This window comes from Vanellus vanellus (assembly GCF_965231255.1).
Source record: "Vanellus vanellus genome assembly, chromosome: 1".
NCBI classification, from domain to species: Eukaryota; Metazoa; Chordata; class Aves; order Charadriiformes; family Charadriidae; genus Vanellus; species Vanellus vanellus.
In genome coordinates, this window is record NC_138905.1 from 58,156,155 (window position 1) to 58,293,236 (window position 137,082).

General features: G+C 53.3%; 13 protein-coding genes across 13 annotated transcripts in view; 5 read left to right on the plus strand and 8 right to left on the minus strand.

Moving 5' to 3' along the window:
* Positions 1 to 1,430: 1,430 nt before the first annotated feature.
* On the plus strand, positions 1,431 to 10,386 carry SOX10 (SRY-box transcription factor 10; the record flags this gene model as incomplete). Its single annotated transcript, XM_082498352.1, has 4 exons — positions 1,431 to 1,486; positions 2,665 to 3,123; positions 9,009 to 9,274; positions 9,671 to 10,386. Exons 2-4 carry the CDS (start codon positions 2,714 to 2,716, stop codon positions 10,384 to 10,386), a joined length of 1,392 nt encoding a protein of 463 aa, XP_082354478.1. The 5' UTR covers positions 1,431 to 1,486; positions 2,665 to 2,713.
* A 4,917-nt stretch (positions 10,387 to 15,303) lies between these two features.
* Positions 15,304 to 19,457, minus strand: POLR2F (RNA polymerase II, I and III subunit F). The gene is made up of 5 exons (XM_082480449.1): positions 19,419 to 19,457; positions 19,176 to 19,245; positions 18,865 to 18,995; positions 17,174 to 17,245; positions 15,304 to 15,497 (listed from the first exon to the last, which is right to left on the minus strand). Exons 1-5 carry the CDS (start codon positions 19,436 to 19,438, stop codon positions 15,407 to 15,409), a joined length of 384 nt encoding a protein of 127 aa, XP_082336575.1. The 5' UTR covers positions 19,439 to 19,457; the 3' UTR covers positions 15,304 to 15,406.
* Positions 19,458 to 19,610: 153 nt separating this feature from the next.
* LOC309686168 (UPF0193 protein EVG1) lies at positions 19,611 to 23,954 on the plus strand (the record flags this gene model as incomplete). The annotated part of the gene is made up of 6 exons (XM_082498728.1): positions 19,611 to 19,755; positions 20,984 to 21,046; positions 21,439 to 21,624; positions 22,089 to 22,223; positions 23,413 to 23,513; positions 23,817 to 23,954. The coding sequence occupies 6 exons, from the start codon at positions 19,611 to 19,613 to the stop codon at positions 23,937 to 23,939; spliced, it is 753 nt and encodes a 250-aa protein (XP_082354854.1). The 3' UTR covers positions 23,940 to 23,954.
* Positions 23,955 to 24,863: 909 nt separating this feature from the next.
* MICALL1 (MICAL like 1) lies at positions 24,864 to 45,944 on the minus strand (the record flags this gene model as incomplete). Its single annotated transcript, XM_082485659.1, has 16 exons — positions 24,864 to 26,737; positions 27,051 to 27,097; positions 27,410 to 27,524; positions 27,880 to 27,953; positions 28,341 to 28,431; positions 28,789 to 28,915; positions 29,217 to 29,351; positions 29,838 to 30,316; positions 30,652 to 31,037; positions 32,042 to 32,105; positions 32,637 to 33,217; positions 35,558 to 35,694; positions 36,414 to 36,517; positions 37,637 to 37,778; positions 39,643 to 39,691; positions 45,799 to 45,944. The coding sequence occupies 16 exons, from the start codon at positions 45,942 to 45,944 to the stop codon at positions 26,616 to 26,618; spliced, it is 2,799 nt and encodes a 932-aa protein (XP_082341785.1). The 3' UTR covers positions 24,864 to 26,615.
* A 3,644-nt stretch (positions 45,945 to 49,588) lies between these two features.
* EIF3L (eukaryotic translation initiation factor 3 subunit L) lies at positions 49,589 to 60,441 on the minus strand. Its single transcript, XM_082498351.1, has 13 exons — positions 60,346 to 60,441; positions 60,197 to 60,245; positions 59,855 to 60,065; positions 59,171 to 59,250; positions 58,827 to 58,888; positions 57,316 to 57,385; positions 56,546 to 56,619; positions 55,384 to 55,555; positions 54,966 to 55,120; positions 53,947 to 54,117; positions 51,604 to 52,101; positions 50,548 to 50,628; positions 49,589 to 49,831 (listed from the first exon to the last, which is right to left on the minus strand). The coding sequence occupies exons 1-13, from the start codon at positions 60,376 to 60,378 to the stop codon at positions 49,793 to 49,795; spliced, it is 1,695 nt and encodes a 564-aa protein (XP_082354477.1). The 5' UTR covers positions 60,379 to 60,441; the 3' UTR covers positions 49,589 to 49,792.
* A 395-nt stretch (positions 60,442 to 60,836) lies between these two features.
* Positions 60,837 to 68,761, plus strand: ANKRD54 (ankyrin repeat domain 54; the record flags this gene model as incomplete). The annotated part of the gene is made up of 8 exons (XM_082496148.1): positions 60,837 to 61,131; positions 61,571 to 61,618; positions 63,969 to 64,067; positions 64,524 to 64,595; positions 65,001 to 65,048; positions 65,173 to 65,297; positions 66,175 to 66,282; positions 66,965 to 68,761. The coding sequence occupies 8 exons, from the start codon at positions 60,837 to 60,839 to the stop codon at positions 67,037 to 67,039; spliced, it is 870 nt and encodes a 289-aa protein (XP_082352274.1). The 3' UTR covers positions 67,040 to 68,761.
* An 8,645-nt stretch (positions 68,762 to 77,406) lies between these two features.
* GALR3 (galanin receptor 3) lies at positions 77,407 to 79,327 on the minus strand (the record flags this gene model as incomplete). The annotated part of the gene is made up of 2 exons (XM_082499327.1): positions 78,909 to 79,327; positions 77,407 to 78,295 (listed from the first exon to the last, which is right to left on the minus strand). The coding sequence occupies exons 1-2, from the start codon at positions 79,256 to 79,258 to the stop codon at positions 77,407 to 77,409; spliced, it is 1,239 nt and encodes a 412-aa protein (XP_082355453.1). The 5' UTR covers positions 79,259 to 79,327.
* A 2,550-nt stretch (positions 79,328 to 81,877) lies between these two features.
* LOC309669716 (noggin-like) lies at positions 81,878 to 82,657 on the plus strand (the record flags this gene model as incomplete). The annotated part of the gene is made up of 1 exon (XM_082480474.1): positions 81,878 to 82,657. The coding sequence occupies one exon, from the start codon at positions 81,878 to 81,880 to the stop codon at positions 82,655 to 82,657; it is 780 nt and encodes a 259-aa protein (XP_082336600.1).
* Positions 82,658 to 85,459: 2,802 nt separating this feature from the next.
* Positions 85,460 to 91,396, minus strand: GCAT (glycine C-acetyltransferase). The gene is made up of 9 exons (XM_082498518.1): positions 91,191 to 91,396; positions 90,957 to 91,087; positions 90,259 to 90,360; positions 89,594 to 89,740; positions 89,133 to 89,287; positions 87,286 to 87,368; positions 86,732 to 86,903; positions 86,215 to 86,336; positions 85,460 to 85,818 (listed from the first exon to the last, which is right to left on the minus strand). The coding sequence occupies exons 1-9, from the start codon at positions 91,390 to 91,392 to the stop codon at positions 85,667 to 85,669; spliced, it is 1,266 nt and encodes a 421-aa protein (XP_082354644.1). The 5' UTR covers positions 91,393 to 91,396; the 3' UTR covers positions 85,460 to 85,666.
* Positions 91,397 to 93,884: 2,488 nt separating this feature from the next.
* H1-0 (H1.0 linker histone) lies at positions 93,885 to 94,848 on the minus strand. The gene has a single exon (XM_082482641.1). It carries the CDS (start codon positions 94,666 to 94,668, stop codon positions 94,090 to 94,092), a length of 579 nt encoding a protein of 192 aa, XP_082338767.1. The 5' UTR covers positions 94,669 to 94,848; the 3' UTR covers positions 93,885 to 94,089.
* A 5,410-nt stretch (positions 94,849 to 100,258) lies between these two features.
* On the minus strand, positions 100,259 to 114,931 carry TRIOBP (TRIO and F-actin binding protein). The gene is made up of 14 exons (XM_082488990.1): positions 114,789 to 114,931; positions 110,874 to 110,930; positions 110,458 to 110,526; positions 109,771 to 109,860; positions 108,820 to 108,929; positions 107,777 to 108,332; positions 107,036 to 107,146; positions 104,887 to 105,034; positions 104,361 to 104,472; positions 103,727 to 103,886; positions 103,275 to 103,388; positions 102,877 to 102,963; positions 101,790 to 101,953; positions 100,259 to 101,057 (listed from the first exon to the last, which is right to left on the minus strand). Exons 1-13 carry the CDS (start codon positions 114,792 to 114,794, stop codon positions 101,792 to 101,794), a joined length of 1,782 nt encoding a protein of 593 aa, XP_082345116.1. The 5' UTR covers positions 114,795 to 114,931; the 3' UTR covers positions 100,259 to 101,057; positions 101,790 to 101,791.
* A 12,690-nt stretch (positions 114,932 to 127,621) lies between these two features.
* Positions 127,622 to 131,247, minus strand: NOL12 (nucleolar protein 12; the record flags this gene model as incomplete). Its single annotated transcript, XM_082486088.1, has 6 exons — positions 127,622 to 128,357; positions 129,007 to 129,107; positions 130,103 to 130,245; positions 130,706 to 130,754; positions 130,957 to 131,062; positions 131,171 to 131,247. The coding sequence occupies 6 exons, from the start codon at positions 131,245 to 131,247 to the stop codon at positions 128,186 to 128,188; spliced, it is 648 nt and encodes a 215-aa protein (XP_082342214.1). The 3' UTR covers positions 127,622 to 128,185.
* Positions 131,248 to 132,727: 1,480 nt separating this feature from the next.
* The window catches only part of LOC309685954 (arf-GAP with dual PH domain-containing protein 1-like), a gene marked incomplete at its 5' end in the record, with an annotated part of 6,529 nt that continues 2,174 nt past the window's right edge, over positions 132,728 to 137,082 (plus strand). The window contains 6 exons of the mRNA XM_082498442.1: positions 132,728 to 132,818; positions 133,808 to 133,938; positions 134,841 to 134,932; positions 135,020 to 135,102; positions 135,832 to 135,944; positions 136,710 to 136,856. Coding sequence (XP_082354568.1) covers positions 132,728 to 132,818; positions 133,808 to 133,938; positions 134,841 to 134,932; positions 135,020 to 135,102; positions 135,832 to 135,944; positions 136,710 to 136,856 — 657 coding nt within the window. The remainder of the gene's footprint in view (positions 132,819 to 133,807; positions 133,939 to 134,840; positions 134,933 to 135,019; positions 135,103 to 135,831; positions 135,945 to 136,709; positions 136,857 to 137,082) is intronic.

The following is a 137,082-nucleotide window of genomic DNA, read 5'->3' on the forward strand; positions in this document are numbered from 1 at the left end:
GCCCCACAGATTTGCTCTGAGGGCTTTAGCTCAGGTGCTCAGCACCATCCTTGGGACCGGTTCCCTTATGCTTCATGTGGTGCCAGCCAATGGTTTGGCTGGATCTTTCTAACACAAAGATTGTGGAGAGAGAATATCTGCTACAGGAGTTGAAAATGTTCTTGAAATCCCTTGAAGATGGTTCCCTGGGTCATAGACATTCATCTCTCTGTATTTTCTGACTTGGCACTGAAGCATCTGCTGGTTGGTTCTCCAGCGAGGAGCTGGGGCAGAAGCTAGGTTTATCTCATTGCTAACTGCAGAGTACCTGGGAGGATCATCAGATTTTTCATGGGTGACGTCGCAGGGTTACAGGTTTAGTGTTGGTCTATAGCAGCCCCTGTGACAAAGGAAACTGAAGAAGCCAACTATCTGAGGCATCTGGGAAGGAAAGCAAGCTAGAAAATGGAAGAAGTGATGGAGAACATCCATTGAGTTCTGAGATCCTCTACCTGTCCCAGTGCATGAGCAGCAAGAATGAGGGTGAGTGAGTGAGTCCTTCTCATCAGTAAATCTCCCTTTCGTCATGAAAGACCCCACATTTGCCTTCAGGAGCAATTCTGCATATTGGAGGAAGCAGAGCCTGCTTGTCTTGGCAAGACCTTACTGAGACAAACATGTTGTGACAAGCCCATCCCTAGGGTGCAAAAGTCCTAAGAAGGTTCAAACTGGTATCCACTGTCCAGCAGCATGGTATTTTCCCTGGATCTGATGTCTTCCATCCTCAGGACACCCCTGACCTCCTGCATCCCCTTCCCCACCCCACCGACTCAGGTCTGAATGAGGGTACCCTTTTGGCAGCATCGTGACCCTGGGGTCCCAGGCCAGCTTGTTGCAGCACATTGGGGTTCCTGTGAGACTCTGTGACAGAGGCCAGGGACTCATTGGACACATGGGGGGCACCAGACCCTGGAGGAGCAACTGTGCTAGCATGGGGAATGAGGGGGATCCCAGTCCTGGCATGCACACCCATCTCCCCAAACCACCTCAGAGCCCTTCCAGCACCCAGCCACCCCAAACTCCCTGGGGCTGAATCCTCCAGCACCATCTCTGGGGTGATCACACCGCCGAGAGCAGCCCAACGCCGGCGATGCTCGTGAAGAAGACAGCACTGGGGGAAAGAGGGGATCGTGCCAGTGGCCGAGGTGGGGTGGGGGGCTGCCCGCGTCCCCTCCCTGTTGTCCCTGACCGACCATATTCTGGCTCTGAGGAGTGCTTGGCTCCACCTTCCGCCCTTCCCTCCCCCGGTGCTAAGCAGCAAAGCCAGCTAGAGACATCCAGCCGGGGTATTAGTAAAAACCAAGCCTCCCTCTAGGAATGGCACTCGCCTGAGAGCCTCCCTGTGCCGCGCGCCCCAAAGCCGCTGGGGCTGGGAGAGAGAACAGGGGGGCTATTGGGATACAAATCACAGCCCTCACAGGATCTGCCCAGCACACCGGCCAGCCACGTAAGTTTTACTACCTGAGCTCGCTCTCACACATGCACACGTTCGCTCGTGCTTTTTTCCCCTCTAATTTCTCTTACTTTTTTTGATTTCCCCAGTGAGGGTCCCTGTCACCCTCTGAAACTGGAGGGATAGCAGCCCTTGCTCTGCATTGGCTCTTTTTCAGCTAAGAAAGTCATGCTTTTCTATCACTTCTTTTTAAATTTCTTTCTTTCTTTCTTTCTTTTAAATTTCTGGATGGGGGAAATAGAGAGGCCTTTATTTTCAGAGTGTTTCTTTCTCCAAGGGGGGAACGGCTGCACGGCGGCAGGGACTTTTAGAGGTGACTGCAGACAGGAGAGAGGAGGAGTGTGTGGGGCAGGCAACCCGAAGCCTTAGCTTGTCTCAAAGTTAAACTTGGTTTGTGTTTGTATCTGTGTGTGTGTATATATCTATATATGTGACTGTGAGTATGCATACATACATGTAGACAGGAGTGTATTGGGGATGCAGTGTAGATGTATTTTAAGTCTTTGGTTTATGAGCTGCGAGAGGAGGGTGAGAGATGGGGTGTCCCTGCAGAAGTACTTTCCCACAGCCGGGATCAGGGTCTCCGGGTGCGGATTCGGGGCCCGGGCTGGTTCCCTGCCTGGTGGTGCTGCCTGCTTGGCTTCCCCGGTAGCTGGGATATAGGTCCCTTCTGGTTTATCGATATGGTGCCAGCGCTCCCCCTCCCATACCTCCCCCCGGGCACTGCGCTGGCATTTCACCGCACTTCTTCAAAAGAAAGGGGCACTTACCCACACAAGTTTTGCAGCTGTCCCCACCACCCCAGTCCCCGTGGGGAGCTGCAACCAGGCAGGACAGTCCATGTCTCTCTCCTTTCAGGTCCCCAGCCCCCCTTATTCCTCTTGCCGCAGGCCCATCCGCACATGTCAGCTCCAGATGATTGCAGAGATAGGGAGCGATATCCCAATTAATCAGGGGGCCCGACCCATCCCCACCCCCATCGATCACGGGTTTTGTGGTGTGCACAGCAGTTGCTTTGCTTGCGCTTTTATCGAGCGGCCCCTGTCTCGTGGTCAGCTCTTCGGAGAGCTTGGAGTCCCTTTCAGATTTGGTGGTTTCTTCTCCTTTTCTCTCTTTGTCCCCCCTCTTTCCTTTCCTTCCTTTGTTTTTGTCTTCCTCCCTCCCTTCCCCAGTGAGAAGAAGGACACCAAGAAGGAAGAGAGATAGGGCTTGAGAGTGACGATGGCTGATGACCAAGATCTTTCGGAGGTGGAGATGAGCCCAGTGGGGTCTGAAGATCACCACTGCCTCTCACCAGGACCCTCGATGGCGTCGGACAACTCCCCACACCTCGCCGGCTCTGGGAACGGGGAGATGGGGAAGGTCAAGAAGGAACAGCAAGACTCAGAGGCAGATGACGACAAGTTCCCGGTGTGTATCCGCGAGGCGGTCAGCCAGGTGCTAAGCGGCTATGACTGGACCCTGGTACCCATGCCCGTCCGGGTCAATGGAAGTAACAAGAGCAAACCCCATGTCAAGCGGCCCATGAACGCCTTCATGGTCTGGGCACAGGCTGCCCGGAGGAAACTGGCTGACCAGTACCCGCACCTCCACAACGCTGAGCTCAGTAAGACCTTGGGGAAGCTCTGGAGGTAAGAGCGGGCGGGCGGAGGGGGAGTGCGAGGGCTGAGGTCTGGAGGTGTCCTGGAGAGGGCTGTGTGGTCAGGCGAAAGGATGGAGACTTAGTAGGATGGAAAGGGTGTCCCTTGAGGAAATTCCTTCCCTGTAGGGAGCCCCCTCACAGGAGGCAAGGTTGGTGTCTGGGGCAAGAGTGGTGGCTGGATGTAGTGAAGGCTTCCTCAGCAAAGCTCACCTCCACCCTGGGCAGCTGCCCTTTCCACATGTTTCTCACTAAGATCTTGTTTTCTTGGCTCACCCTCTCTGTTGGGCCAAGTTGTGCACTAGCAGGAGCCAGGCTGAGCCCCATCCAACTTAACTCACTAGTGGCTGCCTCAAGCCTGTTTGAACTCGGATCCCAATGTCAACAGGGGTTATTTTCCATGCAGTGCTGCAAAGCAAGCGTGAAACCAAGTTACGGCCAAGGAGGAAGGTTGGGGGAAGGGATCCATGCAGTTGGAGCCCCACGCTCATCCTTCCCAGGACGGTGCCAGTTTTGGCAGATCATGCAGGTGCAGCGAGATGGACAAGGAGAGACCCTGCTAGAAAGGGGGGCTGAGGCTTAGCAGAAAGTAAGAGACCTGCAACAGTCCCAGCCTTAACAGGTTCTCTTGCAATATGTTGGCTCAAACCGTCCCCATCTCACTTTGCACTCAGCGAGACGCTCTCCCTTCTCGCCAGCACACACACACTCGTCCTTCTGGCCCCACCAGTTTGTTGTGCCCATTTTCATTTTGGCTTTGTGTGGATCCCCGGGTCCTTTACGTACCCTCCCCAACCCAATCCTCCTTCCTCCGGTAGACCACCAGGCTGCCTTGATTTCTTGCAGCCAGCCCTAGGATGTGCAGAGAGCCGTCATGCCCAAGCCAAGCGTGTCAGGCTGACCGTGCCACTTCTTTCCTATCTGAAGGTCTCTGCTGATAACCTCATCAATCTGTAAATAAATACTTTCCGCCACAAGTCCCCAGCACCATCCCCTCCTCACCTTGCACCAACCAACGCAAACCAAGGCTCATGGAAAATGGGGTCTCTCATTCTCTCTCCTGCCCTCATGGCATTTCATGGAGGAAGCCCTCAACCTTGGGTGGGCCAAGAGGTATTTTTCCAAGCAGAAGCAAAACACTCCCCGTCCAGCAGCTGATACCAAGGTCTCCTTGTGACTTCAAACCTCCTTGCTCACAAGGAACTGAGCCTTTGGGCATTAGCTTCTCCCTTTGCTACATGAGCCTGTTTACCCTGACCCATCAGCGTCTAGTATAACCCCAGCAAAGGAATTTCTTTGGGAAGTCAAAGGCAGGGCATGATTGTGGATCTCTCATCTGATGATCTTCCCCGCTTTGTTCTCCGCTGCCTTCCATTCCCTTTACCACGGCTCTTGCTCCCACCCCGGGGCTCTGCTGCCAGCCTCCAGGCTGTGAAACTGTGTGTGTGTGTGGGGAACCACCTCTTTTGTTCCCAAAGTGTTATTTCAAGGTATCATTCCTTTATTGCAAAATATTGCCAGATTTTAGAGCAACGGCCTCCCTCTGGACACTCTTGAAAATATAGCAGAGCAGTGAAACCCTCCATAGGTATCGCACTCGGAGCACAGGGAGACAGCCCCCAGCCCGTGGCCGCATTCATGCACCCAACTGCCTCCCTGCTCCCAGGGCACAGCTCCTGCTGCTGGCCACATGGGACTCGGAGCAGGGGAACACTGCTGCCAGACAAAGGTCAGGGTCTCTGGGTGTTTCTTAGGGCACCATGTGGCCAGGGAGCATGGGTCAGCTAGAGAAGCTTGCGGGATCAGGCCTGGGGTTGTTCTGTGCTGCTGGGTTTGGCACCCGGCTGCTTTGCTTGAACCAGTATCTCCTCTCTGGCTGTCCTTAGAGCAGGCTGCGGATCTCTGAGCCATGTCAGCCCCTATGCAGATTGTACAGCAGAGTAAACTGGGTTATGGATGCAGTTGGTGTCTGGCGTGGATAGGACTACATGCATAATGTCTTTCTGTGAGGCTGGGGAGAAATATCAGTCCACAAAAGTTACCAGGATAGTAGCCCCGAGCCTCACCTTCTAGCCACAGTATGGTTGGGTCTTCCTCCATTGAGGTTCCCACTGCCCTCATCTATGCTGCCCCCAAGGTACAGTTCCTACACACCAGTACAATTGCGAGCAGCCAGGCTGAGCTCTGGACAGCTTTATCTCAAACTTTTGATGAGGGTCCCTGCAAAGGGTGGCTACCTTGTAAGGATGGGCATACGTGACCACCCAAACTCTACAGCCTACAACTCTAGTTGCTTTGGAAAATGTGGGTGATACATATTTCCACGTGGGCTGCTCTGAGTTTATACAGGCAAAGGGCACATTAGGCAGACAGACAAACGCTGGTGAGCATGGAGACTGCCTGCAGACCACCATTAAACTAAGCATGTCCCCAGCGATCAGCGTTGGGTGGGGACGGCAGAGGCTGGGAAATCTCCTTGAAAGGCAGCTAGCAGATTGAGCGATAACCCCAGTGCCGTCCCACGTGCTCCTCTGCAAAATGGGCTGCAATGGCCCAGGCTTTTTTTTTTTTTTAAGCCTGGCATTTACCCCGGCTCTGTGCCACCACCATGTCCTCCATGGGCCCAGCCCTTGTTGGGAAGGGCTGCAGGACATGCCCCGACGGCCATGCTACCTGCCTGGCCCTCAACTGCAGTGCCAGGGAGCTTATGGCCCCATCCGTCTTCCCCAGTCTGTACCCACTTAGGGTGCACGAGGGGTGTAGCTGATGAACCAAATGTACTGAAAAAGAAGAAGAGAGGGTTTTCATGCTCAACAGTCATGAAATCTCGCCTTGGCTGCTTTCCTTCCTCGGGGTGGGACAGGGAGCAGCTCTCAAATGGAGGCCGGCTGCTGAAAATGTCGGCATGACTCTCAGCCAAAATGCCAGCCTGCACCACCTCTGGAAAACAAACAAGGCATGGGAAGAAGGGGAGGAAGGCTCAGTAGGGAGGAGTGAGGGGAGCCAACAGAGGGATCTTTGCATGGAGGAGGCAGCACCCAGGGAATAGGGTCATGCCCACAAAATCCGGGGCTGCGGACGTGTAGGAGAGCTTTCTGCTTTCTGCTCCCAGCCAGCCCTTGCCTTGCATCAGCCCCGATGCCCAACACCGTCACTACACTGACTCATCGGCAGCTGAGTCCCGGCATAGGGTCAGCCCTCTGGCCACCGAGCCGGTCGCCTGGCACGCAGTGCGGTGCAATGGCAGGCGGCAGAAGAGGCGGCTGCAAGAGGCGGGCAGAAAGATTCTCGCCCTTATTTCTCCTCCCGGAGCGGGGCACTGGATGCTTGCCCCTCTCCCCTTGTCTCAGGGGTGAGCGTTCAGGTTTGGGGAGGGTGGCAAGGGCTCGGTTAAGCCCCATGAAGGGCTTTGCTCTGTGATCCATAACTTCTCTGCCCGTGCGAGATTCCTTTGCATTATGGCTGGGGGAGCGTGGGGGGCAGGAGGGGGAGGGCAGGAAGCAAATGAAATCCAAATCCCCCCAAATCTCCTGGCCTTTGCCTGCTCGCACCAGTTTCACTTTGTTAAAGCCGATTTGAGCTCTGATCCCAGCAGGAGGGAGGAGGGAGCAGGCAGCCTTGGAAAGGAGAAGGCAAAGACACCGGGAGAGGACTTGCTGCTGTCCTGCTGGTGGCACTGCCCATGGGCTGCTGTCAAGGGGAGAGGAGGCGCAGCACTCAGGCATAGCTCAGAGGGCAGGGATCTGAGTCCTGCATAGCCTCAAGCAGCTCTGGTTCATGCCATCCACAAGACGGATCTGGGAGGCTGAGCTCTGGTCTCCATGGGAGGCTCTGCTCTGAGCTCACCATGCAGATCAAAGCTGACTGTGCAGCCTACAGCCCTCTCGCTCTGAGAGGTGCCCACATAGAAAGAGATCTTTCATTTTCAACCACAGCATCTTATTAGCTTTACCACCATCTCGGCTGGGAGTGCAGGGATGCTGGAGCCTGGCTGCCTAGTAGTGAAGCATCCCAGGTTGCAAGACTGCAGGTTTTGCCTCTATTTTTCATCTCCTGTGGAGAGAGGGCATTCTGCAAGGATGAAGGTTTTGCCAAGGCAAGGCCGCCTCCCAGTCCACGATGCCTACAAGGGTTGGCCATGACGTCCCTTAGGGCACCTTGGAGGGCTGTCTGGAGCAGCTGAGGGATTAGGGCCCTCTGGGACGTGTGAGCATGGTGTATGGTGGCGGGAGGAGAGACAGGAAAGCCGGTGTTGGATTCACGGAGGCTCAATTGCTTTAATCTCTGGGATTAAGGCAGTGGAGGAATGTGGTGTGCGGCTGTGACCTGCTCAGGCTGCCTGGAGTGAACCCAGGTCAGCACCATAACGGGCTCCAGCCCATGCCACACACCTTCTGGCTGCTGGCTGAGAGGATGCACAAGAAGCAGGGGGAAAAGGGGTTCTTAGGAACCAATCCATTACTTGCTGGAGACCCCTTTGATCCCCCACCAGATTTACCCGTGTACTTCTTGAACCACGCCTCCTCTTTGTCTTGTTTTTCAGGCCAGTTCAGGCCTTTGTATCTTCCTCAGTGCCTACAGCTTAACAGAACTGGTCACATTTTAGTGCTGAGGGCTTCAGTGGTACCAAGGTGCTGGCACAGCCCCAGCCCCAGGTAGTTCTTTTGTTGGGGAGAAAAAGGTGTGGACATCTCAAAAGTGGAATATTTTTTGCCGTTTGGGAGCCCTGCCATTTCTAATGGCTACTGGAGTTGCAAGTCACGGGAAGACCGGTCCCTTCTGAGAGCACTGGCTTCTGGCTGGAAGCAGGATGACATTGAGTCACGAGAATATTTGAGGGGAAAATCATAAAATGAAACTGAAGTGCTTCCAACCGAGATGCTGCTAAAGGCTTGAGCAATGAGGTTGATCTCATCTTCAAGTGCTCTGAGCCATCCTGCCCGCACATTTTGCCATTCTCTCTTCGGAGAGCCTATCTTAACTAGAGCAGCCCATGATCTGGCAGGAATACAGAGAAGGAGCTTATATTTCTGCAGGGCCTTTCATCCAGAGACCAAAGCTTTACTTCTACAAGGCTAGCAATGTAGCAGCTAAATTTTTTACAACTGCTCGGCTAAGTTCAAGAAGGGCTGGTCCTTTGTGCTTCAGCCTTTTGCATTATGCATGTCTGGTGAGCAGGAGCTCCAGGAATAGCAGAATACACTGTTTCTCCTTTTCAAAATTTTCTTTAATTCCCTTCTAGGATATTGCAAGATGCTTAAAGGCCCAGCAAGCTCCACGAAGCAACATAAGTACTGTGGAGCCAACAGCAATTGCTGCCATTAGTGCTCAGTAGAGCCCCAAACTTGGAGCAGAGCCTATGGAAGGGTGGGAAGTTAAACTGGAATAAACACAGTCTGGGGAAGAACAAGAGACATTCAGGAGGCAGTGCGACAGGTAGCAAGGGTGTGCCACAGTACCTTAGGCCAAAGGATGATCCCAACTACCTTTAATTTGCCCAAAGTCTTTGAAAGCAGCTTGTCCAGCCTTATTTTACAAGGCTATGAAAGGCTGCGCTTTGCCTTTGGGCAACGTAAAAGAGGGTCTTGAACTTACTAAGGTGAGAAGCATCACGCAGCTGGTGAAGGGGGACCCAGCGCTGGGAGCAACCAGTGTCAGGGCTTAATAATTAATGATGAGGAGGAGAACATTGCTGTCTCCACTGAAACACTTCCAAGCTCTCCCTGTTGTTCTGGAAAATACCCTCAATGGGGCAACACCCTCACATCTGGATTTACATGCTGTGTCCCACGATGCTGTGTACAGGTGGTTTTTTTTTCTGACGTACCTGCCCCTCTCCTTCCCCTCTTCTCTTCTTTACCACCGTGGCCTCTGCAGGCTGTTGAACGAAAGCGACAAGCGGCCCTTTATCGAAGAGGCAGAGCGGCTGAGGATGCAGCACAAGAAGGATCATCCCGATTATAAGTACCAGCCCCGCCGTCGGAAAAACGGCAAGGCCACGCAGGGTGAGGGCGAAGGCCAGGTGGAAGGGGAGGCTGGCGGGGCTGCCGCCATCCAGGCCCACTACAAAAACACCCACCTGGATCACAGGCATCCCGGCGAAGGGTCGCCCATGTCCGATGGTCATCCAGAACATTCCTCAGGTAAGTTCCAGGTCTCCATGAACCTACTGATAGATTACAGCCAACTCAGAGGCTCAAAAAACAGACGAGTCATCACAGTGAAAGCCTTAGTGATATATCTCACACCTTGCTCATGACCCAACAGACTCTGCTGGAGTCAGCAGTATAGGGACATGCCTGAGTTTCAAGGGCACTTGCATTCCTGTGGTCAAGCAAGGTATTGTTGCACCCTCCCTCTTTTTCTACATGATATAAAAAGGTTTGGTTTTGGTTGGCTATTTCTCTCTCCCTCCACTGAAGTCTCCAGTTGCTGGCATGCTGGGAGGAGTGTAGCCGGCATGTGTATAAAGCCCAGGCACAAAGCAGTAACTCATTTCTTCTCTCTCTTTCCTCCTCAAAATGTTTTTTACATTGCAGGTCAGAGCCATGGGCCCCCCACACCTCCTACCACCCCTAAGACCGAGCTGCAGGCAGGCAAAGCCGACTCCAAAAGAGAAGGGCGTTCCCTGGGGGAAGGGGGAAAGCCACACATTGACTTTGGCAATGTGGACATCGGGGAGATCAGCCATGAAGTGATGTCCAACATGGAGACCTTTGATGTCAATGAATTTGACCAATACCTTCCACCCAACGGACACGCTGGCCACCCAGGCCATGTTGGGGGCTATGCGGCAGCGGCGGCTGCTGGCTACGGCCTTGGGAGCGCCCTGGCTGCAGCCAGCGGACACTCTGCCTGGATCTCCAAGCAGCATGGAGTCTCCTTGTCCACTGCCACCTCATCGGTGGTGGACTCCAAGGCCCAGGTGAAAACGGAGGGGTCCGCCCCTGGAGGTCACTACACCGACCAGCCATCCACCTCCCAGATAGCTTACACATCCCTGAGTCTGCCCCACTACGGTTCGGCCTTCCCCTCCATCTCCAGGCCACAGTTTGACTACCCGGACCACCAGCCTTCAGGACCCTACTACAGCCATTCCAGCCAAGCCTCTGGCCTCTACTCTGCCTTCTCCTATATGGGACCTTCCCAACGTCCCCTTTACACTGCCATCTCTGACCCTGCACCCTCCGTGCCACAGTCCCATAGCCCCACACATTGGGAACAACCGGTGTATACGACTCTCTCCAGACCGTAGGGAATGGGGAACGGTGACCGAAGCAGCGACGGAAAGGCTCCGAAGAATCAGCACAGGCAGAAGAGCCTCCGAACTCCGAGGTCACTCAGTGCCATGCAGCCACCAGAACCCACTGAGTATACAGAAGTGCCTTTCTTGACCCCGGCTATCGCTGGCTTACCCGCCTAGAGGAAGGTTTTTCGTCCTTTCGCCCTTTACCAATTTCACGCAGGCCACGGGACTGGCTTGTGACACCTTATTGGCCTTCTAGATAAGGAGGATTCTAGACATGGAGTGACTGGTCTGTGGTGGGTTTTGTTGTGCGCACTCTGGACTGTACAATGAGAGAGACTGTCCTTTCCTTCCCCTCCCCAGACTGCTCCAGGGAGTTAGCAAGTGTTTCCAACAGGCCGCAACAGCCAACCCTTTGTCACCTGCTGCGGGTGAAGGGTTGTTGCTCAGCCTTGGTGAACATGTTATGGGAGGAGTAGTAGGGAGGACGGCACGGCCGGCTTCCTTGCGATCAGTGTCGTGCAGCAGTCCTACCTATGATTCACACATGCATGAATCTTGAACCCCATTGGAAGACCAACCTACGCTTGCTTCCCTGCTGATTTCCACAGCTGCATCCTAGCTTTTCTCCCCACCTATTCTCTCCATCCTGTCTCTCTTTAATCCCACACTCTTTCCTGCATGGAGATTTTAAGTCTTGCCCGAACAATGGGTAGGACTCAGGAACCGCATTGTTAGTCTTAATGTTACTCATATCACAGCCTGTGTGCGCATGTGTGTTCATGTATGGAGGTGCAGGAGAGGTGGGGAAGGACCAGCAAATCATTAAGGTGCTGTGGGTGAATCCTCCTTTCTTACAATTATTCTATATTGTTCATTTATGTCTGGCATTTCTGGCATCTCAGTCTTTTCTAATGTCTTCAGTATCCCAAACAACCTCTGAGCAAGCTTGGTCCTTGCTCTTCCATGTCTGACTGTGCCTACCTAAAATGAAGAGGAACCAAGAAAGCTACTATGCACTTGCCAACGTCCCGAGTTGATTCCAATACCCCCTCCAAACTCAGGCTGATGGGGTGTGCATCCCTGCTCATTTGTTCATCATGTCTTCCAGTCAGTCAACACCTCCCTCCTACCTACGCTGAGGATGGAAAGATACTCCTGCGGCTTTAAGCAAGGTACATACACACCCAATCTTGGATGACTGTAAAGAAAAGATGCCTATTCAGGTGCAAAGGAATTTGTTTTCCCCTTTGGGTTTCAAACTGGAAGCGACCAGCTCTCGCAGTCAGATCAACCTCCGTTTTTCAGCCCAATGCGTGAGGACAGTCTCCTTACTTCTCCTTTGTCACATCCAGGACTGGGGTGGTTTGTCATGCCAGGGAGTGAACTGGCACAAAAGTTGCTGCAGGAAAAGATGACTCCTGGCAACTGATCGCAGAGACATGTTGTGGGACCTTCCAATGGATATTCCTGTCTAGAAAGACAAAATATTTTGACCAAACGTGGACTGTGATCGGTGCCGCTGTATCCCTCTGCTGATATGACTGTCAGATGCCCTTCCTGCCTCCCTTAGCTATGGATGACTCATCCTTGTGGTGTCTGAAAAGATCATGTAGAATGTTTGCTCCTTGTACGCATGTAACCTCTTCCAGCCCTGTCCCCTTATTTATGCAAGTAGCACCTTCCTCCCCCACCTCCCTTTCCCCAGTCTCTACGCTGTCCTAGCACCATTAACTTTGCATTAAACATATGGAATAATAAACTTAAAAGTTTCATTTTCACGTGTCTGGGGTTTTTTGACCTCTTTCCTGCAAGTCTCGTTTTTTTCCCCAGTAAGTGTATGATGGATCCCACCACATGGATCCTGTGCACAGCATTCCTCTGCCTGTCATAAAGAGGACACAGGCAGAACTCTGCCTGGCTTACCAGACGCCTTCACGGAGATGAAACTCATCTTCTGTTCACACTCCAGCTCATTATTTCATCAGTGATAAATGTAGTAACACTGATTTCTGTTCTTCAGCTAAGATTCATCATGTGCAATTAAGAAAACCATTGTTTTGCATGTGCTTCACCCAAGAATTTCTTAGCCTGATTGTTAATGCTCTCCAGAATAGGAGCATGGGGGTTCTTGTCTTGGTACCTCATCACCAGGTGGCAGATGATGGACCTTCAAATAAAAATTTCCCCACATACATAAACTTGTGTGTTTTGGAAGCAACCATTAGTTTCGCTGTAGAAACTCAACCTCCCAGCCTCTTGCCTTCCACAAGCAAGAAGCTAAATACAAACACTCACACAAACAGAGTACATTCAAGAATGGATGTATACATCTTACTTGTTGAAGACAACGTCCTGGGTGTAGTCAGGTCCTGGGAGGCTATCTGAAGATGTTTGGAAAGAAAATGTACAGCAGACATCGGTCTGCTTAAGAACATCTCTCAAGGCCAACAGCAGCAAGGTAGGACCCCAATTAACACAGAGACTCCAGAACAATTACAAATTGATTTCAAAGTGTTTCAATGCTGATGCATGTGATTGATGCAGTGAATTTGTGTTCACTAAACACTTTATGGGTGAGTAGAGTAAGCAGGATGTCTAGGAACTGTGGAGCACGTTCAAAGCTTTTTAAAACTCACAGCACTATTTGGACGAAATCCGGTATCAGGCCAAGAGCATCAGCAGCAGAATGGCTTAATGGGTCTAACAATGGTGATGCCAGCTAAATTGTTCCATGCAAAATAAGACTGTGGCCATTCACTGGAGAGGAGGAGAAATCTCTACCCCAAATTACAGGCTGTGGGAAGAGTACAGAAGGGAACTACTGCACTGCTGAACAGGTCAGGAGCATGTGCGGGGAAGAAGGGAAGCCATGGTGGAGCTAGGGGTAGGAGAGCTGATCACAAGGGTGGGAGAGAGAACAGACGTGGTGTGGACAAACAGAAGAGCACAAAAAGAAAGTTCTTAACCACACATGAGTACCCTCCTCCAGCTCTTCAAAAAGCAAATTAAGAAAGCAAGTGGGCCCTGCCTAAACCATTCTCTAGTGGAAGGGGATGCCTCCTCTCATCTAGGAGGGTCCTCACAACTAAGAATGCCACTGGTAACAGAGGGGTTAACCATTCCTCCTGCAGCCTAGCAGGAGCTGGCCCGGCATCCTTCCCTATCCCTTTAATCGTATCTGATACAGATGCAAGGCTGGGGAGGGGAGGCTGGTAGGGAACAAAGAATCCATTTAAAAAAAAAAAAAAAAAGGACAAGAAAACGACCCCCGCGCTCCATGGCGGACGCCAAAACGATTGCACAAAGGCACCATTTCAGGGCTGAAATTTCACCGCACCAACGTGATTAAAGGATTCCATGGAGGGTGGGGGGAGAAGGCTGAAGGCCACAGTGCTGCAAATTAACCTTTTCTTGGTAAGGATGGCCTGGACCAGGAAGCATTTGTGCTCCTCAGTCAACCCCCTTCCCACACCTGCAAGCATTTCCACATTCCCTTTGACCTGTCATTTTGCTCAGGGACCCATTCAGCTCTTGCATTATCGCCTCCAAAAGCAGCCCTTCCTGTGCACACCAAAAGAAGGATGGACTGGTGCTTTTACAGGGAGCAGTAAGAGAATGACATTCGTGGCTGGTTATATGAGCTGAGTTCCCAGGCAAGTGGGTATAAACTCCCTTTGGGACATAGATGCTCATGTGCAGGCACCGACCACACATGCAGCATGGAGAATGAACACTTTATGTACAAGCATAAGCTTTAACACAAACTAGTTGGAAATATTCTCCCTGGACTAATGTAAAGAGAAAAATGAAGGTAAACCAGAAACCATAGGTGAGGTGCACCCTCCCCCTTCTTCTCTTTAACAAAAGAAAACAAAAATTCCACAAGGACTTTTTAATAAGATAATTGAGAAAGACTCAGTGTGTTCTGCCCAAGAGCTCAGATCTTCCTCATGCAGAGCAAGAACCTTGGAGCACACAGATCAAGAAATGAAAACCAGGTAGTGGCTGGCTGGAAGCCTGTGCAGATTATAATGCATCCACCCAACTCTTGACTTGATCATGTCACCTCCCTGGATACCAGAGGCGAGAGTGCAGGTACCTAAAGGGGACAAATGACTGATCTTTCATCACACTACAGATTAAAGGAACTCTAGGATTGAACTACTGTTATGCCACCATAAGAACCACTAGAGTATGTATAACTAAGATGGCTTGAGAGCACCCACACACCCAGGACCATTAGTTCCACCATGTGTCAGAGAATGGCTATACAAGGAGTAAGAACCTACAACTACCGAGCTGGTGGGACTGCGAGTGGCGACTGTGCTTCCGGCTGGGGCAGTGCCGCTGAAAGGGGATCCCCACTTCTGATAAGCAGCAGGAGCAGGGAAACAATAGGTGATTTGATGAGAGCTGCTCTACGATACTCCTGAGAAGCCCCACAGCCAGCCCCGGCCAGAGAGGAAATTGGGGGTTTCCACAGCAACCTGCTCAGGGCACAAAGGCCCAACTGTCTAGGGGGAAGCAATGGAGGTGTCCCAGCACTCCCATTTTAAGAAGGGAAAGGGGTGGAGGGCTGGAGTCTTTCTGAAGCCAAAGTACCTGCAAAACCGTTTTTGTACAGCGGAAGTTTAATTGGCTATCGGTCCTATAACCAGGGAGGAGCAGTGCTGGAGGAGGAGGAGGAGGAGGAGGAGGAAGTAGTTACTGCAGTTTTTAGCCTAGCTAAAAGCCAGGGCCTTCGCAGGTGAAAAAAGGCTATGAGAAAAGCATGGCACTTGGCTCCCTAATCTTACTAATATAGCCCATGACACAGAAAGAAAGCATAATGACCAAGCTTGTAGAGAGAAGAGTCTTCTCTTGGACACACAGGACTGAGAGAAAAGAGAAGGTGGGAGGGGAAAAAAAACCACCACAAACACATTTAACTTAAAATTGGGAGGTTTATAATTTATTTACACAAATATAAACAAAAATAGAAACATCTCTGGAGAAGGAAAGAACCAAAACAATGGCTGGAGGCTGATCAGTCTGTGATAATTAACTCATCCACACCCCAGTCTTCATAGCTCCCATCTGGTAGATAACGACGGATGATTATGGGGATCTTGCGTGCTCTGAAGGTAGGACAGAGAGGTGAGCAGAAATGCCAGAGCCTTCACTATACCACTTCAGCATGCAATGGGAACTGAGGCATTCAGTGGCTTCAGCAAGCTCATCAGGTTTAACTGAGGGATCTGTGTGGCACCAGGGATTTTGTGTTATATAGTAGAGGGAAGTCCCAACAACCTTCTCAGTTTTGTAGGTGCAAAGCACTGAGCACCCACAGACTCAAAACAACCAAAGACCTACAGAAGGTCACCCCACTGTTGCTACTGCAGGAATCGAGCCCTGTGATCTGAACTCACTATGAGACACCACCAAGCATCATACATATAGGGGAAAAAAATAATCAAGGGGCTTGAAGAACAAATACATTTTTTGTTCGATGGAAGATTTTTCCCCACCAGACACTACAAAAGTGAAGACACTACAAAAGTGACAGAATTCTGAAAACTTTCACAACAAACTGATATTTACAGAGTATTTTGCATCCTGAGAGCACCAGTTACATTTTAAGGATACATGAAATAGGGACTATTCAGGTACGAAAACCTGGTGCCGCTGGGGTGGAACATAGCATCTGCTAACAGTGCTTCCAATTAGAAAGCATGAAAATGCTGAACACAATTTAACTTAATGGAAGTAGATTTAAGTCAGCAGAATGTAATCAGACAGTCTGGAATCTAACCAGGGCATCAGGTTTCAACTGTATCAAACTTGAAAAGTAATACAACTTCTTTAATGATCATATTCAGGGCCATTGCTTTTCCAGTAGCAAAGCAGCTCCCTCATGCCAAGAATTACAACTGAATTTTGGCACAAAACAGGATGCCACTATACTTTGTCACACCCTGACTTACTTTCTAGAGCTCAGGCCGTGACCAGAAGCAATTCAGACTGAGCTTGGAGATCTGACAGGAACATGACCTAAGGAGCTTCTGGCAATGATAAAGGGAGCTGTAATAGATATAAAAGCTGCAAGAGCAACTATAATGCACTGAGAAACTGGGGGAGCAGAGGGACAATTCAGTTCAAGAACAGGGACTTAATCAGTAATGGAGTCCAGTTACTCTGCCTGAAGGATACCTGCATGTGATCTAGGTCACTGACCATGTTGGCAAACTGCGGGCCAGCACTGAGCTCTGCTGTAGAAAGGTGGGCCTGTAAAGTGGTCATGCAAAAGCTGCCTCTGCTACAGTCAGAAGGCATTTATTTATCTTTCTATAAGCAGGGATGTGCCTCCCCGCAAGCACAGTAAGCCAAGTGTGCGAAAAAAGAACATTCTTAACAGGGTCTCCACACCAGCAGCCTGACCCTTATTTTATTTTTTTTTTTTGCCAGCACTTCATCTGAATACAGGTCTGTTCAGAGGGCTGCTTCAAATCAGTTCCATTCAGGGAATTAAACAGATTCCAGAAAGATGAGGACCTTGGGTTCTCATCATAGAAATAAAGAACACTTGGACTCCAAAGTAAAAGAGGTCAGAGCACTCCTCATCATCAGTGTGTTGCACAAGCAGCTAGGATGGGAGAGAGCAGCTGTGGAGAAGTCCCAAGGTGAAAAGGGGGAAAGCAACTGCAGGGCTCACTGTTATTGAGGGAAGGCAAGGTTGTCTTGGAATAACATGCTAAATGCTGGGACTGCTGGCTTTATGGAAATCAATATGCTCACCACGAAGTCTGGGACTTACTTGAGCTCTTTCATGGCAATCAGCAAGGGGTCTGTCTCTCCTTCCAGTTCCACCATCACAGGGGCACACATCCTGGGACAGAACATCAACAAGCATTTGAGCAAACACACAGAGAGAGAAAAGGGACAGCTAAGCACATGCCTACATATGTCACCTGGACAATGGCCAGTAAAGTAGGATGGTGGGACCTTGGCAAATCTGATTTGTTCTTTTATGCACTTTGGGAAGAAAATTCCCCCAAGTGGTTACGGACTGAGCTTTCACTTGAATGTTCGTCTTGCCCCATCCCTCAACCTCTGCTGACCAGATGGTGCTAACGGGCTGGTCAAATCCACACCCTTCTAGTAACCCTCTGCTGTCCTCCCTATGTGAGGGAAAAGCAGTTATAAAATTAATCCAATGAAGAGGGTGGAAACACTAAAATGAGCATGCCTCCTACAACTCCAGCACATCTCTTACATTCTGATACACCTTCCAAGCTTTGTTTGGGGGGAAGTGAGGGGCTGGATTTATGATGCACTCTACCTCTAGGAAGAAAAAATTAAGCATTTTGCAGAGGGTTGTAACAACAGAACAAACATGGGTGATGATATCTGCCCATTAGACAGTGGCAGCAAAAAAAGTTCACGTTATGCATGAATAAGGCCACTGGGGGCTGCTGCTGGCCTAGGTTCAGCACCGACGTCTCAATATGTAGGTGATGCAGAATCAGGCGCCAGAATGTTTGGGATTAAAGGCCTGGCATAGGCCCATCTTGCCTCCCCCATTTTTCTGGCCTTCTACCAGTTGAAAGAATGTGCACAAAAGAGCTTCACAGAGTGAAGACTGTGCAAAGAATAGCTTGGCAAAGTGATGATTAAGGCAAGATATACTCACTAACTATGAACTTCTAAATGATGTAGAGGAGAGGCATCGTTTTGAGGGTGGATATAACCAAAATGAAACTCAGAGATGTGCTTTTAGACAAACCTTGCCACAGCCTAACAATCTCACTCATAAGGCAGTTTATATAAAGCACAAAACTTTTTTATATCTATTATTAAAACAAGTCTAGACAGGTAAATGGATGAAGTTAAGAGCAGCCAGCCTTAACAGCACTTAAAATAGGATTTAAATGGTATTACTTATTATACATGAGGTCCCACTATACCAAATACTTTAAAAAAATTACAGCTTGCCACAATGCAATGGCACTTAAAACACATATCATATTGATTACTCCATTCCCAATTCCTATAGCCCTGTGGTATCAACTGAAGATGTTATGGAGCATCCCTCCCTCCAACACTGGCTTTTGCAAACCAATTCTGAGTTTTCCAGCCCCCACTGGCTCCCTTATGAAAGATCTTAGTTTCTACTAGGATCAGGTTGTCACATTCCCTACTCATTTTGCCTATGACTGAGGGAAGTTCACTGCAGCTGCTGAATGCCTTTCTCTCTAGGCACAAGTACTACAACCTTAGCCAGGGAGAAATACAGAGACTTCACATGCAACTAAGAGATGGCTGCATGTGACCACTGGCCCATGGTTATGTGCTTCAATGTTGACCAAGATGGTGATCTGCAAGCTCAGTAGTCATGTAAAGGGATAAGATGAGATCCAAGAGTTTTTAAGGAAGGAGGAAAGCAACTTTCACTGGGAAGGGAGGAGAAGCTGTGGCGACGCTCAAGATACAGAGCAAAATACTCACGCTATCTGGAGAGCACGAGTGCCCAGGACTCTAGCTCGCTCATATTTGGTCATGTAGGGGGTAGTGATCCGCTTCTGGTTCGCCTGCTGCCGCTCTCCCGAGGGGAGGATTTCCACGTTCTCCTGTCCCTCCTGGGAAAATCAGACCAGCGCTGCAGCTCGGCTGTGCCCACCACGGAGGCCCCGCGGCACTGGAAGAGCTCCTGAGGCCTCCTCAGTCCCAGCGACCACCTAGCTGGGCCACAACGCGGGCCTAAAGTACCAGCAAAGCCTGCCCGGGTCGGCCGGCGCGGTGGCTCACGGGGCACCCACCTCCTCCGCGTTCTCCAGGTCCTCCAGGCCTTCATCCTCCTCCACATCGTCGAAGTCGTCCCCGTCAAAACTGTGGGAGGGACACGCACGTCGCACACGGGACCGGACTGCCTCACCATGGGCTCCCCCCGACCAGGCCCGGCCCGGCCCGACCCGACCCGACGCCCCAGGGCGCGATATGCCGTCGCCGCCCCTCGCCTCACTTCCCGTTCCCCTTCCCGCCCCCGGCCGAACCCCTCTCACTTGTCCTCGTTGTCAGACATGTTGCCTCTCCACCGCCTTCCTGCCCGGCGGAAGTAGGAATCACTTCCGGGTGCCCGCCATGACGCCGCCGGAAGTGACCGTTGCCGGAGCAACGCGCCGCCGCGCTGCTCCCCTCCCGCCCCCTTTCACTCTTCCGCGCCTCCGTTACATCCCGGGGCGCCGCTCGTCGCTATGGAGACGTCGGAGCGCCGCGGCGTGATGTCAGCGCCCACGGCGGTCGGGCCCGGCGGGACCCCGGCGGCGGCGGGGGGAGGCGGCGGCGGGCGCGCCGCCGGGCCAGCCCGGTACAGCCCGGGGACCCGGGAGCTGCTGAGAGGTAACGGGGGAGCGGGGCGGGGGCCGGGATCGGCTGCTCGGCCGCCCCGTATCCCCCGCATCGGCGGAGCGCCGGGATCCGGCGGCCGCTGCAGGGAGGAGCCGCCTTCCCCCGTCCTCCCCCGCCACCTTCTGCTCCCCTGAAGTGAAGCGTCCTACCGCCGTTCCCCCACCGGGGCGGGAGCGGGGGAACCAGAGAGCCCGGCACCTGGGTCGAGTCTTCCGAAGCTGCATCTTCCCCTTTGGGTTGTGAGGGGGAAATCAGTCCCGGGGGTGTTCCCCAGCCCGGCCTCGCTGGGCGGGATGGGGAGCATGGAGCCCCCTTGGGCTGCCATCTTCACCCACACATCATGGATGTGATGGGTGGACTGTTTGGTGGATGAGGAATTGGTTGGATGGTCACATCCAGAGGGTAGTGGTCAACAGCTCCTTGTCCAGGTAGAGATGGGTGACAAGTAGTGTTCCTCACAGGTGCGTTCTGGGACCAGTACTGTTTATTATCTTCATTGATAACATAGTGGGATCAAGTGCGCCCTCAGCAAGTTTGCGGATGACACCAAGCTGAATGGTGCTTTTGACATGCCTGAGGGACAGGATGCTGTCCGGAGGGACCTGGACAAGCTTGAGAAGTGGGCCCGTGTGAACCTCATGAGGTTCAACAAGGCCAAGTGCAGGGTTCTGCACCTGGGTCGGGGTGACCGCCAGCATCGACACAGGCTGGGGGATGAAGGCATTGAGAGCAGCCCTGCTGAGAAGGACTTGGGGGTACTGGTGGATGAAAAGCTGGACATGAGCTAGCAATGAGCACTTGCAGCCCAGAAGGCCAATTGTATCCTGAGCTGCATCAAAAGTAGTATGGCCAGCAGGGCGAGGGAGGGGATTCTGCCCCTCTACTCCGCTCTGGCGAGACCCCACCTGGAGTACTGCATCCATCTCTGGAATCCTGAACACAGGGAAGACATGGACCTGTTGGAACGGGTTCAGAGGAGGGCCACAAAAATGATTAGAGGGGCTGGAGCACCTCTCCTGTGAAGAAAGGCTGAGACAGTTGGGGTTATTCAGCCTGGACAAAGCTCCAGGGAGACCTTATTGTGGCCTTTCAGTACTTCAGAGCTCTGAGCAACCTGATCTAGTTGAAGATGTCTCTGCTTATTGCCAGGGATGTTGGACTATATGACCTTTAAAGGTCCTTTCCAACCCAAACTATTCTATGATTCTATGTTTTTCAGCAATGATGGAGGAGTCAAAGCTGACACGTTTCCAGAGGCGATACCTGATGGACTGCGTGAAACGTGAGTGACAGCCCTCTCACTCTCCTGCCCACTGCTGTACTGTGGTGAAGAGCTTTTGCTGCTCACTGTGAGATGGGGTCAGTTGGCCACAGCCTGCTTGGATGGGCACGTGCTTCGAAACAGCAGCACAGCTGCTGCTGACACGCGGGGATGTACAGGGCGAGGTGTCTCCAAGGGTCATCCAGGGAACAAGACACAATGGCGTGACTTGAACCACAGTCTGTATCATGTCAGCATGCACCAACAACCGGGGTGAGACATCTGTGGCACCCAGGGTCTTCACTCGTGGTGCTACGGTGGATCAACTGGCAAATCTGCTGGCGGTAGCCCGGGGCCATCCATCCAGGCTCCTCTCTGTCTGACTTTACTGTTGTTCTCGGTTTGTTCCTAAGGAGGAGATACCCTGCCCCTCCAGTGCCGCCCCACATCCAGTAAAGAGCCAGCGCCTGCAGTGCCTGCTTTCTCCCCACCGGTTTGTCAGCCAAGCAGGCTTTCGGCTAAACCACATCTCCGACCTGCCAAGGTCTGCCAGGCAGGAGATGCCTACACCCGAGAAAAATTCAAGCCACAGGCAAGGCGTAAGTGGACAAACACCGCTAATAAATAAATGATGCTGCCCAGTCCCTCTTTTCCCCTTCCGTCCATCCCCTGTCTGCAATCTCCACAGCAGCAGGGTGTATCTTAATTGCTCTTTGTCCTCACGGTTTCTGTCTTCAAAGATGCTTTAAAATGGATCTCTGAGAGAACATCTGCTGTAAGTGCTCACTGGCTTCCGCTTGCTTGCTAGGGGGGGTGATAGGTGATAGTCCTTGCATAAGAAGGGGGCACTACACAATTTTCTAGCTTATAAATGTGAATCAAACCTCTGATGTCAGTTTGGTTGGCTCTGTACACCTGTGTGTTATTTGCGCGGTTCAGTCTGGGGATGGGCTGTCATTAATGTAACGCTTCCTCTGGCATCATTAGCAGGGAAGCGGTGTGGCCATGCTCCTCCCTGAGGAGACAGGCTGATAATAATTTATTTCCCCCTTGGCATCCATAGGAGATTTGGAAAAGGAGAAGCAAAGGCTCCAAAACATCCTAGCGACAGGGAAGGATGTGGTGGAGTGCAACGTGAAGCAGACGCTGGTTCAGACAAAGGAAGAGGAGATACCTGAGCCTGACCGGTTTGAAGAACGTACGTCTTTACGTATCCTGGAGGAAGACAGGCGGGAAGCCTGGGAAGTCGGCTGCCTCCGAGGGCTGGGGTGGCACGCCATGTTGCCGGTAACCCGAAGCCCATTGTGGATGAGGCACAAAGCCCAGTTTCCAAGAGAAAGGACTTGCTGCTGTGACACTTGTGATCCAGCCATCCTCGCAGAGGTTTGCTGGCAGATTCAAGCTCCCTGGGCTGCCCGCACAAAATTAACTCTGCTGGCAGGGGAATACCCTAGGGACGCGCAGGGTGACCTGGGCAGGAAGCCCAGGTACTGCGTGTCCTTTTTCCAGCCAGCATAACTCAACATAGACTAGGACGCTTGCCAGCCTGACCATGGTTTTGGCTGTTTTTTTTCCATTCCAAGATCAGAGCAGTTACGCTAGCAAAGCTTAAATGTTGAGCAGAATTTTAAGCAGTGATGGCCTTTGGCCTGCAGAGTATTCTGGGATGGCAAACCCCTGCCTAATAGCTTTCTGTGCTTGAATCTTCAATGTGTGTGTGTGTACACCCCAGCTAGCCCTTCTCTAGCCGGGGCAGCACACAAAGATGGACAACGCTAGAATAACATGTAAAGAAGGAGTGTTTTGGTCCCTGCTGCAGGGAAGCCAGTACAGCTGGCTTCAGACATGCTTTCTACCCTCTGAAACTTGTCGCAAGCTGAGCGTTGTCCTTGACACATCTGAAATATCCACGTACTTTGTACTGTGGCAAGATTTGGACCAGCTGGCTGCAGGTCTGTGCTGCAAAGCGGCAGCTAATGTTCTGTGCCTGTGCTGGTCCTGGGAGCGGAGATGGTTGTGGTCACTAGCTGCTGCGTGTCAGCTAATGAACCTCAACGGCTTTAAGCAGGTTTTGTCACCATCCACAAACTAGTTAAATTGACCTTAAGCAACAGAGAATTGTCTGTACAAAGAAAACTAGAAAGTTACCTTTCCTGCAAGGTGGGGAGCTGTAAGAAGATGGGCAGGGGGGACATTTCCCATTGCATAAGGGACTACTGAGGTATTTTGATGATGTGCAAGACAAGTGTTACAGCAGACATCACCCTTCCTTTGGCAGGACCAGTTCAAGCAGAGCTGGGAAGTTGTGGGTTCAGATCTAGATAGAAATGTGTTTTCTTGCCTTTTGGCTGCATCCTGTTTCCACAGTGTTTTCTCTTATCTGTCAGTGGTGAATGAAGTTCAGGAGAGGAAGGAGTTCCTGGCAGAGATGGAAGCTCTAGGACAGGGCAAGAAGTATCAAAGGATTATCCTCACTGAGATCTCACAGGTATGTGAGGGTCCTGGCAGCATTGGCTGTACAGTGTGTGGAGGGAATCCCTAGTGTCAGAAACCTTAAAGCAGAATCTCCTCCGATAACCTGAGCAGGGAAGTAAGGAGAGAACTGGGTGTTCCCCTTCATGGCACGGGACAGGAGTGAATTTGGGGAATAGAGGTTTTCAGCCCTTCTTTCCATCTCTGCGTGTAACTTAATCAGGGAAACAGAAGCTTTATTCTTGTGGTTTGCAAAAGAAGAAAAAAAAAAAGCTGCCAGCATCTTCCCCACTCAGCCCTTTCCCTTTGTACTTTGCAGAAAATGCGTGAAATGGAGATCATTGACAAGAAGAGAAGTGCAGAAATGAGAGAGATCATGACAAAAAACTTCCCTAGTGGGAATTCTTTTTTCCCTGGTGGGAAATCTGATCCCCACCACTAGGCCAAGGGAAAAAACACAAGTGCAATTTTACCTACCTCTTCTTCCCAAACTCTCCGCATCAGAGTCTCAAGAGCTGGTCTGTGTCTGTGCCCGAAGAGGGGGCAGCACCACCTGTTGCCTAAAGCCGGAAGGCAGGAGCAATTTGTACATAACTGGTAACAAGAAAGCTGTTGTAAAATCCTACTCATGCACTGGATCCCTTCTTGCTCAATGATATTAAAGAGATGCAAACACAGAGCAGCGGCAACCAAAACACGACAAAGCAGTCTCCTTTTGCCTATGCAATGCCTCAGAGTACAGCAATCCACCGATAAAATGTCACTCCTTTCCATCCACCCAGCGGTGGAGGTTTCTCGTGACAGTACGATGTCAACACACGTGTTGTGACCCACGTCTATGACCTGCTCCTGTCCCCACAACTCTGGGAATGGCTGTTCTGGCAGACAGTGGGGAGGAAGATGCAGCCGCCTGGCCTTGTGCAAGCACGAGCCTCCGGCACTACTGCAGGTCAGCGTGATTGTATGCATCAGCAAACTTCTGGGCAGCAGCTGAACTGAGTAGGCGCTCAGGAACACAGCTGCGCTGAGGAGGGAGAAGGGATTTCAGCCCAGTGCCTGCTGCTTTTTGCTGTGGTTTTTGGTTCCTGAAAGCACGGTATGCAGAAGAGCCATCAGCTTCCCACACAGCCTGGAAATGGCTGTTTGTTCACCTCATGCATAACCCCCACCTCTGTCCTCCTGAAGGCTGGAGCATGATGCCCTGCTATTCCTGCGTAAATCCCAGCATTAAGCCCGCCTCCCAGTTTCCTTAAGTTTCTGTCATCTGCTTCTTAGTAATACTCATCAGCCGCTCCCCAAAGCCAGGTAGCATACCCTGTCCCCAGGAAAGCAAGACTGCACAAAGGAATCAGAAACCTAAGCCGCATTTGGTCTTTAAATCCATTGTTTCTTTTATTTCTGTTCAGGTGAATGGAAGTCACGGAGTTAGTACAGTATAATTTACAAATCAGAGTTCTGAGTGGGCATGAGGCCAAGGGGTGTCAGGCTGCAGCGATCCCGATGGCCTTTGGCAACAGTGATGTGACAGCAGGCTCTAAAGCAGATTTGTTTCTCCTTGGAGAAAAGTTGTGCTTTGGGATCTCCCCTCTCCTACCACCGCTCCTCATCAGCCTGCTGGGGTACGGCAAGAGCAAGATGGTGTCACCAGCACGGGGCTGAGCTTGCCACCTCCCAGCCACAGGGACCATGCTGGGATGGAGGAGGGGCTTGGGTCCCTCAGGTTTTGGGAAATAAGAATCCCTTTCCAGAATGCTATGCCAGCCACCTTGCAAGGCACGGCTCTGAGAGTGTTTTGGCTAAAGCCTATTGGGTTTTTAGAAGGGACTGCAGCAGCTTGGGGCTGGTTATGTCTAATTTGCTAACGGGAAGGCATGACAAACAGCTGACCAACCAGACACCCATGAAACTCTTAATTCAGACTGATCCAACAAGTCAATAAATAACTCCTTGCCTTGGAGGAGAAGGCAGGAAACAAAAATGGAAGGAAGAAGGGATGGTGGGAAGAACACCGCCTCCTCTCATTCCCTCCTCCATTGTACACACACGCGCACACACACGACAAATAAAATAAGGGGTTTAAAAAGTTTTAGGGTGGGTTTAAATTCATCTAGTAAAGGAGGTGTAAAAAATAAACAGCCAACCCCTGCACACTTTTAAAGTATACATAGATGAAGCTGGGCAAAGGTCAGTTGTGACTGTGCCTCTCTCCCCAGCCGCGCAAGGGTGGCAGTGCTAAGCAGGGGCACAAGCTTAGTGCCCCTTGCTGGCACTGAGTCAGTCTTGAGCTCTTCTGCCCTTGCCTGTAAAAGGAATGTTCCTCCATCCCCCTGAAGGCGATGTTTAGCAGCAGTGGGGGGTAAGATGTCCTGAGTAGGGAGAGTGAGCTACATCCTAGCAGCTGTACACCATCCCCCGGGGTCCTCTCAGCCCTGTAACAGAGCCCACCCAGCCCTGGCACTTGAGGGAGGGGACAGCTCAAAATAAATAGGGCACCAGTTATTTTTTTGGCTATGGCTCTACAGCCTTGTGATGCGGGAGTGTTTTCTTAACATTTTAGTTTAGGCCAGTAAAACCCAAAGAATCTTGATTCTAATGCCAGAGTTTTCTCCTGAAGTTAAAAATGGGACAGGAAGGGGACAAGAACGGGCAGGCAGGGAGGGATAGGCAGGCCCAGTCCCCTCCTGGTAGAGGTCGGAGGCACGTGGAACTGTCACAGTTAGAGCGGGAGAAGGGACAGGGGGCAGTTAGTGCAAGTTTTCCCACAAACACCAAACTCCTTGGCTTGCTTCTCAGTTAATAACAAGAACACGCAATGGGGTAACACATCTGAGAAGCAAATCCATCTTCTCCCTGCCTCGTTAGCAAGGCTTCACGGAGGGGATGATCAGGTTCCTCTGCAGCCTTGGGAAGGGGAGCACTTTGGTCGGACGCCCCCACTCTGGGCAGAGGGCTGGCATCTCCCTGGGGCGGCAGCTCCAGTGCCTGGGGAGGGAGCTGGGAGAGAGGCAAGGGGAGTGGAGGGAGACAAGCCCCCCCTCCTGGCAGGCATCCCAGCCAGCTGCAGAGAGGCCAGGGCAGTCGGGCAGCACATCCCTCCCACTGCTGGTGTTCCCCTGCTCTAGCTTTTCTCCTTGGGCGACTTGCTCTTGGAGTCATGCTTGTTGCCCAGCAGCTTAAGCACCTTCATGGGCTTGAATTTGCCTTTCTTCTTGCTCTCGGTCTCCGTCTCCTTGTGAAATTCTGGGGTTGCAAAGGGAGGTTGTTACTGCGGTATGCTGATGGTTGTACACACACACATACACGCACAACAGGGGCAATGCTGAGAGCCGTGAATCAAAGCCCTCCACTGTAAGCACACTTCTTTCTGAGATAACGGGGTGCTCAGCACAACTGTGCCCCAAGCTTTAACAACCCTAAAGGAAAGGCTCTAGAGTCTACAGAGAATAGATTCAATCTCTCTTCCTGCACACAATTTCACGAATGGCTTATGCTGCCCCTCGCTGGGGTCAGCAGTGAAAACATCACTCCAAAAAACTTCCTGGTTGTTTCTTACCTTTCCTTTTAATCATGGCTTCCAACATTTTATCCTCCTCCTCTTCTCTGAAAGAAAGAATGGTAAATAGGTCAGCAATTCAGCCCTGAAAACAGCTGCTGTATTGTTTAAGGCTAGAGAACCTCCTACTTATAAGCCGCAGAGGGGTAGATCCATCACTGTCTTGTGAGCACTTGCTACCAGCAGGATAAATCCCACGTGCTGCAAGTCTTTCCCACACAAGGCATTCAAATAGACAAGAATCGGGAAGCCTGGGAAAGACATCAGCAACAGGGACATCTTGGGACACCCCCATAAGACACTGCGTGGTGTTGAGTCACTTCTCTCCTCCAGCCCACCCCACCCCACTCCTCACTCACCTCTGCCGGTCCTCATCCAGGCAGTTCACAATAGCATTCCTCTGCTCAATGATGGTCACCAGCTCCTGCATCAGCACCTTCTCCCTCCCTCGGTCCTCATCGGTCCAGTCTTTCTCTACCCAGCCGAACCCCAAGAAAGGACAGGCAATTAAGTGTCTGAAGGTGCTTTGAAATTCAGAGCTTTGGGGCAGAAATCCTCTAGCACGATCCCCTGCTACCCTGCCATGCTGCAGGGCCGGTTGGGCTAGCAGTGCTGCAGAGGGAGAGCCCTGTAGGTGGCATCCCATGGGGACAAAAGGAGCACATCCCTGCACAAGACTGGGGCATGCAATGAGATGGGGCAGCAGGTCTAAAGCTGGCTGCACTGGCATTCCTAAAGATCTGTCTCTTCACCTGAGACCCACCTAGACAGAGGGAAGATGACACCCAGGGGAAAAATTGAGGTAACTGCACCCAGAGTGATGCTCTACCTGGCTTGTTGAGGAGGCAACGTAGTTCATACTCCACATCCGACTGCCGCTGCTCAAGGTTCTGCTGCTTGAAGCTGCAAGGGAAGGGGGCACTGCCAGGAACCACTGCAAGGCTCCAGAGAGGCAGAATATCATCCCAAGGTATGGGGTGAGCTCAGAAAGAACAACCGAGATGCTGGTCTCATTCTGTAGAGCCAAAAGGCCAGAGAGCCACGTGCCAGCAGGGACCAGCCCTGGCAGCTCAAGGCCTTCCTGGAGGAGATGCTGCAGGGGCTCTGGTGACTTGCACTGGGTTAGTTCTGAGTGTGTCTGGATACATTTCTCTGCTTGCCCTCTTTCCCTCCCTTCTCCAGGCAAGGAGGCCGTGCGAGGCTCTCCCCTGGAAGCACTATTTCAGGAGAACTGAGACAGGGCTCCCCACAAGGGCTTCAGTGCCTCCCCACACGCTTGCACACACTTACATGTAGATGAGCTCTGATTCGTGGCGCACCAGCATGTGCTTCTCATGGATGAGTTTGAACCAGTCCACCAGCAGGCTGTCCTCAGGGCTGTCTGCCAAGCAAATGGGCGATTCAGAGCCATCCCCAGCCCTGCAGGATCCCATCACCCCGCAGCAGGATGGGCTCTTCCAAGCCAGGAGAAAGGCATGGAGCTAGAGAAAACCTGACCTCAGCCTGTTCCTGAGCCCCAGAGAGACCTTATCTCTTCTCCCATCTGTTTCCACTCTAGGGATATCTCCATGTCCAGGGTATGGCAGTGACTGTTCTTGGAGCCCAGCACAGCTCCTTGTGCTCTTCCAACCCCAGCAGCAGCAGGGAGGAAGTCACCACTGCTATCTACTTGGCTGCACACAGGGTAGACATAGAGTTCTGTCCTGCTCCACACCCACAGACAGCCCACCCCACATACCATTCTCAGTGCTGCGAAGTTTTTCCTCCAAGGCCACCCCACGGTGCTCCAGCTGGTCCAGCTGGTGCTCGATGGCATCCATCTCCCCATAGATGTCTTCCTCGGGAATGTACTGATCTGTCTGCACCTGGCAAACAACAAGGCAGAGACTTTCATCAACCCTTCAGTTGCCAGGGGTAACCCTAAGGCTGGTCAACACTAACAGGGACAAGGGGCACAACAGAACACTCTACATAAGCATGGATCCAAAATCCCCACCTTGCTCTGGAGCAAAGGGAGACCATGGTGCTGCCATCAACAGGGTCTAGCCTGGACACCGTCCTCCTCCTCACCCACACATGCATCAGCAGGGTGCGCGTATACAGTTATGGCCCTGGGGGACAGTACAGGGCTGGCTTTTGCCCCCCTGCTCCTGAGAGCCCTTTTACCTTGCGTTTGATCAGTGGGAAGCCGTGACCCGGTGCAGGAGGACGCACTGGCTTGGAGCCTTTGGGAGGTTTCTTTGCAGAGGGAGAGGCGGCAGGTGATGGCTTCCGGTTGAAGGGGTTCTCTTTGCAGGAAGACTGGAGTTGGGGGACAAAAGAAGATACATGAGGGTCCAGGAAAGGGAAGGGATATAGCATCCCAACAGCAGGGACTGCACAGACAGGGCAGCCCTAGGGTTTGTCCTGCCCCACACCCTCTTAGAGGTGGAACACAGCTCTGATCTCCACCAGCAGCCTAGCCATAAGGCAAAAAGACAGCCATGCTCCTGTTTGGCATCAGTTCCCCAGCTTCTCTCTAACAAGCCTGCTGAAATATTTTCCTTCACAGTTCCCTTCCTATTTCCTCTAACCACACAATATTCTGCCTCTTCTCTAGCACGGTGGGGCAGGCAGAATACAAGCAGAGCCACCATTTAATGAGCTCATGCCTGAGGCTTGCTTCAGGGGGTCACACACCAAACCTACCTAAAGGGCAAGCCTGGACTCATGATTCCCACTGTGACCAAGTGATGGATGGGGAATTAAAGCCTCCTGATCTGTATGGGAGGCAGGTCACCATCTCACCTTCAGCTGTGGCTTGGGTGAGGAGGGGGTCTTAGGGCTCCCAGCACCCCCATCTGAAGCCAAGAGGATAGGTGTAGGGCTACCACCAGCAGGAGGCCTGGGCGGCAGCCGGCTTGGGCTGGTTCTCAAGCTGCTGGTGGAGATGCTCCTGCTGGCATGTAGGGTGCTGGGCTGCACCTCCCCACTGAAGCTGGCCAGCTCGCTGGAGGAGGAGAAGGAGGAGTTGGTGGAGAGGCTGGCTGGGGCAGCAGGGCTTTCATTGGAGGAGACACTGGCCAGCGGTGTGTCAGTGGTAGAGGTCTTGGTGGCTGTTGGCGTGTGGACAGTGGGCTCAGAAGAGCTTTTGGGAACTGAGGCCTCATCGGCGTCACCCAGCACCTTGGCTGAACTCTCAGAGTTGATGCTCTCGAGGCTGAGGGCTGGAGATGGGGTGGAGGATGATGGCTCGGAGTGCGACAGCCTGGAGATAGGGTGGTGGGCTGCAAAGCAAAGGGAGAGCTTAGGGAGGAAGGGGGGGGCAGCCAGGAGAAAAGGGGAGAATGGTATATACTGGGGGCAGCTGTGAGTGCAAAGGGAACCAGTGTCTGTCTCTCTTCAGAGAGGACAGATGGGACTCTCCAGAGAAAAGGTCTGGTCTGCAAACGCTGTGCTCCAGTGGGTAGAGAGGACATGGCTAACACAAGTCCCAGCACAACCATACCTGCGTAAAGGCCTGGGATGCCAGGGTGATGCAGAGGCGCCCTGGGAAGGGGGAGCCTTCAAGGGGCCACACAGGGGTCATGGAGGAGGGATAAGGGGGTGGGGGGAAGCTCACCTAGTGGGGAAGCACTGGGGGCTCGTGGAGCTGTCCGCTTCTTCGCCTTTGGGCTGCTGGTGGGAGTGATGCCGTACCAGGGGTGGAGAGGCTTGGCAGCCGTCTCACTCTGCTCCTGCTCAGGCGTGCTCTTTTGGGCAGCAGCACTCTCCTCTTCCTCCTCGTCCTCCTCCTCAAAGGGGTTGTATGGTTTGGGGTCTGTGACATCGGACCTGTTCTCCTCACTCCTGGCTTTCTCCACCGCCTCCCCATCCTCCTCCTCTGAAGTCCTGCTTGGAGTCTCATGGCTGCTGCCCGGGGGAGGAGGGGGAGCTGGCTTCTTCTTGGGCTCTGCTTGTACTAAGGCCATCCACGGTGGGTCCTTGGCTCTTGCAGCAGCTCCAGCACTGGGAGAAGAGAGATAGAGGTGGCAGTGAGCAGAGACAAGCCAAGAGGGTGATGGACAGGAGAGGGACTTAGCCCTCAGGTGAAAGGATGGATGGAGCAGGATGTCTCCCATGCAGAAGCAGCTTTCTCATTTGGTGGCTCTAGTCTTTGCCAGACACAAAATGTCTTGTTCTCTGCGGGCAAACCTACAGGCCCGAGGGAAGCATAGCCTGCCTGACTCACCTGCTGGGCCCAGCGTTCTGGTTTCTGAATATTACAGCCTCCATCTGCTCCCCAGGCTGTGCATGGAGGGGGAACTGACAACAGATATCTGCCCTCTGTGGTCACTCTCCCTTCCTACACTTCAGAGGGCTGTCTGTCACTTTACTGCCAGAGTGTCCCAGGGACAGACCCCTCCTTGCTAACTCCCGCAGCAGAAAGCACCGCTGCTCCTTTGGGGGCACAGCTCATGGCAAGCCCCCACCACGGCTCAGTGGATCACTGTTCATCAGGAAAGCGGCTGTCACTTGCTGCACACACCCACTTTTTGGTCATTGTGAATGTGGGGCGCTTGTGCAACCTCTGTCCCATGAGCAGGCAAGAATGAACCAATGCCAGCGGGCTGGGTAGGAGCCCAGACCGTGTAAAGGTTGCAGCCAGACATTCACAATGTCCCTGCACCGGACCCTTCCTGGGACAAACCCTCCATAAGGCAGACAAGTGTCCCCTTCTCAGCACCCAGAAGCAGGTCCATTTCAGAAGGGCCTTGGCAGTCTGCATGTGCCACAAAAAAAAAAACCTTTCTGAATCCCCCAAAACTCTTTACAAACCCTAAGAGACAAAGACCCTGGGAGGTATGGACAAATACTGTCAGCCTGACTGTACTGGGCTGGCACCCGTCAGGTAAAGGAAGGGACCTGATCATAGCCTATGTTCTCCAAAGGGCTGATGGAGGTGGGAGAGGAGACCACAGCTGAGCCATCCCCACAGCCCCGCCTGGTGACCTGTGAACAGAAGGACCTACCGATCAGAAGAGCAGGGTCTCCCTCGGGGTTTTGGGACAGGGGGGCTGGTTTCAGGTACCCTACCTAGAAAGACACAGGGTCAGACTGTCACAACAACAAAAGGACATGAAGAAAGAGGTTAAATCAACATGAGGCACTTCTTATGCACCTCCCTGCGGAAGGCTGGCTGTTTCCACTCTCTGAAGACCTCATGGCATTTCTCCCACAGTCAGTGCAGTCAATTGACCCCAAACATCCCTCCCTTGCCTTTTTCTCCCCACCCCACCCCTGAAGCTGCACCTGGAGAACTAACCTGCCCTTCTGTCCCCAAACTTGTGAACTGCCCTAGCACTGCCACCCTTCCTCCATGCTGGCAGCATCCCCCCGAGAGCTCCAGAGAAATACAAGGGAGCAGGCAGGTGTGAAACCTAGCGCTGCTCTTCCCGCTATGGGGATGGCTGGCAATCAAGGGCTTGGTGTCCAAGCCAGAGATTTATTTGGAGGCAGAAGGGTGTCAGGCTGCAGAGAAGGAGCAAAACTAATCTAACCTGCAGCCAACCACCTCGGCTACCGCGGAGGTGGAGGGTAACTCCTGCCACCGCTGTGCTCTCTTACCGTTCACCATGCCAGGCCCATATTCGCTGCCATCGCCCTGCAGAGCAGACCGGGGCCGGGGGACAGGGTGAGAGGTTGGAGGGGAGAGGGCTGATGCATCGGTGGCTCTCCTTGGGGCAGGCGTGGGCCGTGTTTCTCTGAGCTGTCCATCCAGTGAGCTTGCTTTGTCCTGGTTTAGCACTGTGGGCTTGCTGGGAAGGGGAGGTCTGGGGGGAGTTTGAGAGACGGGTGCCCCGCTGCCTGCATGGGCAAGGGGCATCACTGTCTCTGCTTTGCTGGGCATGCTGTCCTTCTCTGCTGGGCTGGCTGGCCCCTCCGCAGGCATACGTGTCTCTGCCATGGTCTCCAGGAAGTCACCGTCATCTTTCCCCACTTCCACTCCTGTGGGGAGGGCGTCCTCACCCCTGCTGCCAGACTCAGTTTCAGTTCTTAGCTCTGGCAACTGTCGGTCTGGGCTGGGCCTCCTCTCTGCCTTTCCACTCATGGCCAATTTACCACGATGTTGTGTGCAGACGAAAGTCCCTGCCTCCGACCCAGGCTTGTATGATCCCGGGAGCAGCGTGCTGGAGCACTCCTTACACCTGCCAATGAGAAGAGAGAGCCCTGTGAGATGGGGGACACCACCCTGCCCCTCAGGGAAGGCAACGCACTTGGGAGATCTCTGCAGGTCCATGGAGTTAGTTCCCACCCCTGCTACTAAATCCTAGCACGGTCACAGGGAAGTCATTCTGGAAGGAGAGGAACAGAAAAACGTCACCGTGCCACTGTATGAACCCATGGGGAGTTCACAACTCAAATCATGTGCACATTTGGGTTCCTCCTTCAGCTCATAAAGGATTTAATAAACGTGGAAGGGCAACAGCTGGTATTGGGACATGGCATGGTTTCCAGACCTGGAAAAGTAGAAACCCACAGTTTTCCTGGAAAAGATGCAGCTGGTGGAGGACAGGAGAGAGAGCTATGAAATCACTGGTGGTGCTGGGAGGGGGAAAAGGGATCAACCGTTCACAGACATGAAACAGGGAGTATCAACTGCAATTAGGGAGCAGCCAGTTCAGAATTGGCACAGGGAAGCTATGGGCTGCCTTATGGGGGCCAAGGGTCCAGGCAGGTTAAAGAACATTCAGACACATTTGTGGAGGGAAAAACTAAAAAACACCACACACCCCCCCAGACTCTGAGTATTAAATAAAATTATGCCGCTTTGAACTCAGGAAATCCCTACACTGGAGGCTTGAAGGGCAGACAGGAGAAGCAGCATACGAGCCTTGCCTGGTCTCACACTCACCCTCACTGGTGCTGACCATGGCCCCCACCAAGGTAACAACATTTGGCTGGAAGGATGAGGGAATTACTCAGTAAAGCCATTCTTACAGTCTGCCTTGCCTTTTGAAACTGGGCTAATAGCTTCCCCGTCCTTCACTGTTTGCCACATCTCCTTGGATCATCCACTCTTACCCCCACTGAGTCTTTGAATCTTCCCTAATGAAGCCCTCCAGGCACAAGCGTAATGCACAGCACTGGCAACCAAGTCAGCCCTTTTCCACCTGGGAAGGGAGGCGGATAGCATACGTGAAAGAGAGCCAACGGCAAGGGTCTGATCAAGCACTCCCAAGAAAACCAAGCTTGTTCCTTCTTGTCTGAAGACCTGGCACTCGCAGCAGCTGGCTGCCCTACACTGCAAGCAGGTAATTTTGGTGAGGAATTCTGCTCTGGGTGTCCAGGTGACTGGGATTCCCTTTGAAATGTAGAGCAGAAGTGTGAGGGCACAGGGGCTCTAGAGAGAAGGGGTGGCAAGTTTGGACATGGGGAGAAAGAGGTTTGTTTTGGTTTTATCTCCGTCAACCCACAGAGAGCACTGCCACAGGACATTCCTGACCAAACAGCGCCCATGAATCAGTGGAGGGGAGTGGGGAGAATAAAAACAAGAAAAGCATAAGGAGGCAAAACACTCAGCATAAAATTACAGGGATGTCACTGCTCAGTCTGAAGGGCCATGAGCTGTGCCAAGGCAGACACGGCACCTCTCCTATTCCTGGCCCGTGAACAATGCTGCACCTGCACCCCAAAGCTCCTGCTTTTGCCACAGCTGCAGATGAGAAACTTGATGGGCCCCAGCTCAGCTCCCCTCCTGCAACGCTGTTTCTATGACACATTCCCAGCTGGCTTAGGCAGGAACTGTTTATACAGGTGAATGAGACCTCCCAGATCTTCCCAGTGGCTCAATATTTCTGTCCTCAGATGCCAGCTGCCCGCTTGCCAGCTCTTGTCCTGTGACCCACAGGAGAGATCTCATCTTTTCATCATCAGAGCAGGGAAAGCAAAGTGAAATGACTTCACAGGTGCTGCAGGTAAGAACCTGCACCCAGGGAGTAACCACAGAGCTGCTGACGTCTAATCCCTCATTCCTCAGTTTGGTAACAGTCTGCAGCTCTCCACATGCTCCCCTTAGAGCTCAGCACTACCGCGGGCAGCGTGAGAGCCTGTATATCCTGTTGAGGATGTGGAGTGTAGGTGGAAGAAGGTCTGTAGGATGATGTCCTGGCTTAGACCTCATTGGAAGGTGGTGGTGGGGGTTCTGGGTAGGCAGGCGGTACAGAGGCAGAGTATCCTGTTTTACGGAGATGGGAGAAGCACAAGGGGCTGGGATCCCCAATCGGGCAAGTGGGAAAGCACAAGAGAGTAGGGGAGGCAGGGAGAAAGGGAGGCAAGCAGCACAGGGCTGGACACAAGGGGCTAGTCAGACCTCTGGGACAGGGGGCTGGCAGGCAAACAGACCCTCTTCAGCAACATTTTGGGCACTATCATTGACGCTCCGTGTTGCCCAAGGACACGGACATACAAAGATGGGATGTGGATGGCCACAGATCTCCAGTTTGCTGAGGAGAGTGACCACCCCACCAGGCCTGGCCAGGACATACCTAAAGCACTGGCGGTGGTAGAGCTTGCCTTCGGCCAGGTAGCGCTGGACCAGATGGACGTGCTGCTGGCAGGCTGCGCAGGTACTGCTGAGCGTGGTGCGCTGGGACTGCTCTGACGGGTCTGAGGGGACATCGTCCTGAGGCACAACACATGGGGAGCTCAGGATGGGGGCCACGAGCTGCTCCCCAGCCCATGGCTCTTCCAAGAGCAGCTGCTCCCTGCGCAAGGCCATCACTGAGTGCTTGTGGCACAGCTCAGGGGATGACAAAGCACAGAACAGCTGCCCCCGAAGTCCAGGCACAGGCAGGCTGTCTCTTCCCAAATTAGAAGGGGCCACTCCCAAAGCTGCCTTGCCCCTACGTAGGGCTGAAGGGCTGTGGAAAGGACTAATCTAAATCACAGGCAGCAGGGACCTGCGAGAGAAACCCCCTCTCTTTGGAAAATGTGCCATCCTAGACATCTGCTAAAACCTGAAATAAAGGGCCAAGAAAGAAAAAGTCATCTTTTCTGCTCTTCTAATCCCACGTTCCTTCTCTTTCCTCACATACAGGGTTATCCTCCCATAGGAAGGAGGGTGCTTGTGCCCTGGGTGGCTCAAGGAACCATCTGACACTAATCCATCCAACTTCTTGCCTGCCACAGACAAATTTCAGTCCACAGACTCCTAGAGAGAAATCACTCTCTCAGCTGGGCCGCCCAAAGCACCAAAATCCCAAACAGCCCTCCCATCTCAAAATACATAGGTAGTCCCCTGCAAAGATCCATCCCGCTGTGAGGGACTCTCTCCCATCTCCTCACCCGCAGCGCAAGGAGCACCACGGCCTCAGGCTGGCTTTGAATCGAGAAATTAGGTACCTGTGGTGCCAGGGAACTCTCGACCGCAGCCACGGGCTTCTTTTGGGACAGCAGAGGAGGTGAAGAGGCAGCAGCTGAGCGCTTCATAGGCGGAGGGACTCTGGCTGGAGGCAGAAGGCAAGGAGGATCAGGCACCGAGAGGAGCAGTGACTCACACCACCCGTGTGGGGGAAGGGGAGGGGAAAAAAAAAAAAAAAAAAGAAAAGTCTAGCCTTGTGACACAGGACGGGAATTGCCGCTCCCGACACTTCAGTGCCTATTTTAGGTGGAAGAGACAAACACAATCTAATAATGGGTTGGCTACGAGGCTGCCAGAGAGCCTGACCCTGCTGTGGATCCCCTTCTGTGGCCCAGGGACACCAGCCTCCTACGGTGATTTGATTTACTCATCACATGCTGCTTGGCTTCCATGTAACCAACTCCCTAAGCAATGCTTCAAGCCCAGAGCTGCTGATGTATTGTTGTGACCCACTGGGCCCCAGGGCTTCCAGGCTGTCAGCATGTCTTCGAAACATCCCCTGCCTATTAGGGATGGCTCTCACAAGCCAGTCCCCAGCAGGAGTCCTTGGCTGGGAGGCCAGCGTCCCTGGAGAAGTATACACACGTGGACGAGATTTATATGACGCTGTGGCTGGAGAGCGGAGCAGAGGAGACCTGGAGCCCTCATCTCCACCCAGGAGGGATGTCCTGGAAGAGCTGCCTCAGAGCAGCACTCGGCTCAGGTTGCAGTTGCAAGGACAGATGAGCTGACTTGATACACTCCACTCTGGCCCCCCTCCCTGTCCTCCAGTCGCTTTACACTCACCGATGTGATAAAAATTAGCTGTGGTAGGCAGGTTACCTATCTAGCTTTCTCCCATTTTAGTGGGTTAAAGCAGATCACAAAGGGGTCTGGATGAGCACCAGGGGTGGTGGCCCAACCCAAGCAGCAGGAATGCAGCACAGAGGGAGGAGAAACGAGGCGTTCCTCTTTCCGCAGCCTGAGCTGTTAAATCACTCCCCACCTCTTGTGAAACCTCATCCTACTCCACGCAATGTTCCAGGCCTTCCTCACCAGCACCAGCAAGAACCAGTACAGGCAGGTACTACCCACTTCTCTCCCCTTCCCCACAAACACATACGGCTCCCATTTGCAATAGGAAGGAGGAAGCACAAGGTAATGCTGGGTTTCCTGTACTCAAGCTGGGGCAAACTGGAAGCCACATGGGTGGGAGGACACTCACCTTGGCTGGGGTTGTTGAAATGGTTGTAATACTGAGACACATAAGTCATGATGCTGAGGCAGTCGGGGACTTTCATGGAGACCATGTCATTGGGATCTAACAGGGCTGGGATGCCCAGCTCCCGCTCCGCCAACTCAAAGGCCTGCAGGAACAGCAGAGAGAGAGAAGAAAGGAGAGAAAACTGATGCTCTCTGAAAAATAACAGAGAAATAAAGTTGGAAAGGGCCTGGGAAAGGTTAAGTAGTAAGCCTATAGCATCCCTGATGGACAGAGGCTCCCAGACATTCCGCTTGACTGGAAAGGTGGCATCAGAAGCAAGGGAACAAGCTGCTGCAGCTACCCTTTCTAAGTTATTTCAGCTGCCTGTGCCCCTGCAACTCCCACAGGTCTTGGCATTTGGCTGCTGCATTGGGACAGGGAAGGTAACTCTCAAGAGGTCTCAGTTTTCACTGGAAGAATACCCAGTATTTTTTCAACCCATGAAACAGGCACACCACCAGTGCCTTCACGCAAGAGCCAGGCACAGAGCTGGCACCACGAGGGGCTGAGGACTGGTGGATAATTCCAGCAATGCAGCCAAATACCAGCTTTATTGAGCAGTAGCTGTGGCCACCCCAAGTGCTCACCCCACAGAAACACTGACCCTGCCCATCCTTTCAGGCTCTGAGGTGCCATGTTGTCCCCTCCCACCATTAACATAGCCGTCTCTGTTCAACAGCCAGCAGCCTGCCAGGCACAAGCCACTTCAGTGCTTTTCTGTGTCTCAGCGAACAGAAATGACAAAGACATTGTGATAAGAAGCACATAGCTCCTACAACTGCATATATGACTACTTAGAAGGAAGTAGAGAAGGAAGAAAATAACTGTTTGAAAGCTTCCCACTTAGTGGTGTATGTGGATTACTGGTTATACACCAGACATCCGACTGTTGTGCCGAGGGCAGCATAACCACAGTGATCTCTGAGGGAGAGGGGATGCAAGACTACGGCAGGGACTGAAGAGAAAGCAAGTCAGAAGGGGATGGGAGTGGTGTGGGCACTGAATGGTGAGGTACCATGTACAGGGTGTGGGTAAAGACTGAAGGTGCCTGGTCTCTGGGGCACATGATGCTGTGCAGGGTGTAGGATCTAAATAAAAAGGAATGGAGAAATAAAAGAAAACGGATATCTGCAGTAACTGGGGGTGTAAAATGCCCACTGTGGACACCCAGCTCGGCTCAGCCCAGCTTTAAGCTGGTTCTCTGCACTGAGTTTTGCTGGTCACAAGACTGCAAGCATCAGGGAGCGATGAGAGACCCCAGCTTAGGCAAGAAACCTGTTGCATGGCTCTCGAATGGGAAGATAGCTGCTAATGGCTGAAAGGGGCCACTTGGTCTAGGAAAGGGCATGGCCAGGACCCTATTGGACAGCCCTAATCCCCAAAACCCAAATGACCTAGTTCAACTCGTCTTGGGAAGGTGATGGCCCATGTCTCTCCACAGACTATCAAATGGAACCTGTGACAATTAGGTCTTTCTCTCAGCAAAATAACAAGGTTATTGCTGTTCTGTCCTGCCCCTAGCACCTGGTGTTGGCCATCTTCCCATTCTCCACTGCCTACTTCTGCTGTTGGCTCCAGCTGTCCCAAGCAGGTGGGGAACGTTGCAGACCAGCCAAGGTCCAGCACGACCTTCCTCTCTGCTTATGCTTGGAGTAAACCTAGCTTCCTGCTTCCATTGCCTGCAAGTTTAGAACAGCTGAGGTCAAGAAGATGTTGCACCATTTTAATCTTCACCTGAGATGTTGTCTTGGCAACTATCAGGATAAGCATCTTATCTTATCTTCAGTCCAGGCTGGAAGCTGATGTTTCAGATTCCCTTATGTTTCCAGAGAAGCTCCTGCCTGTTACAAACACAGATTTTTCTCACCCCCTCACCACCATCATGAAGTCCACCCGCACTTCATGACCTCCATCAAATCATTCTAATGTCCCTTCTTCCTTTTCTGTACAGCATAAAGGGGACTTACCAAGCGGTTATTCTCATAGACATCATCCTTGGAGAGGGAATCAAAGTCTCTGAAATGAGAAAGCACAAAAATGCCACATGAGATGCAGAGGAAGAGTGCCCCAATGCCACCACATGCGGGTTCTCAGGACAGCCAACCTTCCTCGGGCATTACAGCTCAACATAAAAGACCCTAGATAGACAAAACCTTGGCAAACCGGATTTCAGCTTGAAAAGGGACAAAGAACCCAAAAGGAAATTGCAATTAAAAAAAGAAAGCAAGTCCCAAATGGGTGGTGGCCAGGAAATTAAAATGTCATTCTCGTCTCTCGTTACCTGCTTGTTCTGTCCTCATGGTTAAAGGCTGCAGAAATACCAGGGCCATGTTCCAATTAGCACCACACACCACTGCACGAAAGGGTGCACATCGCCCCAAACTTGTCTCTCCAAGGCCACTAGCACAACAGCAGGAGGAGGACAGGGAAGCAGTTTCCCCACCTCAAGAGAAAGAGCGGCCTGTGCTACATCTCTCCCTCCTGTGAGGGTCCTTAGACAAACCGCCCGGCACCACCTCAAGGGATTTGAGGTCACCCCAGGATTTGGGGTGACACAGAAGGTCTTAAACTGCACTTCTGTCCTCACTTGCCTCCCAACACTCACAGTACACAGCAAACCACCCTTGGCCACAGCCTTTACAGCGAGGCAGCTTGCCGAATGCAAGGTGATCGGGGCACAGTGAGGAACCCCAGCAGCCCCAAGCCGGGCACGTTGTGGCATTTCATTTGTTCCCCTGGATCCCCTTGGGGGATCGAATCAGCCCGGCCACAGGGACTGACTAGTTGCGTTCATTAGAGGAACTGAGGGTAGAGGGTTAAGGCGGTCCTCAGGTTTTCAATAGAGGGGGAGAAATACAGGAAGGAGTTAGTTATGCCTTTTGCATGTGCGCGTGGGTATAATGTGTGAAAACAGCATCATGCTAAACTGATTACAGCCCCTTCCTGCCAAGGATCTCAGCTGTGTTACCAAAAAAACCCTCATGCAGCAGCTTGGTGTGCCTGTGAACTGGATTCACAGAGAAGGACGCAGCCCTGAGAGGTTTAGGGTCAGGTGAAGCCACCCCAATGGTCCAGAGAGAGGTGCCAAAGTTTGGGAGACCGACCCAGAGAGACAATTCAGATTAGGGGGGGAGAGTGCCCTCCATAAAAAAAAGTGCTGTGCAGGAATTGGGCGAGATGGTGAATCCTCATCCATGCACCCATGGAGAGGGGCTATGGGAGCCTCCCTTCCTCCATCCCCCTTCGGGTTTTATTGCCCTTTCCTGTAACACCAAGCCAATTCACCCCGGTGCCACATAGCAGGGCAACCAGCCCCTTCTGGAAGCCCCTCGGGCGCCTTTCCTGATGCTGCAGAGGAAGTCTGTGATGAGCTCAGGAAGATTTTCCCAGCTGCCTGTGACACCATAAAACCACACTTCCTCCGTTCAAAAGCAAGAGGCTGCTGGTGCCGTTTCCTCCCGGATAAATGAAACTGCAGCCGCTCGCTGCTGCGGGAGCGAATGCGGCAGATACAGGAAGACGGGCCAGACGTTCGGCTCTGTGTTTAGCATCTTTCTGAAAGCTCATGCAAATACATGCACAGAACTCGACCTGTTCAAAATACCGCAACTTTTCCCTCCCTACAAGCTGGTGAGAAAAGGCTTCAGCCGTAGCTTTCGCTTTGATGTGAAAACTGCCTTTTTTGTATTTATGACTAGCTTCCACTGGGAGATGCTTTTTCCCTGCCTAGAGAACTCCTTTAACCTTGCTTTTTTTTTTTTTCTTCCTTTTAAAGAAAATGCCAGCTTGGGAACACAGGAGAAGCAATGACAGCAAAGTTATACATCAACTGCCCTCTAAACATTCATGACCTTCATTTTGAATGCCTTCGCTTTCAGGATATGGGAGTGGTGCAGCTGGAAGCTCAAAAACTCCTTGGTGGCCTGGGCTGGGATAGTACTTTTTGACAGACAAAACATCACGTCCATTCCACTCTGCTCCAGCAAACCTAAGCCTTTTTAGTAAACCAAGGCAAATCTGCCTGGGAAAGTGGATGTCAGTAGAGAAGACGCGAAGCTCAAGAGGTAACAAGGGGGCTACCAAGCAGCAAGGGAATACAAGGCGATTTTTTCCACTAATGCAGAATCACAGACTCTCAGCTTTTACCCGAGGAATTGAAGTCCATCAGTACAAGGCCCTGGGGACCACAGTTTATTCAGTTCCTCTCTGCTGCATTTTCCAGCTCTCTTTCCAAACAAGCTGAGCAGGACCTTGAAGGTCTCCATCACCCCCGACATAAGCACTCCCAATGCGCCACTCTGTTGCGCAGCATCCCCACGGCTCGGGGCACATTCCCTGTACCAGCGTGCAAGGAGACATGCCTCTCGGGCACGGGGGAAAGTCACCCCAGACATATCCCCTTCCTCTCTATAAACTGCCTCCTCCGCAGAAAGACCAGAACTTGCCATCCCACAGCTCCGTGACATGTCACGTTATTTCCTTGTCCTGATCTCAGCAGCCTTTCATCCAGCCCTGCTCAGGCTCCTCTCCTGACAACATACCAGTCCAAAGGATGGGATGTAAGAATAGGCGAGACTCTGGCTATCCCAGTCGAACAACTGTCTTGACTCAGCAAACCCCAGCGTCGTAGCATATCCTGGAGTAATATTTCCATGCAAATAACATCCCAAGCGCTTACCTAATTAGATACATACAGAGCCACTAAGCACTCCGGGGTTTAGGGCAGCTGCCAGGGAGCACAGCAGGCCCAGGGAAGGGGGAAGGGTGCGCCATACAGCTGAAACCAGAGCAAATTCCTGGATTCCTCAAATATAAATCATGAGCACTTTAATCGCAGTGCCGCATAATAAGCCCTTCAGCTTTCCAGGTCTTGTCAGGGAAATGCAGGCAGTACATGGGAAGGAACAAATAAGATTTGTGATCCTGCCTGTAACCGAACCCACGGCTCCAGGAACACAAAATCGTGTTTCTAATGCACGGCTCTCATCTCCTGTTTTCCTCAAGCCTCCATGTCTCAGCACTTGAAAAGGCACGTGCCATGCTCTCTTATTCTTCTCGCCCCTGGACGCCAAGAACTTGCCCTGGGCTCCAGGGAGGCTGCACAGCTTGGGACGCTGAAAGATGCTTTTTGCTTCACTAAGCTGCAGCAAATGCCTTGTAAACACTAATGTTGTGCTTTAGATTTCTAGAGCACTAAGCAAACAAACTCATTAATCCCCACGGTCCACTGTCAAGTTGGTCTGGATGCTTCCAGCTTAACTGACAAAGGAAAAGAAGAGATTAAATGTCTTGCCTCGAGATCACACAGCGCAGTCAGAGGCTAAATCGAGGTTTCCCCGGCTGGGAGAGAGAGCCAGTGGAACCAAGCGAGGTGTGTACAGTAGCAGAGCTAGAGTCAGGGACTTTCAGCTTCATGGTTCAACACACAGCTCCTGGAGATATGCACCTCATCCTTGGTGGTGAGTTCAAGACACCTTTAGCTGGATTCAGCAGACACTGGGTACTTCCAGTCGACTTCTTTCAGAAAACAAACCTTCCAGTGATTCCAAGAGATCTGCAGGAGCTGCTCTGAAACTCACCAGGGGAGCATTGCTCTGATGCCACCTGCCCTATCCCAAGGCAATTGTGTTCAAATCAGGGGTCACGTGGAAAACTGTCCTCAGCCTCACTTACCCGTATGGCCTTTCATGACAGCCTACCCCAGCGTGTCACCTACCAGCACAGCAGCACAACAGGGACACATCTGGGCAGGGTCAGACAACCAGGACAGACCAACAGCCACCACAGCAGCAGAAGAGGATCAAGGTGCCAGAAGAGCTGTGCCGCACAGGCAGAGAAAAGAGCTCCAGCTCAGCTCTTGTATGGATGTGCTCGTTCCCCCCTTCTGCGGCCCAAGGGGAAGCCAGCAGGAAGCGGGGAAGCAGCTGAGTACAGAGGAACTTCAGCCTTCGGGGAGCAGCGGAGCCATCTCACACAGGCCAGGAGAGCCCCGCACAAAGGAAGACCACCCAAGGTCAGCAATGTACTCGCAGATCCCTGCCAAGTCCCATTACTGGGCTGACTGAAAGCACTTTAGAAGAAAAGAAGGGCAACCACTTTTCCTCTGCCGTCAGGAGATTTACTGCCTCTGATCCGATCTTCCCACTTCCAAATTGGGACAGACTGAAGAAGCTGGAATCAGATGAAATGATGCTACTCTCCTGACTGCCCTCTGAAAATCCTTCTACAACATGCCATGTCCTTGTAAGGCCCTGGGCTTCGTCTCCACAATACAGCTCGTGCGGAGGACCTGTGAAGCATTTAGTTAGGACATCTGCCAGGAGCAGATTTAAGCCCACTGACAACTTCAGAGCAGCGGCTGCTGCTTAATGGGATGGTAAATACGGTTAATGGGAAAGCATCAGGTGGTTTTAGTGGTGCTGATTACAAGCTTTTGCTGAACTTCTGTTTTGCAGTTCCCAGTTGCTGTGCCACTCACCAAAAAAAAAAAAAAAAAAATTAAGAAATTCAGAAACACGGGAGTTGCTGGTGTTCCTGTCCTTAATTTGCCTCTTCCCCCTCCAGCAGCCTTGCAACCAGGAGAGTTTTCAGAGGCTCTATCCCAGCTACACCAAACCGGAGCTGATGGGACACAAGACCACTCAGCTCCCTCAAGACCCAGAGCGATGCAAAGCCACCGTACATCTCAGTGGCTCCTGAAAGCCATGCTTAGGGTTTTGTGGTACTCACCTGAAACACATCAGGCAGAATTTCGGTTTCTAGCCTACCTGTTCAGCTTCTGCTTGTAAGAACCTGGGGCCGTTTTGCCCTCTCATGGGCACCACAGCTCCACAACAGTGTCACTGTCAACCCTCTGCCTGCTAGAGATGATAGCATTTTTGTTACTGTCGTGACAAAAGGCTGTCCCAGGGCCAGCTCATAAAAGAGGATTTGGTCAATTCAGGCAACTTCAGAGGAAGAACCAACAGCCCCAGAGCAGAATGCGACAGGGGATACAACCACCGGGCTTTGCTGACAGCGCGTGTGCGCCAGAGGCACGGCAAGGTGGGGCGATGGCTACCTGCATTGCAAGGGCTACCAAAGATTAGAGCAGATGGGAGGCGGATTCCCAGCAGCGCCAGGGCACGCAGGGTTACGGCGGCAGGTCGAGGCAGATTCCTTCCAGCTGCTCAGCCAGTTTCTCCAGCCTGACACTGTGCCCCAAAGCAATCCTAAATCACCATCTGCCTCTTGAAGCTCATAGTCCCTCTTCAGAGCCGCCCTGCTAAAGGGAGGTGGACAGAGGGAACTCAGCTCCAAGCCATGTGCCGGGGAAGGCCAGCAAGGCTTGATATCCCTGATGGTATCTGCTACCTTCTGCTTCCACTGTGGCATCCACAGCAAACAAGCTGGAAGCAAATGCAAGAAGCAACATGGTCCACGGCGTCTGGCAGCTGGGAACGTCCCTGTGCCAGGCAGGACTCTGGTCCTGGGGAAGTGGGAATGTCCACCTCTCACGGAGGCGAAACACCCCCAACGCCCAGCTGCCAGCCCCGTGTCTCCACCCCGGCAGGCGCCTCTCCCAGGGGGTTGTATGGCAGCACACTAGCTCCAGGCCAGACTTAGCCTACCTCCGTGCTCTCCTCGGCCTTAAACCACACAACTCCTGCTAACCCTGACCTTGACAAGTGTCCGAGCCCGGGTCAGAAGGTCGCTCACTGAAACGTGGCATCCTTCATCCCGGTACCCAATTATTTCGGAAAGCGACGGAGCCACAGCTGTGGCCTCTGCCCCTGAACCCCCCCCACGTCCGCGCACAGGGAGACTCTGTCCCTCCCTGCCAGCCAGCCAGGAGCAGTTCCCTACGGCGCCTCCATCTCCCCCAGCTCCCTGCGAATCCCCCCCCACCCGCCGCCCGGGAGAACGGCAAAGGGGGCACGGACGGTGCAGCCCCTCCACATCGGGGCTCCCGGCGCCCACCGTGCCCCAAACCTCCGGGCTCCCCCTCCTCCTCGTCCTCCTGCCCCCAGCGACCGCGGGCCGGAGCCGTGCCCCGCGGCGGCCCGTCCGGAGCGGCGGGCGAGGCGAAGCGAGGCGAGGCCGGTGCCGCGCGGCCTGCAACCCGCCACCGCCGCCACACTCACAGGAGGTCAGGCCGGTGCCGGTGGAGGATAGCGCAGAAGGCCAGGCCGTCGCGGAAGGAGGCGCTGAGGTCGCGGATCTCCACGCCGCGGTACCCCTCGCACTGCCGGCGGCACCAGGCTTGCAGGGCGCCCCGCGGGCCCGACATGGGGGCGGCCGCTCCGACTGCCGCCGCCACCACCGCCCGCCGCCGCCGCCAGCCCAGGGGCGGGGCGGGGGGCTCGGGGGGCGGGGCCTAAATGGGGGCGTGGCATAGGATGGGGCGGAATGCAATTTGGGGCGTGGTATCGAGGGGTGGGGTCTAGAGGGGGCGGGGCCCGCAGGCCCCGGTGCACCGGCGGCCAGGGCAGGCGGAGGTGCCCGCTCCCTTCCCCGGGGGACGGCACAGCTGCGGGCCGGCGCCCGCCCGCTCCCCCTCGCAAGGGAGGAGCACCGCGGCCTCTCCCCGGAGAGGAGGGGAAGGGCTGGGCAAGGGGTGGGAGGGTCAGACCCCGGCGGGGGCAGGTAGAAGCAGGAGAGAGGAGGGAAGGGGAGAGAACGGTGCTCTAAGCCGGTCCCCGGGGCTTTCTGCTTTCCAGGGGAAGCAGGCTGGGGGGACGTATCTGCTCCCCAGCTCTCCCCAGCTCAGGGAAGGCCGAATTCCCAGAGAAAAACCCTGAACAAAAGTTGCAGCCTTTCCCCGTTACCCCCGGCTCTGTCCCTGAAAGGTGAGGGAGGACTGCAAGCAGGAACTGAAAACAGTTGGGACTGAATTCCAGTTTAACTTCAGCTAAAGAAGAAGAAAAAAAAAAAAAAACAAACACACACACACACAAAAAACCCACCAGGCAACCTCATTTCTGGATCCTCTGCAGGCTTAGATACAGGCTGCTCGAAGCAGAAGCAGTTCTCAGCAGTCCTTAGGGGCATCAGCTATGGCAGCAGAGGACATGGAAACATCAGGCAGTGGAGTAAGTGTGGGATGTAGGTGGCCCCCGGAGTAGGCATGGGGCCAGGGAGAGCTCTGAAGATAAGGACACTTGGGAGTCGCAGGCAGCACTGTGCAGGAAGCCCTGGAAGAAGTGGAGGAAGGGTGCGATACAATCTCAGGAACCCACGACATCGAGGAGATGGATTGTCATGAGAGCTGGCATGCATGCTCAGTGTCATGGTCTGACAAGGAGGGGGAGAAAGCACACTATTAAACATTAGTTTATTTTGCTAAACATTTTTTTAATCTCCAGTTAGGCAAGGAGGGGGGCAATAGCTACCTCTGTGGAAGACAAATCCATCCCAGAGATGTTGAGCTTACTGCTGCCAGTCCTAAACCAGGAGTCCCCTCTCCAATTATTTTTATAGGGGCTCTATATTCCTTTCTCCACTCAGATCTCATGCTTAGCACCCTCCGTCCTCTATTCCACTGTTTCATTCTATCACTCCATGGCCCCAGAGCCATAACAAGTGAAAAATAAATTCTCCTTGAATGGCTTGTGCAGCCTCCCCTCAGTGGCCGAGAAGCTGTGGTGTAAATCACTGGAAAAGCTACTATGTAGAGAAAAAGGAAATTAAGTATTGTCTCAGGTTTGTAACAACCAAGCTGGCTGCTCAGCATCCCCCAGACCTGCCTGACAGCAGCTTCCTGATGTATCTCCTAAGGGAGAGCAGGATCAGGCATGTTTTCTTGACTGTCTTTTCCAGGGTCCATAATCACACTCATGCCCTTCCCAACTGCAGGTCAGAGAGATAATGCTGCGCTGTGGTTCCCTCTGATAAAACCATTTTGACCAAAATTGCCCCAGAACACTTCCATTAACCCAACCCTGCTGCAGCAGGCAAGACTTGAGCTGTAGCAAATCCACCCCAGCTCCCTGCAGAGCGCCTTTCCAGCAGCAGCAGGGCTCTGTTGATGCTGCTGAACACCCTGCATTCCTCCAGCTTCAAGCAGTGCCAGGCACCACGGCTTGCTGAGCCCATCTTTCCGCTCCCTGAGCGAGCTGCAAGCTCTTCCTGGCTTGGTTCCACCAAGCGCCAGTCTCGCTCAGTTAAACTCCAGCGGCCCCTTGGACAAGGCGTGGAGCCAGGCAGGCGGGCAGACGGTCTCTGTGCATCCTCTGGAAGCTGCTCCGGCAGACACAAACACAAGCAGCAGCCTATTCATACCCGAGAATAGCCTGTCACCCTTGGAGGATTTAAGATGATACATACATGCATTAAGTCTGTAATTCCAACATGCCAATCACAAATTAAAAACAGCACAAATCCCAGTAACACATTGGATTCCTTTGCTAGGCTATGAAACAGAACTGATCATGAAGATACTGCCCTGCCAGAGGCTCTCCTGTTATATATCAAATCTGCCTTAGCACATGTTCTGTGAAAGATTTAGGCTTTGGATAACAAGAAAGTAGCAAGAGAGTTGCCGTTGACAGCTACGCTCACTGTGCTGCTGTTGGTAAATACACACAAGCAAAAGTGACAGCCCTAAAAATAAAAAGGAGCCGACTCTCTTGGTATGAGCCCAGCTCCTGTGGGCTGCTGCAATGCAGTGGCATCTTAGTCCTTTGATTTCCTTAATGATACGGCTGCCTCAAACCCTTCAGAACTGGAGGCAGTAAATCTTTAGCATGTGTAACACTAACAGCAACAGCTAGAAGGCCAGCAGGAGTTGCCCATTGAATCTCACTGTGTGCTGCCTGTACCCTGCCCGCCTGAGTTATGTGACTTTTTGATGGGAAACAGTTTACTTCTGAGCAGTATCTAGGACACCAGAAACTTGACCCTCATTCAAACACGGCATATAATCCAACAAAGGCTAATTATTCCTGAATTCTAAACAGATTCGCATACGAAGCCAAGCTGGACTGCCAGGACCCCTCTCTCAGTGGAAAGGAACGAGAGGGAGGGGGTATGAAGAGGCAGATGGTATATATGAGGCATGCTTTGTGCAGCTTTGCTATTACACATGCAGATTTTTCACTTGCACCTGCTTCTACCAATCAAACACCAAACTATTTAAAGACAGTCTGCAAAAGGAGACAGGAGAGAGGGTGCAGAGGGTAGATGAGATTGGATTCATTCTTTGCATTCTCTTCCCCGATATTTACAGGTCCTCGATTCCTTCATAGGGCTAGTTTTCAACTGTCTTTTCTCTGTCAAGGCACTGCAAGTTTGTATCGAAGAATCCAAAGTGGCTGGAGAGCTGGGAAAATCAGCATTTTAAGGGTTTTTACAAATTAAATGCCCTCGAGGAGTTTTCTGGAGAAACTGAACTCCATTAAATTAAGGGCCAGAACTCAGGCATCACTTGTGCTGAAATAAAACACAACCTCCAGCAAGGACATCTGATCAGATGACCAAAGTTAATAGTGGTTGAATGTTTACAAAAATCCTCCCCCTTCCTTTAAAAACTTGTCAATCCCCTTTGGAGCATTTCTACTGCACAGCAACTAAGGAAAAAAAAAAAAAAAAAAAAGAGGGGTGGGAAGGCAAAAATGCAACCTTCTAGGAAAGCAACTACAACTCAGGTTTATTCAATGTATGGGGCAAGAGCTAAAAGGAATATTAGCTTGCATCTCTTTCCCTATCCTGTGGAAACACTGTGGAACAGCTAATTTTCTCTTCATCAGTTCCACAGCCTTCACTGTGCAGTGTGTCTTTACAGAGCATGGAAAGAGATCTGCTCCCTGCTGTTACCTGCAACAGCATGGACCAAAGAGAGCACATAACAGCAGCTGCCCACGTCTCCAGAGGCAATTATATCCTTCCACAGAAGAAAAAATAAATTAGTACATCAGATACCAAATGCTCACAAGGAAAATTCCACTAATTTATTAGATGTCTTGTCCTTTGTAGGATACTTTGAGCCAAACGAGTCTGCTTATTTAAGTACAAAAAACCTTCAGAATCACAGGAGATTCCAGAAGTGCCAGAACCCTGAGCTCCCCTCCCTCACCGCAAAGAGAATAATGTCTCCCACCCACTTCTCTGCACAGACCGATCACTGCATCCACAGAAGTTTTAGGGTCTCTGGCCCATCTTCTTCAGGGTTCGATTCAGCTGGAATTAGAGAAAGCAAAGGTCAGAAAAATACATAGTGATTAACATACACTACTGTTCTCCTCAGTAGCCTTTATCCAATGCCTCTACTCCTTCCTCTCCAACTCTCTGACAAAAAGAGCTGTCGGGCCAACTGCAGGCAGTGTGCAAAATAGAAGGGGAACTAGTAGAACTCCCTCCTCCTCTCCAAGACAGCAGAGGAAGATATGGAGAGAAGAGAGCGTGCAAACTTCTAGTAGTGGCATCACAACCCTGTATTGCTCAAGTCCCCACATCTCAGGATTTTGCTGCCTGTTTCCAGTGCACAGCAGCCTCTGTTGGGAGAGTGGAGCAGTGACAGAATGTCACCCCCTGGCTGAGCACAACGCTGAAGACATCTATGCTCCAGGAATCTTTGAAGCCACTTTCTAGAGCCCTAGTTATGAGGGTAGAGATACGATTTTGGTTGTGTTACTGATAGGAACACCACAATTGTCTAGGGACAGTGGAGTCAGTGCCTTTGGACAGTAAAACCCTCCTTTTCCACTGTGGTTCAAATGAGCACTTATCACACAAAAACATATCATTCTTCAAAGGCCAGCAGCTGCTGCTTAAACCACCTACCTTCGCCCAGTGTGTCGCAGAGCTGTCTCACCAAGCACGCCTCCTCCAGTGCCTGCACAACCCAATGCTTACCCCACCTTTCCTACAGAGCTACACAGTTCTCCCGCCCTCACCTCCTCAAACTTGTGGATCTGGCGGATGAAGAAGTCCCCATAGCGTCGAGCAACCTTTGTGTCTGCGATGTGGATCATGTCCTGGGGAGAGAACAGCATGAGGTCAGGAAAAGGACTGCGCTAGCAGGGAGACAGCAAGCACTACCAAACGGGAGGAGCAACCAAAGGGGCTTCAATCCAGCCCTGGTTCAGCATCACACATACCTGACCTGTGCTAGACCCAGAGTAATCATTCAGTTCTGCGGGCTGCCTTCCCTATACCTTTGCCTGGGATGGGTCACACCCTATTCATTTCCCCCATTCTTGCACATTCTGACTGGTTTTGTCTCTTACTTTTGTCAGTTTGACAGTCCCAACCCCGATTCACGCTCTGCTTCCCTCTAACCAGCAGCTACGAGTCGTGCTGTCTACCAGGAGAGCCAGGCTGAGACATAGCATGAGACCTTGCAGGAAACAGGTCTGCTCTAAGGACCAAGAACAAGGAACAACCTGTTCTTCCTAGCAAGAAATGTAATGATTACTGCTATCTTCTTTGAAAAGGAAGTCCTAAAAGACTCTTTGCTATGCTTCCTGATGCCTGGAGCTCCAAGGCCAGGACGGTGACAGGATCATACCTTGTGTTTAGATTCCTCCTAGAGCAGACAGAGCTAAATGCTGCTCCAGTGAAAAACGGACCTGTGACATGACCAAGCAAGATCCCTGCTTTGTCAAGCAAAGGAGACGTGGGGGAGACCTACAAAGCTGACAATCCCACCTGACACAGACAACACTCTAACACCCAACTGTCACCTCCCAAGAACAATTACAAACAGTTCCCTCTGTCCTGGGGAAGACATTTAGGACCTTTGTTTTCTGGGTGCAACTGCCAAAGCTGCCTGTGATATCCCATCACTGTTCATCCACTGATACGCCTACTAAGCAGGGCTACAGCTTCACTGTGGACAGCCAAGCCCTTCACATGGCAAAGAAGGAAGGGATGCTTCCCACAGACTGCAGCAAAACCAGGTGCTGCCACCACTTCCAGAATTTCCTAGCCAGCAAGGGGCAGATACCAACCTTGTCAATATAGAAGTCGACCTCAGAGGCAGATTGGAACTCTCCATCCAGGGCAGATATGCCACTGGTCCATACCAGGTTCTTCATCTTGTGCTTGAAGACGAGTAGCTGGATACGAAACTCCTGTTCTGTGAGGTCTAAGAAGCCAGCCAGCTTGGCCACAGGCATGGTGGTGTAGAGCTTGAGGAAGCTACGGATGGTGGAGAGCTGGGCCTGCTGCTGAACCTCATCAGCAAAGACCTTGAGCTGCTGCAGGAAAGGCTCCTTGTGGTAGTTGGGGTGCACGTTGTCGTAATTGGGCACCACGGGGGACAGGAACTTGGGGCAAGCATAACTGAAGAGCTCCTCATAGACTTGTGCATCACCCTTCTGCATGCGCAGCATCTTATCCCCGTACTTCTCACGCAGCTGCAAGTGGATGCTCTCATCTATGCGCATGGGGTACATGGTGAGGGCGATGGCCAGGAGTGCGTGCATCTGCTCATTCTGCTTGTTAATCTGAGACAGAGAGAACCTGTTAGCTTGTCAACGTGCTCAGGCCCTATGGCGTAGGAGGGAGCTGGGAGCTGCGTTTTCAGAGAAAGACCCTTTACCAGAACACTGATGGTGCTCAAGGGGGACAGCACAAAGCAGCAGTGATTCTGGACACTCTGGGCACAGCAGATGAATGCCATATCAAGGCACTCATCAATGAAAAAGAGGTCTGGACAAGGGTAAAGTACAGAGTGAATGTATCCAGAGCCATAGAGAACCTGGATGGCCAGAAGCAGGTTTGACTGCTTTGGTGCAAAAAAGGGCAGAGGAGAAGGGAAGACAGACTGCTTAACAGCCATCTCCTGACAAGGGACAGTTATCAGGGAGGCCAGTGAAGAAAAGACTGAGAAGGAAGATTTATCCGAGTGTAGGATGAAACAGACAGCTGTGTGGTTGAAATGGACATACCAAATTTTTGAAGTATGGTGGAATTAAGAACAGCAGGATTTGGCTATGCAAAGAGTTAGAAATGAATCATAAGGATGAAGAGGAGACAGCAGCAACAGGGGGTAAAACTGGCACCACAGACAGCTTAGGCAGAAAGACAGGATCTTCGTTTCAGTCACGCTGAGTGAAACAGCTTGTGAATGATTATCTGATAATGGAAATATATTAAATAACGGCAGTAGCCTGAAATCACAGAATCACAGAATTATCAGAGTTGGAAGGGACCTCTAGAGATCATCTAGTCCAACTCCCCTGCTAAAGCAGGATTGCCCAGAGCACATTACTCAGGACTGCATCCAGGCGGGTCTTGAAAATCTCCAGAGAAGGGGACTCCACAACCTCCCTGGGCAGCCTGTTCCAGTGCTCTGTCACCCTCACCGTAAAGAAGTGTTTCCGTGTATTTGAACAGAACTTCCTGTGTTCTAACTTGTGCCCATTGCCCCTCGTCCTGTTACTTGGAACCATTGAAAAGAGCCTGGCTCCATCCTCCTTCAACCCACCCTTTAGATACTTGTACGCCATAAGGTTTCCCCTCAGCCTTCTCTTCTCCAGGCTAAAGAGTCCCAGCTCTCTCAGCCTTTCCTCATAAGGCAGATGCTCCAAGCCCTTAATCATCTTAGTTGCCCTTCGCTGGACTCGCTCCAGCAGTTCCCTGTCCCTCTTGAACTGGGGAGCCCAAAATTGGACACAGTATTCCAGTTGTGGCCTCACCAGCGCAGAGTAGAGGGGGAGAATGACCTCCCTCGACCTACTGGCCACACTCTACCCTATGCAGCCCAGGATTCCATTGGCCTTTTTGGCGACAAGGGCACATTGCTGGGCCATGGATAATTTACTGTCTACCACAACCCCCAGATCCTTCTCCTCCGAGCTACTTCCCAGCAGGTCCGCCCCTAACCTGTACTGGTGCCTAGCATTCTTCCTCCCCAGGTGCAGGACCTTGCACTTGCTTTTGTTGAACCTCATTAGGTTCTTCTCTGCCCAGCTCTCCAGCCTGTCCAGGTCACGCTGGATGGCAGCACGAAATGCAGGAGTGGATTAGGAATAGGACAGAGTTTGAAGAAGCACTGACAAGCGTACCATTCACGGCTGATATCCATTAACAACACTGCCGAGAGGGAGAGAGCAGATGGAGCCAGGGCAACTGCATGGTGAACAACCAAAGGAACTACTAACACAGCTAAGAGGAAATATTGCAAATATGGCAAAGAAGATCAAAGGATCCCCAGCCACCACCAAGCAGCACAGTCCAGGAAAATAAGGCTGGACTATTAGATGTAGATTATCAGGTGACAGAGGAGGGGCAGGAAAGAAGACAGAAGGATTTTCTTTTGGGAAGCCTAGACCTATTCTGTATCTTACCATCTCGTACTTGTAGGTTGTCCTCTGAAACATGCTTTTGGTCCTCTGGATGTAGAGGAGGATGTTGGCAAAGACACGGATGGCATCCTGGTAACGCCGCATCATAAGGTATGCGAAGCCCACGTAGTAATAGGTGGTCACCTGGCACTCAGGCACCCGGGAGTACATGCTCTTTGAAGGAAAGATCAACATGCTATGTTAGAGGGGAGACAACCACCTTTGATCTAAACAGCTTGTTACCCAGAATCCAGCCACCTCTGCCTTCACTCCCATTCCAAATATAGAAAGGAGAGCTCTAATTCAGGGTACCTCACCTCCTGCCCATCTCTGCAGCAGCTTCCTCACTGTTTATTAGATCACCCCACTTTCTATGTTTTCCAGTTTCAGCTTACTGCAAGCAGAGGACTCTTGCACTGTGCCTAATATTGCTTTGCTCAGTTCCCTTTCCCCTTATGTCACTCCACACCCTGTGCTAGACAGCACACACATAGATCTGTGCCAAGCCTCGGGCCAAGCCCGTGTTGCAGCTGGACTTGTGATAACAGTGGCTAACAAAAGTAGCACCCAATTCCAGGGCAAACACATGCAAGGTGGGAACAGGCACAGTTAGAACAAGAGTCAAAAAAAAAAAAAAAAAAAAGAATGAGTCATTGACCAAGGTGGGAACAACGTGTTCAGGTAGCTATCACTGCGTTACCACTTACAGTTAAAATAATATTCCCTATAACAACACTGCCTTGCACGACACAGCAAACCTCCTGAAAAACATAGGCATTTGTGCTGCAACAGCATCAGGCATTATCATATGGCTTGATTTAATGCCAAAGCTCCAGCTGCGTGCAGTGCACACAAATGTGGAACTAGACACCTCTGCCAGCTAACCTAGAAACAAACTCTTGATAACAACAGCTACAAACAGCTCCTCAGCTGGAAGATTCATTATGGCAATCTTTCACCAGCATGTTTGAACAGAGGCATTTGGAAAACTGCAATGGAGGGTTTAAAATATGTTTTGTTACCTTCTTGTTGAGCTCAATGTTCTCCAAAACCTTGATTGCTTGGTAGTAATCCCCCAGCAGAGAGTGCAGACGCAGCAGTCCAACCAGGCTGAAATAGCCCAGCATCTTGTAGAGGGAGTGACGACCATATTCACCAGCCACGCTTTCGGGATCACCTAGGCAAAAAAGGAACCATGATGCTTTCCTCCAAGGGAGCAGGCTCTGCTTTCTACACATCCGTGTTTACAGGCAAAAGGAGCAAAACCTCAACTGCGATTACTGGCATTTCTCACATAAGGCCAACAGAACCTCTTCCCAGTCAATCCATCCACGGATGAAGGGTTTGATCCAGCTCCCAAACAAAGCTAAGAGAGCTCAGTCAAAACAAAGCAAGGCAGCACAGACACCAGTCTTGCTTGACATCACCCAGCTAGCTCACCTCCACTTGTATAGACCTCCAGCTGCCGGTTGATGTTAGATTTGTCCACCAGAGAGTGTAGCACATTAAGGACACTGTGAACATTCCAGATCTTGGGGTTGGAACGAAGGAAATCAATTTCCTCTTCAGACTTCTTGGCTGTCTTGCAGCGGTACTGGCTGAAAGACTGGAACTACAGGAAAAAGCAGAGATTTGATTATGAGAAGCTAGTTTGGAGATGTTCAGCTAAGTGCACTAAACTCACAAGTTGATCACAAATGCATTACAATAACCTACAAGTCACATATAAAAAAAAAAAAAAAAAAAAAAAAGAGTTTCATCTGAGATCACCTAGAACAAAACCAACAAATTAAACCACCATTAAAGCACCTAGGGAAAAGCCTATACAATGCTGAGACAATCTGAAGCAAAAGGCTAGCAAACAGCATGAAGAAAAGGATCTCTTAGACAATTAGGACAGGCAACTAAACAGAAATATGCTGTCTGAACAGACAGCAAAAAGAACGACCAAGTCGTAAGATATACTTGCATACACACACATCTTTTTCTACATATGCACACATCCTTTTTCATATAAGCCTGACAAGACTGCACTTGAGGAATTCCAGGCAGGTCTATAATAAAAAGTTATGGGAAAAGGAATCTATAGAGAAAAAACAGTAGCATTTCTGTTTTATGGCACTCAGAACAATAAAGGGAAAAATATTTCCTAACATCAAGATCCTAGACCTTAGATTTCAAATCAGGTCAGCAATCTCTCAGTGGAAGCATAAAGGCCCTACTGACTAAGAAACACAAAACTACAGTAAAACCATATAAACCAATAAAAATAGTTTGAACAAGTATCTTAATAAGGTGATTATAGCAGATTCAAGCCAGGCTGCTTTGCACAAACCAGGCAGAAATGAAGGTGAGTTTAAAAATAAATAATCCCCTAAGCAGCAACAGAAATATCAATAGAAGTCCAGACCCCCGCAACTTAAACTTTACATTTACAACTACTTCATCTACCTGGTGATCCAGCAATAACAGTGCTCACCAAAGTTTTTTCACCTGCAATGGTGTCCTAGCTATGAAAAATCACAGAGAGGGAGGTGATGGAAAATTTATAGCGCTAACAGAGGCAAGGCCACCCCAACATAGCCGTCTTATAGTTATATACCTGGTATATGAATTCATCAATGATATCCCAGAGCCACTGGTTGGGCAGTTCCAGAGGAGCAGGGCCATCAGCATCTGCAGAACATAAGTAATAAATGAGAGGCTTAATACCTTGAGCAAGAACAGTGGCAGAACTGGAGGAATAGACAAAGAACAAAAGAATTTCCCTGAAATGGGAGATGCAGCAGCAGATGAATAAAGCTTCCAGTAGGGTCATGATATGTAGCTACCTCAACTGCCTTCACTTTTAAAGAATAGGAGCGTGTATGGGGTTAATGTCCAGAGCATGGCTGCTCAGCAGCAGCGATTCTCAGAAGCTGCACAGATTGTAGGGGTTTATCCTAAATGATCTATTCTCCACAAGAAGTCTGGCAGGGAGTCATAAACACTAAAATTTTTTCCAAGGGGAGTCAACAACAGTAAACAGTTGTGAAACACCAAGTTTTCTCTAGCTTACACCTTCATTTTCCTCTTTAATAAAGACAAGTGAAGCAGCTCTCAGCAAGACAGAAAGCTAAATAAGCCTTATACTTTACACTATTTCAGAAAGCACTGGAAACTAATTGTGCTTTTTGTGGGTTTAAATGCATGGATGTAAAGTGCTCTTCATTCAACAAACTCAAACGTATGGAAAGCTCATAGACTACTTCTCCCTATATGATCTAAACCCAAACATGTTCCAGTTCTTCTGACCCTTTCTCTAGCTCTGTCCTGTCCACTCTCTCTTCCTTTCCAAAATTCACAAACCAGAAATGAATTGCAGTAACTCACTGAGAATGTAGTTGAAGAGGTTGCAGTAGTTGTAATAGGATTCAAATCTCTGCTCCAGCGTGGGCCCCCCCTGCAATGAGAAGTCAGTACAGTCTGTTTAGTTTTAAGCACAGCAAGAGTGAGTTTATGGACAACAGCATATGAAGGACAGTCAATAGTCACAGCAGTAGAGGGTCTATTTCAGAAATGTTAGAGCCAATATTCAACCGGGACGCCCACCAGCACCACTCAGAAAAAACAAAATTGTATCACTCTTGTCCCACAGGATAGGGCTGACTTTTCACATACAGGTAGCTTTTCACAAGATGACCGAGCTTTCAAACCTTCTGTGAATAGGATGCATTAGCCTTCCTTGTCTTTCTCTCTGCTGTCCAGACTTAAGAGCTTCCTATTACCTTAAACAGCTTTCCTTCCTTCCTTCTCCTCTCATGAGAGGCCTTAATAAACTGACAATTCTGCTTCTAGACAATATTTCTAAATGCTTTGAAAGACCAGTAAACACAGTAGGGAATCACTCTTCCGAGAATCATCCTCCTTTCACCTGGAGGCACCCTAGGGCAGTCTGAGAACCACTAACAGCACATCTCAAGAAACCAGTTTCTCCTGTTAAAGCCTGACTCAGGTTAATACAGCAGCCTTTTTAAAGTTCCCATTTCTCCACCCTCTGGTCCACATCAAAACTGCAGTTATTACTCATTTACCCCATACATCACATGCCTGCTGAACTTCTTTCCTTAAACAACCAAGTACTACTGTGATTTTCTCATTGACTTCAAATTAGCTTAAGGGAAAAAAAAAAAACAAAAAACAAAGACCAGGTTTTATTGATTTGGGGTTTTTGTTTGGTTGGTTTTATTGACTATTATTCCTTCTGCTTCCTTCTCTTGTATCCTTTATGGAGCCCATGTTTCCCTCTCTGCAAGGCACTCTGACCCCATGTGTTTTCTTAATCACAAATAATGCATCCTCCTATTGTGACACCCCCTCTCACCTGCCTGCTAATCTGAAGAACAAATAAAGAACCATAAAGAAACAAACAAAACCAACTGATCTATAGGTCTTGCAATTACAGTTCCATCAAGAAGAAAATTCAGTTCCCCCCTCAACACCTCCTTCTTCCCTAACTCACTAACCACAACATTTGGTGTCAGTAAAAAACTTTTACAAAAGTCTCCTGAAAACTCAGACCAGGTTTTCTTATTCATATAAGCTGCCAGGAAAATCTGCACACTTATTACAAACCAGCTTTGAGAAGACAGCTAATGAGCCTTAGAAAGATAAACAAGTCTTTCTTGCTTTTCAGCAATCAGAAAATCCTCACGAAACCAACAAAAGGCAAGAATTTTAAGCTTCCCTAGAAGCAACTCGACTTATAGCTCATAAACCCATCCAATCCTGTCTTGCAAAAATTATGGAACCACTGATGCTGTGGTAGCAGCAAAATTTGGCAAGTTTTATGATATGGAGAAGCCAGCACGCAACCAACAGGAAGACACAGGACAAACACTCACGCTGACTTTGGCGTAGATGTGCCTATAATACAGCTCCTTGTATAGGATGAGGAAAACAGCATCTGGAAAAGATGACAGAACTTGACATTAGCAAGCCAGAAGGCCTAGGCAACTCTGTCTCTTGGATACACTGGTGGCGCTCCTCATGCCATAATAATAAAGGGAGAGACAAAAGGATACTTCCTTCAGTTTTGAATTCTTGCCAGGCATCTACTAAAGGACTTGCCAGAGTGAAAAATGATGACAAACTCAGGTGGCAGCAACACAGCGCACCTGCTCACTCAAATATCAAGTGATTTACTTCCTTCTCTGTCTGACCAGCAAAGAGAAAGTAAAAGACTTACCGTTTCCAACCTGAGGGGCAATGGCCTCGGCCTCTGGCCATGGGGTATTCTTAAAAAACCTTTCTGTCAGCTTTGTCCAGCTGAAAGATAGATACACATGTGGTATTAGAATCCATTTCTCAGTATGACAGTGTTGGAATTAGAAATCACAATACAGAGGCCTTGGATTTGATGAAAGTAGAATACTACCTCCATCGTCCCTTTTTAGTAAGTCCAGTGTTGAAGCAAAGGATGAGAATGGCAAACAAAGCAGTTAAAGTCTTTAATTTATCCCTGAAGTATGGAACAGCTGTGTATGTTACTTTCACATTCCCCTCATGGTAAGCTAGCACAGCTACAAGCAGGAGTGGGAGCATCTGTATGGAACACACACAACAATTACACCTCACAGCTTTCTGCAAACTGCCTAACTAGCACTACTAAGGTCACTTTTTGCTGCCCCGATACCTGTTAGGCACAGGATTAGTATTTTCCTTCAGACAGGTGACAACTCAGACTTCTGTTAGATTAATGGCCTGGAAATATCTGCTATTTCCCCAGTGATCAAATCAAACCTCATGCAGTGTTTTGGAGAAAACTCGGGTTGGGAACAAGACAGCTAGTCAACCTTTCCTTTTAAAAGCAGGGTGCACTTTCATCACAGTTTAAACAGCGATCTCCACTGTGGGACGAATAGTTTTGTACCTGTTTTCATAGATGTCCTGGATCTCGTACACCTTCTGGTCAATAACATCACTGGAAACACGGCTGGCCTGGAGTTCGTACACCTTCTGGTCAATGAGATCCGACACCGTCTTGTGGAAATACTGGATGAAGTTTTTGATCACTTCGGGGATCACCTGGTAGGTCTGCTGCTCGTACTGCCGCTCGTAGGCCAGGTCTTGCTTCGGGTCTCCTGAAGGCAAAGAGGAGCAGTGAAGAGGCTGCCGCAGGGCCCGGCCCGAGCCTACAGACCCAGCCGGGCGCCAGCAGGCCCCGCCGCACCCGACAGCACACGACGGCGGCGCGGCCGCGGCCCGCACTCACCCGTGTGCATATCATAGTCGTTGGAGTAAGCATAGGGGTCGTAGGCAGCCTGTGGAGAGAGGGCGGCAGCGAGTCACCCCGACCAGCCCGGACCCGACTCCCCCCCCCCGTGGGCCCCCTCCCGCTGCTCCGGGAACCCCGAGCCGCACCTCGTTGTCGTAGTCCTCCCCCGGGTAGGCCATGGCGGCGGCGGCGCGGCAGGGAAAGGGCTCCGGGCGGCAACGCGGGCCCGGCGCCGAGAGGGCAGGAAGAGGGAGGTGGGACCAGGGGTGGGGCTCGTGCCGGAAAGAGCTGCGGCCGCGGAGCCGGGTGGGTGGATACCGCCCTTCTACTGGTTGAAACAACTGTCTGTCTTCAGCGGGCAGATCGGCAAAGAGCCTGGTGCGGCCCACCCCTCGCTCTGATTGGAGATTGTGCCCGCCAGTCAGCCCTGCCTGGGCACCGCCTCCAACCTCCCGCCTCGCCTCTCCCCTTGCCTTTCTTCTGCCTTCTCCCTCTAACTCCACATTGGCTGCACCCACAGGGATGCGGCGCCTCCCATTGGTCGAGAGGACACTGCCCGCCTCGTTGCTATAGCGACGACCCGACCCTCCCCTCTTCCCCACCGCGCCCCGCCCGGCCTGGTTCGGCCCGTGAGAGTATGGAGGGCAGCGGTGGGGCCGCAGCAGCGTCCGGCGCGGGGCCGGGGCCGGGGCCGGGGCCGGAGCCGGAGCAGGAGCCGGAGCAGGAGCAGGAGCAGGATCCGGATCTAGATCTGGATCTGGATCTGGATCTGGGGTCCAGGCTGGCTCTGGGTCCGGCGGCGGACGGCCCCCTCGGCTACCTGCATGTCGTGTGGCAGCGGGAGGAGCCCGCGGGCAAGATCCCGGCCCGCCGCTTGCGCAGGGCCGCCCGCCTCCACCGCCGGCTGGGGCCTACGGGCAAGGAGAGCCACGGTGAGCGAGGGGCGGCGGGGAGCGCCCCTCCCTGGGACGGCCCGTCCCTCCCACGGGGAGCGGCTGTGCTGAAGGCCGGGTCTCGGCGGGGTGGAGAGGCTCCGATCTGGGGAGCCGGTAAAGCTTCGGCTTTCCCGTGTGCGGAGTCTCTGGAAGGAGGTCGGATCTGTTCGGTGGGCGGTTTGGGAAGGCACCCTTGTTCCTGCCAGGGGAGGGTGTCCATCGGGAGTGGGAGGGCCCGTGGTCGGCCTCAGGAGGAGACAAGGAGCGCGATTCTTACCTGGCATCTTGATCTCCTGCTTCCCGTTCTCGGGGCTGAGCCAGCACCAGCGTGGTTTGGGCCCTGCACCTGGGCTCAAGCGCCGGGATGAGATGTTTCGGTAGGGAAACCCTCCTTTTTCCTTTATGCTTTCCAGTGATTGCTTTCTTTTCTCCATAGCTCTGAAAAGGCTGCGTGAAGCTGCCAATAGCAACGACTTGGACACAGGTAAGACTTCTGCCTACTTGGAACTTCTTCCTGGAACGGCAGTTTTGTAAAGGACCTCTATTTTAGGAGAGGATGGGGATGGCACAGATAGTTTGCAGATATCATGCTTTGGATGCTGCAAATCTAGAAATTGCTTTTTTGGAGCCTTGTTTCATTCTCTGAGCAGAGTGAGGCTGGTTATAATCACTTTTTCACTGCATCCGGTTAATAGTGTTAGTTTTCCAGCTGCCTCAAGCTAATCAGCACTGCACTTAACCAGCTTTTTTGGTATGTAACTTTTGCCCAGTTGTAAGCAGCAAGAGAGTAGTGTTTTGGTAAGGTGGAAAAGTTACGATTATCTAAGCTATACCCAGTGTGATGAGACAGCGTGACCCAGTAGATCAGAACCAGGACCAGTTCTGGACTAGGCTTCTTACAGTGACTTCAGAGAAGGTGGGATTTGATATGAAGTGTCTAGCAGCAATATTGGTGTATATTACCTGCCCCTTATCGTTCTCCTTCTTTAGACTGTACTGTTCTCTCAGCTGTTCTGGCCTAAATGTTTATGGAGCCATTCTGTGAACAGAACTGGAAACTAGTTTGACTTGTAGAAACTCCCAGATTATCAGGACGGGGGTCTGTCTGGCGTGCTTCACCCTTCGGCTCCACAATATACCTTGTTTCATGAACTGTTTGGTAAAGTTCATCTGTGAGTTGTCAGTACAGAAAGGCTTGGCTTTAGTCACGAAATCAAGAGGAAGAATGAAAGAGTCAGGCTTTATGAAAGTCTTGGTTTCAATCCATCTTAGAATTTTACACCTGTATTTGATACACAGGTTTCCCTGTTTACAGTCCTGCTGTGTTTTGTGTACTCTGCAGCTTGAGGAAGTGTCTGATGATGAATTTATTCTTCATCAACAAGTAAAAATCTTTGCTGTTTCCTGTGGTGGCACTGGGTGGGAGAGGTTATGTCATTTCCTACTTACTTCAGGGAAGGACTAAGTAAAGCATTCCCCATTAATGCTTCTTACTGATGGCACTGTCAGTCTCTCTGTCTTTCTTCCAGAGTATCAAACGTTTGCCATTAATACAATTTCCATCTTTTCAGGTTTTTCTTTCACTTCTCTACCACACTTAAAGCAGCAGGTGTACAGGAAGAAATTCATATGTGACTGTAGTTTGATCTCTGGAAGTTGAGACAAACAGTGACTTTCAGTGGTCCAAACTATCTAATTTCTTATCTTCAATACTGGTCAGTCATGACTGTTGCAGGATGTGCTATTAAAGATCTCAAAGTACAGCTAATCTGTCAGTATTTTTAACAGCTTCGGAATGAGCTTTATTTTACACACTGATTACTATATCAGGATAATCTCAAAACAATAGGAGTGACAGCCCATACAGGTGCCCTTACTTATGTTGCTGTAGATGCTACTTTTATGTCCCTATCTTTTCAGCCTTTACTGATCTGTTTGCCTTTGTTATACCCAATACTGGAGAGTCATACTAGTTTCTCCATCTTTCTGTGTGAGCAGGTTTTTCCTCCTTATCTGAGAAAAGGAGGTAGTTCAGGTTACAAGAAATGCCTGTGGTGGCGTTGAAGAAGTAGCTGGGTGGAAAAGCATGGGGGACAAGTGTGAGTAGATGATGGTATGGCTACTCGGGCTGTTCACTACCTCACTTCCGTACATCATCTCCTGAGGGTACATTTGCACTGCTGTTGGCAGGTTGGTGCACTCACCTGCCTGCTTTGCAGTCAGTAGCCATCATTAGTATGGCAAAAACTAGGAGTTTCAGATGAATCTAGGAAGGGGGCGTATTCAAAACAGGTGTGAAGAGGTGGTTTTTCTCACTGCATGTGGTTACGCTGTGAAACTTCTCACCGTGGGTCCATGTTGATGTGAAAAGTTTAGACAGATGCAGAAAATGACCACGCAAATCTATGGAGGGCTTATAAGCACAGGATGCTAATTCTAGCATGGGAAGTGCCTGAGGTGCAGCTGACTAAAGGCTGTGAGAGTTAGCCCTGCATCCTTGCCATCTTTATATACTCTTCTGTAGGCATTTGCTGCTCACTGTCCTAGGGGCTTGAATATTTGGCTAGATGGATCCTTAGCCTTAGCCATTACAGCTGTTGGCTTATCTTTTATGGCAGTGCATGGAAGCTGGTGAAGGCTGTAACAGAGGGTGGAGAGTACGCTGCCTAGGCTGGTTCTGCCGAGCCGGGATGCTCCCTGGAGCTGGTTCAAGTCCAGTTGACTTGACAGCTGTCAGAATGCGTATCTAAACACAGAAGAGCAGGTAGCATGACCGCTTTCTGATCAGGTGCCCCTTAACTTACCTGCTTTCTTCTCCTCCTTGGCGCTGTCAGTGCAGCAACTCTTGGAGGATGGAACTGACCCCTGTGCCGCGGATGACAAAGGCCGGACAGCCCTGCACTTTGCCTCCTGCAATGGCAACGATCACATTGGTGAGTGAGGAGGGGGAGTTCTGTCTTCAGCCTCTCTGTGGCAGAGATTTTGAAGGATGGTCTTTGTTTTGGTTCAGTGCATGACAGAGATTGCTGTTTTCCATGAGTTTTGTGGCGAAGTTGTCAGCTGAACTCTGGCTCCTGGGCTTGCCACGTCCCCTTGCTGAAGGGGGAGGAGGGTCTCCCAGCTCTAGGGCTGTACTGGTACAGAAGGATGTTCTTAGTCCCATTCTTCCCTTCAAGGAGTCCAGGGCAGTGGCACTGCCTAGATTTGTGCTGGGTCCTTCTGCATTGCTGTGCAAACCTCTGTCCCCTGTTTCAGGGAGGAAGTTGATGAGCTGAACAGAAGCAGCCCTAAGGCAGCCTGATGGCTGCCACATAGACCTGTGGCCTGCGTGGGCATGACCCGTGTGGCAAAGGGAAGGGACTGACTCGGCTCTGTTTCCTTGTTTCCAGTGCAACTGCTTCTGGACCACGGGGCTGACCCAAACCAGAGAGATGGGCTGGGAAACACCCCCTTACACTTGGGTAAGTGCCACACAGATGAGCTTTGCATACAGAGAGGTGAGGTGAACACTGCCTTGCTGTTTCTTCCCTCTCTACCTTCCTCTCTCCTGTGCACCACAGTATGCATCCTCAGCTTTAAGGACTTAGGGGGGACTCTTTGCATTTCACTAGCTTCACCCCTTATGAAGTTTTCAGGGTCAGAGGTAGAGAAAGTCCATCTCCCTCCCTCTGCCAGCCCCAAGGAGCATGACATCTGTTCCAGAGAGAATACCTTGACTTGTGCATGAGGTTACCTTTAACAGTTGGGCGGTTCCTTTTTCTCATGGCAGAGAGCTGTTTGGGAAGTGGCAAGCTCCAGACTTGCAGAAAGTCCTTTGTTGTTTGCTAGTACCTCTGAGTTGTGTGTCCTGTGTTTTTCCTCCCCAGCTGCCTGCACGAACCATGTTCCTGTCATCACCACACTGCTGCGCGGAGGTAACATTTCCTATATAACAGTTACAGCCTGTCCCTTTTCTGCACTGCCCCTGTTGGTACTTCCCAGGGACACCACGTCTTGAAGACAGACCTCACTTTCTGTCTTTGCTCATGCATCTTGCAGGGGCCAGAGTTGATGCCTTGGATCGAGCTGGCAGAACCCCGCTGCACCTGGCTAAATCAAAGTTAAACATCTTGCAGGAAGGACTCTCCCACAGCCTGGAGGCCGTACGCCTTGAAGTGAAACAGGTAAAAGAAACAGTCCCATGATCTGGTAAGGCAGTGCAGCCCCTAGCAGTCTCCTGCACCCATTATTTAAATAGTTGTCTGCAGGCTCTTAGCTGCTCTGGGGACAGTTTGACATTTTCCTTCTATTTTCAGAGGCCTTCCTTTCTCCCAACCGCTACTCTGCATTTTTACAGGACCCCTCTTGGCTCTGGTAGGCCAAGGATGCATTGAATGTCTTAATTCTCAGGCTGTATAGAGCACTCTCTTTTCTTCAACCGCCATGTAAGACCTTCTGGCAGGATGTAAGAGACCTTCTGGCAGGACAGGGACCACAGCATGGAGCTGTAGCTATAGTATATGCATTCCAGCAGGGACTTTGCATTCCTAGCGCAGTCTGCCCTGCTCCAATATGTGGAGGCATGGGGTAGGAAAGCAGTCACGGGGCTGCATCACAAATGCATGAGGTGTGGGCCTCGCTTCAGGAGCCACAATAATTTTCATCCTCAGTGCACAAAGCACATCCTGCTGGAGCGGGAAGTCCTTACTCCTCACAATGAGAGAAGCTAGCTAGCTATAAAGAAAAGCTTGGTGCTTTCAGGGCTAGACCTTGTGCTTTTTCAGCTGAACCTCTCTCTCTTCCCTATTTTTCAACAAAGCAGAGGGGTCACGACTAGTCTGTGGCTGATCAATGCCTCTGGTGACTCACTGGGCTCTGATGCTGCCATTAGTGCTCTCTGGTTGCTTTGCATGTGTTCTTCTCTGTGGGTCATGTGCTCTGCCATGTACCGCAGCGTCAAGGGTGTGCTTGGCAATTTAACTCCAATTTAATTTTTCCTGTAAAAACATCCCAGCCTGGTGCAGCTGTCTGATGTTTGCCTCTTATGCCTGTTGGTTTCAGATTATCCAGATGTTGCGGGAGTACCTGGAGCGTCTAGGGAGGCATGAGCAAAAGGAACAGCTGGATGACCTCTGCTCCAGGTTACAAATGACTAGCACAAAGGAGGAGGTAGGCAGCATTGAACTACTGTGACTCACCTACTTGCGTTCTGACTTCTGTGTTTAGGAGAATGCAACTGCATGAGCAAGGTGACATTGAAGGCATGGTTATGGAAGTGTTCTTGCTCACAATGGGTAAAATGGCCAAGTTACGTGATGACTCAAGGTCATCCTTTAGGTTGGAATTCAAAATGCAGAAAGCATCACTGTGCCTGGCAGCTCAGCAGAAAAGCTGAAGATTAGGTGGGCCAAGGGAACAGGCATTTTAAGGCTAGGATGAGCACAACCACACAGGGCTGCAGGACCTATTTGGGTTTTTTTTCTACAAAAGATGGGCCCTTAGAAACAGGCTTAGAGGAAACAGCCCTAATACTATTGTTGAATTCTGGGTAATGCAGCAACACACTTCTATTTTCAGGACTGGCTAAATCACGCAAGGTGGAGGCCAAGCATCAGCCTCCTGAGGAATGGAGAGAGGCTCCCATTGCCTTAGGACTTGTTTGATCGTGTGGACTAGAGCCCTCCTACACAAAAGTGGGGCCAAAGGGATCCCATCCTAGTATAAGCTCAGCGTGGACATTACTGGCAGTCCTGGTGCAGGGGTGGTCCCTGCTGCATGGGGTTTTCTTCTGTGGTGGTGGGCGACTGCACAACTGCATTCCTCTGCCTAACAACTAACTGTATTCTGTCAGGTGGACGAGGTTACAGACCTCCTGGCCAGCTTCACGTCACTCAGCCTGCAGATGCAGAAAATTGAGAAGAGGTAATGGGTTTCCAAATCATCTTCGTGATGCAGCAGGAGGAGCCTTAAAGAGAAAAAGAGGAAGCTGAAGCTTGCTTCCCAGATCACTGAATAAACATTGCTGCCAGCGGCCGTTCCTGCCAGATCCACTCTCCGGTGGTGCTCAGACGGTCCCTGTGGGTGCTGCCACAGCTGCCTCATGGGGAGGCAGCAGGCTTTGGACAACAGAGACAACAGAGAGCTGTAGCTGAGACTTTTGGAAAAAAAGAGCTGCTCTTTTTTTTTTTTATCAGATGGGCTGGTGCTGAAAAGGATACCCCTTCCAGAGATACTCTGCCTTCTAAGCACTTCAGCTCAATGTAGGTGGTGGCTGATGCCATGTGCAGTCACCAGCCCTGACTAGCGCAAGCAGCAGCTGGCCAACATCACAGAAACGCTTGGAACAGGCACCTTTTGCCACCTCTGCATGCAGTACTCAATTGCATGGGGGAGAAAGCGGATGCCTTGGACAACAGAAGGCTTTGTGCTGCGAGAAGAACACACACTTAATTCTGCATGCTAGCAGCTGAGCAAACATACTGCCTTGAGAAGTACGCACTGAGGCTTAATCCCTAACCTTTCCCAGAGCCTGTGGGCAGAGGACAGAGAATCTGTCTGGTTACAAATGGGATACAAAGCTTTTAATCATTAGACTAACAGCTTTCAGAGGCCCTGGTTTTTAAATCACTGCTGCAAGTTAGTGCTTAAATGCTACAGTGAAACACTTGCAAAGAATACCCAGTTAGGCAGCAAGCAGGTCAGAGCTGCCTGATGCAAGAATAAGGTTTGGGGGGTGACTTAATCCTAGTGCAGTTTTAGGCGGACATCTACATCTTGCAGAAATACCCACCGTAACGGGCTTTTGTGTTTCTGATTACTGGCGGTCTCAGGCAAGAGGTCCAGTTGCAATAGAAGGTGGTGTGTACTCAGCTGTATTATTCAACTGGGATGGAGATGGATTTACAGCTGCTTCAGTAGCACCAAACCCAGAGCTGACCCATTCTGTGCTTTTTGCTTGTCATGGGGAGGTGCTGCTCCAGGACCTTAAGTGCAGGAGTAACTGAGGAACAACTTATGACCTCTGCTGGGACCCTGAAGTGATGCAGCTATGAAGGATGCAGGGAATTGCCCTTGCTAATCTCTTGCTTCTGCACCACTGTGGTTAGTAATGAAGATGTAAATAGCTTTGTTTTGGAACATGGATCCATAAGATCTTGGTGGGGTGCAAATAGCAGCAAGGAGACAATAACATGCCCAGTAACAATCTGAGTTCCTGCCTGTGTCCCACACCTAAATGACACAGTGTCCTGGTAGCAATACCCATCCCACAGCTTGGGAATCACTGGTTTGGAAGCGCTTATTCTTAGGATTCAGCTTAACCGTGCAACAGCCACAGTTTGGAGCATTCTTCAGAGACCTTCAGGTCAGCATGGTCTCTAATATCTGGCCTCTTGTCCAGGTAAAGACTAAGTGGACCTCCATGTTCAAGGCTGAGATACCAGAAATACGCATGGCTTTTAGATGGGTTCATCCATGGGGTGCTGGAGGCCATGGCTGGGACTAATGATCTTGTGGTTCTGCTGGAGCTGTCACTGTGAATACTGGTACTTTGTTATGATATGCTGGATGGGAAGGATACTGAGGGGGTAGGGAGACAATCTGACCTTTTTGCATTTTGAACTTCAATAAAATCTTGTCAGCCTTTTCAGACTCCTCAGCCAAGTTCTCTTTTTTTCAGAGCAGCTCATTCCTCTTTCTTTATGTATGTTCCATGCCCCAGGCACAGCACCGGACTTGGTAACTGCTACTCTCAGACCCGGTACTGAAATTAAAAGCGACAACACAAAGTTGTTTGAATTCAAACACCAGTCTGTTTGCAGATCAAAGTACACGGTTGCTGACTCATCTTCTGATCTTGACTCCCAAAGCCCAGAAATCCAAACTTTAAATCTCGTTAGTTGCTGTGAAACCGTACAAATAGAGGAAAGAAAATCTCAACGGGATTGCTTCAAGCTGGAAGATGGGATGTTTTGCAAGGAGGAAAAGCAGCCTTGCACAGTCTGCACTCCTACGTAAGTATGAAGCTGGTGGGGAGAAGGTGGCTGAACTCGTGCCTTGCCCCATGCCAGATAAAATGGCCATGCTGTGAAGAGACGGCAAGGGGATGAGGGGCTGGGGAGAGACATCTGGGCAGGGCAGGGAATTTCCAGGGTGGTTCCTGTGTGAGGAGCGGGTGACCTTCGTGTCCAGTCTTTACTTATCTTGTTTCTTCACAGCCTAGTCTTGGTGTTCACATACACCCAGCTGCTGACGCTTCTGCACCCAGCAGCCTTGTTGGCGAGGAGACCATTAAGATGCCCGAAGAGCAGGTGGCTGAAACGCTCTTTATCACTGCAGTTACCTTAATTGCTGATGTTGTCCACAAACTAGACGCAGCTTGGAAGCTTCCCTCAAAACCAGGAGTGCACCTAGTTGGGACTCGGAGCGAAGCTTTTAGCACATGATGCTGTTATCCACAGCTCTTCAGGGCCTTTGTCTTACCTGGTGCTGGAGTTTTTCATAACTGCTCCTGACTCTACACTCAGAGGGGAAAGGTGGGGGTGCTGCAGCCCACCAGGAGTGTTTGCTGTGCTTCTTTTGCAGCACTGCTACCTCCATGGGAGGTGAGGCAGCACTGGCAGTCCCATGGAGACTGACATGATGAGCTGAGACATATAAAACAGGCAGGCTTATAGGAAGTCGCTTTAGCAATAACACCAGATAAGAAAAAGAAAAGGGAATCTGATTTTCAGGGGCAGAAAAACGCATCACATAGGAATCACTGCAGTCAGTTCTGCTTTCCTGCCTCAGGGCTGAAGCACTGGGCTGCTGAGAGCTGTGTCACGTGTTTGGCACTGTACTGAGAAAAGTTTTAGGTTTCTCTGTGTCAGCTGGTCATGCCAAAGCCTTGACTACACTGCCATGCTCAGCAGCTGTATGTCAAAAGAGAGTTAGGTGCTGGGGAGGGAAAGAAGGAAAGAAAAGGTTCCAGGAGAAGAGGAGAGTGTGGCTTCATGCTGTGCCGAGAGCTCTTCACTTGCACTGTTTGCTTTTTCTGCTGTTCCTGGCCTGGAGTCTTTGGCCTCTCCCAGCAGCTTTTCCCCCTGCCCTTGCACCCTGGGTCACAGATTTTCCTGTACAGCCTATAGGTGTGAGGCTGGTGGCAGCTTTCTGCCTGTCCCAGAGGTGCCTGCTGCAGTAACAGAGAATGGAAACAACAGCACAGGTTTCCCTCTGCTGTTTATTTTGCCATTAAACTCAGTCCAACCTCCTCATTTTCCTTGTGCTACACGATCAAACACACCTCCCAGGTCCCTTTCCCGAGCGCTGGTGCATCTCCCTCCTCAAGTGCCATGATGTCAACCAGGACTTGATCCAGGGACCTGCTCCCCCCTCATCACTGCCTGCCCTCCAAATACGCTCCATTTCCCCTCCTCATTCAGAGCACGGCTCTGCAGTGATGCACTGAATCCCCAGCCACTGAACCCAGCAGCAACCTCCAGGCTCTGCAGCTGCTGCTGTGCTGTGAGACGCAACTGAAACCAGACGGGTTGAGGATCGGGCTCATCCAAGCAAGCGAAGACTGAAAACCTACTTGTCTCTCACCGAGGACCCCACAGCAGAAGCAACAGCCCTGGACAAAGCCTCCCAACAAAGCTGCATGGATGTAATTAAGCAAAAGACCCTTCTCTGCAGCGGCTACTCACCCATGCAAGCAAATGCGAAGTGCGCACTGCAGTATGTGCAAACATCAAGAATCTGTTCCACTCTTCAGCAGCTGAAATAATTAAACTCCAGGGTATCAAGACAACATCTGAACTCCATTACTTCCTCCACCTTTGCCTTTCTAGCAGACTCCAAATCCATCATCGTAATTATCTGCGCTGCTAAAGCAGTCCCATGAAGCATCTCTGGCAAACCTCCCACCCTTTCATCTGCTTCCTCCGCTCATTCCGTGAGCAACACAGATCTCCTCTGTCATGGAAAGGTACTTGCAGAAAGATGCCTTCCTTGTGCACCATGCCTGGCCAGAGTGGGACAGGAGACCTGGGCAGCTCAGGACCCACAGGGCGACTGGGTGGAAGAGCCAGCAGTTTTGATTAGGAAGCTGATAAAGGAGACACGGAAAATAGCATTCCTCTGGGATTTTCTGAAAGCTCTGAGAGAGGAAGAGAGCATGTGTTTGTTGGAAGAATTAAAAATAATCAGCTGGCACCCTGTTAAGGCTGCCCATGGGTTACAAACCAGCAGCTAAACCCAAAAGCAAATAAGCAGAATTCCCTGTAGCTAACAGTGCTGCATGCCCTGGCCACCCCTGTCACACCGCCACCCCTCTGGCTGGCAAGGCTGCCTGGCTACTGGGTGCCTTTGCAGTGCTGTCCTGGCTGTTTGCAGAGTGTCTGTAGAAGGTCCTGTTCCCATGAGCGCAAGGGTGCTCATTGCTCTGCTGGGGAAATTGGAAGCCATCCTTGTCACAGCTTACCCTGGCCTTCTGCCTCCCTCAGCCCCATGTGTCTGCAGGCAGGGGAACCCCCACCAGGGCTGCCAGATTAGCACGTGAGCTTCTCGGTACCTGGGTCTGACACCTCCCAGCAGCACCAGCCTCATAGCACGCATGCTGGGGAGATGCTGGGGCACCAGACCTGGCACGCAACTGGCAGGACTGAGTTGCTCTGCAGAGGGTGGCGATGCCTGGCTTGCAGGGGAGCTGGTGCTGACCACTAGCCGCAAAGCCCCAGCCAGCCCTCACCTCTGCTGATCCCTCTGCCCTATGCCATCCTCCCCGCCGACTGCGCAATGTGGCTGTAAGCAACCCCGATTACCACAGCCCAAGTTAAAATGCCTTTTCCTAGATAAAACCGTTTACACTTGGGATCTCCAGGAGATGGTGTTGAAAGCATATGAACAGGTTTTTCCCTTCTTTTTGACACTCTGCTTTTTGGGTTGCTGTCTTGGGTTATTAGTCTGTGCCATAATCTTATCCAAAATCTGTGTAAATATTGATTTTCTACTTTTTTCATATAAAACCAGTATTCCTTTTTTTTTTTCCCCCTCTCATTTTCTGAAAAAGCAAGGAAGATGTTTTAAGAGCTCAAAGAAATTAAGGCACTTTAACAAAAGAAGCTGACTTCTATATCTTGACTATCTCTATCTTCCTGGTGCAGCTGGTGTGGCAAACCGGCCTCTGCAGGGTTAAAGCCAAGCTTGTCATCCCAAGTGATGACAAGTAGAAAAGAAAATATAAGCAAGGAGTCATTAATTAAGGCAAGAAGCTGGGAGCAGAGACCGCAGAATGCTAATCAGTCTGGAGGGGAGCCTGTGTGGAAAGTAGCAATCAAGCTCCTTCAGCTTTAATTAACTTCGGCTCTAAATCAAGGACATGACACCTTTTCTTCACCTCTACCTTCAAGCTGTGAAACCAGTTGGAGTGTGTACGCTGTTACTGAACAGACAGGAATTCCCTTCTGGCTCCAGAGCCTCTCCAAGTCAGGATCGGCATCTGCCTTTTCCACTCACATGGTCCCCAAAATTGGGGCTTAACACCAGGCAGAGCTTAGGGATGGGATCCGGGGCTTGCAGATGGTTTCCATGCAAAATGCACCTTCTCCCCAAGGTTTTCTCCCTGTCTTCTATGTCCTGTTTTATTTAGGGTTCACCCCAAGGTGCAGTCAGTCCTGCTGTGACCCACTCCCTTTGCAAGCCGGGACCAGGAGGAACAGGATCATGCGTGAGCAACAGCCTGGCCGCATGTGGGCAAGAACAGGCAGCGTCCGTCTGGCTGTGCCACATCACTGTTCCCGACCGCCATTCCCTTCTCCCTCCGATGCTTTGGGCTGTGAAGTGGGGCCTCAGCCCCAGAAACGATGCAGATATTCGTGTTACCTGGAGGCCACTTGTGGCCACACAAGCTGGCCACCAGCCACGACATTGCATGCAAAGGGCAGCTGCAGGACTAGCCATCGCCGGGAAGGTAGGCAGAGCATGCCGGACACACTGCTGAAAGGCATCAACTGCAGAGGAGCAGCAGCCACTACAGAGGAAGGGAGCCAGAGATACCAGAACCAGGGACAGGAGACGAGGGAGGCTCAAGGTGCAGAGAGCAACATCAAACATTTGAATGGAAAAAGAAAAATAATTCCCAGCGCAGCTCGTCGGCTGGCCTCCACACGGGGAAAAGGTTGTCCACAGAGCTGAGCTCTAGTGAGGCATGCAACAGCTTCAGCAAGAGTTAGAAATACCACGTTGCCTGGGAATTTTAAGAGCAGGCAGGACAAAGCAGTAAGGGAAGGTTTACACAAGCAGAAGCAGGGGATGGAAAGAGAAGAGAAATAACGGGGTGGGAGGGGGGGGTGGCTCGTGGGTCTACTCATGCACACCACAGCTCTGCAAGCCCCTTGCTGCCTGATGTCCCCCATCCTCACTCTACAACGCCTACAGCACCGATAGTGTCAAAGGGCAAGGATGGGGCCAAAACACCTTTGCTTTGGACACGGCCTCCAGCTGCCTTGCCAAGGTCCCACCATGCATGGGGACAAGCAAGGACACCTGTGGCTTCTGCAGCCCCTGTGGGACTCGGGACACCACTGACAGGGCTGCATAGCCTCTAACAACTTCACGTTTGCTGCAGGCTCATGTTGGCAATCAGCTCCTGATGATCAGGGGGCTGGCAGTAAATGGCTCCTCTCTGCCAGCTGAGGCTCCCCCATGTTAGCTCCCTTGCTGTTTTAATTAACTAAAAAATGAGCAATGTGATCTCTGCAGATTTCCAGCTTACAGAGTCTGCTGTGGCACACCAGTCCTTGCGTCTCTGCCTGGAAAGTCAGCCTGTAGGATTTTGCCAGGAGGGATATCTCCATGCACATGCATGCTGTGGGCAGTGGGGCAGCAGAAAGTGAACTGCCATGGACTGAGAACCATTTGCCTCGTTGAGGGCAAGCACGTTCACTCTGAAACCTACTGCTGCCGTGACAATCTGTAACTGTTTCCCAGTTTCACTGCAGAAGTCTGGAGTGTCACATAATGTCACTGCTTTCAATAAACACTTTCTGCCAAGCTTTTCCTCTCATCTGCTCTAAGGGCATTACGGGTGAAGATCTGCTTCATGTTACACACTCAGGAGACACACAGCACTAATTAAATGCCATATTTAATTAAGAAAAAAGAGGGCTGTTGCAATCATGTAAAGTTTACTGTAAATATTGAGCTGGGACAGCGGCAGGTCTAATGATTCGTGGCTGAGGCATCCCAGGCCTGGCTGCAGTATTACAGAGAAGGTCGCTCAAGAGCTGTGTGGGGCTTGAGCTCAGTTTAATAGGTCTGAATGAGCGAGCTCATCTCTTTCATTGCCAACAGAAAACCATCTCAGTGGGGATAAGGTGTGGGCCTGATGATCTCGGCCTCTCCTGGAGGAAAGTAAAGCCCCTGGGATGTGACCAGAAAGTGTGATGCTAATGGAGATTTCTCCCTTGCCTCTCACCATGGAGGTCCTTCCACAGGCTGGTCTCTTTCCCTTCCTCAGGGATTGCCTGGCCAGTAAAAGCAGTCCCTTTCCCCCCTCCCAGTCTCTCAGCTGACTTGACTTTGTCCCCTTCTTAGGGCTTCTTCCTGGGCTTGTCCTGCGGCATCACCAAAAGCTCCCAAGCCATGGGACTGATGCTCAGGGTCTACACAGGTGGTGGCAAGATCTGTCCCACTTGCACTCACAAGCCAGGTGGCATCACAAAGTTTGTGTCCCCATGGCAAAGCTGTCTCATCCCCTGCAGAGGATGGCCTCAGGTGGCTGTGATTACTTGTGCCATGGGGACTTGGCACACTGGGGAAGCCGAGTACCCTGCTCAGTCCCTGTTCCCTCATGTCACGACTATGTGACAAAACCCGAGCTGTGTGAAGCCAGCCACTTGCATTGCAGCAATGCAAGTCCCACCGGCTCCCTCCATACCATGTACGCTAGGCTGATCAGAGACCTTGCTTGGATGATGATTCTCTGGACTTCTCCAGCAGCCTGACAATGAAGAAAAACACTAGAGAAAGCTGCCACGGCACTGGGGTCCAATGTGGCCGTGCGATGGTCACCCCAGCTCTGGTGCAGCATGACCCTGCTGGGCAGGGGAGAAGGGGAGAAGGTGAGAAGGCTCCTGCCAAAACACGGGTGCTCTGACAGCACATTGCTTCCCACCTCCCTCATGCCCCCGTGTTGTCCCTTCAGCCCTCTGCTGCTAATCCCTCACTTCACCCTGCTTTCTCACCACCGCTTTCTGCCCCTGTGGATGGCTCCCACCCAGCCCCACACATTTATCACCTGTCCTCCACCTGTCCTTTCACCATCCCGCCTTTTCCCTTTCTCTGCTTCTGTCTTCCTCTCCCATGACTTTCTCTTGAACACCAGCAGTGTGAGATCCATCTTAAACCCCTCAGCTTTACTTCTTCTGTACACTTCTGCAGTGTCCGTAAAGTCAAGAAAAAATAAATTACGACCTGCTAGTGACTTGGGAGCACCAGACTGTGCTCAGATGATTTATACAGCTTCCACCACCTCCAGCCCAAACTGCCGAGCCCCACGCCGGGCAGAGATTGTATCCAGCACACAGCAAACATGGCAGATGAAGGAAATTACTGGGGTTTATTCAGGTCAAGCAGGGGAGAAATTCCAGCACCTTCTGATGAATGTGATTTTTGTCCCACCACGCCATCCCCACAGCACTTCCCACCCTTCCCATGGTCAGGCCGGGGGGATGGTTGGCTCTGCTGTGAAGTGCTATGGAGCTGCCACACCGCCAAAAGAGCCTCCACAGCTGCCCAGGGAAGCAGGGAACAGAGCAGAGGAAAGTTTTGCTCCCAAGCAGACATGGATCCCACAGCAATCCCACAACGGTGGCCGTCTTGGAAGATGTCCCAACCCACTGAGCGATGTTGGCCTCCCACTCCCCTGGAAACCCTCTCCATCAGGTAGCAAGGGACACCAAGGAGACAGGATTGAACTAAGTGCACATAGGTCTGTTTCTTTCTCCGCTTCACTACAACTGTCGCCTGGCTCCGCAGCTCGTTTGCAACTTAGCTACTTTCTTCTGCTTTGGTGACAGCCATCAGTTCACTCACAATCACCGTCACGTGGAAAAAACTGCCTGGCCAAGTCAGTAGACCACACACACGGGGGTGATATCAATGAATAACATCACTGCTCAGAGAGCAACGGGGCCTTCATCCCCAGAAGGAAGGGATGAAACTCCATGTAGCAAGGAAAGATCAAAGAGGAGGCAGCAGTCCCTCAGGAATTTGAAAAAGGCAAACAGAAAGTAAGCAGAGGGATGAATCAGGTGGAACAACTTGGTGGAAGGAGGAGTCACCAGGTTTTTTAGGAAAAACTGGGGATGGCTGTCAAGAAATATTTCTGAACTGCAAGCGACATTAGGAAGTGGGACAGTGTCCTGCAGGATCTGCTTGCAAGAACACAAGCCAGGTGAGACACAGCTCTAGGAAACATCCTCCAGAGAGTACTTCTGGTGGGGCAGGGTGGAGGGAAGAGTCTGGACAGACGGTCCTTTCCTCCTTGAACTTCAGAGATGCCACAGGTGCAGAGGGGAGGCATGCAGAGGTGTTGGCACACAAACCTTTCCTTTCTTCACTTGCTGTGGTGCAAATCATTTGAGTATGACTAGTGACTGCCGCAGAGCTTGCATCATTGAGCTGTTGGCACAGGCGGCCAACTGCCTTGCACATGAGACAATGTGGCAAAGGCCCTCTGATCTGGATGGAGGGGATAGGGAAAGGGATGGAGGTGGACTAGGGCTGCCCCTGGACCATGGGAAAAGGACATGGGGGTGGGGGACAGTGTTTTACCGCTTGGGGTTGGGCACAGCACCCCAGCCCTGCCAGGGAGAGAGACTGTCAGCTACCCTATGACACTCCGGTCCCCATGCACTCTCTCCACCCTTTGCACCCATGCTCTGATATCGTCTTAAGAGCCTTCGTTTCCTACCAGGATGTTTTCATTTTGGTTGCCTCCCTCTTAGACTTTCAAGTTGCTGCACAACATTAGGAAATGAAGGACTTAAACCTGTTGCAGGAATGCCACCCAGGTCACTTGGCATCACATTAACATGTCCCTCCACCCTGCATTTTTGTGGGTGGATTGTGCCATTCCTAGATGAATGCTGTGGGCCAGGGAGTGAAGATGAGTGGGGAAAATGGGTTAACCATTTCCACAGGAGGTTTCAGTGGCTCTGCTGTGTCCATTCCCCTCCGTCCCACATTATTCTGCCCGTTTGGGTATGGAGTGGTTACTCACAAGCTAGAAAACAGGCTTCTTCACTTTGCTCATCTGTAATGAACAGTCAGAAACTCCTCAGTTCCTCTTGTAGGTGTCATGGCTAGGGGATGGTCAGCTGTTGCCAAACTTTCCTCCTCCAGCAGCTCCTTCTGCACAGAGACCATAGCATCTTGTAGTTGGTGAGTCCATACTCTGGCATCATGACTGGCACCTTCAGGGAGCCTCTTCCTGGTGTTGTCCTCTGGGACCTGGGTCACCTCAGTGTTGCCTCCATAGAAACCTCTGGTGCTGTTGGTCAAACCTTTGCCCACATGGACCACGTGGACTTTCTTTCCAACTCTCTTCTTCTTCTTCTTGGTCTTGTTCTGGAAGAAGAGGCAGGTGAAGACCTGCTTGAAACGCTTGCGGAAATGCTTGGAGATGAGGGCGTAGACGATGGGGTTGAGGCAGGAGTTGGCATACGAAAGGCAGTGGGAAGCCAAGCGGCAAGCGTAAGTGGCTCGGTTGAAGGGGAAGTGGCCAAACCAGAAGCACAGGATGACCAGGTGGTGGGGCAGCCAGCAGAGGCAGAACAGGATGGCCACAGCCACAATCATCTTGGTGACCTTACACTTGGCCTTCCGGGACTCCGAGATCCTTTCTACGGGGTCTATGGAGGTCCACAGGAACTTGATGGTCCTGGCGTATGCCAGGCTCACCACGATCACGGGCAGGAGGTATCCAAAGACAAATGTGAGGATATCCAGAATCTTTCGGCGCTGGTCCTCCCAGATGGGGACGCAGATGGGCACCCTGTGGTAATGGACAATCTGGTAGTAACTGAGGTAAGGCCCTGCGAAGAACAGCGACAATGACCAGATTGCTAAAATGGCCACTCCTGCATTTCGGGAGGTGCGGAGATCCCGGGACTTCAGCGGATAGCGAATGGCCAGGTACCTGGTGGGATGGGGAAGGAGAATGAGAAACCAAACACTGTGTGGGTGAGATGAGATATCTCTCCTGCCCTGTGGAGCTACCATCTGTGGATCCCTACCCATGCAGCCATCCATCCCTCCCTCTCCTCACCTCTTGGGAGGGAGGGTTACAGTGAATTCACATAGAGATCAGGGTCATCCCAGCAGTGGGTCTGGGGTCTCCATCACCCACTCTGCTGTGCTAGCTCGGGAAGAGCAAGCAGAGTGCCTCTTGAACCAGGGAAGAGAAGGACAGCAGCAGGACCCAGAGGGCTCCCTCTTTTTTCTCTGGTGTGTTGCTGCCCTGGGACTTTGCCATTTTTGGTTTTGCAAGGTGGACACCAAACCTCAGCATATGCCTACACTCCTTCCTGAGTGAGGGCTGGGTAACCAGGCTGAGAGCTTGGCTTGATGCTGGGAGAGGGCACAGCAAGAAGGGGAGGTTGACTTTGCTGGCCCTGCCTCTGGGGAGACCCTACCTGCTTCTTACATGACTCTCAACAGGGTAAGGACTGGCCTTTCTCCCACCCCTTAGCTCAAGGGTAGCAAACATGTTGTCCCTGAGCTGAGGGACTCAAAGGGGAGGGGACGCTTGCCTGTCAACAGAGACGGCGGCCAAGGTGAAGCTGCTGGCATACATGGTGAGGTAGATCAGGAAATGCACAGCCTTGCAGGCAAAGGCCCCAAACAGCCACCCATCCAGGGTATAAATGGTGGCCTGGAAGGGGACACAGCAGACGATGAAGCACAGGTCGGCCATGGCCAGGTTAAGGATGAAGAGGTTGGTGGTATTGTACTTGATCTGTCTGTTCCGCAGCAGCACGGCCAGCACCAGCCCGTTCCCCACAGTACCCAGGAGGAAGATGAGGGAGAAGATGACGGGCACGATAATCCCTGCGGCTCGCAGCTCTGGGCTGTCAGAGGAGGCATTCCAGCCTCTTGGCATCTCCCCATCTAACTGCGGGAACCTGTGTGGGGACAAAAGGAGACACAACACCTGTGCATGGCCGTAAGCAAGCGGGTGCTGCTCAGTGTTGACTACAGCAGCCACCAGAGCTCTGGCGCTAAGGTGCCTGATCCCAGCCTTTGTCTGACACCCTTGTTTCTCCCAGAGATGCCAATCCCCACCGGCTGGTTAAACGATGACATCAAGATCCTCATGACATTGCTGGCAAGTATGCCCTTGGCATCAGTCAGCCCACATCTGCCTGGTTCGTGTGGAGACGAAGCCCCTTTCTCCTGCCTGCATTCACATCCTCACCATGGCACCTCCTGTGCTCCCAGCCCCCTGAAGGACCCCCTTGCCCTGCTGCCTGGCCTCCCCTTCATTCCTCCTACAATCCCAAAGCCGCTAAACCTCTGGGATCGCTTGCTTCGGCAAGCCTAAATCCTGGCTGGTGTTCAACAGGGCTCGGCCGCGAGGCTGTGGGGAAGGGGGCTCCCGTGGGCTGGGACTGATCCTGCCACCCTCACCCCAGGGCTGTGACACCTCCGGCAGCAGGGACCTGATGCCTGGGTGACACCCCACAGCAGCAGCACCCCACCATACTCCCGCCCCAAGGGAGCTCCTTAAAAGCTGGGACCACCTCCTCCCCGGAGCTGACTGCCCTTTGCTCCCTTTACAGTAGTTATGCTCCACAGAGGAGAGGTCACTCGTGGCAGCTCTTCCTGATGCTGAGAGGTGGTCACGGCCTGGATAGTGGTGGCTAGAAGAGGATGGAGGGAGACCTCAGAGCTGCCTGAAACACAACACAATGATCATTGCGATGGAGTGTAATTATTAGCACAGCTCAAGGTACTGTGATTTGCAGCAAAACTTCCTCCAGCCCTGAGTAACACTGCACTCAGGCGGGGAGCACCAACAGCCTATCTCCTAATGAGCCTTCCCTGCGTTGTGCTATCATTAGAACAAATTGTCCTTCACTGAGCAGCAACCAAGACGGAAAGACACTGTTATCTAGCAACTGTTGACATGCAATTAACTCTTTTTTTGGGTCATGCAAGCTCCTTCGCCCCAGTCTCCTCCATCCTTCAGCTCATCACTTCTCCTTCCCAGCAGTCTCTGTATTGCACTGAAAGGTTGTCCCTGCCTCTTTGGCTCTGCAGTCCCCTCTGTCCTACTGGTAACTATCTGGCTTCTCCATCCTGGCCCCATGGGATCTCCTCGATGAAGCAGAGGACCCTGCTTGCCCTCTGGGCACACACTCACACATAGGCAGTGTGGTATCTCTGGGCACTGTTGTGTCTCTGCTCAGGGAGCCTGAGGCCACCCCTTGCTTGGGAAGCCAGCACTCACCTCTGTGAGGAAGATCCTGCAGCTTCACCACTTGCTCAGTGGAGACCTCCGATCCAGCCTGGGCAGCAGCAGGGAGGACACAGGCTACCGAAGAGTTTGTCCGGGGCAGTGCTGTCACCCCTGCCTGGTGCTCCGCTGCCACCCGCTGCCAGCTCTGCTCTCTCTTCTTCTGTCTCCCACACTAGCCTCTCTCCTGGAGCTCCTCTCCTCTCTCTCTGTTCTCCCCCTTTTCCCTCCCTCTGCTCTAGCTGCTGATCCATTGATCTCTGTTTTTTTTTTTCCCCTCTCTCTGAGGTTGGCTTTGGAGTTAACTCCTCTCTGCCCAGCCTTCCCACAGATGCTCCCTGCTCCAGCAAGGAGAGGGCAGCCGAGAAAAAGCCCATTGCTTTCCAGTGGGAGGGTGGAAGGGGAGAGGGTCCCACGACCCTGGTGGGCCCTGCGGGCACCCCTCGATGCTGGGTGTTCAGGACCTGTTGCCCAGCACCTCCAGGGAACATGAATATCCCACCACACTGAGCCTGGACCCTGCCCAAACCTCGGGATACGGGTCTAAACCTTCTGGAGCACGAGCAATTAATTGCTATTACTAGCTGTTATTAATGAACTGTTAGTAGCACAGCATAGAGCAGATCAAGTCTCTCCCACAATGTCTGACCTGGGGAAGAAGGGCAAAGCAGGTTTTGGTGTCCATCCAGCCCAGGTCCGCCCTCCACCAGCATTGCTAGGGCACTGCAGTGTGGGGAATGAGGACAAGCCATCCAGGGAGGCCATCTCCAGAGGTTCAGCTCCCTCACTGCTACACAGGACAGCATGGCTGATGTGCTGGGAGGTGACAGTGACTTCCCACCCCACTGCCCCACCACCCTGCCACCACATCCACCCCTGCGGACTTCCAGGTGCGCTGAGGCCGAGCGCAACTTGGTAGTCCTTTCCCAGCAAGACCCAAAGGCCACCACCTTCCCTTCACTGGGATGGTCCTGGATGCCTCTTCCAACAATGGGGCAGGATGTGGAGGAGGAGGAGGGAGGCGCCGGCCCCCTTTCCTCCACTGAAACCCCGATGGCCCCGTTGGCGGCACTCCTCGACCTGAGGAGGGACGGTGCGTCCTCCCCTCCCCGCCTGGGAGCGGGGTGTCCCCGCCGTCTTGCTATCAGCCGCTGTAACCAGGGGAAAGGGGAAGGCCATGCCTGGGGATGCGGCGATAACCCGGGGGATGCGGCGAAGCAAGAGCCCACAGCCCGGCACAGCCCGCCGCGCCGCCACTTCACCATGGGGGGACCCCACCGTGGCTTCCTTCTCCTCCTCCTCCTCTGCCTGCTACCGCCACCGGGCACCCCAGGCCCACCACCGCCACCACTGCCGCTGCTGGAGGAACCCCGGGAGCCACCGGCGCCGCCATCCGGCACCCCTGACCCTGCTGCCCACCTGCTGCGTGGCCACCCCTCGGCACCGGTGCGGCCCTACAGCCTCTCCCTCTCCCCTGAGGACTACCGATACTCCCCCAAGCCCCGGCACCTCCGCCCTGGGCGGCTGCGCCGGCTGCTGGGCTCGGCCTTCGACCCCTTCTGGATGGCGACTGAGGAGCCCCGTGGCCGCAACAGCAGCGTCCCCGAGGAGAACCTGGAGTCCCTGAGCCGGGACCTGGCGGAGGGAGCTGGAAGGTACCGCCGCAAGCTGTGGCGGGAGGTGGAGGGGCTGGAGCTGCCCACCCTGCTGCCCCCTGGCCCGGGATTGCCTCCCGAGCTGCCGGGGACCCTGGCCCGTCGCCTGCAGCAGTGGCTGGTGGAGCGGGCCGCCTGCCGCCTCACCTCCACCTGGGTTGACCTGGGACCTGTCTTCTGGCCCCGCTGGGTGCGCCACACCGCCTGCCAGACCGGACCCCCTGGCTGCTCCTGGCCCCCCGGCATGACCTGCCGCCCCGCGCACATCACCCACATCAAGCTGCTGGCCTGGCACTGCTGGGCACCCCAGTCCCCCGGACCTCCGCACTGTGCCTGGCGGCAGATCCCCTACCCTGTCGTGGCCGCCTGCAAGTGCTCCTGCCGCTGAGGGGACCATGGAAGGACACCCCCACCCCCCAAACCTGTTCCTGCAGCCTGACGGCCTGAAGAAGCCAGCAGCTACCTGGATGAACCCTGAGGGCAGGGGAGACGGGGGGTCCCAACTGGAGAAATAAACCACCAGAAGGAAGCGGGGAGTGGCTGTGGGCATTGCTGTTTTTCGTCGAAGCCCCTGGGTGCATGTGGGGGTACACACAGCTCCTTCGCCCCCTTGCCTGCCAGCACGGAAAGGTTGCACTGGTGGGGGCCCTTGCATGGCATTTATCTCCAGTGAAGAATGTGGGATGGGAAAATCAAGGCACCCGACAGCAAGTTCAGACCCCATTCACATTGGCCGCAGCAGGCTCGGTCCGAGCTGGGGCATCCCTGTGGGCACAGAGAAAGGACAGAGGGATGCCAGCTGGGAATGGTTGGGGAAGGTGGGTGGCACCTTGGGGTGGAAAGTGCAGCATAAAGAGGGGCTGGAGGGGGTCGGAGGGAAGAGGGGGGCAGGTTTGGGGCTGTGAGGGGAGAGCCCAGTGAGGGTTATTTGTCCAGGCAGGTGAAGGAAGTCACAGGGGCAGCAGATACTCAGGGCTGGAAGCATCCATGTTGTGGGTATCTACGGAAATGGGATGGGACAGGACAGTCCCCTACTTGGAAGTACAATGGGAGAGATATGGGGCTCCTGCTGGGTAATGGCTGGGGGCAGGAGGGACACTGCAGATCAGCATGGGGATCTGGGGTGGGTTGGTGAGCCCTGGCGTGGGAACTGCATCCTCAAAAAGTGTCATCTGTCTCTACAACCCACCCAGCAAAAAGTCCTCTGCTTTTTGGGCTAAAAGCTGCAAAGAGCTGCAGATCAGACCTGGGTCGGGAAGCCTTGAAGAAATAAAAGAGCTGGAGGCTTTGCCTGGGAATGCAATATTAACACAGCGCCTGCAGTCGATGGGTGCTGCATTATTCATTTCCAGCGTGCCATCGCCTGACCCTCTTCTCTTCCCCAGGCTCTGGCACTCACCGTGCAAACCGCAGTCTGCTGCAGAGCTCGGCCTTGAAGTAGGCGGAGAGGCAGCCGGAGTGGGGATCGGCTGCCAAGGGGCCTGGGAGAGGCGGAGGGGAGAAGGAGGTCAGGGCACCTGGCGAGGAGAGGAGGAGGAGGAGAAGGGGGGAAGCACACACGTGCACACAAGAACAAGTGTGTGCATCGCAGGGGAAGGAGGCTGCTGCTGCTCTTGCTTGCAGTGGAGCAGTGAGACGTCTGTGTAGGCTGTTCTTCCATGGAGAAGGCACTTGAAAGCTGGAGCAGGGTTAAGCTGCTTGGGCTGGCTGCCCTGAGAGGAGCAAGAGACATGGGCAGGATGGGACAGGTGTGCAATGGAGGTGTGCAAATAGTGGGGAGCAAGGGGTGCAAGCACATCAGGCTCCAACAGCAGTGATTCAGTGTAGGGACTCAACCCCCCTGTAGGGACTCAACCCCCCTGTAGGGACTCAACCCCCCTGTACAAGCATCCATCTGGATGAAGCTTCATCTCCTCCAGGTTGCAAGAGGGGCCTGAGCGCAACCCCCTGCCGTTTCCCCATTACATTCCCCATTCCCAAAATACTGCCCGTTGATAAGACAGGGGGGAGGGTTTGCAGCACCGTAAGGGCTTGGCACCACACAGAGGGAACTCTGTATCTTACTTTATCAGTAGGCTGAGCTTGGGTCCTCGTGGAGGTGGAAAATTAAATAAAATTGGCACACAGTTAGGCTACCAGGCACTCTGACAAGGTCTGGCAGCAGCCCCACAGAAAACACATTTCTCCCCTGCCCTTCATAGCACGGAAAGCGCTGCAACCCTGAATTAACTACTATATTCGTCAGCAGTTGCTCTGGTTCAGGTCAGACATGTTATCGCCCTCATAGCTTGCTCCCTCACTGCGTTTTCGGAGTATGTCGTTGCTGATGTGACCCAGTGCTTCGGCACCCGAGCACAGCACAGCCTCAATTCACCTGGAGTCTGCCCGTCCCCGGCTGCAGGCAGCTGGTATCCAATTCGACACGTGGGCAGAGGGCAGGAGACACATGATTTCTCATCTAGAGCAGAACTGATGCAAACAAAGCAATCCTGAGAGACGCCCTGAACCCACTTGTTCCTGCTCGAGTGCTAAATCGCTAGCCCAGCACGGCTCAGAGGAACAAATCCAGAGATCCCAGCCTGCTGTGTGTTCTCTGCTGTGCGAAAATTGCAGCTGATGGAGGAAAATTACAGGTTTCTGTCACCTGCTCTGCCCCCAGCCTCAGCCCCAGGCAGACACAGGCCTTCTTGCCAGGCTACTGGCCGCTGCTGCCTCACTGCCCAGCAGCTTCTCTGGGTTGAGATGCAGCTCCCAGGGCAGGTTTGGGAGCACCGCAGTGATGGGCAAAGCCTTAGAGGCAGCCCTGGAGACCAAGTAAGCCTCACACCCAACACCCAAGAGTGGGAAGGGGAGAAAGGAGGACCGGAGCTTTGGCCAGCCCATTGCCCTCTTCCCCAAACCAGCTGCCAGTGACACAGGTTGCCAAGACCTTGGGAAACCCCCCTGCCTCAGTGGGGAATTACAGTAGGAAGATCTGCTGGGGTGACACTACTGGAGCCACAGGAGAGGTGGAGGAAGCAGGAGAACTCAGGCATACCAGCAACCATCGGCAGGAGACAGCAGGAGCAGCAGCACTTCAGTGCCCTGATCAAAGCTTTAGGGAAGACGCAGCAGAATGTCCGGTCACAGGAAGAGAGGATGGGGATGGGCTGCAGTTCCTGGCTGAGAAAACAAGAGCCGGACAAATATCCACTGCATTGCAGGACACCTTTAATAACACAAGAGCTGGTTGCCAGTGCTGCTGCCAGCACCCTGCAACAGCCACAGCCTCCCGCAGGCTGCGATGTCTTGAGGACCGGTGCTGCTTTTGGCAGCGTGCTGCTCAAGCCTTTTCTCGCCAGCACAGGCACTTGGGTCATGGGCAGGGAGGGCACTGGAGGAGGTGTTTGCTGGCCCCTCAAGGCAGTGCTCCGTGTTTCCGTCCCACCTCAGTGAAGGCTTCCACGCAGCGGTCGATGTCCTCGTCACTGTGCACGGCCGAGATCTGGACCCGGATGCGGGCCTTTCCTTTGGGGACCACGGGGTAGCTGAAGCCAATGACATAAATGCCTGAGGACAAAACGCATGGAGAGTCAGAGCTGGCTAGAGGGAAGGAGGCTGAGGTGGTACTGGGTGACAGAGAAAGGCTTTTGGATCCTCCCTCCCCTCTCAATAACCATTTCCAGGCTTCAGGGTTTTCAAGTGGAATCTGCTCCCAAGCACAGAAGTGAGGGTTAGGACCAGGGATGGGGATGGAGTCCAGAACGGCAGGGCAAGAGAGCTAATGTAAACCCCTCCCCACCCCAAAAGAGAAAGGAGGTGAAGCCAGGAACATCTGTGGGAGATCACAAGGAAATTTGCAGCTGGGGAGGACAGAAAAAACAGATTTCATGCAGGAACATCCCCTGGAGGCTGTCCCTTCCCTCAAGGCATATGTCTGCATCCAGAGCTCCCTCCCTGTTTCACCTCTGTTCAGCATGTCCTCAGCCATCACTGAAGCCAGCCGAGCATCCCCGAGCATGACAGGACAGATGGGGTGGTCTTTGCCCGCGATGGTGAAGCCAGCTGCCGTCATCTTGCTTCTGAACCTGGTGGAGAGAACAAGAGGATGAGTAAAACCTCGTCACTCCTGTCCTTCGGGACCGCTGCCTTGCTTTCCCCTGGCAGCCCGTGCATCTCCCATGCAGGGAAGGGATCTCTCTTTTTGGAGTGACCTTTTGCTGTTTCCTGCTCAACGCGAGGGGGACTGCAGCTGCCTGAGAGGCAGATGTGTCCCAGCTCGCAGAGCATCCAGCTGTGACACATCTGCCCACACATCTGTCTGACACACAGAGGCACATCCTGTGGTTTCCCCTGAGCATCCCCCGGCCATGACTTGCAAATTGCCTTCATGGCTATCACCGGGGGGGTGAGTAAACACACGTGGACAACTCATTCCTAACAAACCTCTCCCCCTGTTCCCACCCCAATATAGCCCCCTCACCGTTGGGTTTTGGCAGCCATGGACTGTGCAATGGCATTGCTCTCCATGAGGAGGTCCAGGGCCTTGGATGCACAGCCCACCACAGCGGGGGGCAAGCTGTTGGAGAAGAGGTATGGGCGGGAACGCTGGCGGAGCAAATCGATGAGGGGTTTGGGGCCAGTCGTGTACCCGCCTGCAGATGGAGGACAGAGAAATGGACAAGGCACCTCAGGGTGACCTGTTCAGAGGGGACTCCCTCGATAAAGCCAACCTGTCACCTACAGCAGGAATTTTAGTACAAACCGGGCCTAAAAAAAGAAAAATCACAGCTGACACCTTTTACCAAGAGTTTCCACCTTCACCCCAAAGGCAAATGCATAGGGAAAATGAAGCAGAAGGAGAACATGGCAGGACCACCCTCGACCCTGCAGCAAGGTCCCAAACTGAGCCTCATGCCACCAGCAGAAGAGGACAACATGCATTTCTTGCTCTGTCATTAGACAGAGGAAGGAAACATCAAAGCAATGCTGTGGAGCTCTTTAGAGTGCAGACGTCCTTTAGGGAAATATTTTCACCTGCAGCTCCTCCAAGAGCTTTTCCTAGGGTGGAGTTGATGATGGTGACTTTGTCCATCACTCCCAGGAGCTCGTCAGTACCCCTGTAGAAAAAGGAGTATCACATTATCAGCTGTGCCAGTATGCCCAGGGAAGCTGCTCTACATCTGATGCCTGGAGGGAAACAAAGCACCACCAGCCAGGTCTCTGGTGTCCCCTCTTCTGGTAAAGGAAGAACACCCCCCTGTGCTTGTTCAACCCTAGTGTTGACCTTCCCTTCTCCTGCAGAAAGGCTAAGCTGGGATCTCCTGAGGCAAGAGCATGGGTTCTTTATCCCCTACAGATGGGAGAGCACTCAAACTTCCCACATGGAAGTTTAATAGTCCAAACAGAGTACTAGCCGTTGATGTAGGTCTTGCACACATCTCTGACATGCCACACCATTAACATACACCAGGGAAAAACAGTTGCCCAGCTAAAGTAGCCGATGTCCTCTGAGGTGGACTGTGCACATCACTGATGTGCTGCCCTAAATGCACACAGGCCTAAAGCACCCGTGTCAACATCTACACTAGTGGAACCAACCAGGCATGGCAAACGTGCTCTGCAGTTTCATGTCCTCCACCCCAAAAAGGCAGGACGGGGCACAGCCACCCAGCTGTTGGCTCTCTCGAAATACAGAAACACAGTGTTGTGGACAACACCATCAGGTTCACACTGAAACCAGCACAACTCATGAAGCGCTCAGTAACTGTTCCCTCTTCCTCAAGCTGTTCTGCACTCACACACCTCAGTGCAGCCAAAACAGTTGTTTTTGCAGCTGGTGGGACCACACAGCCCACTGGGACAGACTGAAAAGGTCTCCCTCAACTCACAGGATGACTACCATGCCCAAGGAAGGAAGATTACAAGACATCCATTTCTTCCTTGTGAAGTCTTGAGAAAGCTCAGCACAACTACGGGGTCTGGAATGTACTACAGTTTAGCACGACTACCTCTCCTGTTGGTGATGAAGTGCCACCAGTAGTGGCATCCCTTCTCTTAAAAGGTGCCTCTTGCACCATCATTTTGATCCATGATGAAAGATTTGCTGCAGCCTCAGTGAGAAAACCAGGACAGTTGTCTTGCTTAGTTCCCACTTCTCACTCATTTCACAGCTTGATGTGGACTTGCCAGGTTCCCACATGAGATCTGCCTAGACAGGACAGAGCTGAAAGGGAGCTCTTCATAGAGCAACTTTTGACTTTTTCAGATGGCTTTCTCTTCTTGTCATCTCCTGCACTGTCCTTCCATCTGAAGAGGGACTCGTTGCTCATTCATACAGGTGGTGTCTCACACAGGTCTCTCTCTTCCAGTAGACAGAGAGCAGCAAGGACCATGCAATGGAGCGCTTGGTGCTCACATGCCTGAACAAAACAAGCATGTCAAGCATCTGTCCTCAGCAAACACCTCCAGCAAGTGCACTGTTTGGCACGTGGAGAATCTCCAGGGACAGAGGAAAAAGCTGCCCTGAGGGAACTAATCAAAGCTAACTCCACAGAACCCCCAAGACCCAAGCATTTGAAAGTGATGGCTGAGAGGAGAAGGACTCCGAAATCAGGAAGTCCAAGTGCTTGCTAGGAGAGACAGAGGAGATGACCACACCATTCCTTACACCCAGAGAAGTGGCTGTCACATTGGGATGGGTCATTGCTAAAGTACCTCCCTTCAATCCCCTCAGGTGCCCCAAAGATAGGTGCGGAGCCTTCAAGAATGGGTGGCTCCATGAGTCCCCCCACAAAACTATGTTGGTCATCAGCACCTTTGGCTTTGCTTCAGAGGTAGTCAGGGTCGGGGGGGGGGGAAACAGGGGTGAAACAGCCCCTTACCGGCCATTAGGTCCCAGGAAGCCTGTGGCATGGCATTCGTCAATGAAGACCAGGGCATCATACTTCTGGGCCAGCTGGCAGATCTCCCTCAGGGGTGCGATGTCGCCATCCATGGAGAAGGCACCGTCGGTGGCCACCAGCCGCAGACGATGTTTCTATGGGAAAGACAGCAGCATCCCCAGGGGTGAAGATGTCACCCTGAGGAGATGGGCTGCTGGAGGAGACCAGGACATAGTCCAGCTCCTGTAGGGAGTGGATATATCTAACAGAGACAGGGAGTTTGCATTGCAACCAGCCGCTTCCCCACCAGCAGCTCTTCTATCCATGCCTACCTGTCCCTATTGGCAAAAACATGCCTATTACACGGGAAAGGGCAGAGCTCACCCTTTGGGGCTGGTTACTGCACAGGTACCACAGCCAAACGAACACCCTCACGTTGGGGTGGGAGCAGACCTCCATACCTGTGCGTCCTGCAGCTTGGCCTCCAGGTCCTGCATGTCCATGTGCTTGTAGCGGTACTTGTTAGCCTTGCACAGGCGGATCCCATCGATGATGGAGGCATGGTTCAGTTCATCCGACAGCACTGCATCCTCTGGGGTCAGCAGGGCCTGGCCGTGCCGAACAGAAAGGACCATCCTTTGCTCCGGGGCACCGCCTCACTGAGATCTTCCAGCCTCTCTCAGTGCAGAGGACAAGGCTGCATTTGATTGCAGCTGCCACGTCTCTCTTGGCAACACTAAACTTTCCACTTTCCTTCCCAGCCACCTCATCCCCTGATTTCCTTAGGCCAGGCTCTTGCCTGCAGCTTCTGAGCTCAAAATCTCCCTTCCCTTCCCTAGGAAGCCTGGGGGATCACCCCTGCCCTCCATCTACACTTCGGGGGGGGGAGGGTACAGACCTCCCAGGAAATAGGAGCCCTCCCCAAAAGCTGGAGCTGGCTGGGGAAGGGGGAGGTGAGGGCTGACAGCTCTGCGTGGCTCCCCCAGTCCAAGGGCACCAAGTCAGGGTTCTTCACCAGCAGTCACTGCCATCTTCTCTGCAGCACAGGGGTCACACCAGAGCCTCTGGAAGGCACGTTGCTATCACCTCCCTCCTCCATACACAACACAAGGAAAGCCCTACAAACCTCAAAGATACCAGCATTGGCATCAAAGCAGCTGGCGTAGAGAATGGCATCTTCCCGCTGGTGGAAACGTGCGATCTTCTCCTCCAGATCCTTGTGTATGCTCTAAAGAGAAGCGAGGATCAAGCGTCACTGGTGGGGCAGCACAAGTTCACGCTTGCCTGTTGCCATTAGATGCTGTTTGCAAGGGAGGAAACAGACAAGCTTTATCCAGAAAAGGCGTGGGAGAAGTTAGCTGTGTTCAGAAAGTGCTTGCAAACGCGGCCCTAAAATGTGGTTATGGGTTTGGACACCAAAAGCACCGCAGGGAAACTCCAAGCTTGCCACCCATGGGGGAGCAGGTCTGAGTTTTCTCTGTACTTCTCCAGCCGGGGCTCTGAAAAGCCTCCAGCGGGGATAAACCGGGGTGGCTTTGACAAGAGCCTTTTCAAGTCAGGCTTGCTGTAATTTTGACCCTTAAGGGAGGGGAAAAAAAAAAGACACTCATTTTCTGAATTCAGAGGGGTGTTTTCATTTCTTTGCTCTCCGATGGGGTTTGTAATGGTTTAAGTTGCCGGATTTCCAGACCTTTGGCTAACGGGGACTCGACAGGCTTTTTTTCCGCCCAGCCACGTGCACCTTAGTACTGTGCCCAGCAAGGAGTCTGAGTGGGGAGCTCCTGAGAAAGGCTACCCTGGAACAGGGGATGCTGCCCCTGGTACCTGGGTGCCGCAGATGAAGCGGACGGAGCTGAGCCCGGCGCCGAACTTCTCGAGGGCCTCTACGGCAGCGCGGATCACCTCGGGGTGGCTGGAGAGCCCCAGGTAGTTATTGGCGCAGAAGTTGAGGATCCCTGCGGGAAGAAAGAGAGAGAGAGAGAGAGAGAGAAAGAGAAACGCCGGCGTCGTACCGGGGGAAGAGACCGAGAGCCCTCCCCGCCCCCCCTCCGTACGCACCGGCTCCGCCGCCCGCCAAGCGGAGGTGGGGACCTTGGCGGGAGGCGATGACCCGCTCGCTTTTCCAAGTGCCGGCGCCTCGGATGTCCTCCAGCTCGCTTTCCAGCCGCCGGCGGAGCTGAGCCGCCGCCGTTCCCGAAGCGGCCCGGGGGCCGCCGGCCCCACCGACCCGCAGCACCCCCACCGCCGCGCCGCGCCACATCTCCCTGCCCCGCCCCGCCCCGCCGGCGAGGGGGCGGGGCCCCGGGGGCCAATAGCCATTGGCCCCCGGGGCCCCGCCCCCTCGCCGGCGGGGCGGGGCGGGGCAGGGCAACGAAGGGGCGGGGCGCCGCTGTGGCTCCGCCCCCCGACGGGGCTCCTGCGGCTTGAAGGGGTTCGGGCACCTTCTCTAGGAGGTGTTCAGGCCTTTGGGTTTCTTTCTTTAGGGGGGAGGCTGTGTCCCAAGGGTTTTAAGCACCCCCAAAACATGTGATTTGGGATCCCTGGAGGGATTTGTGGCAACCCCTATCCACGGGATTTATGAACATTAGCAGGGGGGTCACGTAGAATCATAGCATAGTTTGGGTTGGAAGGGTCCTTTAAAGGTCATCTAGTCTTTCCACACACACACACACCCTTCGCTGACCCCCTACAATGAGAGGGAACATCTTCAACTAGATCAGGTTGCTCAGAGCCCTGACCAACCTGACCTGGAATGTTTCCAGGGATGGGGCATCTTCCACCTCTCTGGGCAACCTGTGCCAGTGTTTCACCACCCTCATAGTAAAAAAATTCTTCCTTATATCTAGTCTAAAACTACCCTCCTTTAGTTTAAAGCCATTACCCCTTGTCCTATCGCTACAGGCCCTGCTAAAACGTTTGTCCCCATCTTTCTTACATGCCCCCTTTAAGTACTGAGACGCCACAATAAGGTATCCACAGAGCTTTCTCTTCTACAGGCTGAACAACCCCAACTCTCTCAGCCTGTCATCATAGGAGAGGCGTTCCATCCCTCTGATCATTTTTGTGGACCTGCTCCAACAGGTCCATGTCTTTCCTGTGCTGAGGACTTCAGAGCTCGACGCAGTACTCCAGGTGGGGTCTCACCAGAGCGGAGTAGAGGACCTGAGGGATTTTGGAGTAACAGGCCATCATGGACCTTGAGGATCAAGAAGCCCAGGACCATTAGGTACCCCCACCTAAGGGATTTGGGGTCCTCAGCACAGGTGACTTGGATCCTTGCATCTAGGTAGATTATAGGTGGCCACCACAGAGGGTAATGAACCAAAGGTCTATAGGATTTGGGTGCATTGTGTTGAAATGACCAAGAATCCTTTAGTCTGAGAGGTTTAGGACTTACCAGCTGAAGGAGATTAGCTACCTGAGCCCAAGAAATTTGAACACCGTTGGCTGAACTGGTTTGTGACCCATAGGCCCACCAGGTTTAGACACAAAGAGCCCAACTGGATCAGGCATCTCCATCATCCACTATAGCTGATTGAGGATCCTGTGGCCAGAGTGGTTTAGACCCCTCATGTTTAGAGGTTTACGGTCTTCAGCCTAGGTGGCCTGGGAGCCTTTGGTCCAAGTGTCTCAGGAACAAGGGCCCAAAGGGATTAGGTGCCTCCAGGCCAAGGATTTCAGTACCCTGAACTACACGATTTGGGATCCTTGATGGCTAAAAGGCTCAGGCACCATCTGTTCAAGGGATTTAGGATCATCAGGCCAATGGATCTGGGAGCTACCATGCAGCAGGGTGAAGACCCTGGACCCACGATATTTAGGCAGAGCAAGCCCAAGGGGACTGGGCACCCACAGCCCCTGGGACTTTGGAGCTGCTGGCCCAGGTGGTTGGGGATCCTGACATCCAAAGAGCTCAGACGTCCCTAGCCAAGGGGGATTAGGCACCTCCTGCCTGAGGCTCAGACCCTGATGAGCAGTAGGGCCAGCCTGCAGGCTCCCTGCCAGCCACGGCCATCAGGACCGCCCAGCCCTGCCCGGGGAGGGGTGCTGGCAGGGGCCAGGCAGGCCATGGAGCCGCGCCAGCCCCTGCTGGGCACAAAGCCAGAGTCCCCGAGGTGACAGCAGGGCTGCCCACCCCAGCCCGCCTGCGGAGCTGCCCGCTGCTGCGCTCTGGCTGTCCCTCCCCAGGGAGCAAAGCCGCTCATAGCCGTGTTTGAACCTCCTCCCCAGGGATCAACCCCTTCCCGCTTGCTGGGCACCTCCAACTCTTTGAAAGCAAAAGTGGACAGACCCTATCCCCGCTCCACCTCCTCCTCCATCCCGTCCCTGCCCTGAGTCCCCACGGCAGCTCCACAGGCAGGCGGGCAGCCCCATCGCCCAGCCGGCCAGGTGGTTATCTCCAGCACCAGCCAGACCTCACAACCAGCAGCCCAGCACACCTCGCCTCGGCCCCATGGTGGGGACCCAGGGCGGTGGAGGAAGGAACAGGGACCCCCTTTTCCTCCTCCCAGGAAGGCTATGGCTCTCGCAGACGTATGTTCCCACTTCCCCTCCGACACAGGCAGAGTCTTTCCCCAGCCCCAGGGAACACACAACCCCCCCGGGAGCTGGGGCAGGGTCACGAATTGAAATCCTGCACAGCCTCAACTGACACAACAGAGTCACCGTAACTCCCAACACACCACAAGCAGCCCAGAGTTAAAAAAAAAAAAACACAACAGACACAGGCAAGAAATTTCTGAGACGTCGAAATAAAAACCCAGACCAGTAACTCTTAAAAACTGGAACTCTCCATACCAAAGATGTTCCTTTTTTCTTTCATTAACTGCCTTGTTTTAGCTATTTCCAGAGAGGAATAGATTGGTTCTTTATAAAAAGCAATAGAAAGGGGTAAAAATAGAGGCAAAAGCTATTTACAGAACCCAAAGGGGAGAGTACCGAAACGCCTCTAGACTTCTCACTTCTTCTTGGGTGATTTTCGGGTGCTGGACTTGGCTTTGGGTTTTGACCGCTTTGCCTTCTTGGGCTTGGATGCCTTCAGTGACTTGACCTTAAAAGTCTTTGTCTTCTTGGCTTTCTTCGGGCTGGCCCTCGACTTCTTCCTGGCTTTCCTGGTGGCAGATTTGGGCTTCTTTGCCGGCGACTTGGATTTCCTGCGCCTTGCAGCTTTCCGGGGAGACGTGGATTTCCTGGCCACCTTCTTCCTCTTCCTGGCCGGGGACTTCTTCGCCTTGTTGGCCTTGGCCAGGCGGAAAGAGCCGGAGGCGCCAACCCCTTTGGTCTGCTTGAGGACGCCGGCGGCGAGCAGGCGCCGGATGGAGAGCCTGATCTGGACATCGGCGTTCGGGCCCACCTTGTAGTGGCTCTTCACGTACTTCTGGATGGACTGGCGGGAGGAGCCGCCGCGGCTCTTCTCAGCCCGGATGGCCGCCGCGATCATGTCCGAGTAGGTGGGGTGGGCTGCCGGCCGCCGGGCCACCCTGGCCCGCTTGGGTTTGGTGGCCGGAGCCGGGAGCGGTATCGGACTGTCCGTCATGGTCGGTGCTTCGCCCCGGGATGCTCCGCTATTCCCCTCAATGGCGGGAAGCCTGGCCCGCCCGGCCCGGGACCCCTGCCCCTGGGCGGGGAGAGGCTGGGGAAAGGAGCAGTGGGGGAACAACCGCAGCAGTCCCGGTGCGCTGCCGGTGCCGCTCCCGCTGCCGCCGCTGCCGCCGCCGCCGCCGCCGCCGCCGCCTCTGCGGCCGCGCCCGCCGCGGGCAGACTTTAAAGGCGCGGCGCGGACCGCGGGGAGGACTGGCCCGCGCGCGCCATCCGCGCGCCCGCCCGCCCGCCCGCCGGTGTCCCCGTGTGTCCCCCACCACGCCCCGACCCGCCCCGGGAGCCCGCCGGGCTGGGACAGTAAGGGACATCAGGGGACGAGGAGGGACACTGTGAGGGGACAACAGCGGGAAAAGGAGGGACAATGTGTGGGGACAAAGAGTGACGCTGGGGGTCACTGGGGGTCAAGGAGGAGCACTTGGGGGAATACTGGGTGGGGAAAAAGACAGACACTGGGGGGGTCATGGAGGAGACAAGGAGAAGCACTTGGGGACAGACAAGGAGAGACAAGGCAGGGACACTTCGAGCAACTTCAGGGCATGTGGAGAGACACTTGTGGGGACGCTGGCGGTCGAGGAGGGACATTTGGGGGGAAACAAGGAGGGACATAGGGACATAGGGACATCAGGGCATAAGCAGGGACACAGGGGAGGACATTAGAGGACGCTGGGGGGGACACCAAGAAGAAAAGGGGGAGCACCAGGGTCAAAACAGGCTCAGCAGCGGTACCCCACAGCCCAATGCCTCTGCCCCACCTCTCTGTCTTGTTTGCTCCCTACCAAGTGCTTTGGGGACATCAGCTCAGCCCTCGCATGTGTGGGCAGGGGCCACAAATAACAAGCTGTCCGCTTTTTGAGGGGGCGCATAAGTCTGGGAGGAGACGGAGCGTGGACAAACAACAGTGACAATCAGCCATCCTTTCCCAGATGGGTAAGTGGTTGGCTGTTCCTGGGAGATTAAGTGTAGCCACTATCATCATCTTGCCCGTAGGATTCAGATGATGTTTCCCTCCTTATTTCTTAAAAACACGCGGGCACAACTGCCTGGTGCCCACTGGGACGCTGTGCCGTGCTCAGAGGTAAACCCCAGCGCCTCCAAACCCCTCGGCTTTTCAGCGGGGTGCTAAAATACACAGAGAGCACCTTCCTGTAACCTCCACGCACCCTGGATGCCCAAGGGGCATCAAAACCACCAGCCAGGGACACACAGAAACATATATAAAAATAGATATAGATATATAAATATAAATAAATGTAAATATAAAAATAATAGAAAAAATAGAAATAGAAATAGAAATAGAAATAGAAATAGAAATAGAAATAGAAATAGAAATAGAAATAGAAATAGAAATAGAAATAGAAATAGAAATAGAAATAGAAATATTTGATGTCCCCTCCCCAATATACACACGTACTACGTGAGGGTGCAGCACGTCCCAGTCCTGGGAGGAAGCACTTGGTCCCCTGATGCTTTTCCAGGGGTGGCAGGAGTGTAACCCACTGAGAGCATCCCCTTGTGCCTCTCTCTCCCCGGTGCCACTCTTTCACGTGTCCCGCTTCATTTGGGGAGCAGGACAGGTTCGCACCAGCTGCAAACCACTCCATTTTATCAAAAGCAAAGAGCCCCCAGTCATGGAGGGGAATAACCACCCTCTCATCTCTCCTGGGGCTTTTTATTTTTTGCCTAAGACCTGATGAATATATCACTTTCCATCCTATATGGAGCGTATGGGCAGCGAGCTCTGGTGGCCACCACAACGCTTTGACCAGCCGAAGGACTACTCATTTTTCCGTGCTGGGAATAAACCGCCGTCGCTGGCTGCCTGCACGTAGGCAAGCCGGGCGCGTGCAGATAAGGCACCATCTGCTTTTATTTCCATCCAAGTTTTTAACCGTCAGAAGTGTCTCGCCCGTACGCCACACTCTGAGGGTAGACGAGGGGTGGGTGGGGGGTGTAAGCATCAGCCCTGAACCCCCTGGGATTGGCACGGCGCCACAGGCTGACCGCAGAGCCTCCAGCCTTAAAAACCAGGCAGCCATTATCAGGGCAGTGCAGTAATGGGGAGGCAAGGCGGGGGGGGGGAGGCAGGGAGGGAGGAGGACAGATGCTTTACCTAACTGTAGGCAGCTGAAAATTAGGGTTCTAATCTCAGCTGATCACCTGGGCAGCTCCTGCAGCCGACCAGGGCTGCTCAGCCTCCTCCGGCGGGTGCCGCTGCCGGTGGGCAAATGCCCTCTCCTCTATATGTGGGGGTTCTGACCCTTTCATCCAGACCAGCTCCCTAATTTTTAGCCAGCCAAAATAAGGGGAGCATCCTATGCCCCCAATCGACTCGGTGGAGGGAAGGTGTAGGGGTGGTCACAGCTCATCAGGCTGCTGCTGACCTTGCACATGGGTGGGCAGGAAGTCAGCCAGTTACCAGTCAAGGTAACCCCCTAAGTGCCCCACTTGGTATCGGGAAGCCCCCCGTGAACCCCACACTGTTGTACTGATGCATCCTTAACATGAGCTGTCCAGGAACGAGAGGGGTTTTCCGGCCCCTGGTGGGATGTTGGGGCTGGAGGTGGTATGCAGGTGCTGCAGGGCAATGCAAGCCCCACTGCCTCTGGGAAGTGGGGTCCAGCACTGCCGGCACCCCACTGCAGGCAGCACGGGGGAACTCACCCGGAAGGAGAAAATTATTCCCATGGGCCACCCACTCCCCTGTGCCTGGCTTAGGCTCATGCCTGTATTTTTGGCCACAGGAACCTGCCACCATGCCCAGGGTGGGGTAGGTTACCCCCTGCACACCATTTTCACCTCAGGAGAGCTGCTCAACTGATCCAAGCCTCCTGTGCCTCCCGTGCCTCCTTGTGCCTCCCGTTTCTGGCATTAGTCAGCAGAGATTGGGAAATCCCGCTTCTCTGATGAACCCCGGAGGACAGAGCCTGGCAGAGGAATCCTCTCCGTTATCCTGTTTACCTTCTCCTCTTTTCCCACACTGCACTGAACCAGACTCCACGGTGATTTACGCACTTCCAGCTGCAGATTCCTTCTTAAATGGTCAAACTGCATCGTGGACGTCCTACAGATCTGCTGGGTCGCGGCCCCTGCCTTGTAGGGACAGGACAGCTGCTCATTGGCATCCCAGTGCACTGGGGGGAACTTCTGGTGACTAATGCCAGCGACACCGTTTTATTTTACCTGGTTTTCATTTTCAAAGAGGCTCAAAACACAGCAATCCCACAGCAGTGGGATTTGGCCTGGCTGGCATTGAGATCCAAGTGCTTCAGTGCTTTTTTAGTGGCAAAACAGGGAAATTGGCTGACTTTCCAGCTGTGTTCATCAGAGCTTCAGCCCCAAGCCCTGGTGTGCAACACAGTGCGGTCAGCCCGGCACGAAGCCGCTCAGCCAGGCTGCCGCTAACAGCAGAGTGGGCTTTAATGATGCCAATAAATGGCAAAAGGGTATTGCCATTGGCTGCTGGACCAATTATCACTGTTTTGAAAGATTTATGAACTGGTTCCTAAGGGCAAGCTCCTCATGTGAGCTGGAGTGCTGGTTCTCGTGCAACCAGGGTGCCGCATGGCTGTGGGTTTTCCCCATGCTCGAGGCTGGGACATTTCTCGTGGCTGAGAGCAAGTGGATGGGGTACAGGCATCACTTTGGGATGTTTTTTGGGCTCTGCTGGCCATCATGCCGGTCACCCGCGGGCACTTCAGTCGCCTCCCTTCCCTGTCACTCTCCCCCCACCCAGCTCCCCTGCACCCCAGAGATAGGGATGCAGAGACGATGGGGCGACCATATCACCCTGCTGCAGGCGAGACAGGGGCCGCCCGATTAACATCACGCCAGTTTGGGAGGCAGCAGCCTCCTGTCACCCCAGGATGACGGGATGCTCCTGCCCAGCCAGCGGCTGATCTGCAGCTGCAGAGCCTCGAGGAGGGGTGGCTCGACTGCATGTCAGGCACCCACACGTTTCACCCGCGCTTATGTGACACATTTATCAGGGTCAGCAGCCCCCAGTCAGGAAAGGAGAAAAAAAAAACAAACCACACCACGCCAACAAACCAACCCAAACAAACACAAGATACCGAACCCCTCAGGGAAGGGGCTGGCAAGCCACACACACCAGCAGTCTGCAGTTTGCCCCTCTGCTTGCCCCCAGTGCCCCACTTTTGGGGGATTCCTCCTCCAGGGGTAGGTACGACCACATAGACTTGCATCAGCTGTTGTTTTTTCTTAAAGCCACTTATGCATCCCCCAACTTGCAACACGGTGCCCTGAACCCCACTTATTTTCCTCTTCTCTTGGTCCCTACCAATCCCCCACGGCAAGACCAAACCCTGCAGCCCGGCAGCAGTTGCCCTGAGCTGCTCTATCGCCTCTTGCCTCCCTTCCCATCTCTGGCCCCCTGGCACGCCGAATGCTCGCCCCGTCCCAAACTCGATGGCAACAGCCATGTCCTGCTGGGAGGCAGAGGGAAATGCCTGCACCTTGGGCAGAGCAGGGACAGGAGGGTTTCTAGTCCGGAGGCAGGAGGCCAAGCACCACTTCTGCACGGGCGCAATGGGGAGCTGGCTGCTGGGCTTGGTGCCTGGCCTCTTGCACCATCCACTGGGTTGCCCAAGGGCTGCACACACGTGACAAAAGCCTGCAACCCAGTTTTACCGGAATTTGTGACTTACGCAGCAGCTTGCCTTACTTAGGGAAAGCAGCAGTCACCACAGCTGTGCCCATGGAGGAGCGGGTCTGCATTTGCCTGCACCCCCCTGTCCCAGGGGCCACCAATACCCCGGCAAGGTTACCACATGTTGAGTGAAGGGGTGCTGCCCTAACTGTCCTCTCATTGCTGCTGCCACCACGTCCTTACACCCCGCTCCCACCCCCACATCTCACAGTACTCCAGCCTCCCAGTCATCTTCATCCAAGGGTCCTCCTTGACCCCGTCTTCCCCTTTTCAGATGGCACCTCCAGCCCTGTCATGAGCTTGCAATTAGGGCTCTTCCGTAATTGCCAGCAGCCTCTCTGCAGAGCAACAGCTCATGTCTACAGTGGCATGGGGCTGAATGAGGAGCAGTCACCTCCAGGTCCTCCTCCATCCTGCCAAAAAGACGTGCTTCATCCAAAAACAGGAGGAGGGTTTTTTGATCCCTCTGAGCTCCCCCAGGATCTACATAGACTGTTTACTCCACCAGTAATTTGTAGTGCCATCTGCCCCCACCCCACCAATACCGGATTTACCAATGCAGCCGAGGCTCAGCTCTTCCACCATGGGGCTGAGGATCCACGTGCGATTTTCAGAGTGGTGTGGTGAAGCAGATTATTTCACCCTCAAACCCAAAGGTGGAGCAGACAGCTGGAGAAGGGCACTGCAAGGTTCCTCTCACTCTCTGGCCAGGGGCTGGCAGCGCTCCTGCTGCTTTCCCTCCCCAAATCCAGAGGGAGAGAAGAGATGGGTCAGGTTACCCCAGGAACCTGGAAAAACTACACAGCGTGGCAGTGGGGGAAGTGTTAGGGACATGTTTCCCTCGACAACCACATTTTTCTCAGCAAAAGGGGAAGATTTTATTAAGTTAAAAGTTGAAGGGCGCAGCAGAGCAGCAGCAGCTGCCACCTTGGGGGAGGTTGGCTCCGGCAGGTGCAGTAGCAGCCTCACAGCTCCTCTTCCCCAGAAAGGAGAGACCCTGTGGCTCTGGACTCCTGCCAATTTGGGTTCTTGAAGGAGCCAAAGGACAGTCATGGAGAGAGCTTGATCATGCAGACTCTTGCCAAGGTCTCCTCTTTCAGAAGTCCCAGGCAAGCACGTCCATGGCAGACTGCCCCAGCGGCTCCCTCCTATGGCTTGTATGTCTTCTTTGCAGGTCCCTGGGGGTGGCACGGGGAGGAGGGAGTGTGGTCCTCACCGTACATCCCAGGGGGGCCGTGGAGACATTTGGAAGACAGGGAATATGTGCCGAAGGTGGCTGTGTGGCCAGGAGCAATGGGGCTGGGGAAGGGGGGAAAACCAGATTCTCTTTTTCAGGTTAGAAAATGCTGGTGACGTAGTTAAAATTTTCCCCCTCCTCCTCCCCTTCTTCCCGGGGGAAAAAAATTCCTCTATAAAATATAATTTTCACATATAAAATCCTGAAGAAGGTGCATGTAAAGAGCCAGTCCAAACAATGTGCTCTGGTACGCAGGCAAAAGGGGTTCATCAAAAAAGCTTTGGGCGGGGAGTGAGGAGGCTGGGGGGTGGGTGGGATTCCTCGCCAAGGCGATAATGGATGGGATTCAGTCTCCTCCTCCCCGCAAGCGAGGAATGGAGCAAATACAAAACAAGAACAGATAAACAAACGAAGAGCAGACCTAGAGAGAGACAAAAGCAGAAATGGTTCAGAAAGACTCCATTGAGCACAGAAATGCTGTCCCTTCTCCTCCCCGGGAGATGACTGTCTGGCGCCCACGCTACAGTCCCACTTATCTCTGCGCCCACCAGCAAGCCTTGGCGGAGCAGGGTGACCCCAATCCCAATGGCCATGGCATCCAAGCAAGGAGCAGAAGCACTCCAGACAATGGGATGCCCTTGTTCCTGTCACCCTGCTTCCCTCCCCAGGCACAGCAGGGACGCCCACCAGCAAGCGTGGGAGGAGGGCTAGGTCTAGTCAGGGCTGCTTTGATGTGGACCTAAAATTTCCATGCTGCAATAGAGAAACAGCTTCAAAGGTGAACGCAGCAGAAACATTACCTACATAGGTAGCACATAACTGCCCTCACGCTGTCACCCAAACCACGGGGTGAAGGCCAGCTCGTGGCCAGCTCCCACCTCCAGGCCTGGTTGAGCAGCGGTTGGTGCCGGCTGCAGAAGCATCAAGAGCAGCATGGCGAGAAGGGAGCTGGGGACCCTGGGAAAACTTCAGGGACAGGGATGGGATGCAGGACGAGAGGATGCAAGAAGCAGAGAAGGAAGACTTTAAGCCTAAAGTTTCAGCACTGGGTGGAGCAGGAAGAACTGGCAGCTTCCAACCCCCTGTCAAAGTGGGGCAGCTGGTCTCAGCCACCTGTACCTGCAGGGGACATCAGAGCATCCCCGGTACTCACCGTTACTTGCCAACGCTGTTACACAGCGACTCCTTCTCCTGCAGAGCCGCCATGGCCAGGCGCAGGTGCTCCTTCAGCTGCTCGATCTCTCGCTCAGAGCGCACCTTAATGTGATTCAGCTCTGCATAGACATCTTGATATTTCCCTGAGGCAAATCTCTTATCCTGTCAGGGGAGAGAGAGGGGTCAGCGTGTTTTAGGAATGATATTAGGGAGGGGACAGCAAGGCGAGCCCAGAAGGAGAAGGGCCAGCAGGTGAGGAGGGGAGAGCTAGCCCAGGGTTTGAAGGCCATCCCTATCTGGGCCACACAGAAACCATTCAGAAGAGCGAGGAGGTAGCACTTCCCAAACCCCCGACCAGGGAGGAAGGCAGAGTCGCTGGCCCTGCAGCAGTGGGGATTTGCAGCATCAGATTGGGGTCGGGGGGGGGGGGGGGGCAATGTGGGGTTTACCATGGCTCATGTGAGTTTGGGCCAGGTGTATGGGAAAAACAAACCCACCAGAGATGCAGGCCACTGAAAGGTATGGTCCCAGCCATTTATATGGCAAAAAGCTTAAGTGAGAAAGTTATAAACTTCTGGAGCACCACTGAATCTCAAAGCCTCTTTCAGGTTCCCCTTTGGCAGGGGTCTTTGAAAATTCCTCTGAAGGAGCTGCTGCCAGTGGAGGGAGCAGTACACCCAGCAACAGTGCCCAAGGAAACACGTCCATGCAGCAAGGGGAAAACTAGGGGACAGAGAAGGTGGCTGGGGAAGTGGAGTGCTGGGCAGGCTTCATCCAGGCTTCCCACCTGGGAAAGAAGGGCTCCTGGCTTGTCCATGCTTATATGTATATACATCTGGAGGAACAAGCAGCAAAGTCTCTGTGACATTTCCCTTGTACAAGGTAAGTCTATGCCAGTCCGCACTGTTCAGACCACATGGCTGCTACGTGCTCGGGAGCGAGCAGGGACAAGGAGCACAGGGGACAAGAGGGTTTGGCCCGAGCATCCCATCAAACCTAGCAGAACCCTGATGACATACAAGCCCTGGTGCTCCCCTCTCCTCCCTCTCCTGCTGCTTCCCCAATGGCTCCCAGAAAACACCAACCTTTTGCATCATCTGCAGCTCCTCCCGGAGGCACTGCACCTCTTTCTTTAGGTACTGTAGCTCGTTCTCCTTCACCCGCAGCATCACCTGGACCGAGGACAGGGGAGAGGAACCAGAGTTGACTCAAGAGCCACCGCCTCGGAAAGGCCAGAGGGTGCTGGCGCAAGCGCAGAGGTGGAAAAGGAAGGAAGGGCCAGAAAGGCCATGGCAGGAAGCGGCACGAGTGCCCCGAGAGAGTGGCAGAGGGGAAGCTTGCGCACCTCCTTCCTGCACCGGCCCTGCTGCTCCATCCGGCACCCCCCTCCCACACACTCCAAGCCCAAACCATCGCGAGGAGGAGACCCCTGGCACACGGTGGGGATGGAGGCAGTGGGACAGCCCAGGGGGGACCCCCATACCTCCAGCTCACAGGAGCTCCGCTCATTGTTGTGTGAAGAGCGGTCCCCAGAGTTGCGGGATGAAATAAAGCTTCGCAGCTTCCCAATCTCATCTGAGAGGCGGGTCTGCAGCTCCTGTGGGAAAAAACAAAAGATGCCAGGGTAGCCACAGCATGGGCCTCTCTGCTGTCCTGACCTCTCCATCTTCATGCCAACTCTTCCCTAGCTTAGAGACCTCCTTGTAACCCCCTGTCCATAGACAACAGTGGCACCTACAACCAGCAGCAAAGAATACACTCGCTGTATTTAATACCATAGTTAAGACAGGCCCTTAATTGTTTTTCTTTCTGTTGATAAAATCTCAAAAGGGAAGAAATATGAACAAAGTTTCAGAGTTTTAACAGAGGGGCTGTGCTGTGCAAGGGAGGAAAATGCTCCATGGTCTCTGCTGGCAGGGAAAGACATTCTCTTGCCTGGTTTTTCCGCAGGAGATCCTTCCCCTCCTGTTGACAACGCAGCAGCGTCTGCTCCCGCTCCTCTGCCTTCTGGGTGAGCTCCCCGATTTCCAGGCATTTTTGGGAGTACTGCTCAGAAAGCACCTGCAGCTCCCGCTTCAGGGAATCCACATCCAACCTGTCAAAGAGGCACCAGCTCATCGCTGCTCTGCAATCCTCACTGACCCCTGGCCACCGGCATTGCCTTCACCCCTGCCACAGGCAGCCTCTGCCCACATCAGTCATTGGCACAAAATAATGTCCCCTGTGGACCAAGGCTTCGGTTCCCACCCTACTGCACACGAGTGTGGTGCTTCTATGATCTTCAAGCCATGCAGAAGGAATGGAGGAGCTTTCCGTAAAGAAAATAGAGGGAAGAAGCTATAGGGAAAACAGAGGTGCTATAGGAAAAACAGCCAAGCAGGGAATAAACCTCTCCGCCCTACAGCTCCAGCAGCCCTGGCAGCCACTGCTGGGCACCCACCACCCCCAGGGAGGAAGCTAGAGAGGTGGCAGGGGGCACAGCTGGGGGCTACGGCTGTAGATGGGGTGCACTGACACCAGCACATGGCGGCAGCATCAGGCAAGGGGAGCAGGATAGGTGGTTTCTTACTGGTGCTGCTTCTGGAGGGCATCTGAGACTGAGCCGCACTGCTGGAAGCTTCGTGTCCTACCCAGCTCCTTATTCATCTCCTCACGGTGGGCTTTCTTCAGTGCTTCGATGGCTGTGGAGGGGGACAATGGGAGATGGAGGATCAAACTGTGCCAGCTCTGGCATGTCTTGGGAAAAAAGCCACTGAATCAGCCAAGCTCTTGCAGCTGCTGGCGCCCAGACCTGTCTTTGCAGGTTCCCCCTGCATCCCTTCTGCCCTTGGGGCATCCCCCACCTTCTCCATGCCCCAGGATCATCCTGATGCACAAAGTGCTGCCAAGGAGACTAACACAGGGCAGCATGGGAGCTCCCTGCCATCTCTGCCAGTCCTGCCTGCATACAAGAAGGTGCTGAGCATCACCATCATACCAGCAGGGTAAGCAGTGTGGCTCCAGATGACTGGGATAACTGGTTTCTCACAAGAGACATTTGGGAGAGGCAGGAGGGACCCATCTGAGCAGGGGCATGGCTCTCTGTCCACTCCTACCTGCTGCTGTTGCCGCAGCCTCCTCCGCCAGGAGCCGTTCCTTCTCCTGCCGCAGCCGCTCCAGCTCCCGCTGGTGGTGCCTCTGGAGCTCCTCCATGACTTGCTGGTGGGATGACTCCATCTCAGCCAGGCTGCGCTCACAGGCCTCCTGCCATGTTGGGGAAAGGAGGGGTGAGGGACTCAAAGGTCTAGGCATGCAGGATCTCAGGCCAGGACAGGCACCTGGCCGGGCTAACATTTGCCTTTGCAAACCTCACCCAAATCCAGGGCCATTTTGAGGGAAGCAAGACCACTAGAGAAGCAAAAGACCAGCCTGGGAAAGTGAGGTGGCACTTTTATCACTGAGCATAACCATTTGACAGGGCTGTGCATCTTGCAACACCCCCATGCTTTGCAGAGGAAGGAACGTTCCTCCTGCTCTTCTCAAAAACTGAAGCAGCAAGACAGGAATGTCCCTTTTGTGCCAAGAGCTGGGAATAACATGCCCAACACCCCAGCCCAGCCCCTTCCACCAGGCTGCACTGCCTGACTGGAGGAGATCACCAGCGGGAACTGCATCTCGGTATCTGCCTTTTAAATGAAACAACATTCCCCGGAATCAATGAAAACTGAGCTTGTTCTCCTGAAAAGTGACACCCTGTACTGCCCTGTGGCCCGACGGAGGCTGCCAAAGAGCCCTCCCCAAAGCCTAATGGTTGGGAATCCTCCTCACACAGCTCGCCCTCCTTTCTGACAGCTCCGAGACGAAGGGGATGGTTCTTTCAACACTGAGCGCTGTGGTTAACTGGTGTTACAGCAACGCAAAGTGGTTCCCACCTCAGAGCTACGCCTCTGCTCTCACTCCACCAGATGCTGGCAGCACCGCCCCAAGTCCCTCAGGAAGGATTTGTTTACCACCAAACCATGCCAGAGTATTATTTTAAAAGGCCAGGGCCTCTAAAGCATCAGCAGAGAGCCAGGAAGCCATCGTGTCCCCCAAAAGCCCCTTGCTGTCCCATTCCTTCCCCCAGTACTAAGGTGAAGGCTGATATAAAGGGTGCTGTAATGTGGGAATGCAAGTGTTTGCTGGTTGTTCCTCCCTACTGAGACAACAGAAGTTGGGAAGATTCACAGATCAACCAAAGGAGAGGAAAAGGCGAGATCAGTTCGATGATCTGCCATGGGCTGGCTGCAAACCTCGGCAGACAGAGAGAATAAGCACTTTGGGGAAAGGCCAAGTTTAGCCTCAGATGTGAAATGCTGGCCTTTTGAACTGAGTTATTAGGAAGATAAGGTGCCGTTCCTTCCCGCTCCTTTTGCTTTTTTTGACCATAAAGAAGCCTGTGAGCTGTAAATATTAAATCAAGATGACAGTGACTGCTAACTGGCTGGGCTGGGTGCCACAGGTCTCGTGAGTTTCTTTATCTGGGCTAGGTATGGCCAACCTGCTGCAATGGGTTTCACCAGCCCCGACTTCCTTCCTCCCGGTATCTTTCAACACATACAGCACATCCTGAAATCCCCACAGCATGGTGGATTGGCAGCCTCCCTGTGGGATGTGACCTCACTTGCTTTGGACAAGTCCATGGCGGGGTGAAATAAATAAATGAAAACAAGAGAGAGGCTGAAGCATGAGCAAACACTGCTTCGCAGGCCTTCCCACGTGCTGTCCCAGGAAACGAACAGGCTGTGCTGTCAAAGTGACCTTCAGGGCTCAGGCAGCTCTGGCAGGCATGGGAGCTCCCGACAGACTGCTTTTAACGAGGGATTTGGGAGCCCCTGTTAGCAAGAACCACATGCGGCGAGCTGCAAACCGCCGGGGAACATGCGGGCGGCTTGGCAGAAAGCTGCTGACCCACTCCCAAGCTGAGGGATGGCTCACCCCCCCTGCCCAAGCCAGCATCCTGCCCACGCACAAAGCAAGGCACAGATCCTGCACCTCTCCCCTAACGCTCCTCCTCATCATCCCTGTTTATAGTCTGGCCCCTTTAAGGCCAGGCAACACGGACCAGCCTTTATGTAATTAATATTGATTACAAGTGGGACCAGTTAGGGTCACCACAGCAACCCAATGACTAGCAATACCTGCTTGGCAATAAGCTGAGTCCCAGCATTTCCCAGTTTTGGACTGGGAATGACCCCAAGGTCCCATGTCTGGCGCCCTACTCACCTGTGAGATGTACCCCCGGGGCACGTGGCTGTCTCCCTGGGATTTTGATGCCTCCCGAAGGCTCTCATTTCGGGCCCGGCAGGACTCCAGCTGTGCCCGCAGCGACTGGACCTGCACCAGTGAGGGGAGAGAGATGCTCAGCCAGGGGTGGAAAAGTGCTGCGACCTGATGGATGTGCTACATCTGAACCTCAGGCTTAGGGATGGGGAGGACCATGCACGGCCAATGGGGACGTCTGTTTCCCATGGGAATGGCAGCCTGCCAAGGGACCAAACCAGCAAAGCCTGCCCCAGCCTGGTAAGCGCTCACAAGAGAGGAGGAAATATCCCAACTTCCAGAGGTGGATCTGTGATGCAGGAAACCACTGCTGGGATGACAGACAAGCACACAGCTCCTTTCAAAGTCTGGTAGGTGAAGCACTTGCAGGTTTGGGAACAGCCAGAGAACAGAGGCTGTGGATGTACTCCCAGGAAAAACAGCCTCTACTTGTGTGCCACCAGTTAACTTATCCTGGAACAAAATGTGGCCTGGGGAACCTCTCCAGGCGTGCAAGAGCAGGTCTCTGGCCTCACATTCCCTGGCTGCAAAAGCTCCCATGCACTCGAGGGGTGGCAAATGGAATCAGAAAGAATGAACATCTCCCTGCACCTCTGCTTTGCTCTTCTGCAGAGCCTCCTGCTGCCAGGGACCACACTAAGGAGCCACCAGAATCCCAGTTTCAGAGAGGAGAGATGGTCTTACCTCCTTTTTCAGCGCCTCGTTGGTTTCTCCATGGCCCCCCTTGCTCTGGTTCAACAGTGCTGTCAAGGGCACCCGCCGTGAGTCCTTCAAGGGCAGGCGTTCCAGCTCAAGCCACTTCTTCTCTATCTCCTCATTCAGCCGCATCCGCTGGTCCTCTGAAAGCAGGGGAGCGGGGAGGTCCTGCTCCCCCGTCTTACGGGAAGAGTCCCCCAGCAGGCCATCACTATTTGGGACCCTGCCATCAGGGGTCTCAAACCATTTCCGCCTCTCCTCTGAACGGACAGCCAGATCCCGCTCCAGCTCCTCATGCTTGGGAGCTCGGTCAGAGATCCTCAAGCTCCCTCTTGTCCTCTGCAGGGACCCCTGATTCCCGGGATCCTGTGGCAAGGGAGACAGCTCCACATAGTCAAAAGCATGGCGCTGCCCGTCCGCCTTCCAGTGACTGCTCTTCGAGTTCCCCTCGGAGCCTGAGCCTGGCTGCTGCTGCTCCTCTGTCCGGACTGAGCCCTTCTGGGGGACGCAGTTACGGAAGTTCTCCTTATCGCAGTCTGAGAGCCTGAAAGCAGAGCGGTGGTGGTGGCCAGTGAAGGAAAGGCACTGTGCAGGAAAGGATGCCGGCAGAGGCACCACCAACTGACCCAAGGCTCAGCCCTCACCCAGCCCAACCTTACAAAACCCCACCCTGAGTGCAGAGCTGGGCCTGCAGCATCCCATCCCTTGGGGAAATGGGCTCCCACACAGGGTAGGGAGGATTCACCCCCAGCGAATTCACCCCCTACATCAGCAGCAAAACTGAGCTAAACTGACATGGCGAGGTAAAAAGTGGAGTGCAAGGGCGGGAGCCATCTAGGCTCTCAACCCCTGCTGCTGGCTGGTGTCTCCAGGCCATGTTCAGGAGAAGTGGAGGGGTAGGAGGACCGCTGGGTGGGCAGGGCTGATCCAGGAGCGGACGGATTTCCAGAGGGACCTTCCTGGTCCTTGCCTGCTAGGTTAGAAGGGCAGCAAGACGGGGAAGAGGAGAAGCAGCACAGTACAGCTCTTACTTGGTGACATCTGGAGCACTGACTGGGCGCACATTCTTCCTCAGGGCCTCAATCCAGTTGCGCCGGATACCCGAGGTCATTGCTGACAGGGTGAAGACAGCATCCTTTGTCTGGAATGGGGAGGTGATGGAAGCTCTGTCAGGGCTTGGTGAAGGTTCAGGCAACTCCTACTCGCTACCTGAGACCCCCGGGCACCTGCTGGCATGGGTGGTGGACAGTGCTAGAGAGGCCACCCCCTATCAAAAGCTCTTGGGGCCAGGTGGAGGGGTGGGAGTGGAGACGTGCTCTTTGTGGGAAAGCCTGTTACACATCCTCCATAAGAACATCTCCAAGCAAAGGCAAAAGAAACTTTGCGGGCACATTAGCCAAACGTGAGCCAGTGCAATCCAGCCATTCAAGTGCTGGGAGCTGGGCACCAGTGCCGGGGTACAGCACCAGGCCACAGGGGAACCTGGACCATGAAGTGCCCAACCTCGTACACCCACAGAAATACCATTTTTTGTGCTGCCTTAGCAGCTGTCTCCCACTGCTACACCAAGTAGCAGGATTATACTGGGGCCGGATCCAGGGTACAGGTTGTTACACAGCACGGTCAACCAAGCTACACTGAGACCTGCAGTGCTCACCACTCCCTCCCCGCAGCTCTAGAAAAGCTGCCTTGGCCAACAGGTCAAGTAAACACTCCTGGCATTTAGCTTGGCTCCTGGGCTGCCTCCAGCACAGCCTTCAGCCAGCCCTGCAAAACTTCCTCCTCCTTCTCCTCCCTTTGCAGGTGGGCAGCACTCATGGCCCTAAGCACTGCCATCCATGTGTCACCAATGAGCCTTGCTGGGCTGCTGTCCCAGCACAAGGTTTGCATGGCTTGCATCACAGCACTGGGAGGGAGCACGCATTCCCACCCAGTGTCCCTTGGTGCTGCTGCTCCATGTCTACACGGTGCTGGACACTCACATGTATCTGGAAGCCATAGTTGCGCTGCACTGCAAACTCCGTCACGTCTGTGCAGGAGCGGAGGTCAATTTCTCCATCAAGGTCATCAGCCTGCAAGCACAGCCACCCACTAGGATGTCAGTACAAGCCCAGCTTTGAAAAAGTCCCTGTCACCTGCTGGCACCCTAACCAAAGCACAGAACACCTCTGCCTTCACCTCACAGCTCTCCGGGAGCAGGAGGAGTCCCAGCACAGCTCAGGTCTTTGCAGGCTCAAAGCACTCATACAGCCCATGTGGACTGGGGACAGCAGAGGCCAAACATGATACAGCTGAGACCACCAGCAGATGCTCCAGTCTCAGCTCCCCAGCACAGCATGGCCTCTTTTAAGCCAAGGGGCAGCCAGCAGCATGGACAGGGAGCATCAGAGATGCCCAGACATGGGGTCATCCTTTCTCCTCACCTCCCACCATTCACAGACCCTCCCAGGGTTTGTCGCCCCGCTGTCCCACCTTCAGACACCCATTGTCTTCCTCACCCCTTGGCAAAGAGCAGTTTGCCACCTCCCCATTGCCTTTCAGGAGGAGAGGACACTGCCACTTCTCCCAGGAGCGCACTGGTCATGCCAAGGCTGCGCTCCTCTCCCCCCTGGTGACGTGTGCAGGGTCAGGAAGGACAAGAGGGCTCGAGAAAGTATGGCTGTGTTTACCTCCTCCGCGTTCGAGTCCCGGTAATACCTCAGGCTTGAGTCGGTCAGCACAAACCAATGTTTCTTCCACTGCAGACAGATCGGGCAGGGGGAGAGAAGGGAAAAGACAGAAGGGAAATGGATAGGAAGTTACCGGGGGAAATGTAGGAACAGAGAGGGACACTCTGCACCACAACCTCTCAGCCTTATCTTCCCACGTCCCTTCCAGCTGCCCCTTGTGCCCCTCAGCTGGGAGAGGGGCGCTGGGTGAACCTCTGTGCTTGCACACAGAGTGAGGCACCTCCACCAAAGGCTTCCTGCTGTCTTTCCCAGGGGCAGCAACCTCAGCGAGGGAGGGGGAAGGAAATCGGCTGCTCACTGGGGGATGTCTAGCAACAGGGACTGGGTGAAGAGGCAGACCCCCACCTCAGGCTTACCTCTCCTGGCTCATCCAGGATGGACATCCATCCCTTCTTGAAATTGAGGAGATCTGGCTGGAGAGGAAAGGACAAAACAGAGGGTTACTGTCTGGGAGCAACCCACAAAAGGGATTTTCATGCCAGGGGTGGAAGGTGAATCCCCGGTAGCAGAACAGCAAGTGGGAATAGCCTGGCATCGCTTTTAGGAAACTCATAGGGGTGTAGGACCCAGCGACAAAGGAGGACTGGATTTAGCTCTCGGCAGCAGGCAGTCATTCCTGTAAAAGGAAGCAGGAGATAAGGAAAGAGTTTTAAAAAAAAAATTCAAGGAAAATATGCAGCAGGGAGGTTTCCACAAGGTGCCTCGGAGGTATTTATTCAGAGAGGGGGAAGGCAGGGGCATGGAGAACGGGCAGAAGGGAGAGCTGCACTGCTTGGCTCAGAGATGGAGGCAAAATCGCAAAGAATCAGACACGCCTTGTCCAAACCCTGGCCATCTGTGCCTCAGAGCTAAGTCCCTCTGGTAACTCTGCCACCAATCATTTATAAAAGACGCAAACAGCTCTGTACGAAACAGCCCTCACCGCAAACATACAGGAGGCAATTCAACAGCTGTGAACAGGTTGCCTTTAAACGATGTGCCCCAGGGTAGAGACGAAATCAGAGTCACAACCAGCGCTTGATCCTCCTGGAGACTCGACCCTCTCCAAGGCTCAGTCCTCTCCAAGATGCTGGGGGCTCCTCTCTTACTGCCCAGCTCTTCCTGCTCCCTCCTGCTGCAGAGCTTGCCCTCTGCCCAGCCTCAGCCACAGCTACCAAAGATGAGGATGAACAGAGTTTCACTCAGATCACCCCATGCTAGAAAGAAGTTTCCCCTGGCTCCCCGCCTCCTCCTAACCTCACGCCACTGGTGCAGCATCCCAACCAGTTTATCTCCTTCCCAAGGTGGAGCACCGGAGAGCTGACTCAGGGGAACTGCTCTCCCTGGCTTTGCCCTCAGCCAAACAGGCTCGAGCTGGTCCCTCCTCCCAACCCTGCTGGCTATGGAGAAGTTGCACCACTAAATAACTCAGCCCAATGCCTCTTCTCTCCAGGAAGCCCCTTCTTCCGCAGCTGAACCAGGTGGGACAGTGCTGGAGAGGTGACAGTCCCAGGGCTGGACCTCCCAGCAGTACACACCAGACCTGCCAGCCTTGGGGAAGCCACCAGCGGTCCCTACATGCCACAAACACCACCTGAGATCAAGCTGGCAAGAAGGGGTGGCTCAGCAAGCTGATGGCCACTCCACACCCCCCAAACAAGTCCAGTGGCCGGCCACAGCTGCCCTGCAAGCCCAGCTCCCTGGCTGCCCAGCCAGGCCGAGTCTTTCCCTGCTTTCATCTTTCCGAGCTGCTGCTCTTGGGTTACACCCAAGGTTATGGGGTGGCAAGAGCCCAGTAAATGCTGGCTCACCCTGGCGCTCCGGCTATTGGTTCGAGCAGGCATGGGGAGGCCTACCAAGGGGAGGGTCACTGGCGGCTACAGCTTCAGGCCTGGCCAGAATCGTCATATGGTGGCCCCGAGCTGCCTGGGAAGGGAGGGAAACCAGAGCAAAAGGACATGGGGGGCTCCCGCACCTCACCTCCCACCGAGGTGATGGGCGCTGCCGGCGGCTGGGAGATGAGAGGTATGCACGCATCCCCATTCCCTACGACCCAGATGTCCTGCTGGCCTCACTGCTGCCCTGAAAAAGCACCCCGACAATTAATTCCTTCCCTGGGCAGCAGCTCCACCCTTTTTCCCGTTATCCCTTCCAATCCGGTGACTTCAGCTCCAGCTCTGAACTGGGAGTGGCGGGAGGGAAGGAAAGGAGGTGAAACGTCAAAGCACAATCTTTCCCCCTCCCGAGACACACGTGCGCTCGGCAGAATAGAGCCGGGCAGGCTCCACGGCGGCAGAAAAACAACATAGGGAGAGAGGGAGCAGAGGGACTCCTGGATGGGGCTGTTGTACGGATCAGCTGGGTCTCATCTTATTGAGGATTTACAATCCCAAAGCATTAGGTGCCAAAATAATGAACGTTAATTATGCTGATGAGAAAACCAGCACAAAGTCCTGCCAGAACCGCTGCCCCTGACACAGCGCTGGGGCCAGAAAATCCCCCCAGAGGGTTTCTCCTGAACGGGTGAAATGGACAGGGTTCCTGTTTTCCCTGCCACCCCCAGACACAGAGCCACAGGTCTGAAATTGGCTTTGAACTATCCTTGTCATAGCAGGGCCAGTACCGTAGAATGAGGCATCAGCTGATGCACAAAGTGCTCAAAGCCACTTTTCCCCCCTTCCCCACAACCAGCTTCCAGCTTCCTCATCCGGCATAAAGAGCTCAGGATACCAGCAGAGAGGAGAGCGGGATTCAAACCGAACCTCCCATCCAGAGGAAACAGCCCAGCAGCGGGAGGAGGAAACAGCCAGGAAAGCTGAACCACTGGGAGAGATCCGGGTGCTGGAGATGCAAGGATGCGGCAGCAGGATGCACCTCCGGCAAAATGCGCGGCCCTGCAGCACAGCTTGGGGCTGCAGATGGTGAGGTTTCAGCTCGGGAGGTGGCAGCAGCAATTTTGCCTGGCTGCATCCATACCTACCAGAGTTATATGTTCAACCCTGCAGCTGGCCAGGTAGAGGCACCGGAGGGGGTCCCAAGCAGCTGGGGACATAGGTGAAGTCTGGAAGGACTGGCTTACAACAGCAGGTTAAGGAGAGGCAGCTGCCTGCTCTGGCTCAAGAAGGGCTACAGGGGAGGTGATAACAGCCTGCAAATATCTGAAGAATGTAAACACCAAAGAAGGAAAGGGGATGGGGTAGGAGCAAAAGAATGGCTCCTGGGTGGTATAGGGGCACCAGAATGGAGAAGCAGAGGAGAAGAGGCTGCAGCAGGCTGAGCAAGCTCCGTGTCTGAGGAGAGGGATGGGATGGTCAGGTGTGCTTCTTCCATCGCCGGCCTCTGCCATCAATGTGCCTCCTGCTCTTCTCACTCCCAAAAGCTCCTCAGGACCACAGGTCCCGGAATGCCGCTTCCTCTCACCTCTGAGATGGTGCGAGAGGCTCTGAGCCTCCTGGAAAGCACAATACCTCCTCTCCTCCAAAAAGGGAACCTAGTCCACAAGGCGCGGGCCGCAGGCCAAAACACAAAGCAAAACCACTCCAGCTCAGTTTGGTGGCAGCAGAACCGCTCCCAGGCTGGAGCACACACGCAGCCCCCAAACCTACACATGCTGCAAAAGCAAGTGGGCGACAGGCTCTCTCTTTCCCACCACCATCGGGCACAGCACGGCCCGTCACTTCTATTACCCCACTCTGCTCTACAGCCTCCCTCTCAGGGCCCAGCAGACAGCCACAGGGAGGAAGGTTTGCCCCAGGGGTGGGATGCTCCCTACCCTGAAACCACATCTGGTTCCCACAGGGAGCAGGAGCTCCCCACGCCCAGGGGGGATGCAGATTTTGCATCCGATTATGGTCATCAGTGCAACGAGCTCAGCAGGCCTCAGCCCAGCCCAGGCTCACACACAACATTACCCATGTCTATGTAGGTGGGGTAGCACCCACCACTAACGAAGCGACGACGCTAATGAAGCGACTCCATCGAGTGGCCACGGAGAGCCCAGGAGGGGACCCCGGCAGTGCCGGGGAAGGGAGGCAAGGAGGCACCGAGCCTCAGCCCCAGCCCTGAGTACCCGGCGGGGCCTCAGTCCCCCAGGGAGCAGCGAGAGGACCCCGGGGAGGCGGCGGCTGGCAGCCGGTGTCCCCGCCGGCCCTCCGCCCCTTCCCAGCCCCGCGAGGTCCCGCCAGGCACCCCCAACGCCCGGCAGAGGGGGAGGAGAAGCAGCCGGGTGAAGGATATATCCCCCCCACCCCCGTCCCCAAAACCCCGCACCCCGCGGGCCGGTCCCGACTCACCGTCATGGCGGGGGCGCCGCGGCCGGGGCCGGGGTCGCGGCGGGGCCGGGTGCTGGCAGCCAGGGCGGCGGGGGCGGCTTCAGCGGCCGGGCGGCTCCCGCGGCCCCACCATGCCCGCTCCGCCGCCCGCCCGGCGCTCCCCGCTCGCCTCTTCCCCCCCCCTCCCCCCCCCCCTTTTTTTTTTTTTAATTAAAAAAAAAAAAGAAGAAGAAAAAGAAAAGGAGGAAAGAAAAAAACCAAACCCAACCCAAAAAAACTTTTCTTTCCTCCCCCCAAACTTCCTGGGAGGGCCCGGGCAGGCCAATGGCAGCCAGCCGCCACCGCCCCGGCCGCCCCCAGCCAATGGAGCCGCCGGGGCGGGCGAGGCCGCCGGGCCGGACGGAAAGGGGAAGGGGGGGCCGAGCCCGGGGCGAGGGGCGACCGGCGGGACGGGACGGGACGGGACGGGACGGGACGGGGGCAATGCTTGGGCTGAGCCGCACCTCCCCCTCCCTTTCCTTCGCCGCTGGCCCGGGCAAAGTTGAAGCCCAGGGAGGGACGGGCTGAGCCGCTGCTGTCCCAGGAAGGGACCGCCGGGAGCCCAGCCCTCATTACCCAGGCAGGGCTTCCTTTCAGGCAGAGATTTTATTTTTTTTTTTTTTTTTTTTTTTACGGATAGGGATTTTCAGGAGTCCCATCGTGTGTGTGCACACAGCGGGGTCCTCACCTTCGCTGCTGAAGCTGCTTGGTTTTATCCCGCGCCTCCCCCTCAAATGAAGCCCTAAAGCAGCAATTTGCAGTCTTGGCAGAGGTGGGAGCATGTCCGGGGGGGACCTCCGGTGCCCCTGGAAAACCAGCTGGCAGTGGGAAGGGGAATTGTTAGTGACGGTCCCAAAGGAAAAGGGGCAGGGGGGAACTGCCCACCACGAAACAGCAGGGTCTGCGGTGCAATGACACCCAGGTGACACTTCTCGCTGCAAGGCAAAGCGAAGGTGCCTGGCACAGAGCTCAGCGCTGAAGAAACCTCGAATAGGTGGGGTGAACCAGCCCCAGTTGTGCAGGGGGGAGCTCAGGGCTTTGGGCTCCTCACTGGCCTGGGGCAGGGAAGCGAGGGAAGGGATGTCACCCATCTGGAGTTTCGGAGGCCTTTGGGGGCCTCCTGCACGGCTGCAGCTTGTCCTTGTATGAAGCACAAAGCCAGGCCCTCGCAGAGGACAACCTGGCCAAGGCGACTGATGCACACGGAGGGGGACGGAGGCGGGGACTTGGCCGCAGCTGCCAGCTACACGGGCTCCCAGGACACTTTCTGCAGCCCTCCAAAGCTGCTCTCTCACCATTTTTAGTATCCCAGGAATGCCAACACAATTGACCATATCTTCTTTCATGCCACTAAAGCCCACTTCATCCCTGTTAAAACCCTCAGTAACATCATAGCACCAAGCAAAAATAAAGATAAGGAAAGCAGCTATGCGGAGATTTTAGTCTTAGGCCTACTGTTCACCCCTCTCTGGCTTCAAAAAAAGGCTCCATATCTCAGTTTCCCCACCTGAGAAATGGGGAAAGGATGAAGGGAAGGGGGGTAGTTAGTGAGCATGGTGCCCAGGAGGTCACAGGAATGTAGCACCTCACTGAGCCTACTCAGATCAAGCACTGGAGACCCAGGTGCTGCCCACAGTGACCTCCATACAAGGGCAGCTGTCCTTCCTCACCATTTCCAGGGCCTGGCCCCTACCTTGTTGTGCTTCTCACTGGCACTCGAACGTGGCTGCAAGCTTCCTGAGGAGACAGCGCTGCTTTGCGGTGGGATGGCACCTCCACCCAGTTGGGGCTGCAGGGGGAGAAAGCAGGAGCTGAAGCCATGGGTATGGATCCTCACCTCGGTATCCCAGATCCGAGCATCTGCCTCCTGGTGTGGGCCAGGGGAGGAAGCATCCTCCCTCCTCCCAGTGCCAGGCAGGCAGCACAGCTCCCCTGGAGAAGCAGAGGATCCAGGGTCCACAGAATTGCACCCACCCACTCTGTGCTTGCCAGTTTTACACCTGCCAGGGTCCCCATCAGCTCTGTCTCCTGCTGTACTCACGTGATAAACGAGAAGTCTCTTGTTCCCCCAGTCGCTTTCCAATGGCTTCTCTGGGTTGTTTGTCTCTCGGGTGTGCTCAGGACCCTTCCAGTCATCCTCCAGTTGCTGTGCTGGACTCTCAGGCCTTTTCCAGCTGTCATCTGGCCTTAGTCCTATGTCCAGACATCTAGCAGGGCTTTTCCAGTCCCTTTCCAGCTGGCGCATCAAGTCAGCATGGCACACAGGCTTCTCTTGGCGCTTCCAATCCTTTTCCCATGCCTGCGTTTGTTGAGCATATCCCCGGCCCTTCCAGTCCTGCTCCAGTGGTCGTGTTGGGCTCATGGGGCGCAGGGGCTTGCCTCTGCCTTTCCAGTCACTTCCAGCACCTTTCCTGGGGTGGGAGGGCGGCAGTTTTTCCCGGAGGCTCTGCCAGCTGCATTCGGATGGCTTCCCAGGCTGCCTGAGGTGCAGCGGCTCACCCGGCTTCACATGTTGCCTCTCTGTCCCCCACACCAGGCTGGAAGGGGAGATCTCCTTTTGGCTTCTCCATGTGCCCTCTGTACGCCTCCCGGGACTGAGGGACCGTGGCGGTGGCCCTGCCTGGCTCAGCCTGGTGTTATCCGAGTCCTTCCTGAGGCCCGCAGGGTGCAGGGCGTCCCCTCGGCTCTTCCTCTCCGGTGCTTGCCCTGTACTCCCTGCCTGCCAGGCGGCTCGGCCCCTCTCTGAATTTGGGGGGCGGCCAGGTTCTCCTTGGCTCCTCCAGCTTTTCTCCGAGCGCCAGGGAGGACTCACGGACTCCCCTGCCCTCCTGTCCAACCGGCGGGCTGGGCTTGCAGAGCGTGGGCTCCTGTTGCCTCTCTCCAGCAGCCAGCCAGGGCTGGCAGGGCGCAGGAGATCCCCCTGGTTCCTGCTGGCCTTCTCGGGGTGCCGAGCCGGGCTGGAAGAACGAAGGGTCTCCTTGGGGTCTCTTCTGTGCTGCTCGAGGTTCCAGCAGAGCCGCTGACCCTAGGGACATAGGGGAGAGAGAGCAGAAAGTCCTCTTAAAAAAAAGAATAAATGCTGGTGAGTGAGAACAAGATGGGATCAGGGCTGGTTTGGTTAGATAATTCCCCAGGCAGCAATTGCATCCCTGTGCACAGAGCCAGCCTGTACTGAAGAGAAGTTCTTGCACCCAAAGGGTGAAAGGGCTGCTGCTATTTAAGAGCCAAGAGTTCCAGACCACGGCAGGGGTAGGGCTGGGAATAGAGGGAAGGGGGAGCAGAGGAATGGAAGAGAGAAGCACATGGCAGAAATAGAGGAAAACGTGGCAGGGAAAAGCAACCCAGCTTGGGAAGTTGGAACGGGGTCCCGCCCCACAGCCAAGCCTCACCTCCCTGGGCAGGTTGGGGCTGGACTGCCTCCGAACTACACGTCCTTTGCTGGGTGGCACTGGGGTCTTGCCATCGAGCCGGTCCACGCGGCCCTCCTCCAGGGCCTGGAAGGCCTCCAGGGTCTCTGATTTCCTGCAGACACACACAGTTTGTCTGGCTGCTGCCAGGCTCAGCTAGGTGGCAGAGCCCCTGCAGACCCAGCTCCACCTAAGCCTGATCCCACAGACCTCTGCCTGCCCCAGACACTGTGCACCGTCACCTCTCCCTGTCCCTATTACTTCAATCACACCTACTTTCATGTCCTGCTGCCTCACCCATGTCTTCTTCACACTATTCCTTAAGCCTCCCTCTATCTGGTCCTTCACATGCCACCCACCTGCCCAGGACAGTTCCCTAGTCCCCATTTACATCCCCTCCTGCCCTGTGCCACTGATGCTGGTGCCACTCTCGCTTCTCCAGCCAAGACCCCACCAGCACTGGGTACTTCTTTGCATCTCCTGTCCCTTCCTGAACAGCTTCTACAGTGGACCCTGGATCCCTGGGGAGCCACTGAGGCTGGCAGTGCGGACCACCTTTCCATCCCTCTTTCTGTGGCTTGCCCTGTTCCACAGCACATCCTGCAGCTTCCAGGAGGTAGCTGTGAGGATGAGGAGGGTGGGCTGCTCCCTCTGCTTCCAGTGGCACAGCTTCGCTCCACCTTTCCAATGGCCTCCTTAGCTGGCCTGCATGCCACAATGGGGGAGCTCCCAAGGCCAGGAGCCACTGAGTCTAAACCCAACCCTTTAAGGGAAATTTAAGTACAGCTGAAAGCTGAGCTTTGCCATCTAGCCCTGCTCTCTCCCTGTGGCACAGTGATTCCAGAGGTGGGGGGCCCCCCAACAGCATAGGGGGGTGATCTCCCACCTCTGACCATTGTGGAGACCCGTCGCTTCTCACCTGCGCTCGCAGCCAAATATCCTCTCCACCTCCACCCGGCCGGGGCTGAGCGTGCGGGAGCCGCCGCAGTCAACAGCATCCCGCTGGCCGAGGCGCTTGGGCTTGGGCAGGTCTGCCAGCACTGTGTACTCCTGCCTCTCCAGCCCGTGCCGCCCCTCCGTGCCCACACCACCAGGGTGCCCACGGGGCTCCCGAACCTGGGAGCCAGTAAGGCGCCCGCTGCTGCCCACCGGGTTGCTGCGGGCCAGCAAGGAGCCGGTGGGGGCACGCGGTGGGGTGGATGCCCAGGGAGGGTCGTTTTTCCGGTGCTCCAGGGAGAAATAGCTGCCCTCTATGCGGTGCTTCGGCCAGCTCTCCTCGGGCTTCTGGCTGGCGGGATGGCGCTCTGGGACGGGGAGAAGGCCGTTACTGGGGGAGGCACGAGCGACGCGGGATGCCACCACGTCCACAGCAAAGCAGGTCTTCGGAGGAGAGCTAGAAACGGTCCAGGAGGGCAAAGATAAAACCCAGACTCCCTCCAGGTGGGGTGGGAGCGCTGGGACACAGCACTGCAAGTCGAGGGCATGCCAAACCATGCAGACAGAGAACACCCGGGAGACCCACGATTCATGGTTAGCACACACAGAGATGCCATCTCATGGACACTGGGCCTCATCCCTTCACATGGTGCCTGCAGAGGTGTTGAATGCCTCCTGGGACCAGAACTGGGTAAAGAGATGCTAAATCTAAATAGAGATCTGCTGTGAACTTCAGGGACCCCTGGGTGGAAAGCAAACTAGAAGTAGGATCTCACACAGGAGCAAACCAAGTGTACCTGCTTTCAGTGAGCAGATTTCTTTCCTAAAGTCCTGGGCATCAGTTCTCACCCAGGATCCAGAGGGAATGGGCTGAGCCCACCTGGGCCTGTCTGCCTGCGGGGCTTGCAGCCACACCTCCTCCTTGTGGCCCACGTAGCTCATCATGTCCCGTTTGCCTGATCCCAAAGTGTTGTCCCACAACCGGGTCATTTCCCCGTCTTGGGAGACAAGATAGGGCAGATCTCTGCAATGGGGACCAGTAGCTTTTGTGGGCTGGAAGGAGATAAAAACATATATGAGAAGCTACAGCCCATTCAGCCCAAAGCTGCTGGTAAAAAGGAACCAGGAGAGGAGCTGGGTGAGCATAAGATTACCCTAGCCCAACATCATTGGGCATGGCAAGAAACAACATAGGAAAGTCCGCATGAGGGATCCAAGAGTGAATCTCATGTGCTCTTTAGGGGGAGACGCTCCTTTGTGGGGACTAAGGGACTCAGTTGACCCCCCTTGCATCTCAGGACCTTCTGAATGTGCCCAGCAGAAGTGGCATTGAAGGGCTGAGGGGACTGGGGAAACCAAAATAACCCAAACCACGAGAGATCCCCATCTCACCCTGGCAAGTGCGGAGTTGGCTTCAGCACAGGCGCTGGGATTGGTGCCGGTTTCTCTGTGCTCACCCTCAGCTCCAGGGCTGAGCGGGGGATATCCCCTGCTCTCGTGCCAGCTGTGGGGCAGGGAGAGAGGATAGCTGGTGGTCAGCACAGCCCGGAGAGCTCAGGGGTGGGTGGCAGCGCCAGCAGCCCAAGCCACGCTGGCTCTCTCTCCACTGGATGGGCAGAGGCTGGCAGAGCCCATCCTGGGACCACCAGCCTTACCCTAGAGGCAGTGAGGAGGAAGGAGACTCTTTTGGTGGCCCCCTGACCTCTCCTGGGACAGCCAAGAGGACCCCAGTTAGAGGGCACAGCATGGGGGTTGCTCAGCCATTTTGCCCAGACACCAGTGCGCAGAGCACCAGGGAGAACGCATCTGATTTCTTTCTGCTTGGCTTCCCGCTCCCCCTCCTCCATTCTTCCCACCAAGGGGGCTCGTCAGAGCAGCGTGGCTCCCGGCTGGTACTCACCGCTCTGTCCCCTCCGCTGGGCCCACGCACACGTATACCTCGCACTGGGGGGCTAAAATGTGGAGGGCATCCCAGGGTCCGCCTGGGTCTGCGTCGCTGCCAGCATCATGCCCTGAGACCTCCACGGCATGCTCCTGTGAGGAAGAAGGGGATGCAATGGTGCTGACAGTGTGTTGAGAATGAGGAGGAAGGCTGCCCTTCGGAAACGCCTGCTGCTTCTACCTCTTCTGAGAGCAGACTGGCCTCTGGGGCTCTTGATGCCTCTCCCAGCCCAACGTTGAGATTTTTCTTCTACTTCAGGAGGCCAGATAGGCCCAGCACACTCCTATTCGATGCTGAACGCTGCAGGCATCCCAGAGACAGCGTGTGTGGATGAGGGCTCAGGGAAACCACCCCCCCTCGTGTCAGCCTTGATGCTGCTGGCAGCCGCTCTCCTTCACCACCCGGATAGCCTGGGGAGAGGCAACAGAGCCGAGAGGGAGGGCGATTTCTGCAGAGAAGGCTGTAGCCCCAGCCCCTGCCTCTCTCTGTCAGGGCTTGTAGGTGTCTTAGCACCCTCCCCAGCCCCGTTACCTGTGGGGCTTATGAGCAGCAGGGGGGGAGGCTCCAGGGAGCTGGCTGTCCACACCGCCTTCCCTCCAGTGTCTCGCCTGCGCGGGGATTCGCTCGGAGGCAATGGCTCTGAGCAGATCGCGGGCAAAGGGCTGAGGTAACCTTAGAGGGCCCAGGGCCAAGGGGAGAGAGGAAAAGGGCGAGAAAGAGAGGGAGCCTCATTACTATTTCATCATCCCAGGCCTGTCGCTCCTGGAGGACAGTGAACAACACGAAACCCTCTGTGAACATGAAACCGGCTGTTGCCCAGCGGTCAGAGGCAGCCAAGAGGCTTGTGCATCCAGCCCTGTGCTGAAGAACCATGTTGGATCAAGGTATCCAGAGCCCCACATCCCATGAGATTTATCCCCCTCCTGCCTTCCCCTCTGGGAATAGGTTGCTGCAGCTGTCCCAAGGACAGGACTCAGCCTCTGCCCTAAGCTGACAGCTGGGAGCCACAGGGACATCCACCAGGAACACATTTTAGGTGAGGCAGGCTGTAAATGCCAGGAGGCATCAAAGAGAGATTAATCCAGGGTGGGTTCCTGCTCTGCCAGTCCCCCCGCTTCCCTCCTCATAGCTTTGCATCTGCGACACCCCTGCTTTCCCTTCCAGGATCTGTTGAGTCCCTCATACCTGGTGTCCAGCCCTTTCCCAATAAGGTGGCTCCTAGTTTGGGTCTGGGCACAGCTAAATGGTAAATTCCCATGCCTGGGAAGACTCACTCCCCAAGCAGCCTTCCCCCAGAGACATCTAGAAAGCCTGGCTGAACCTTTGTGTTAGGGATTTCCATCTCTACAAAGGCACATGGAGTCCCAAAGCAGAACAAAGAAATCCTTGATGAAGTATTCATAGCCTCCAGGTGGGATGGAGGAGCTCACCTGGATAGCATGCTTGTGAGCCTCCGCAACTCGGAAACAGTGCTGGCACAGGCTCTTTGCAAATATGTTGGCTTCAAAGTTCATGCAGGGCACGTCATCTACCGAACCAGACATTGTCCATAGCAGGGATGAAGATCTTTGGCTGATGGACTGCTAGCAGGGGGCAGCCAGGAGGAAAAGGTGGAAGGAACAGCAGCAGAAGACCAGAACTTTTGGTTCCCCAGCCTCAGGGTCCTGTGGAATCAGGAATGTTTTTTCTCAGACTGAAGCTTGCTGCTCTCAGCTGGCAATACTGGAATCAAAGGGCATCCAGGTGCAAGGCCATCAGTATGATCCATATAATTATAGACAATAAAAGGGTATGCTCTGGCAGGGACCTCTTTTAGAAAGGGGCACTGCACCGCATCCTCAAATGACTGCTGACACCCCCCAATTTGGGAGTCCTTGTGAACACAGGGAATGATGTTCATGTCCTGCTATTTGATAGAAGTTTTCTTCCTTCAAGCTCTCTTAAAAGGCACAAAAAGGAAACCTTTCTTCTTGACTATGTTGCTTATAAAGCTATAATCAGCTTACGAAATCTGGAAACCCACTGAGAGTTTTTAAACTTGTTGATCCCACTAAAATTTCTGAGACCTGTAGAACAGTTGATTGCAAAACTGCGAAGGGCAACAAGCATTGCTAGCACAACAGCTGGGCTCCACACTTCTGTCCTGGCTTTCTGCAAGCATCCTGCCTGCTATCACCTCCTCTGTCCCGCAGGGTTTGAAAGCAAGTCCTTGGATTTGAGGACATGATCTGTGCTAGGAGGGCTCCACTTAATTTGTCCAGAGGAGGCACCATCAGAAGGACAGGAATCCAGTGTGGGATGAGTCCAGCATCCCTGATGTGAACATACCACTGCTCCCCTAAACTCAGACACTTGAGTCACAGCAGTTGATCAGGGCTATGGCTGCTCCCCAAAACAACCAAGGCCAACTGTCAATGCCAAAACCAGGACATAATTTTTGTTTGTCAGTGCACTCATTTGCAATACAGCAAGTTGCACTACTGCCAACCTTGCAGCCTCCATCCTCGCATTAGGGCATGTTTTCTTGACTCAGTCACACCAGAAGCTAAACAAGAGCCTAAGCATTCACCTGCCAGGGATGCAGCACAAAACACCCCAACATTGCTGCCCACCCCTGCCCACAGAGTGCCACCTGTGGCTGGAGCCCCACTGCCTAATGGGCAAATCATTGCTCCCCACATCCCTTGGGGCCTACTGCCAGGATAATGCTGTGATCCCCGGGGCCTTTGGCATGCGTGCATGCAGCCAGTCATGCCCAATGCTCCCAGTGCCTCCCAATACCCCCAGTACCTCAGCTTCCCTATGGCTCCCAGCACCTCGCCGCCCGCCGAACTCCCCCCTTCAATGAAGCTGGCCGTGGGAACTGCGGGGAGCGAGTCCCCGCCCCTTCCCTTCTCATTGGCTGTCACCGAGCAGTGATTTGAATATCGCCCTCTGAGTGGCTGGCGGAGGCGCGGGTTGATGGCACCCACGTGCCGGAGTCAGCCGGCGGGCTATCGACCCGGCCGGGCCGGGCCGGGCCGGGCCGGGCCGGGCATGGCGGCCCCGGGGCTGGAGGGAGGCCGGGCCTGGGGAGGGGGCAGCGGCTCATCCCCCCCGCCTTGACCCCTCATACCTCGGCCTCTTCTCTGCCCTTCCTCCCCGGGCCCACCTCACCGCCTGCCCCAGCGCTCCCTCGCAGGCATCACCCCAGGAATTAGTTAACTTGAACCATAAACAACGTGCCAAAGCAGCGGACTCATCTGCAAGCACTGAGACGGCCCAATGTCATCGTGTCCCCAGCACAGCTCCAACGGGAGGTCATCCTACCCACAGCACTCCCCGGAGAGGTTTGTCTCACTGGGTCCTTACCTGCCAAGCACAAGCCCTGCCTAAGCCTCACTGTTCCTAGTGAAATGTGCTTAACATCTGTCCTCCACTGATCCTGCTACAACTCAGCTTCCTTCGTTTCCCACTCCTGGTGTGCATTAAAAGAAGTTTAATTTCACTTTTTACTTATCCACTGAAGGCAGTTTGCAATCCGCTCTTCAAACCTGTCCTTCCCCAACAACCCCAGTTACTCAGCTCCATTAGTCCCCAAAAGTTCTTGTCACTCTCCCAGTATCTTTTTGCCCCAGTTCATTTCTGGAACACAATGCTGGAAGCAGCAGCAGAACTGTACTGGGTACAGCCTTGAGCTTGGTACACTACTTCAGAGCAGTAAATACAGTTCACTGATCATCACACAGCTCATGCACACGCTGCAGCTATGCCTCCTGTGCACCACGCTCCTGTTTTCCCCCTGAACGTCTGACCTTTTCGGTTCCCAGTCTGTTTTGATCCTCTGTAATCCCAATTACATTTCTGTGTGCGCATGTGTGCGGAATCGCAGTCTAGCCAGCGAAAGCCATCATGCATGGAAACCCCAGCGTGGCAGCCCACGTCAAAACCCTTGCGTCTCTCCCTGTGAGCCCTCGGGCGCAAGCATGAGTAAGGCACAGGTGCCCGAGGTGGCTGAGCTGCAGAGCCAAGCGTGAAAAGCCTGTGCACAGGCTGTTGAAATGGGAAGCCACGGGGAGTTGCTGGTCTCGACTTTTCCTTTTGCGGCTGCACTAGCACATTGATTATTGCAGGTACCTTATATTTGGAAGTGGCTTCCTCCTGAACAGCTGGAACTTGTTTGTGAGCAGCTGGGGGAAGGGAGGAAGCAAGAAAAATGCTCAAAACCCATTTGAAAACAAGAGGAAGCAGCAAACAAGAAAAATTTTAAGCCACAGCCTGGGATGAACTGTGATGTGTCCGGCAAACACTTAACGCACTAACTTGTGTCTGGGAGCTCATATCCTTGATCCATTATATCCTAGGGTAGCCCAACTGCACACCCTGTGTGTAACAAAGACAGCAGGCTAGGCCTGAATCAGTAATTTACATTACAAAATAATGCTTTAATCAATCAAATGGAGAAATCAATAGCACAGCGAAAAATCCTGATGGTTAATACCCTATAGGGTTTAACAGTTCTGTTCTCAGTTTTTCCATATGCTTTTTTTTTTTTTTTTCCCCAAATGTGGAAACACAACTTCCAGCAGGAACTGGAAGTCTTCAGAGCATGGCAGAGGCTGTTGGAGATTTCAGCTGACACTTGAGAAAGGCTCGGAAGTTATTAGGGCCAGGGAGACAAACTGAAAAAGAGGTTCTTCTAAACCACCTGGCAGCAAAATAACAAACCCTGAAGAGCTGTTCAGGTCACTCTTAACATTCCAGCAGGATTATAAAGAGGTAATCCAGCGCTGTCCCAACTACTGTGCCAGTCTGTCTACAGGCTGCAGAAGGCAACTCAACCCATAGTTCACACCCCATGCCTTCAGCAGATTTCACAAACACACGAACTGTACATTTCCTTAGGAGCAGCTATTCCAGCTACAGAGCAAACTCCTGGGTCCGGGGCAAGTGCAATTCACTGTCTGCCCACAGTCACTCTGCAAGGCGCTATGTCCCAAAGAGTTGCTGTACGACCCAGACCATGGATGCCACACACTGTCCTCCACCTTTGAGCTGCAGTCCCCTTGGTGTGGCGTACCACTCCAAACAGAACTTCCCTCTCCCTCCCTCCTAGATCCCGCTTGAACCCAACCACCAGAGAACAGCTCTAGAGCATGTAACTCCCAAACCTGAACAAGAAATGCTTTGCACTACGCACATGGCACCACTTGGACACTTTGGATGCATCTGTATTTTGGCCTTGTCCCCAAGTTGTGTTTCTGCAGCTCTGAAACACCCAACATCCCGAGGTGAGACAGGAAGAGTAGCAAGGTCACACATTAAACTCTGTGAGCTTTCTGGAGCAGCCTTTAAGGCACAGCAAGAGAAGATCCCCACAGCTATTTTGGAGGTGAGGAAACCACACACACTGTACTTTCATAATGCTACCAGGGTTATTCAGAATTAGTGCCTGAGAGCACCAAGCCTCAGCTCAGGATGGGACTCGGAGTCCAAGCACACAAGGCACTGGTGGCATGTGGGATAGCAGTATCCGCTTCCTTGCCATTTACTTTCTCTGGAGGAGAAAGGGAGGTGCAATAGGACCCCATTCCTCACTACAAGCATGTGTCCCACAGCTCCCTCCAGAGGAACACGCTCTAGCAGAAATTGTGTAGCTCCTCTCAGTGTGGAGATCAGACACCCCTCCCCAACACACTCTGAAGAAGTCCTGTGTGTTTGCATGTGCATGCTCCAAGAAACAACGAGATACACATCAGGCTGGTGCCCTTAGCTTCACCAGCTGGTGGCCATCAGCATTGCTCTGATGTTCCTCCCTCAAGCCTCAGGCACTGGTTTACTCTTCCCCCTCCCATTTCTGGCATGAAGAATCTACATACTTGCCTATTGCCAGACTGCCAATTTTCTGGTGTGGGTTTTGACCACACAGGCCTTTTCTCCCTTTGTCATTTCCTCACCAGTACACATGCAGCAAGGAAGGGGGCCTGGCTGCCAGAGGCAGAATAGCCACCACCTCCTACAGATACTGGAGGATGGAGGCCAACATGCTGCCTAGGCTCACTCTCCACGTCAGAGGATTCACTCCCAGTTTTGCTACCAGCATTTCTCAGCCATGCAAATCTATTTTCTTTTTTCCCCTCCTCCTGCTGAAGGCATCCATGCTAAAAAACATATACTGAGGTCCCAAGAATAAAGGCAATTAACTGCTGATGACTGCAGCAGCCCTGAGGTAAAGGGCAGCCTCTGCCACTCCCACCCCAGAGAGGGCCACACACATACAGCAAGGGCATTAGGACATTTCATACTCCTCTAAGCTATCGCAAATTAAGATCGGCACATTCAGCAGACAATGGAACGAGCCATTCCTGCTCTGGCTGGTTCTGTGTTACCGCAGAAATAGCTCCTAGCTACTCCCTTTCCTAAGCACTAACAGATTTTAATATCCTTTAAGCAACAAGGATCATCTCCCCTCTTCCCAGCTGGTACTGGTGTTAGCACAGTTGCTGTTTGGCTTCAAATAAGTCACAAATATTTTTTTTTTCTTAGCAAAATGACTTCATAAAGATTTATTCACAAAGTTATCAAATTTCACTTGCAACAGGTACCAAACAAAAAGTACCCCTGCATTCAGGTGTGGCACTGGAGAAGAAACACATGAGACAAAATGACACCATGTCTCCATGGAAAAAGCATTTACTGCACAGCAGAACGCCCAGGCACTGATGCAAAAGTGGAAGCAGAGCTCTTCCTAGTTGCATAAATTGCCCTAAAGACATGCGCCTGTTGCATTCAGCCCCAGATCCTCTCCTTTCATAAAGTCAAGTATCAGCTCTGGAAGGGGAGGCACAAGAACAGAAATCTGACTCCCAGCAGAAGTTTTTAGACACTCTGTGGCACCCAGACACTTAGCTGGAGATCACTGCAGAAATAAAAGGGTACAGCGTCTAGTGATCCTGGCCAGTGCTCAGGAGGTGAGACAAAGGCTGAGCTGGGCTCACTGCTGGTCAGAGAGCCAAGCAAACAAGGCCCTTGCCCACAATGAAGAAGTCCCAAAGAGCAGCAGGCCAGATGTGCAGTGCTGTCCCAGCTGCTGGTCCAAGCTCTAGTTTTCTCTGTTAATCTTGGTCACGGCCCATTTTGCCCGTCAGCCTCCGCCGCTGAGTCTTAGTGGTTCGCCCCGTGTTGGATTTCTGGATTTTCTTGCGTGGGCCTTGCCCACGTTTGGGTCGCTTTCCTTTTGTCTTTTTCCGGCTATGCATGTGCAGCGTGGCAGTAAGAGAAGAGATCCTGTGCAGGGTAGGAAGAGAGAAATGTTGGGGGACTAAAGTCTGCAGGAACAAGGCAACACCACAACAATAGCAGGAGAGCCCTGTGTGGCTCAGCAGGAATGGACACCAGCCACAGCAAGCCCCAGGGGAACTCCACTGTGCTGGGCATCATCCCAGCAGGGCAGAAAACTTGCAAGTCTACAATGTGCGGTAACAACCAAAATGAATTTTCTGAGCAGTGGGCTCTCCAGCCACCACAGAGTTAAGTAATTCTCTGTATCCTCAAAGCAACTGTAAATCCTGGCCACTGAAAAATGTGAAGAATGCCAAAGCTTTAAGGTTTAGAGTCTTCTGACCTTCATCCAAGAGACAAACTCTGCACCCTGCAATATCTGCTGAGAAGGACTGAGCAAACAGTTCAGGACAAAGCCCGCCCTGCACCGCATCCTCCTCCTCCTCCTCCAGCTGTCACCAGCGATCAATGCAATGAGAATGGAGCATCTGGGCAGGCTTGTGCTCTGCCAGTGCCCTCTGCTGGCTCCTGCCCACCAGTGCCCAGGGAGCACAGCATCCCCTCCCTGCAACCACATGACTGATCTGGGAATGCAAGGCCTTCCTGATCAGCTTCCAGAGCCTAGCAGCGAAGAGCTGAATGAATGTATACATACTTTTCAGACAGGAAGGGGTTTCTGGACTTCTTGGGCATTGTTCTTAAAGGCTTGTTCACCACCTCTTCCTCTTTCTCTTCTTCTGATCCATCACTTTTTCCCTTAAAAGGGGAGCAAAAGAGAAAAAAATCCCTATAGACACACTAAAACTGGTAGTCTTGTGATTCCAGTGTTTCCACTGCCTTCTTGATTTTATCTTGTTTTGTTAACCATCTAGTCATGGATGAAATCTTTTTTAATTCTCCACATTCTTTGCTGTCCAAATCTCAAGGTTTCTTACTGCAGCCCCTCAGAAAGGGACAACCACTGAGAAGTCCTACAGTAATCCACCCTAAAATCCAAAAACTTCAGCATGATCTTAATGGCCAGGCAAGTGAAGCCTAAAGTATGAATTAAAGGTTTCAGCTTTTTTCTTGAATTATTATTAAAACCTCTTTAAGTAGCTTTTCAGATTAGAAAATGACATTACAAATGTAAAAGGTTAACTGCCAAACACAGACACTTCCCCAAAGAGCTCAAATCCAGCCACGAGTCATGAAGATCAAAAGGATCAAGTCAAGCAGTGCCTGAAAACCTCTATGAAACAAAAATGAGATCTCAGTTACAATATGTTTTGAGAATAAAAGCAACCGCAATCAGAACTGAGTGGTTTCCTTATTTGTGGTCCAAGCATAGGATCAGAGAGAAAAGTCCCTTCTCATGCTAATAGTAATTTTTCCTGGACAGGACACAGGAAAGTGGTTGAAGACAGTCCATGCAGCAGAGTCTGAAATCTGGCTGCTTGTGTTGTACCTGCATTAAAAATGCTACATTCTCCCGATCCAGCCCTGTGGCAACTTTCACTTAAACAAGGTCAGCTAGGACTAGCAAAGGATTCCAAGGAGGTTTGGAGTGAGCTCTTCACATAGGACATTTCTTCCTCTTTAGAGGCCCAACATCAGTTGTGGAAGAATGTGAAAGTTATGAGTTTCCCTTCTCATCCCTGCTCCTAGACACCTGCATGTCTTTGGGCATATTCAGGGAGTATGAGGCCTACCCAGCCAGTCCCAAGAATGTTTATAGCTGATATAATCAGAGAAGCAGCAAGAGGCTTTACCACAGGGGTGGTCAGTCCCAGCTGGCGTGCCCCTGAGAGGTCCAGGTCACTGATGGTGGTCACTGTTACAATGTGGTTTGGGTGGTCAATGTTCACAGACTCTGTCCGCGACGTCACCAAGTGCTCCAGTTCATCAGCCTCATCTGGGGAGACAACAAATCCTGCACTGCAAAGTGCCCAACTTTTCCCAAGATACGCTTGCTTGTTCCTGCAGTGCCATACTGAGGGGGAGGACCCAGGCTTTGCATGCAGGGTCACAGGGTGGAGGGGCTCATGAACACCAGCACTACAAGCATGAAGGGCGAGCTCCTTCTCCCAGTAGAGGGGACCTAGTAACACCTTGGAGATGTCCTCCTGCTTGTTGCTTTCTGTACAACCCACCCGACCCCCTGTCCCACCAGGGCCAGAGGGCTGCGGGGGTCACTGCTCAGGCTGCTGCCCAGCTTCTCAGGGGGGACGCGAGAGGAGCGAGGAGCTGACGTTGTGGGACAGTGTGCGAGCACCCCTACTCCAGCACTTACCACCCAGCCGAGGGTGTCGGACCGCGGGCGCCCACCTCCCGCCCCTCACGCTGCCCAGCCCCTGCGACCGGCCAGCACGTACCGAGCGCCTCCTCCCTCTCGCTCAGCATCTTCAGGTACTCCTGGTGCCGCTGAGAGATGGAAACAGGTCACTAAGGCGCCTCTGCTGCTCCAGCCGCCCCCCCTCCGCCAGGGATGGCCCCTTCCCCCTGCAAGCGGGGCAAGGGAAGCCCGAAGACCCCTCCTGCCCCGCTCCCGGCCCGCCATGGAGGGAAGGGCGGGAGAGGGACGACGACCCTTCTCCCACAGAGGGCCAGGGGTGTGTGTGGGTACCTCCTCCTTCATCTTCCTCTGCTCCTCCTTCAGCTTTCGCTTGATCTCGTCCAGCGCCGCCTTCCTCCGCTCCACCTTCCGCTTGTGGAAGCCGGTCAGGTACTCCCTGCCATCAGCAACACGGAAAGCGCCCCCCCGCCCCCGGCCTTTAGCGACCCCCCTGACCAGGGAATGCCTCCCTCCCCGCCTCGCCCCGGGGCTCGCCCGGCCTCACCTCCGCCTCTCCTCATCAAAAGTCACCACCAACCGCCCCTCACGGCCACTCGGACCTTTCTTCTTCTTGCGGCCCATGGCTGTACCACGCTCCTGTCGCTGCCGGTGCCGGTGCCGCCTCCGCCCACCCCTTCCGCCGCCGCCCGGCCGTAAGGGGCGGCCCCCGCCCCGCCCCGCCCGCCATTTTGTGCCGCCGCGGCTGATGGGGTGAAATGGGGTGGGTTTCCTCATGAGGTCCCAAACAAGGCGGTCCTCGTCGGCTGAAGCCGCTCTTGGGCTGAGGGCGGAGCGGCCCCGTGGTGTGGGGGAGACCCCGAGCATCACCGGCGGTGGGGTGTGGGGGGAGCGGCAGGGGAGGGCACACCAGGGCCACCGCCTTGCCTGCAGGGTGTCATAGGGTTCTCTTATCTCACAAGTATGCAGGACCCGTGCGTGTCCTCTCACCCGCTCCTAGTGTGCTTTTTTTTCCCCCTAAACTAGGGCCAGGAGAGAGAAGCTGCTGTCGTGGACCTTGCAGGTGTCAGCCATCAGCCCTAGGATCCAGCCTGGGGCACGCAGGGGGCTCCTTCAGGCATGGGTGCTTCCATCTCCCTCCTGGCAGAAGGTTCTTATGGTGCTGGCTTGTGCCTGAGCTGTTGCCCTGAGACGCGCTGTACCACTCCTCCAAGTCTGCATCTCTTTAATAAACGACTGAGTTTTATTTCAAGCTGTCATCATTGCTAGGTGGTGGTGGTGCCTGTGTTGCTCTTACCTGGGCAAGGCAAGTGCAGGGATGGGTCTCTGCTCTGACACTGAGTCTCCAAGATGCAGGACCTGGCTGAAGAGCTGTGGTTTCTGTTGTTGATGGCAGAGAGAGGTACTGGCAAGAGACAGTGGGGGCATCAAGACTGCCATGTTCTTGACTACTGGCTTGAGTGACTTTGGCTGAACTCTTGAACCTTTCTTGGCCTCCAGTCCTCGCCTTAAAAGTGGGTGTAATGCTTGTGTGGTGGCCAGCTGACTTTGTTGGAAGGTCCCAAAGCGCTGTGGGGGCAGCCAAAGCCAACCCCCTCAGCCCACAGAGTGTGATGAGTCCTGACACCAACCCCCTCAGCCCACAGAGTGTGACGAGTCCTGACACTGCCTGGCGGCTGCTCGTCCAGAACTGCCTTGCCTTTATCGGCTCTCTTGCTGCTTGCACACTTTTCCTGGCCTGTCCTTTCACCAGCAGAAATGCGGAAAAACCAGTTCTGTGGTTAATTGCTGCACTTCCCTCCACGCCCATGGGGCAGGTCTCCTCCTCCTCACTCGCAGCCTGGGTTCACTTCAGCCTCCAGCCTCTTCATCCCTGTCTGTGCTCAGCCAGCTCAGGTGCGCAGTCAGGCCTCCACGCTCCTTCCATTAACCTTACGGCTTCTTCTGCCTTCCCCTTTTTCCTCTGTCTGCAAGAGCTTCTGTCTCTCTGGTGGCTCCTTCTCCCTTGGGCAGCCCAGAGGGTTGGCCCATAGTTGCAGAAGGTGTAGGCAGCTGCCCTCCTGGCTCTGCCCTTCCCTTCCCAGAGGGATAGCATTTAGACGTGATGGCTGGAGGCAATGAGAGGAGCATGAAGGCCCTGAAGGAGGTGTGGAGAAGAGCGGAGAACTCTTTGTGTGCGGACTGTGGGAAGCCAGGTGAGTCCCTGAGGGCTGCTGGAGGAAAAGTCAGAAGCAGGGAGCTGGAGCTGGTCTCTAGCGGCAGTTTGGTGCTGGCTATCTGACTGCACAGAGGCCTGGGGCAGAGAGGGAAGAGAGGCATTACTCTCTCTGGACATTCGCTTCCTCTCCCTGGAGGTGGGTTGGCAAGGCAGGAGGAAGGAGGTGCTGCCACAGTGCTGGTGGGAAGAAGGAGAGGGACACAGATGAGCAGGGGCGGTGTAGGTGCAGCACTGTGGGTTGTAGTTGTGTCAGATCTCAGATACAAATCAAGGTCATGCCCAGTCAGGACCTAACAGGAAAGCTCCTGGTGAAATCGTAACTGCTTCATAAAGAAGGCATGAATCAGGAGGGCACCGTCTCCTCCATGACTCAGCTATGCACTGACAACCTGCCACAGGCGCCTCAGAGATTTCTTTTACTGAAGGGCTTGCCCTCTTGAAAGGATATCCAGTTTGAAGTCCTACAGGCACTGCAAAAACCACCCAGCATACTACTCCCAAAAGGGGGACATGGAGTGTACCACCCAAGCCAAATTAAGACTGGGCTAATTAGTACCATTTAAGCTTCTAAAATTCTCCCTGGAGAATTTTGGATTCAAGGCCGCTTTCCACTTCCTGAGCCAAATACTGTTGGGCGTTTGCCGTGTTGCACTGAACAGCTCCTGGAGTCTTTTTCCAGAGGTGGTTTCAGTTTCATCTTGGGTGACCCTTTACACAAAGGGAGTTCTCAAAGCACTTTGTAGTTTTTCAAGGTTCAGGTCAACAGAGATTCAGATGAAGTAGCTGAAGCAGGGAGCGTGAGGGACTAACAGCTATGCTTTTTCCTGCCTGTGCCTTGGGTGTTAATTAATCAGCTTAGGTGAAACTGGGTCACCCATCTCTCTCTTTCTGGACTATGTTCCCAGTTGAGGCATGTCTTCCAGGGGAATATACCACCTCTACTCATACCCTTTTTTATACCCTCAGATCCCGACTGGGCATCCTCTACTTTGGGTGTCTTTATATGCCTCAGCTGCTCAGGAATTCACCGCAACATACCTAGCATCAGCAAAGTCAAATCCCTGAAGATGGACCACTGGGACGATGCTCAGGTGCAGGTGAGAGCTTTATCCCCACTAGTATGTCAGGTGGATTGGGTCTAGGCCATACAGTAACATGTACTGGGAAAATCAGCCCTTTGGTGTTACAGAGTTGGAGATTTAATCTGGTATGTAGTCCCTTTGCTACTCATACTCTGGATACTTAAGCAAGGATAACTCCACATAACCCACTGGGAGAGGGTTAACGCACTTACCTTATGTTGTCTCCCCACATCCTGTTACTTTATGGCAAATGCAGGGCTCTTGCAATGTATCTTGCCAAGGCTCAGGGCCTTTGTCGCTCCGGATTACTTATTTACCACTCGGCAGCACTGTCCAGCCTCAATGTCTCCTTTTGGTTTCAGCGGTCCAAGGGGAAAATCTTGGGCAATTCTATGCTCCGAGAAGAATTTCCAGATATAATGTGATCTCTTGAGAAAAGGGGCATTTATGGGAACTTGACTTCTCCCCGTTACACCCCCCTCAACCCATTAATCTTCAGGGGACTGAAAAAATTTTCTGGACATCCAAAGAAAATAATATGTATCTCACTGCTTTTTGGAGACGAGCAAAGAGATTTGGAATGTCCTCCCAAATGGCATTGCAGAGCTGTCATTGAACTTGATCTCCCCAGAGATGTGGGACATAACAGCAAATCTACTGAATGTGTGTGCACCCAGCCCCACGGAAGTGACATTTATGGCATTCTGTTGATTCAGTTGCAAACTTCTGAGAGTAGACAAGACCTTTGAGATCCACCTTTCTGTAGCCAGACTTTGCTGGGATTTTGCAATGGACAGGAAAGAGAATGCTCTGTTAGAGCTCAGTCTGCATCTAGCCCTGTAGTGGGTCAGGAAAGAAAAAGCCCAACATGAGTCTGCATCAAAGGGGAGGCACTAACTCTCTATCTAACTCTGCAGTTTCTGGCCAAGCATGGGAATGCTGTGAGTAAAGCCACATATGAAGCGCACATCCCTATTTACTATTACCAGCCAAACTACAATGACTGCCAGTAAGTTGCTGCATACAGAAGAAAAGGGGGAAGGGCAGTTCTGGGTTCCTCTAGTTCATTTCTGAGCTACCTGTCACCTCTCCCCAGAGTGCTGAGAGAACAGTGGATACGGGCCAAATATGAACGCAAAGAGTTCACCAAGCCAGGAAAACAGCTGCCATATTCTGATGGTAAGAACAGAGCACAGCATCAAAATATCTTGCCTGTGGCCTTTGCTGGAAGCTTTTGAGCACCATGAGGAGAAAGCTTATAGTGTCAGTGTTGGAAATCCCACATGTACTCCTAAGAACCCAGCTGGTACTTACAGGGCATTGTTTTGGGGAAGTTTAAATTGTGGGCAGCGTAGGTTAGCACTGCCATGGATTGCTTCCAAGCTTGGTATTACCAGCTGGCATTTTTGGAAAGCATTTTCTGTCCTGGTGGAGCCAGACCTCTGCAGTAAGGAATTTCTGTCCTGCTGCATGCCACCCCCTCCAACCACAGCAGTTGTCTTTGAAATGTCGTTTCCAGTGCTGTGACACAAGGTGCTGGAGCCCAAGGGCCAGAAGAGTCAAGTGGGAAGAGTTCTGGTCCCATGCCAGGGTCTGTGTGGGCCAGGACTCTGATGTTGACTGGAGAGAGAGCTCTCACTCTGTCAGAGCAGTAGTGGGAGCTGGACTAGGAGGTGGGAAGCATCTGGGAATGTCTTTTAGTGACTGTTTGTCTGGGCTGAAAACCCAGGAACATCATCATCTTCAGTTGTAAGTCAGAGGTGAGATCTCTCCTTCTCAGGTGTTTGTTCTCAGCAATAGTCCATCATGTGCTTTATCCCAGAGGTGTGGCTGGGACCCCAGGCTGCATGCAGGATGCCTACCATGCCCATGGGGGAATGCTCTTAAAAGTGGCCTTTGTGCTCCTAGGGGTGAAGGAAGGCATTCTCTGGAAGCGAGGCCGAGACAATGGACAGTTCCTACTCCGCAAGTTCCTCTTGTCTGAGAGAGAGGGATGTCTGAAGTATTTCACCAAGCAGGATGTGAGTATGGTGGTCAACTCCCACCTCAGTGCATACTCCACCCAGGGCAGCAGGGTCATAGAAACGTTTCTATTTCCTATGTATGTTTCTGAGGTTGCCTTACTCATCCCAGGCCGGGGATGATAACAGAAACATGTCACTGAGGAGAGGGGTCCCCTTCCTACTCTCAGGGTGACATTTTCCACACGTCCTCCCTTTGTGCTTCCCTACACCCTTCCCTCACTGCTGATAAAAGGGCTGATCTTTCACTTCACCCCTATCTGTTTGTGCAGCTGTCTAATCCTGCACCATCTCTGGAAACAGCCTCACCCCATGATGAGCCAAGTTGGTAAAAACCTGCTGTTTGGTTTGTTTTGAGGAGGGCTACCCTTATGCTAGTTCATCTCCCTGAAATGAACGGGGCAAGTGCTAGTATACTGTTGCAAGGGAGGGAATGGTTTGGGATAGGGAGGAGCAGGAGTGGGGTCTCTCCTTTTTGGGTCAGTTAGTCTTTAGACTGGCTCAGCTGTGAAGTCAGATGCACTCTTAGTGTATCACTAGGAGTTCCATAGTAGCCATAGCTCAAATCTAAATTGGAGGGGCTAGGCCACTGTTGGGGCTTGAGCATGCCTCACAGCGAAGAGAGTGTGTGCTACAACAGTTTTGCTGGGAAGGAGCAGTTATTACCTTCTAACACCCTCTGACCCTGTCTTACCCCACTAATTCAGCTCAGGTCTCTTTCCCACTAGGATTGCTCATGCATGACCAATGCCATTCTGTTCTCAGGCCAAAGAACCCAAAATCAATGTTAAAATAGATGTCATCAATGCTACATTCCAACCAGTGAAGATTGGGAACCCCAATGGCCTGCAGATCACTTATCTCAAAGACAACAAGACCCGGAATATATTTGTCTACCATGAAAGCGGAAAGGTATCTTGTTTTAGCATCAAACACTGCAAAGCAATTGTGATTTGAGAAACTGCTGCTATTAAATAGTCTGAAGCATGGTTAGGACGGGGTGTGTGTGTGTGCATTGCTGTAGGTAACATGGTGGGCGTTCTGACTCTGTGTGTGTGTGTCTGTGAGTTTTGCTGCAGGGAGCAGGGCAGGAGCATGGGCCGAGTTGGTTTGTGTGGGAGGAGCTGCCATAGAAGAT

What these genes read in the sequence shown, in the direction of transcription:
- POLR2F (XM_082480449.1), bottom strand. Translation starts at nt 19,438, where the DNA reads ATGTCTGACAACGAGGACAA. An exon ending in ACCTGGAGAACGCGGAGGAG is followed by an intron (nt 18,996 to 19,175) that starts GTGGGTGCCCCG and finishes TGATTTTCCCAG; the next exon opens with GAGGGACAGGAGAACGTGGA. An exon ending in ACTCGTGCTCTCCAGATAGC is followed by an intron (nt 17,246 to 18,864) that starts GTGAGTATTTTG and finishes GTTCTGTCCCAG; the next exon opens with GATGTGTGCCCCTGTGATGG.
- EIF3L (XM_082498351.1), bottom strand. Translation starts at nt 60,378, where the DNA reads ATGGCCTACCCGGGGGAGGACTACGACAACGAG. An exon ending in CAGGACATCTATGAAAACAG is followed by an intron (nt 59,251 to 59,854) that starts GTACAAAACTAT and finishes TCTATCTTTCAG; the next exon opens with CTGGACAAAGCTGACAGAAA. An exon ending in GGAGGTCTATACAAGTGGAG is followed by an intron (nt 55,121 to 55,383) that starts GTGAGCTAGCTG and finishes TTTTTTGCCTAG; the next exon opens with GTGATCCCGAAAGCGTGGCT.
- GCAT (XM_082498518.1), bottom strand. Translation starts at nt 91,392, where the DNA reads ATGTGGCGCGGCGCGGCGGTGGGGGTGCTGCGGGTCGGTGGGGCCGGC. An exon ending in TTCCTGGGACCTAATGGCCG is followed by an intron (nt 87,369 to 89,132) that starts GTAAGGGGCTGT and finishes CTTTTTCTACAG; the next exon opens with GGGTACTGACGAGCTCCTGG. An exon ending in AGCTCTTGGAGGAGCTGCAG is followed by an intron (nt 86,904 to 87,285) that starts GTGAAAATATTT and finishes CTCCATCTGCAG; the next exon opens with GCGGGTACACGACTGGCCCC.
- H1-0 (XM_082482641.1), bottom strand. Translation starts at nt 94,668, where the DNA reads ATGACGGACAGTCCGATACCGCTCCCGGCTCCGGCCACCAAACCCAAG.
- TRIOBP (XM_082488990.1), bottom strand. An exon ending in AGTGCTCCAGATGTCACCAA is followed by an intron (nt 108,333 to 108,819) that starts GTAAGAGCTGTA and finishes CTCTGCTTTCAG; the next exon opens with GCTCTCAGACTGCGATAAGG. An exon ending in GGAGCTCCTGTGAGCTGGAG is followed by an intron (nt 102,964 to 103,274) that starts GTATGGGGGTCC and finishes TCCTCGGTCCAG; the next exon opens with GTGATGCTGCGGGTGAAGGA.